Source organism: Salmo salar, chromosome ssa01, assembly GCF_905237065.1.
Source record: "Salmo salar chromosome ssa01, Ssal_v3.1, whole genome shotgun sequence".
Taxonomy (NCBI): Eukaryota; Metazoa; Chordata; class Actinopteri; order Salmoniformes; family Salmonidae; genus Salmo; species Salmo salar.
This window is the reverse complement of record NC_059442.1, coordinates 150,837,705-150,969,360: the sequence shown is the minus strand read 5'-3', so window position 1 is coordinate 150,969,360 and position 131,656 is coordinate 150,837,705. Positions and strand designations below refer to the sequence as shown.

At 44.4% G+C, this 131,656-nt stretch overlaps 2 protein-coding genes and 1 pseudogene across 4 annotated transcripts; 2 read left to right on the top strand and 1 right to left on the bottom strand.

Annotated features, from left to right (window-relative positions):
* Nucleotides 1–18,208: 18,208 nt before the first annotated feature.
* LOC106568271 (hyaluronan and proteoglycan link protein 3-like) lies at nt 18,209–54,122 on the top strand (annotated as a pseudogene).
* Nucleotides 54,123–58,200: 4,078 nt separating this feature from the next.
* LOC106568264 (versican core protein) lies at nt 58,201–88,426 on the bottom strand. 2 transcript variants are annotated; one of them, XM_045692193.1, is made up of 13 exons: nt 88,206–88,421; nt 85,271–85,342; nt 82,654–83,043; nt 80,808–80,982; nt 80,567–80,694; nt 80,172–80,465; nt 67,663–67,776; nt 67,462–67,575; nt 65,348–65,506; nt 64,594–64,676; nt 62,421–62,565; nt 61,622–61,804; nt 58,201–61,509 (listed from the first exon to the last, which is right to left on the bottom strand). In XM_045692193.1, the coding sequence occupies exons 2-13, from the start codon at nt 85,329–85,331 to the stop codon at nt 61,403–61,405; spliced, it is 1,953 nt and encodes a 650-aa protein (XP_045548149.1). In that variant the 5' UTR covers nt 85,332–85,342; nt 88,206–88,421; the 3' UTR covers nt 58,201–61,402. The 2 variants fall into 2 exon arrangements, with proteins under 2 accessions (XP_045548149.1, XP_045548148.1); XM_045692192.1 differs by lacking the exons at nt 58,201–61,509; nt 61,622–61,804; nt 62,421–62,565; ... (2 more) ...; nt 67,462–67,575; nt 67,663–67,776 and adding an exon at nt 74,286–75,336 and having other exon boundaries at nt 88,206–88,426.
* A 29,072-nt stretch (nt 88,427–117,498) lies between these two features.
* Nucleotides 117,499–122,229, top strand: LOC106568313 (protein kish-A). Of its 2 annotated transcripts, XM_014138538.2 has the most exons (5): nt 117,499–117,978; nt 118,534–118,643; nt 120,001–120,135; nt 120,988–121,022; nt 121,207–122,229. In XM_014138538.2, exons 1-5 carry the CDS (start codon nt 117,976–117,978, stop codon nt 121,275–121,277), a joined length of 354 nt encoding a protein of 117 aa, XP_013994013.1. In that variant the 5' UTR covers nt 117,499–117,975; the 3' UTR covers nt 121,278–122,229. The 2 variants fall into 2 exon arrangements, with proteins under 2 accessions (XP_013994013.1, XP_013994023.1); XM_014138548.2 differs by lacking the exon at nt 120,001–120,135.
* The last annotated feature ends 9,427 nt before the right edge of the window (nt 122,230–131,656 follow it).

The following is a 131,656-nucleotide window of genomic DNA, read 5'->3' as shown; positions in this document are numbered from 1 at the left end:
TTCAAATAGCCACCCGTTTGCTTGATGACAGCTTTGCACAGACTCTTGGCATTCTCTCAACCAGCTTCATGAGGTAGCCACCTGGAATGCATTTCAATTAACAGATGTGCCTTGTTAAAAGTAAATTTGTGGAATTTCCTTCTTAATGTGTTTGAGCCAATCAGTTGTGTTGTGACAAGGTAGGGGGGTATACACAAGATAGCCCTATTTGGTAAAAGACCAAGTCCATATTATGGCAAGAACAGCTCAAATAAGCAAAGAGAAATGACAGTCCTTCATTACTTTAAGACATGAAGGTCAGTCAATGCGGAACATTTCAATAACTTTGAAAGTTTCTTCAAGTGCAGTTGCAAAAACCATCAAGCGCTATGATGAAACTGGCTCTCATGAGGGCCGCCACAGGAAAGGAAGACCCAGAGTTACCTCTGCTGCAGAGGGTAAGTTCATTAGAGTTACCAGACTCAGAAATTGCAGCCCAAATAAATGCTTCACAGAGTTCAAGTAACAGACACATCTCAACATCGACCATTCAGAGGAGACTGTGTGAATCAGGCCTTCATGGTTGAATTGCTGCAAAGAAACCACTGCTAAAGGACACCAATAATAAGAAGACGTGCTTGGGCCAAGAAACACAAGCAATGGCCATTAGACCGGTGGAAATCTTTCCTTTGGTCTGGAGTCCAAATTGGAGATTTTTGGTTCCAACCGCCGTGTCTTTGTGAGACGCAGTGTGGGTGAACAGACGATCTCCGCATGTGTATTTCCCACCGTAAAGCATGGAGGAGGAGGTGTTATGGTGTGGGGGTGCTTTGCTGGTGACGCTGTCTGTGATTTATTTAGAATTCAAAGCACACTTAACCAGCATGGCTACCACAGCATTCTGCAGTGATATGCCATCAAATCTGGTTTGCGCTTAGTGGGACTATTATTTGCTTTTCAACAGAACAATGACCCAACACACCTCCAGGCTGTGTAAGGGCTATTTTACAAAGAAGGAGAGTGATGGAGTGCTGTATCAGATGACCTGGCCTCCACAATCCCCCATCCTCAAACCAATTGAGATGGTTTTCCTCAGAGTGAAGGAAAAGCAGGTAACAAGTGCTCAGCATATGTGGGAACTCCTTCAAGACTGTTGAAAAAGCATTCCAGGTGAAGCTGGTTGAGAGAATGCCAAGAGTGTGCAAAGCTGTCATCAAGGCGAAGGGTGGCTATTTGAAGAATCTCAACTATAAAATATATTTTGATTTGTTTTAACACTTTTTTGGTTACTATATGATTCCATATGTGTTATTTCATAGTTTTGATGTCTTCACTATTATTCTACAATGTAGAAAATAGTAAAAATAAAGAAAAACCTTGGAATGAGTAGGTGTTCCAAAGCGTTTGACCGGTACTGTATATTTCTACCTAATTCTATCAAATAATGAACCCAAATGAACCCAATAATTAACCCACGTCTGTGAAATTAAGGATGTCTACAGTTCTCGAAAATGTACTAAAAATAATGTGAACATTGTTAAAATATAGATAAAACCTTGTTTTTGTCTTCGTATTAGGGGTTATTATGTAGCTATGTGCAGGTGCACATATTTTCTATCGATCTCAAACATTCAGGAAAATGTTTAGTTAAAGCTTCTCAACCTGCCACTGATGTTAGCCTCATAGCACATTCTTTAGGAAGGGTTGCTTCAAAACCCAGATGAAGCCACTCCTTGATTAAAAAGCATTCTCAATGTAGAATCTCCATTGGAAGTGTGTATTAGTCCAGGAATAGGCCTAGTCTGGGAGATCTAAGACTGCAGAGTCAGCATGTATAGACAGAGCAGAAGCCTCTCCTCCCTACAGACAGTTTTATATGATGTCAGATATTATTACTGAGAAGACATAGGAAACCCACCTAGAAGCACAACTTCTGACTTTGAAAGTCACCTTTGTTCTATGTTGCCAGTTTGCAATACAATAAAATACTGATTGATGATATCAGTAGACTACAAGAGGGCAGAGCCCCACAATAGGTTATAGACTAACCAACAGCCTGATGCTATCCTACTCACCTAACTCATCAGAGCTACAGTATTGTTTTCATTCTATTTTATTTTTCTTCATCCTCAAAATTGTCTGTAATGTAAAAATCTGCAATTTACCTGTACCTCAGATTTACCACACCCATTATCATAGTTTGAATGGGATTCTGAGAATGTTGTATAATTTGATTACATTAATATAGGTCTGCTCCATGCAATATCCACTTCAATCATATGTTTTGTGTCTGTTTTATCAACAGAATAAGGACTTTTCATCTCAATAATGTAATAGTGTATTTGAGTGAAGGTCCCTGGATGATTTAGTTATGTGGGTGCCATGTTGGATTGTGTTCTTTAAGTGAACTTTATAACACTACTAACCACGTGACAGTGGGTAGTGAACTCAGAGATTTGGCGTCAGTAGGCCTAATCCAGACACAAGGACGGCTTTCTGAGGTGAATGTTTGGACGCTACAAGGCTCCAGGCAGCAGAAGACAATGTTTCTTACCAGAAGGAAGGAAGCTAACGATAATAAACATGTATTTTCCCGCACAGGCAATGAAATGAAAAGGTATTTGTATTTTGCAGAACAATATACAGGCTCTTTACTTTTAAACCAGCCTCTGTGTGGTTTGTTTGACTCCCATGACTCCTGTTTGTGTTCCTCCAGCATCTCACAAACTCCACAGCACCACATTCAGACTGCATCTGGTGTACCTGGGCCGTATCCACAAAGCATCTCAAGAGTATGAGTGCTGATCATACATAATAAGATTATATGGACAGATCCTAGATCAGCACTCCTACTCTAAGACGCTACGTATGTGGATATAGACCCAGGTTTCACTTATGGTTGTCACACAAGCAGACACTCAAGGGAAATGGAAGTTCTGATACACCTCACTCAACTTCTCACGCTTTCTCTCATCCTCTCATCCCCTCACTTACCCTTTCTATCCTCCCTTACCCCCTTTGTCCTCTCACCCTCTCACTCACCCTGTCAGTCCTCTTTCTCAACCTTGAGAATTGTTGGATATTTCTATTCAACTGTTCTGCAGAGGGAGCCATAACCACAGGAATTGTCCACTACATTACTGTAGCAGAATGACATAACCACAGGAATTGTCCACTACATTACTGTAGCAGAATGACATAACCACAGGAATTGTGCACTACATTACTGTAGCAGAATGACATAACCACAGGAATTGTCCACTACATTACTGTAGCAGAATGACATAACCACAGGAATTGTGCACTACATTACTGTAGCAGAATGACATAACCACAGGAATTGTCCACTACATTACTGTAGCAGAAGGACAGGACATAATGACAGGAACCGTACACTACTGTAACAGAATGACATAACCACAGGAACCTTCCTCTACATTACTGCAGCAGGACAGGACATAACCACAGGAACCTTCCTCTACATTACTGCAGCAGGACAGGACATAACCACAGGAAAGAACCGTCAACTACATTACTATAGCAGAAGGACAGGACAAACCACAGGAACAATCTACTACATTACTGTAGCAGAATGGCATAACCACAGGAACCGTCCATTACATTACTGTAGCAGTAGGATATAACCACAGGAACCGTCCACTACATTACTGTAGCAGTATGGCATAACCACAGGAACCGTCCACTACATTACTGTAGCAGTAGGACATAACCACAGGAACCGTCCATTACATTACTGTAGCAGTAGGACATAACCACAGGAACCGTCCATTACATTACTGTAGCAGTAGGACATAACCACAGGAACCGTCCATTACATTACTGTAGCAGTAGGATATAACCACAGCAACCGTCCACTACATTACTGTAGCAGTAGGATATAACCACAGGAACCGTCCATTACATTACTGTAGCAGTAGGACATAACCACAGGAACCGTCCAATACATTACTGTAGCAGTAGGATATAACCACAGCAACCGTCCACTACATTACTGTAGCAGTAGGACATAACCACAGGAACCGTCCACTACATTACTGTAGCAGTAGGCCATAACCACAGGAACCGTCCATTACATTACTGTAGCAGTAGGATATAACCACAGGAACCGTCCACTACATTACTGTAGCAGTAGGACATAACCACAGGAACCGTCCACTACATTACTGTAGCAGTAGGCCATAACCACAGGAACCGTCCATTACATTACTGTAGCAGTAGGACATAACCACAGGAACCGTCCATTACATTACTGTAGCAGTAGGACATAACCACAGGAACCGTCCATTACATTACTGTAGCAGTAGGATATAACCACAGGAACCGTCCACTACATTACTGTAGCAGTAGGACATAACCACAGGAACCGTCCATTACATTACTGTAGCAGTAGGACATAACCACAGGAACCGTCCACTACATTACTGTAGCAGTAGGACATAACCACAGGAACCGTCCAATACATTACTGTAGCAGTAGGACATAACCACAGTAACCGTCCATTACATTACTGTAGCAGTAGGACATAACCACAGGAACCGTCCATTACATTACTGTAGCAGTAGGACATAACCACAGGAACCGTCCACTACATTACTGTAGCAGTAGACCATAACCACAGGAACCGTCCATTACATTACTGTAGCAGTAGGATATAACCACAGGAACCGTCCATTACATTACTGTAGCAGTAGGATATAACCACAGGAACCGTCCTCTACATTGCTGCAGCAGGACAGGACATAACCACAGGAACCTTCCTCTACATTACTGCAGCAGGACAGGACATAACCACAGGAAAGAACCGTCAACTACATTACTATAGCAGAAGGACAGGACAAACCACAGGAACAATCTACTACATTACTGTAGCAGAATGGCATAACCACAGGAACCGTCCATTACATTACTGTAGCAGTAGGATATAACCACAGGAACCGTCCACTACATTACTGTAGCAGTAGGACATAACCACAGGAACCGTCCATTACATTACTGTAGCAGTAGGACATAACCACAGGAACCGTCCAATACATTACTGTAGCAGTAGGATATAACCACAGGAACCGTCCACTACATTACTGTAGCAGTAGGACATAACCACAGGAACCGTCCACTACATTACTGTAGCAGTAGGCCATAACCACAGGAACCGTCCATTACATTACTGTAGCAGTAGGATATAACCACAGGAACCGTCCACTACATTACTGTAGCAGTAGGACATAACCACAGGAACCGTCCACTACATTACTGTAGCAGTAGGCCATAACCACAGGAACCGTCCATTACATTACTGTAGCAGAATGGCATAACCACAGGAACCGTCCATTACATTACTGTAGCAGTAGGATATAACCACAGGAACCGTCCACTACATTACTGTAGCAGTAGGACATAACCACAGGAACCGTCCATTACATTACTGTAGCAGTAGGATATAACCACAGGAACCGTCCATTACATTACTGTAGCAGTAGGACATAACCACAGGAACCGTCCATTACATTACTGTAGCAGTAGGACATAACCACAGGAACCGTCCATTACATTACTGTAGCAGTAGGACATAACCACAGGAACCGTCCACTACATTACTGTAGCAGTAGGATATAACCACAGGAACCGTCCATTACATTACTGTAGCAGTAGGATATAACCACAGGAACCGTCCATTACATTACTGTAGCAGTAGGATATAACCACAGGAACCGTCCATTACATTACTGTAGCAGTAGGATATAACCACAGGAACCGTCCATTACATTACTGTAGCAGTAGGATATAACCACAGGAACCGTCCATTACATTACTGTAGCAGTAGGACATAACCACAGGAACCGTCCACTACATTACTGTAGCAGTAGGACATAACCACAGGAACCGTCCACTACATTACTGTAGCAGTAGGATATAACCACAGGAACCGTCCATTACATTACTGTAGCATTAGGATATAACCACAGGAACCGTCCATTACATTACTGTAGCAGTAGCAGTAGGACATAACCACAGGAACCGTCCAATACATTACTGTAGCAGTAGGATATAACCACAGGAACCGTCCATTACATTACTGTAGCAGTAGGACATAACCACAGGAACCGTCCATTACATTACTGTAGCAGTAGGACATAACCACAGGAACCGTCCATTACATTACTGTAGCAGTAGGACATAACCACAGGAACCGTCCACTACATTACTGTAGCAGTAGGACATAACCACAGGAACCGTCCATTACATTACTGTAGCAGTAGGACATAACCACAGGAACCGTCCACTACATTACTGTAGCAGTAGGACATAACCACAGGAACCGTCCACTACATTACTGTAGCAGTAGGATATAACCACAGGAACCGTCCATTACATTACTGTAGCAGTAGGACATAACCACAGGAACCGTCCACTACATTACTGTAGCAGTAGGATATAACCACAGGAACCGTCCATTACATTACTGTAGCAGTAGGATATAACCACAGGAACCGTCCATTACATTACTGTAGCATTAGGACATAACCACAGGAACCGTCCATTACATTACTGTAGCAGTAGGATATAACCACAGGAACCGTCCATTACATTACTGTAGCAGTAGGATATAACCACAGGAACCGTCCACTACATTACTGTAGCAGTAGGATATAACCACAGGAACCGTCCATTACATTACTGTAGCAGTAGGACATAACCACAGGAACCGTCCATTACATTACTGTAGCATTAGGATATAACCACAGGAACCGTCCATTACATTACTGTAGCAGTAGGACATAACCACAGTAACCGTCCATTACATTACTGTAGCAGTAGGACATAACCACAGGAACCGTCCACTACATTACTGTAGCATTAGGATATAACCACAGGAACCGTCCATTACATTACTGTAGCAGTAGGACATAACCACAGGAACCGTCCATTACATTACTGTAGCAGTAGGATATAACCACAGGAACCGTCCACTACATTACTGTAGCAGTAGGACATAACCACAGGAACCGTCCACTACATTACTGTAGCAGTAGCAGTAGGACATAACCACAGGAACCGTCCAATACATTACTGTAGCAGTAGGATATAACCACAGGAACCGTCCATTACATTACTGTAGCAGTAGGACATAACCACAGGAACCGTCCACTACATTACTGTAGCATTAGGACATAACCACAGTAACCGTCCATTACATTACTGTAGCAGTAGGATATAACCAAAGGAACCGTCCACTACATTACTGTAGCAGTAAGACAGATCCTCTAAGAACCTTTTGTAGAATCTTTTGGGCTTCATTTTTTAGCTACCCCCCATTATTATTATTCATAATATTACGCATGACAATAACACAATATTTTAGTTCTCAGTGTTCAGTATTTATTATTCTTACTTCTCAGTGTTTATTATGATTTTAATGGAATAGCAGAATAAACAAATCTAAATATGATTTAAACTCCCAGCAGAGCCCCAAGTCCACTGGGTATATCCTCTGGCGTGCTGATGTTAATGTGTTGATGTTCTCCGTATCCATAGCCAGAATGATTTTGCAGTGCATGGTGACCGAACATGTTTCCTGTCATATTCATTAGAGGTGTAGGAAGGGTGAAGTCTGTGAATCCCAAAAATAGTCATTTTACAGATGATGCACGCGACAGAAATCCTACCCTGGTTTTGGTGGTCAATGTGAAAAAAACCTGGACAGGAAGACCACGTCAGTGACTCAACCCACTCAAGTGACGCACCCCTCCTAGGGACGGCATGGAAGAGTACCAGTAAGCCAGTGACTCAGCCCCTGTAATAGGGTTAGAGGCAGAGAATCCCAGTGGAGAGAGGGGAACCTTTTGGGGGCCATTTTCAGTCCTAAGAACCCTAAGGTTCTTTGAAGATCTTTGAGGATCTTAGAAGAATCCTTGTTGAACCCCAAATTTGTGTATCAGCTTTTCATACCGCATCCCACCCACACCCTCTGTCTTAATGTCCGACTCCCACCCGCTACAGCAAGAACTGGTCCCAAACCCAGCAACGTTATTTTAGGCGGATGTGATGCAGCTCACTTGCCAGCCATGGTCGCAGCAATTTTGTGCCCTAGAATAGGCTATATCAAATGCCCAAAAATGACTTAAATATTTTTTTAATAACCAGAGATTCTCATATGGTCCATTAAATTAGGTTATCTGTATTACTGGGCTATATCAGGCCATAGACGTGGGAAGTAGGGGTCCTGAGGTTGCTGCAGTAGTTGACTTCGCCTTTACTAGTCCTGTATTAGCAGACCTTTACTAGTCCTGTATTAACAGACCTTTACCAGTCCTGTATTAGCAGACCTTTACTAGTCCTGTATTAGCAGACCTTTACTAGTCCTGTATTAGCAGACCTTTACTAGTCCTGTATTAACAGACCTTGACAAGTCCTGTATTAGCAGACCTTTACTAGTCCTGTATTAGCACACCTTTACCAGTCTTGTATTAGCAGACCTTTACCAGTCCTGTATTAGCAGACCTTTACTAGTCCTGTATAAGCAGACCTTGACAAGTCCTGTATTAGCAGACCTTTACTAGTCCTGTATTAGCAGACCTTTACTAGTCCTGTATTAGCAGACCTTTACTAGTCCTGTATTAGCAGGCCTTTACTAGTCCTGTATTAGCAGCCCTTTACTAGTCCTGTATTAACAGACCTTTACTAGTCCTGTATTAGCAGACCTTTACTAGTCCTGTATTAGCAGACCTTTACTAGTCCTGGATTAGCAGACCTTTACTAGTCCTGTATTAGCACACCTTTACTAGTCCTGTATTAGCAGACCTTTACCAGTCCTGTATTAGCAGACCTTTACTAGTCCTGTATTAGCAGACCTTTACTAGTCCTGTATTAGCAGACCTTTACTAGTCCTGTATTAACAGACCTTTACTAGTCCTGTATTAGCAGACCTTTACTAGTCCTGTATTAGCAGACCTTTACTAGTCCTGTATTAACAGACCTTTACTAGTCCTGTATTAGCAGACCTTTACTAGTCCTGTATTAGCAGACCTTTACTAGTCCTGTATTAGCAGACCTTGACTAGTCCTGTATTAGCAGACCTTTACTAGTCCTGTATTAGCAGACCTTGACTAGTCCTGTATTAGCAGACCTTTACTAGTCCTGTATTAGCAGACCTTTACTAGTCCTGTATTAGCAGACCTTTACTAGTCCTGTATTAGCAGACCTTTACTAGTCCTGTATAAGCAGACCTTTACTAGTCCTGTATTAGCAGACCTTTACTAGTCCTGTATTAGCAGACCTTTACTAGTCCTGTATTAACAGACCTTTACTAGTCCTGTATTAGCAGACCTTGACTAGTCCTGTATTAGCAGACCTTTACTAGTCCTGTATTAGCAGACCTTTACTAGTCCTGTATTAGCAGACCTTTACTAGTCCTGTATTAGCAGACCTTGACTAGTCCTGTATTAGCAGACCTTTACTAGTCCTGTATTAGCAGACCTTTACTATTCCTGTATTAGCAGACCTTTACTAGTCCTGTATTAGCAGACCTTTACTAGTCCTGTATTAGCAGACCTTTACTAGTCCTGTATTAGCAGACCTTTACTAGTCCTGTATTAGCAGACCTTGACTAGTCCTGTATTAACAGACCTTTACTAGTCCTGTATTAACAGACCTTTACTAGTCCTGTATTAGCAGACCTTTACTAGTCCTGTATTAGCAGACCTTTACTAGTCCTGTATTAACAGACCTTTACTAGTCCTGTATTAACAGACCTTTACTAGTCCTGTATTAGCAGACCTTTACTAGTCCTGTATTAGCAGACCTTTACTAGTCCTGTATTAACAGACCTTTACTAGTCCTGTATTAACAGACCTTTACTAGTCCTGTATTAGCAGACCTTTACTAGTCCTGTATTAACAGATCTTTACTAGTCCTGTATTAGCAGACCTTTACTAGTCCTGTATTAACAGACCTTTACTAGTCCTGTATTAACAGACCTTTACTAGTCCTGTATTAGCAGACCTTTACTAGTCCTGTATTAACAGACCTTTACTAGTCCTGTATTAACAGACCTTTACTAGTCCTGTATTAGCAGACCTTTACTAGTCCTGTATTAGCAGACCTTTACTAGTCCTGTATTAACAGACCTTTACTAGTCCTGTATTAACAGACCTTTACTAGTCCTGTATTAGCAGACCTTTACTAGTCCTGTATTAACAGACCTTTACTAGTCCTGTATTAACAGACCTTTACTAGTCCTGTATTAGCAGACCTTTACTAGTCCTGTATTAGCAGACCTTTACTAGTCCTGTATTAGCAGACTGATTTAACCTTCTGTAGAGCAGCCCCAAAAAACTGGACAGCCGCAATATATCTCAGTTTGTTAAATAAATCGTGCATGCTTTGGATTGCAATGCTGGCGTGGTAAAATAATCCAATCCAGTTTAATGAATTACAGTGTCGGCTAATCCAAGTGTAGGCTATGACACAATGTAAATGGAGAAGAAGCCTAAAACGTTGTCAGCGGCAGTTCAAAAAAGCTGCACAAAGTCTCCGGGTGAAGAAGGAGTTGTACATGGTGCTGTCATTCAAGGTCCTTTATTTACCCTGTTTGTAATGAGCACAGGAAGGTTACATTTTGGCTTCTGCTCAGATGGATGAATCCAGCTGGGAAAACATGCAGCATACAGACACCACGGCTACAGATCTACCACAGATCTTACTTGCGGTGGTGTATTGCTACTTTGTTAGGTGAGGGAGCGCAAAAAAATATGTAAATGGTGTCAACATTTCATTAATCAAAGTTTGTACTGACAGATGTTGCCTATTGCATAGCTTATCATTACAGGGCTCTCCAGCCCTGTTCCTGGGGTGCTACAGTGCAGTAGGGTTTCACTCCAACCCCAGTTGTAACTAACCTGATCCATCTTATAAACCAGTTAAGTATTAGAATCAGGTGCACTAGATTAGGGTTGGAATGAAAACCTACATGATGGTAGCTCTCCAGGAACAGGTTGGAGATCCCTTTTATAAAATATGTATAAGATGCATCCTCCAATTGCAACGTCTGCCTATGCCCACACATGTTGTCTCAAGAAAATGTTATATTTTGAATACCCTGTCTGGACAAAAAGAGTATGGCAAGTAATACTATTTATGTCCGGACAGTATCAGATACATGGCCTACATTATAGTAAGACAGAGGGGAGCTGTTTCACTCACTGGGATGCTTTCTCAGGTGAGAGAGTTTCAGCAGAGAGGAAGAGGCGAAGCGTGAGGGCTCACTTTCGACAGAATCTGTCCAGAGTAAGCCAACGTGTTTCTATGAGCATGATATGCAGACCTAAGCTTGTAGCCTGCCTGACACCTCGATCACACCAACAGCGTCATTGCGCAAAATGTTACACAGCATCATCTGGATATGTGTGCAACAAAAGTTCAACATTCTGCTAGCATTTCTGTCAAGTCGTCTACACAGACAGTTTGACGCATACATTTGATAAATCCAACGTATGAACAACACAGAACGCACTGCAACTGCCTCCGCAACGCAATGCTGCAAGGCAAACGCAGCGTTCCATTAGAAATGAATGCAGAATAGTGTGGTCAGTGTGATCGAAGCGCTACCCCTTTGGGAAAGCTATTCCCACTGTTAGGGCAGAGACAGGAGGATCTCCTCATTATACAGATCTCTGCTTTCAGCTTCTTGTTAATTGGAAAGGAAAGTTGGCGTGCACAGTGCACTGTTAGGATGCTGGCTTCCCCTAAAGTACATTGAGGTTTGGCCTAAATGATATAATTACTCCAAATAAATAAAAACATTCAGAATACTTCACCAGAGGGCATGTGACTTAGCCACAGAGGACCATTAGCTTATTTGAAAAAAAATCTTCTTGATTGTTTCCACTCACGAGCATGTATGACTGTGCTTATTTGGGAGCCCGCAATTTGGGCAGCGGCGTGGCAATATGTGTAGTTGATTGAGTTGCAGCTGTCAGTGAAAATAATCTAAAATATGTATGACGATAATGTGAGTAATGTGAGTATAACTGAGTATAACTTAAAATGCTGCAACAACAAGAATTTGTTTCATTGTCTGAATTGTTAGTCCTATGATAGATGTTTTAGTTTTTTATCAATTCCCCATTCCATATGTCATCAGTAGGCATAGTAAATCTACCTTTAATCACATTTGGTCATTTGGTTACATACATTTCTGTAAATACATGTATTAATTACAGTCATTTACCATTCTCATTTTCGGGGTGGAAACGTTCTTTGCAGAGTTCACAATCTGCTACACTTGATTTCTCTGTCCTGATAATGTTGAGGGAGCGTGCCTGACCATGCAAAGAAGTAGCCTACCTGGTCTGCTGCTTGTAAATGTGTTAAAGTGCCCATTTGGCAATGTCTGATTTCTGATTGTCTTAACTAACCACGTCCACGACTAATAAGCTGAGGGTCTCAGTCATTTGTTCTTCATCTCACACAGTAAGAACCAATTTATGCTTGATCTGAAAATGTGGTCAGAGGCACCATATGGTTACTGTTACGCAATAATAACAACAATTGTGGAGGCACGCAGAGGCCAAATTGAGCTCAGTACAGCATCGCCATGCACTTCTCAAATGTTGTAACAATGTGTAGGGCTTCATATAGCTCTGCATCGACATGATTGGTTGACGGTAGGTGAGGGCGGGAGGTCCTGTATAAACACAAATTCACTTCCTTGCCAACTTCCTTCACAACAGCTCTGTACTGCTTAACGAAGTGCTAGTAATAATACCCTGACTTCTGCAGAGACCACATCACCATAAATGCTGCACGGACAATGTGTGAGAGAGCAAAATATCATGATCTGATGATCCCATATATCCATTGAAACAAACATCATAAAAAACAGCTGCTGTCCCATAGCTCACTGGCGCTGGAATAGGTCCCTGGAATATAATAGCAGATTTGATCCAATGTTGCAAGTTCGCTAGCAATGGCTCAAGTCAAGACAGATAGAAAGGGAGTCAGACAGGCGGAGTAGAGAGATGAAAGAACCGTCATTTTCATCAGGATATTTTCTACTGTTTTTTGTTGTTGTCGGCTTTAGGCCTGAACAAAAATGTAAACACAACATGCAACAATTTCAAAGATTTTACTGAGTTACAGTTCATATAAGGAAATAAATGAATTAGGCTCTAATCTATGGATTTCACATGACTGGGCAGGGGTGCAGCCATGTGTAAGCCTGGCAGGGCATAGGCCCACCCACTGGGGATCCAGGCCCTGCCAATCAGAATTCGTTTTTTTCCCCCACAAAAAGGCTTTATTACAGAACCCCCCCCTGCACATTTTAAAGTGGCATTTTATTGTCCCCAGCACAAGGTGTACCTGTATAATGATCATGCTGTTTAATCAGCTTCTTGATATGCCACACCTGTCAGGTGGATGGATTGTCTTGGCAAAGGAGAAATGCTCACTAACAGGGATGGAAACACATTTGTCGACAACATTTGAGAGAAATACGCTTTTTGTGCATATGGAACATTTCTGGGATTTTTTATTTCAGTTTTTTTAAACATGGGACAAACACTTTACATGTTGCATTTATATTTTAGTTCAGTCTATTTTACTTAGTTGATGATGGAAGTTATAGGCTCACTGGAACACCAATTAATCTATTTACATGTCCTAATGGTTCAAAAGATTGCACAGAAAACCAGGTGTTTTAATCAGTGTATGCTTACTTTGATGATGACCTTACACCAATTAAGATAAGATGAGTACAGTGTTAACATGTCTAATAATCAGGTTAATATCTAATTATTAGTGTGAATGTAAATGTGCTCCATGACTATTGCATAATCTGCCTATTGCCAAAATCAGTTTCAAGTCAAATTATTAGTGTGCATGTAAACGTATTAAATGAGCTTCCCCAAACTTGAAACTCACGAGCTGCATATGGTCTACTAACACTCTTTAAAAAATGTGAACGTGCTTGCACACACAGGCGGTCCTGTGAAAAAAACGTGCCCGTCTATGCAAATCAAAGTCCTATCCAACTGATTCGTTCTGGCGCCGGCCCTGGCTCCCTCCCCAACTACTAAGGGTCAAAGTTACGGACAGCCAAACAGCCTTCTCAAAGCACAAAGTTCCCTTAAATAATCCTAGAATTTGAAAGGGGACATCTCATAGACATCATAAAAGAAAAGTTACAACACAACATTATGTGAGTGTTAAGGTATTTTATGTCTGTTTTACAGACAGAAAATGAAATCCAAAGTGTGCTTACTACTGTACAACATTAGCACTGATATGGTATTTATTAATACTGATATTACAATATTGATTGTAGTAACATATACTGTATCTGACACAAAGCAACAAACAAGAGACATAATACTTGTGTTTCGCTCGGTCTGTTTGGGTGTAAAATCAAAAGGTTGGAATCAGGTGTTGGAATGGACTGAAGCATTTTGCCCTCATCTTGTTGAGGTCAGGGAGCTTGATGCAGTTATCTAAATGAGTCTAACCCTAACCATAGCCCTACCACTGACCATAGCTTAACATCCACATCATGTATTTCTTATATATTTTTATTTTCATTAAATTCATCTTATTTGATTTCTGTTTTTATTACAATGTCTTATTTTATTGAGTTCATCTTTTTCCTTTCTTTATTTTCGACAATAAAGAGCAAAACAGAAAATAACAAACACATATGATACAGAACATAATAATTTCCAAACAGTTACACATCCCGGTTTAACACTAACCCTGGACTCAGCCACAACCCTAACCCTGGACCCAACCACAACCCTAACCCTGGACTCAACCACAACCCTAACCCTGGACTCAACCACAACCCTAACCCTGGACTCAACCACAACCCTAACCCTGGACTCAACCACAACCCTAACCCTGGACTCAACCACAACCCTAACCCTGGACTCAACCACAACCCTAACCCTGGACTCAACCACAACCCTAACCCTGGACTCAACCATAACCCTAACCCTGGACTCAACCACAACCCTAACCCTAGACTCAACCACAACCCTAACCCTGGACTCAACCACAACCCTAACCCTGGACTCAACCACAACCCTAATCCTGGACTCAACCACAACCCTAACCCTGGACTCAACCACAACCCTAACCCTAGACTCAACCACAACCCTAACCCTGGACTCAACCACAACCCTAACCCTGGACTCAACCACAACCCTAACCCTGGACTCAACCACAACCCTAACCCTGGACTCAACCATAACCCTAACCCTGGACTCAACCACAACCCTAACCCTGGACTCAACCATAACCCTAACCCTGGACTCAACCACAACCCTAACCCTGGACTCAACCACAACCCTGGACTCAACCACAACCCTAACCCTGGACTCAACCACAACCCTAACCCTGGACTCAACCACAACCCTAACCCTGGACTCAACCACAACCCTAACCCTGGACTCAACCACAACCCTAACCCTGGACTCAACCACAACCCTAACCCTGGACTCAACCATAACCCTAACCCTGGACTCAACCACAACCCTAACCCTAGACTCAACCACAACCCTAACCCTGGACTCAACCACAACCCTAACCCTGGACTCAACCACAACCCTAATCCTGGACTCAACCACAACCCTAACCCTGGACTCAACCATAACCCTAACCCTGGACTCAACCACAACCCTAACCCTGGACTCAACCATAACCCTAACCCTGGACTCAACCACAACCCTAACCCTGGACTCAACCACAACCCTGGACTCAACCACAACCCTAACCCTGGACTCAACCACAACCACAACCCTAACCCTGGACTCAACCACAACCCTAACCCTGGACTCAACCACAACCCTAACCCTGGACTCAACCACAACCCTAACCCTGGACTCAACCACAACCCTAACCCTGGACTCAACCACAACCCTAACCCTGGACTCAACCACAACCCTAACCCTGGACTCAACCACAACCCTAACCCTGGACTCAACCACAACCCTAACCCTGGACTCAACCACAACCCTAACCCTGGACTCAACCACAACCCTAACCCTGGACTCAACCATAACCCTAACCCTGGACTCAACCATAACCCTAACCCTAGACTCAACCATAACCCTAACCCTGGACTCAACCACAACCCTAACCCTGGACTCAACCACAGCCCTAACCCTGGACTCAACCCCAACCCTAACCCTGGACTCAACCACAACCCTAACCCTGGACTCAACCACAACCCTAACCCTGGACTCAACCACAACCCTAACCCTGGACTCAACCACAACCCTAACCCTGGACTCAACCACAACCCTAACCCTGGACTCAACCACAACCCTAACCCTGGACTCAACCACAACCCTAACCCTGGACTCAACCACAACCCTAACCCTGGACTCAACCATAACCCTAACCCTGGACTCAACCACAACCATAACCCTGGACTCAACCACAACCCTGGACTCAACCACAACCCTGGACTCAACCACAACCATAACCCTGGACTCAACCACAACCCTAACCCTGGACTCAACCACAACCATAACCCTGGACTCAACCACAACCATAACCCTGGACTCAACCACAACCCTAACCCTGGACTCAACCACAACCATAACCCTGGACTCAACCACAACCCTAACCCTGGACTCAACCACAACCCTGGACTCAACCACAACCATAACCCTGGACTCAACCAGAACCCTAACCCTGGACTCAACCACAACCATAACCCTGGACTCAACCACAACCATAACCCTGGACTCAACCACAACCCTAACCCTGGACTCAACCACAACCCTAACCCTGGACTCAACCACAACCATAACCCTGGACTCAACCACAACCCTAACCCTGGACTCAACCACAACCATAACCCTGGACTCAACCACAACCCTAACCCTGGACTCAACCACAACCCTAACCCTGGACTCAACCACAACCCTAACCCTGGACTCAACCACAACCCTAACCCTGGACTCAACCACAACCCTAACCCTGGACTCAACCACAACCCTAACCCTGGACTCAACCACAACCCTAACCCTGGACTCAACCACAACCCTAACCCTGGACTCAACCACAACCCTAACCCTGGACTCAACCACAACCCTAACCCTGGACTCAACCACAACCATAACCCTGGACTCAACCACAACCCTAACCCTGGACTCAACCACAACCCTAACCCTGGACTCAACCACAACCCTAACCCTGGACTCAACCACAACCCTAACCCTGGACTCAACCACAACCCTAACCCTGGACTCAACCACAACCCTAACCCTGGACTCAACCACAACCCTAACCCTGGACTCAACCACAACCCTAACCCTAGACTCAACCATAACCCTAACCCTTTTTCACAATGGGGTTTCTTCATTCAACTACAAACACTGAACAATAAAAAAAATGCTTTACTATTCAATCCTGTACTGTGTTGTTTAAAAAGTAAGTATAAAACATGACACAGTATGCCTGTGCAGTTCGATTCATGAAAATATACAAATAGAAAAAACTGAATGACTCTTTTTTCAAAAAGGAAGACTGTCATGTTGCTCTTACATTGGAATGAATAACGTGATTCTCTCTAACTTCTCCAATCCCTCCATGAAAGAGTAATCTCATCTCTAATTCAGTGAAATGGTGAACATCCTGATATCTCTTGGAAAATGCTGTTCAAAAGAGGACATTGTATTATCGTATCTATGGACTCTTTGACGAAGGCCATGCAGCCGAAATGTGTCAGTGTTTTTAAGCTTGGTTTCCATTAAATATGCCATACAAATAAAGGCATTTTAATGAATTATATGAAAAGTGCCTTGGTCCTCCTTTCTTTTTCACCCTGATATTTCTCTTGATTTTATGGATTACATCTTCCTTCTTCAGAGAGTCCTGCACTCCATCTCAAGCCTCTTTCTCAAGTCCCTCTGTTTCCTCTTCTCTCTCTCTCTCTCTAGATCTTTCCCTCCATCTCTTTGACCTGGTCTTCCGCCTCCTGGTAGGTCTGACTGCTGTAGAATCGCTCTCTGTTTCTTGCCACCATCTCCTCTACCTGCTCCAGCAGCTCTGGAACCTGAGTACCATGGGCCCTGTCCTAAATGTTGAGGACCTGGTACCTGCTCCAGCAGCTCTGGAACCTGAGTACCATGGGCCCTGTCCTAAATGTTGAGGACGTGGTACCTGCTCCAGCAGCTCTGGAACCTGAGTACCATGGGCCCTGTCCTAAATGTTGAGGACCTGGTACCTGCTCCAGCAGCTCTGGAACCTGAGTACCATGGGCCCTGTCCTAAATGTTGAGGACCTGGTACCTGCTCCCACATTTCTCTACAAGCTGCTGGAGGTCCTGACTCCCTGCTTGGAGAAACTCATCAATGTTCTGCTTTTTCAGGCCATCAGCATGGGTGAATAGAATCACAGTGTGTCCCCAACAACCATCCCCAAACATCTCCTCTATTCTCTCCAGCACCCCTCTCTCTTCCCCCTTAGAGGGCTCCACTGGTATGACCAGGAGGAAGGCATGGGGTCCCGGGGCAGACAGACAGACACAGAGCCCCGCATCCTGTCTCATCTCCTCCAGAGAGAATCCAGGACAGAACCAGTCTGGAGTGTCCACCAGCACCAGACTTCTCCCACACACGCCCCCCTTCTCCTCTTACTCCTCTGGGTGACTGCAGAGGGGCTGGCCTGAGCCCAAAACTCCTCTCTGCCCAGGATGGTGTTTCCTGCTGCACTCCTCCCAGCCCCAGTCCTCCCCATCAGCACTAGTCTCAGCTCAGACACTGGAGAATCTGGACTGAGTTTGAGTTTATTTATTCTTGCTCACAGATAAAACAAAAGAAATGCAGAATTCACATTACTAAGAATTGCAAAACACTCATGTAAAATACATAACACATAATACGAGACATAAATAGAATATTGAAACACTTCAAACATTACCGGACATTTTTCATAATGATGTTAAAAAATATAATTTTGGGGAGAAGCATTTAAGAGCTAAAGTTATTATACAGTCTGCCAGCAGTGGGTAGAGTGGCGTTTTGCAGGTGGTTCGTACGGTTAGTTATACAGGACAGTTGGTGGCTGTTTCTCAGGAGCCTGGTGGTGCAGTTACCTCTATTTGGAGGGAGCAGGTCATTCAGTGGATGGTCAAGAGTGTGCATGTCCTTCACCAGATGCACTGCAGCCTGCTCTCGCCTGCTCTGCAGTGACGGGAGCTGTGGTTGGACTGCTCCACCTCTGGAGATGATCCTCAAGCCCATCCTCTGCACCCTGTCTAGTTGGGCCTGCTGCTTTTTACTGCATCCAACAAACTGCACTCCTCCGTATTCCAGACAAGTCCTGACCAGTGTAGTATGGACTGTGACCAGATCTTCAGTGGTAGGCCATTTCTGGAACCTCACTTCTCCCTCCTGATGTTGTGTTTGGGAGAACAGCAGACATTTGTGATAACTGGATCAGAGAGGAGCAAGTGCGTTCAATCCAATTTCTGTCACATTACATTATTCAATTAAATACCATACATCACATTGCAATGACTGTTCATCACGTTCATTACTAATGTACATCTAGGGAAAGAGATGTAATCAGTGCTACTATGTGAACAGTCTGAGAATGACTGAATGTTTCATACTAGGACATCAAGCTAAATTCAACATGATTCCAGTTGAATTGTGGTATGTGAATTGTTGAGCTCTATGGCAGATATATTGTGGGAGAGCTGTGTGAAATGTTGAGCAATATGGCATATACAGTTGAAGTCGGAAGTTTACATACACTTAGGGTGGAGTCACTAAAACTCGTTTTTCATCCACTCCAAAAATGTATAGTTTTGGCAAGTCGGTTAGGACATCTACTTTCCGCATGACACAAGTCATTTTTCCAACAATTGTTTACAGACAGATAATTTCAATTAAAATTCAACTGAAATCACCATTCCAGTGGGTCAGAAGTTTACATTCACTAAGTTGACTGTGCCTTTAAACAGCTTGGAAAATTCCAGAAAATGATGTCATGGCTTTGGAAGCTTCTGATAGGCTAATTGACATAATTTCAGTCAATTGGATGTGTACCTGTGGATGTATTTCAAGGCCTACCTTCAAACTCATTGCCACTTTGCTTGACATCATAGGAAAATCAAAAGAAATCAGCCAAGACCTGAGAAAAAAAATTGTAGACCTCCACAAGTCTGGTTCATCCTTGGGAGCAATTTCCAAACGCCTGAAGGTACCACGTTCATCTGTACAAACAATAGTACGCCATTGGACCACGCAGCCGTCATACCCCTCAGGAAGGAGACGCAATCTGTCTCCTAGAGATGAATGACTTTGGTGAGAAAAGTGCAAATCAATCACAGAACAACAACAAAGGACCGTGTGAAGACGCTGGAGGAAACAAGTACAAAAGTATCTATATCCACAGTAAAATGAGTCCTATATCGACATAACCTGAAAGGCCGCTCAGCAAGGAAGAAGCCACTGCTCCAAAACGGCCTTAAAAAAACCAGACTACAGTTTGCAACTGCACATGGGGACAAAGATCGTACTTTTTGGAGAAATGTCCTCTGGTCTGATGAAACAAAAATAGAACTCTTTGGCCATAATGACCATTGTTATGTTTGGAGGAAAAAGGGGGAGGCTTGCAAGCCAAAGAACACCATCCCAACCGTGAAGCACGGGGGTGGCGGCATCATGTTGTGGGGGTGCTTTGCTGCAGGAGGGACTGGTGCACTTCACAAAATAGATGGCATCATGAGGATAGAAAATGATGTGGATATATTGAAGCATCATCTCAAGATATCAGTCAGGAAGTTAAAGCTTGTTCGCAAATGGGTCTTCCAAATGGACAATGACCCCAAGCATACTTCCAAAGTTGTGGCAAAATGGCTTAAGGACAACAAAGTCAAGGTATTGGAGTGGCCATCACAAAGCCCTGACCTCAATCCTATAGAACATTTTTGGGCAGAACTGAAAAAGCATGTGAGAGCAAGGAGGCCAACAAACCTGACTCAGTTACACCAGCTCTGTCAGGAGGAATGGGCCAAAATTCACCCAACTTATTGTGGGAAGCTTGTGGAAGGCTATCCGAAACGTTTGACCCAAGTTAAACAATTTAATGGCAATGCTACCAAATACTAATTGATTGTATGTAAACATCTGACCCACTGGGAATGTGATGAAAGAAATAAAAGTTGAAATAAATAATTCTCTCTACTATTATTCTGACATTTCACATTCTTAAAATAAAGTGGTGATCCTAACTGACCTAAGACAGGGAATGTTTACAAGGATTAAATGTCAGGAATTGTGAAAAACTGATTTTAAATGTATTTAGCTAAGGTGTATGTAAACCTGCGTCTTCAACTGTATATTGTGGGAGGGCTATTGTATTGCTCCTGATCATCCATTATCCAAGATAGAGAGTAATGAATAATGATAATAATGTATAACAAAATGTACGAGTTATTCGAGTTACATTCAATCCAATTTCTGTCACATTACATTATTCAATTAAATACCATACATCATATTGGAATGACTGTTCGTCACATTCATGTCACAAAAAGAGACGTGTTGAATAGACCAAACTGCAGCGGGAATATGGATGCTCATGTTTTAATTCAAAAAAGGAGTAACGCATCCACTGGAAAACAATATACACGACAGGAACAGTTTTGCAGGCACACAACACGCAGTGCAAAAACAACTACCCACGAAAACCAAACAAACACACACCTACTTATGGGACTCCCAATCAGAGGCAACTAGAAACACCTGCCTCCAATTGAGAGTCCAGCACCCAAAACTACACATAGAAAAACAAACCTAGAACCTATACCAAACTAATACACCCCACTACACCACACACAAAACCCCATAATACAAAACAAATATACCTCTGCCACGTCCTGACCAAATATAATAGAAATAATACCTAAATATTGGTCAGGACGTGACATTCCCCCTAAAGGTGCAGACCCCGGAATGCACCTTAAAAGAAAAAACACAAAAATCCCCATTACCCCAACAAAACCAAAAAGCAATACCCCCTAAACAATAAGGGAGGGAAGGGAGGGTGGCTGCCGTCAACGACGGCACTGTGCTACACCCTCCCTCCCCAACCCACCTATCCTGGAGGTGGCTCCGGTGCAGGACGTGGACCCTGCTCCACCCTCGGCGTCGCCCACTTCGGTGGAGCCGATAGCTGCGCCAGGCAGACGGACCCCTCGGGCCGGGCCGGAGGACAGGAGGGCCCCTCGGGCTGGGCCGGGGGACAGGAGGGCCCCTCGGGCTGGCCCGGGGGACAGGAGGGCCCCTCGGGCTGGCCCGGGGGACAGGAGGGCCCCTCGGGCTGGCCCGGGGGACAGGAGGGCCCCTCGGGCTGGCCCGGGGGACAGGAGGGCCCCTCGGGCTGGGCCGGAGAGCAGGAGGGCCCCTCGGGCTGGGCCGGAGAGCAGCAGGGCCCCTCGGGCTGGGCCGGAGAGCAGCAGGGCCCCTCGGGCTGGGCCGGAGAGCAGGAGGGCCACTCGGGCTGGGCCGGAGGGCAGGAGGGCCACTCGGGCTGGGCCGGAGGGCAGGAGGGCCACTCGGGCTGATTCTGACAGGCCGGGCACCCTGGCAGATCAGGGCAGGCGGACCACTCGGGCTGGGCCGGAAGGCATGCGGGCCACTCGGGCTGGGCCGGAAGGCAGGAGGACCACTCGGGCTGGACCGGAGGGCAGGAGGACCACTCGGGCTGGACCGGAGGGCAGGAGGACCACTCGGGCTGATCCTGACAGGCCGGGCACCCTGGCAGATCAGGGCAGGCGGGCACCTCTGGCAGAACCGGGCAGTCTGGCCACTCTGGCAGTTCAGGGCAGTCTGGCCACCCTGGCAGTTCAGGGCAGTCTGGCCACCCTGGCAGTTCAGGGCAGTCTGGCCACTCTGGCAGTTCAGGGCAGTCTGGCCACCCTGGCAGTTCAGGGCAGTCTGGCCACTCTGGCAGTTCAGGGCAGTCTGGCCACTCCGGCAGTTCAGGGCAGTCTGGCCACTCCGGCAGTTCAGGGCAGTCTGGCCACTCCGGCAGTTCAGGGCAGTCTGGCCACTCCGGCAGTTCAGGGCAGTCTGACCTCTCTGGCGACTGTTGACTGGCGGGCAGCTCTGGCGACTGTTGACTGGCGGGCAGCTCTGACGACTGTTGACTGGCGGGCAGCTCTGACGACTGTTGACTGGCGGGCAGCTCTGACGACTGTTGACTGGCGGGCAGCTCTGACGACTGTTGACTGGCGGGCAGCTCTGACGACTGTTGACTGGCGGGCAGCTCTGACGACTGTTGACTGGCGGGCAGCTCTGACGACTGTTGACTGGCGGGCAGCTCTGACGACTGTTGACTGGCGGGCAGCTCTGGTGACTGTTGACTGGCGAGGCTGGGTTGACACACTAGACTCCTGATGCGTGGGGCTGGTATAGGACGTGCCAGCCTGGAGACACGCACCTCCATGCTAGTGCGTCTGGCGGGAAACACCGGACCGAAAGGGCGCACTGGCGGTCTTGAGCGCAGGGTTGGCATCACCCCTTCCGGATCGATGCCTACTTCGCCCTGGCACATGCGGGGCGCTGGTACCTTGCCTACCGGCCTGAAAATCCCAGGCCTCACCACAGCCCCAACCCCAAAGCACGGGACCTGTCCAGTCTGCCCTACAAGGGTACGGGGAGCTGGCCTGGGGCTGTAATCTCGCCCCGCCAAATAGCCCTTGTGCCCCCCCTAAAAAATTCTTGGGGCTGCCTCCAACATTCCTCCCTCACTTGCCTCTGTCCTCTTCTCCGCTGCTTGGTCCTTTGGTGGTGGGTAGTTCTGTCACAAAAAGAGACGTGTTGAATAGACCAAACTGCAGCGGGAATATGGATGCTCATGTTTTAATTCAAAAAAGGAGTAACGCATCCACTGGAAAACAATATACACGACAGGAACAGTTTTGCAGGCACACAACACGCAGTGCAAAAACAACTACCCACGAAAACCAAACAAACACACACCTACTTATGGGACTCCCAATCAGAGGCAACTAGAAACACCTGCCTCCAATTGAGAGTCCAGCACCCAAAACTACACATAGAAAAACAAACCTAGAACCTATACCAAACTAATACACCCCACTACACCACACACAAAACCCCATAATACAAAACAAATATACCTCTGCCACGTCCTGACCAAATATAATAGAAATAATACCTAAATATTGGTCAGGACGTGACAATTCATTACATCTAGGGAAAGAGATGTAATCAGTGCTACTATGTGAACAGTCTGAGAATGACTGTGCTTCATACTAGGACATCAAGCTAAATTCAAGCTGATTCTGTGTTAATTTTGGTGTGTGAATTGCTGACCTCTATGGCAGATATATTGTGGGAGGGCTGTGTGACATGTTGACCTCTATGGCAGATATATTGTAGTAGGGCTGTGTGACATGTTGACCTCTATGGCAGATATATTGTAGTAGGGCTGTGTGACATGTTGACCTCTATGGCAGATATATTGTGGTAGGGCTGTGTGACATGTTGACCTCTATGGCAGATATATTGTAGTAGGGCTGTGTGACATGTTGACCTCTATGGCAGATATATTGTGGGAGGGCTGTGTGACATGTTGACCTCTATGGCAGATATATTGTGGGAGGGCTGTGTGACATGTTGACCTCTATGGCAGATATATTGTAGTAGGGCTGTGTGACATGTTGACCTCTATGGCAGATATATTGTGGGAGGGCTGTGTGACATGTTGACCTCTATGGCAGATATATTATGGGAGGGCTGTGTGACATGTTGACCTCTTTGGCAGATATATTGTGGAATGTCTATGGTATGTAAATTCAGGATAATTTGAAGAACATCTATACATCATAATCCAACCTACCTTGAGAACATTTGGGGAGAGTATTGATAAATGTAAAGAAACTGATTTAATGTGTAGCCTTGAAGAAGACACACTGCTGTTCACAAGGCCTGTAGTTTTTATAGTATCAGATTAACACTGGTCTGTTCTTTGTCTTGTGTTATTGGTTGTCAATAACAAAAAATACAAAATAAGTAAAAACTCACATCGATCTGATCATCCATTATTATGAAGGAGAGTCTTGAATAATGATCATGTGAAACAGAATGTATTAGTTATTATCATTACCTTCAAATCACCATTTGTCACATTATCCTATCAAATACCATAGTGATGTGATATACATCAGAGTGGTATAAGTGTTCATCACATTCATTACTAATGACAATCAAGGGACGTTACCAGTAATGTTGGAATGGTTCAAATGCTTTAGGACATCAAGCTCAAAGCTCTGAGTGATTGTAATATGCATTGTAACTAGTATATATTCATAATTCATCTAGTCTATTCATCTGTAACTCCTACTATGAACTCCTACCTACAAGAGAAAGTAGGAGTGTTCTGTACAGGGAAAGAGACTGGTTGTTATTGTTGTTGTTTAGGTGTTTATAAACATTACTGGAGTTATAGAACACTTACGTCCACTGCCCCATAAACCCACTGCTGCTTCCTCCTTCTGTTCTCCATGGATGACCTGACATATGTAGACTCCTCCTTCTGTTCTCCATGGATGACCTGACATATGTAGACTCCTCCTTCTGTTCTCCATGGATGACCTGACATATGTAGACTCCTCCTTCTGTTCTCCATGGATGACCTGACATATGTAGACTCCTCCTTCTGTTCTCCATGGATGACCTGACATATGTAGACTCCTCCTTCTGTTCTCCATGGATGACCTGACATATGTAGACTCCTCCTTCTGTTCTCCATGGATGACCTGACATATGTAGACTCCTCCTTCTGTTCTCCATGGATGACCTGACATATGTAGACTCCTCCTTCTGTTCTCCATGGATGACCTGACATATGTAGACTCCTCCTTCTGTTCTCCATGGATGACCTGACATATGTAGACTCCTCCTTCTGTTCTCCATGGATGACCTGACATATGTAGACTCCTCCTTCTGTTCTCCGACTACATATTAGACTCCTCTTTCCATGGATGACCTGACATATGTAGACTCCTCCTTCTGTTCTCCATGGATGACCTGACATCCTCCTTCTGTACTCCTGAGACCCCTCCTTCTGTTCTCCATGGATGACCTGACATATGTAGACTCCTCCTTCTGTTCTCCATGGATGACCTGACATATGTAGACTCCTCCTTCTGTTCTCCATGGATGACCTGACATATGTAGACTCCTCCTTCTGTTCTCCATGGATGACCTGACATATGTAGACTCCTCCTTCTGTTCTCCATGGATGACCTGACATATGTAGACTCCTCCTTCTGACTCCCTGTAGTCTCTCAGCCTCAGAGACACGTCAGAGACACGTCTACTCCTCCTGTAGTCTCTCAGCCTCAGAGACACGTCAGAGACACGTCTACTCCTCCTGTAGTCTCTCAGCCTCAGAGACACGTCAGAGACACGTCTACTCCTCCTGTAGTCTCTCAGCCTCAGAGACACATCTACTCCTCCTGTAGTCTCTCAGCCTCAGAGACATGTCAGAAACACGTCTACTCCTCCTGTAGTCTCTCAGCCTCAGGGACACGTTGCCTCTCTCCATCTCCTGGGTGATCAGACTCACTCTGCCCTCGTAGCCACTCCTCTCTGTCACCTGGCCATTCTTAAACAGGTAAATACACTCTGTCTCTTTAAACCACCTGATCGTCGTTGCAACAGCACTGTTCTCAGGTGGGAGGTGACATCTTCACCAACATCAGCCCTTACACAGTCTTCTGACAACAGACATACAAAACCCAGGACCATGTCAATTCTAAAATACAACACACACAATCCGACAGACATATTCATTTGAAGGAAAGTATATATATGTCATAGAAGAATGTGACTGCTACTATCTAGAATGATATTATCCCATTTGTTACCACATCTTTCCCAGACATGCCACTATGCAAATCGTATGCCACTAGTAAGCCTAACATGTATTCCATTTTGCTTATTTTTGTATTTATTTAAAAGTATGTTTTATTCTTGGTCACAATTTTGATAGAGTGCTCTGCCTATAATAACATGAACAGGTATTTACCCCTATTCCTCAACCTCAATATCTATATAACTCAGCCCACTTACCCACACACCTACACTCAATGACCCACACACCCCAGCCCTGTTACCCCCATGCCCTAACCCTAACCCCCACATGCCAATACCCTCAAATGTATACAATCAAGTTTGGATACAGGCATATCCTGGCCCTAAATGACCTGTGTTACTCAAGACCCCAGTTCCTTTGCCAATACACCTCCTCCGTGTTACTTGCTGATCTCAGCACTCTTACCCACTTTCCTTAGGTCTGTATTCCCCAAGTCACCAACAGTAACCTATATCCAGCTGTTTGCTGCACACCCCAACCCTGTTATCGGCATGTTTTAGTCCTGTGACATCTGACCTGTATACACTAATCATTTCATAGATAAACTAATATACCGTAAATTCCGGACTATAAGCCGCAACTTTTTTCCCAGGCTTTGAACCTCGCGGCTTAAACAATGACGCAGCTAATATATGGATTTTTCCCGCTTTCTCCAAAAAAACACATTCTGTGACGTGCTCAGTTTTTTGGCAGCATGAAGCTTTCATTAGACCAATGAAATTGCCGAACGGGTTAAGGTCAAACAACTTTTTTGTTTACTGTTTAGATTAAATCGAGCGCTCTCAAACTTCCCATCATTCTGATTACGGTAGTCATTTTGTCACCCTCATCATGGCAAAGACACGGAGAAATGCATATGATGCAGCTTTCAAGTTGAAGGCGATTGATCTGGCTGTTGGAAAAGGAAATAGAGCTGCTGCACGGGAGCTTGGTCTTAATGAGTCGATGATAAGACGTTGGAAACAGCAGCGTGAGGAATTGACTCAGTGCAAAAAGACAACTAAAGCTTACTGCTAATTTTTTATTTTTTGTTACAAGCCGTGTTTCGTTAAAGCCTATTTATTTTTGTTACAAGCCGTGTTTCGTTAAAGCCTATTTATTTTTGTTACAAGCCGTATTTCGTTAAAGCCTGTGTAAAGTTAATTTGTTTCAATGTACCGGTAGGCACCTGCGGCTTATAGACATTATTTATGTTCAAAATAATATTTTTTTTTTAATTCAGTGGGTGCGGCTTATATTCAGGTGCGCTTAATAGTCCGGAAATTACGGTAGTACACTGGTATAACATGTCCCAGCCCCAATCACTTTTTTCCTACCACAAATGTTGTTGCCAGAAAGGATTTGAAATTGGCAATAGATGTCCATCCAGCCCTATTACCTGAATGAGCCTTGTGTATCCCTACACCCCATTATAAACCAGGTAAATCCATGGGCATGCTCATAAAAACAGGTCTACCCCAGTGCCCAAGCCTCAACATTCATATAAACCAGGTCTACAATTGTGCAAGATTCACTAAACAAACCTAATAACATTAAATATCAGTTACATTATTATACTAATTCAGTTTATGGGTCTATACATGGCCAATTCCCCCTGAAAAAACAAAATATGTTTTACAGTAAAAATCACTGATTTAAACGTCAGTAAAGGCTAATGGAAAATGGTAAAATCTGTAACATCATTTTGATCAAGTATATCCTTAACCGAACTCAACTTATATCTACTGAAGAAAAAAAATATCTGCTATGACTAAATATTTAGAATAAATTGGAGGCACTGTATTTTCCCATTAGTCAGAAATGTTTGGCAGATAGCCTAGCACTTGAGAGCATTGGGCAAGTAACCGAAACGTTGCTGGTTTGAATCCCTGAGGCAACTACGAAAACATTTGTTGATATGCCCTTGAGCAAGGCACTTAATCCTAATTGCTCTGGATAAATATATTTTTTATTTAAATAAATAATAACTAGGCAAGTCAGTTAAGATCAAATTCTCATTTACAATGACAGATTACCTCGGACAAACCCTAACGACGCTGGACCAATTGTGCTCCACCCTATGGGACTCCCAATAATGGCCGGTTGTGATACAGCCTGGAATTGAACCAGAGTCCGTAGAGACGCCTCTAGCACTGAGATGTAGTGCCTTAGACCGCTGCACAACTCAGGAGCCCAACTTATTTGTTGATATGTACAACTTTAACTTCTCTAGAGCCTGTAAAGTACATACGTTTTTTCTTCCGTATTGTGTCCGACTGGATTGAAAGAGTTATATAATAAAAATACATGTTTAGAGGGAGAGGTCACTGCGGAGCAGCAGAGCCGTTTCACAGACAAACTCAGCTACAACTCCTCATGTTCCAAACACATTTCATCCACTGACACATAATGAGAAATAAAACCACAAACACATTTCATTTTCAATAGTTGGTTTAGTACTGTTCTCCCAGATACATGAAAGAAAAGTCAATAATGAACTATAGTCCCGTGTGGCTCAGTTGGTAGAGCATGGTGTTTGCAATGCCAGGGTTGTGGGTTTGATTCCCACGGGGAACCAGTACGGAAAAAATGTGTGAAATGTATGCGCTCACTACTGTAAGTCGCTCTGGAGAAGAGTGTCTGATAAATGTAAAAAATGTAAATGTTACAGCATGTTGACTTACTCTGGACTCTGCTATTTTAACTGCAATAAGAGAAAACATTTATATTTACATCATTACTGTTACGCGGAGTGGAATCCAAGAGCAGACTCAGACGAAGACACTGGGATGAAGTAACCAAGGTACAGTTGAAGTCGGAAGTTTACATACACCTTAGCCAAATACGTTTAAACTCAGTTTTTCACAATTCCTGACATTTAATCCTAGTAAAAAGTCCCTGTCTTAGGTCAGTCAGGATCACCACTTTATTTTAAGAATGTGAAAGGTCAGAATAATAGTAGAGAGAATGATTTATTTCTTTCATCACATTCCCAGTGGGTCAGAAGTTTACATACACTCAATTAGTATTTGGTAGAATTGCCTTTAAATTGTTTAACTTGGGTAAAGTGTGTCGAGTAGCCTTCCACAAGCTTCCCACAATAAGTTGGGTGAACTTTGGCCCATTCCTCCTGAAAGAGCTGGTGTAACTGAGTCAGGTTTGTAGGCCTCCTTGCTTGCAAACGCTTTTTCAGTTCTGCCCACAAATGTTCTATAGGATTGAGGTCAGGGCTTTGTGATGGCCACTCCAATACCTTGACTTTGTTGTCCTTAAGCCATTTTGCCACAACTTTGGAAGTATGCTTGGGGTCATTGTCCATTTGGAAGACCCATTTGCGACCAAGCTTTAACTTCCTGACTGATGTCTTGAGATGTTGCTTCAATATATCCACATCATTTTCCTGCCTCATGATGCCATCTATTTTGTGAAGTGCACACATCCCTCCTGCAGAAAAGCACCCCCACAACATGATGCTGCCACCCCCGTGCTTCACGGTTGGGATGGTGTTCTTTGGCTTGCAAGCCTCCCTCTTTTTCCTCCAATCATGATGGTCATTAGGGCCAAACAGTTCTATTTTGTTTCATCAGACCAGAGGACATTTCTCCAAAAAGCACGATCTTTGTCCCCATGTGCAGTTGCAAACCGTAGTCTGGATTTTTTATGGCAGTTTTGGAGCAGTAGCTTCATCCTTGCTGAGCGGCCTTTCCATGTTATGTTGATATAGGACTCATTTTACTGTGGATATAGGTACGCGACGCGACGCCCTTGTCCAGACTCCAGACTTAGTCAACACACCTAGTCATCATCAAACCCACTGCTAGCTAGCCAACCTTTACTGACTAGCAGCACTGTAGAAACTATTACATTACAACGGAACGACTTGATTAGTGTAGTGCTAGCTAGCTACATAGGTGTCTTTGCTGACTTTGTATCTAAGATAATTGTGTAGTTTAGAGTAATTATCGAGGTTAGCTAGCCAGCCGCGACGCGACGCCGTTGTCCAGACTCCAGACTTAGTCAACACACCTAGTCATCATCAAACCCACTGCTAGCTAGCCAACCTTTACTGACTAGCAGCACTGTAGAAACTAATACATTACAACGGAACGATTTGACTAGTGCAGTGTTAGTTGTCTTTGTCATAGTTTGATAATTGTGTAGTTTAGAGTAATTATCGAGGTTAGCTAGCCAGCTATTTTCGTCCCCCTCGACGCCATTTTTCCAAACCTAGCCAACTATTACCGACGAGCAGCATTGTAGAAACTAAATACATTACAAAGGAACGTCTTGATTAGTGCTATGTTAGCTAGCTACATAGTTGCTTTTGTATCATGATAAGGTGTAGTACTGAAACTATCGAGGTTACCTAGCCAGCTACACGTTCAAACAAAGTCAACAACGCAGCCACTGCTAGCTAGCCTACTTCACCAGCCAGCAGTACTGTATCATCTTCGTCATTTTAGTCAATAACATTTTTGCAACGTAAGCTTAACATTCTGAACATTCGAGAAGTGTAGTCCACTTGTCATTCCAATCTCCTTTGCATTAGCGTAGCCTCTTCTGTAGCCTGTCAACTATGTGTCTGTCTATCCCTGTTCTCTCCCCTCTGCACAGGCCACACAAACGCTTCACACTGCGTGGCCGCTGCCACTCTAACCTGGTGGTCCCAGCGCGCACGACCCACGTGGAGTTCCAGGTCTCCGGCAGCCTCTGGAACTGCCGGTCTGCGGCCAACAAGGCAGAGTTCATCTCAGCCTATGCTACCCTCCAGCACCTCGACTTCTTGGCACTGACGGAAACATGGATTACCACAGATAACACTGCTACTCCTACTGCTCTCTCCTCGTCTGCCCACGTGTTCTCGCATACCCCGAGAGCATCTGGCCAGCGGGGTGGTGGCACTGGAATCCTCATCTCTCCCAAGTGGACATTCTCTCTTTCTCCCCTGACCCATCTGTCTATCTCCTCATTTGAATTCCATGCTGTCACAGTTACCAGCCCTTTCAAGCTTAACATCCTTATCATTTATCGCCCTCCAGGTTCCCTTGGAGAGTTCATCAATGAGCTTGACGTCTTGATAAGTTCCTTTCCTGAGGATGGCTCACCTCTCACAGTTCTGGGTGACTTTAACCTCCCCACGTCTACCTTTGACTCATTCCTCTCTGCCTCCTTCTTTCCACTCCTCTCCTCTTTTGACCTCACCCTCTCACCTTCCCCCCCTACTCACAAGGCAGGCAATACGCTTGACCTCATCTTTACTAGATGCTGTTCGTCCACTAATCTCATTGCAACTCCCCTCCAAGTCTCCGACCACTACCTTCTATCCTTTTCCCTCTCGCTCTCATCCAACACTTCTCACTCTGCCCCTACTCGGATGGTATTGCGCCGTTCCAACCTTCGCTCTCTCTCTCCCGCTACTCTCTCCTCTTCCATCCTATCATCTCTTCCCTCTGCTCAAACCTTCTCCAACCTATCCCCTGATTCTGCCTCCTCAACCCTCCTCTCCTCCCTTTCTGCATCCTTTGATTCTCTATGTCCCCTATCCTCCAGGCCGGCTCTGTCCTCCCCTCCGGCTCCATGGCTCGACGACTCATTGCGAGCTCACAGAACAGGGCTCCGGGCAGCCGAGCGGAAATGGAGGAAAACTCGCCTCCCTGCGGACCTGGCGTCCTTTCACTCCCTCCTCTCTACATTTTCCTCTTCTGTCTCTGCTGCTAAAGCCACTTTCTACCACTCTAAATTCCAAGCATCTGCCTCTAACCCTAGGAAGCTCTTTGCCACCTTCTCCTCCCTCCTGAATCCTCCTCCCCCCCCCTCCCTCTCTGCGGATGACTTCGTCAACCATTTTGAAAAGAAGGTTGACGACATCCGATCCTCGTTTGCTAAGTCAAACGACACCGCTGGTCCTGCTCACACTGCCCTACCCTGTGCTTTGACCTCTTTCTCCCCTCTCCCTCCAGATGAAATCTCGCGTCTTGTGACGGCCGGCCGCCCAACAACCTGCCCGCTTGACCCTATCCCCTCCTCTCTTCTCCAGACTATTTCCGGAGACCTTCTCCCTTACCTCACCTCGCTCATCAACTCATCCTTGACCGCTGGCTACGTCCCTTCCGTCTTCAAGAGAGCGAGAGTTGCACCCCTTCTGAAAAAACCTACACTCGATCCCTCCGAAGTCAACAACTACAGAACAGTATCCCTTCTTTCTTTTCTCTCCAAAACTATTGAATGTGCCGTCCTTGGCCAGCTCTCCTGCTATCTCTCTCAGAATGACCTTCTTGATCCAAATCAGTCAGGTTTCAAGACTGGTCATTCAACTGAGACTGCTCTTCTCTGTGTCACGGAGGCTCTCCGCACTGCTAAAGCTAACTCTCTCTCCTCTGCTCTCATCCTCCTAGACCTATCTGCTGCCTTTGATACGGTGAACCATCAGATCCTCCTCTCCACCCTCTCCGAGTTGGGCATCTCCGGCGCGGCCCACGCTTGGATTGCGTCCTACCTGACAGGTCGCTCCTACCAGGTGGCGTGGCGAGAATCTGTCTCCGCACCACGTGCTCTCACCACTGGTGTCCCACAGGGCTCTGTTCTAGGCCCTCTCCTATTCTCGCTATACACCAAGTCACTTGGCTCTGTCATATCCTCACATGGTCTCTCCTATCATTGCTATGCAGACGACACACAATTAATCTTCTCCTTTCCCCCTTCTGATAACCAGGTGGCGAATCGCATCTCTGCATGTCTGGCAGACATATCAGTGTGGATGACGGATCACCACCTCAAGCTGAACCTCGGCAAGACGGAGCTGCTCTTCCTCCCGGGGAAGGACTGCCCGTTCCATGATCTCGCCATCACGGTTGACAACTCCATTGTGTCCTCCTCCCAGAGTGCTAAGAACCTTGGCGTGACCCTGGACAACACCCTGTCGTTCTCTACTAACATCAAGGCGGTGACCCGATCCTGTAGATTCATGCTCTACAACATTCGCAGAGTACGACCCTGCCTCACACAGGAAGCGGCGCAGGTCCTAATCCAGGCACTTGTCATCTCCCGTCTGGATTACTGCAACTCGCTGTTGGCTGGGCTCCCTGCCTGTGCCATTAAACCCCTACAACTCATCCAGAACGCCGCAGCCCGTCTGGTGTTCAACCTTCCCAAGTTCTCTCACGTCACCCCACTCCTCCGCTCTCTCCACTGGCTTCCTGTTGAAGCTCGCATCAGCTACAAGACCATGGTGCTTGCCTACGGAGCTGTGAGGGGAACGGCACCTCCGTACCTTCAGGCTCTGATCAGGCCCTACACCCAAACAAGGGCACTGCGTTCATCCACCTCTGGCCTGCTCGCCTCCCTACCTCTGAGGAAGCACAGTTCCCGCTCAGCCCAGTCAAAACTGTTTGCTGCTCTGGCACCCCAATGGTGGAACAAGCTCCCTCACGATGCCAGGACAGCGGAGTCAATCACCACCTTCCGGAGACACCTGAAACCCCACCTCTTTAAGGAATACCTAGGATAGGATAAAGTAATCCTTCTAACGCCCCCCCCCCCCTTAAAAGATTTAGATGCACTATTGTAAAGTGGTTGTTCCACTGGATTTCATAATTTGTAAGTCGCTCTGGATAAGAGCGTCTGCTAAATGACTTAAATGTAAATGTAAAATGTAATGTAAATGTAATGTAAATGTACTTTGGTACCTGTTTCCTCCAGCATCTTCACAAGGCCCTTTGCTGTTGTTCTGGCAATGATTTGCACTTTTCGCACCAAAGCACGTTCATCTCTAGGAGACAGAACGCGTCTCCTTCCTGAGCGGTATGACGGCTGCGTGGTCCCATGGTGTTTATACTTGCGTACTACAGTTTGTACAGATGAACGTGGTACCTTCAGGCGTTTGGAAATTGCTCCCAAGGATTAACCAGACTTGCAGAGGCCTACAATTGTTCTCTGAGGTCTTGGCTGATTTCTTTTGATTTTCCCATGATTTCAAGCCAAGAGGCACTGAGTTTGAAGGTAGGCCTTGAAATACATCCACAGGTACACCTCCAATTGACTGAAATTATGTCAATTAGCCTATCAGAAGCTTCTAAAGCCATGACATAATTTTCCAAGCTGTTTAAATGCACAGTCACCTTAGTGTATGTAAACGTCTGACCCACTGGAATTGTGATACAGTGAATTATAAGTGAAATAAGCTGTCTGTAAACAATTGTTGGAAAAATGACTTGTGTCATGCACATAGTAGATGTCCTAACCGATTTGCCATAACTATAGTTTGTTAACAAGACATTTGTGGAGTGGTTGAAAAACAAGTTTTAATGACTCCAATCTAAGTGTATGTAAACTTCCAACTTCAACTGTATTTATTGAAAACACAGGGGGAAGATGGAGATCAGGGGAAGCTCCAGCGGGTTGCTGGAAACCAGGTGCGGAGGCTGAGGCTGGAACGAGAGGGGTTGAGACATGGTATGCAGGTCCGGAGGGGAATCCAAGGGAGTAGTAGAGTGGGGAAACCAGGACAGAGTAGCAGGATGATGAGACGTGGGACTGGAGACAGGGACCAGAGTGGGCAGAACTGTAGCGGAGAGGAAAACAGCGTCAGGCAAGGAAAACAGGCACACAGAATCTGAAGTGTAACAAACAGCTAGCAACGTAGACTGACTGAGCAGAGATTACGATCTGGCAGCGTGGAAGTGGCAGGGCTGAGTATATGTAGAGGTCTTGATTATGGAACAGGTTGCAGCTGGTGGGGATCTGCTCTGACTCCAGCACACCTGTCTCCACCCACACAGAGAGAGAGAGAGAGAGAGAGAGAGAGAGAGAGAGAGAGAGAGAGAGAGAGAGAGAGAGAGAGAGAGAGAGAGAGAGAGAGAGAGAGAGAGAGAGAGAGAGAGAGAGAGAGAGAGAGAGGGTCAAGGAGACACAGGCTGAGCAGTGGAGGGCATTGCAGGAGCAGATGTGACAATTACCATTCATCAAATTCTCTATTTTGCTCAATCACACAGATGCAAACATCACTTCCTCTTTCTCCAGTCCTCATTGTTTTAAAACAGGACTGTTGTGTCTAGTTTGGAAAGTGAAATATACTGAGATCTCCTCTTACCTTTACTGGTCTTCATGTCCTCCACTTCAGATTAAACATAGTTTATTTAAATCCATAACCATACTCTAATATTCACTATATATGTATATCTACTCGTTTTTACAGAACAATCTGCACCTCAGGCCTATACTGAGACAGAACTTTCACTTTCACCTTTGCACAGGTACTTGGAGAAAAATCCTCCCCCTTGCCTCTCCAGTCACAAAGTCAAAATTGTCTAAAGGCCTATCGTAAAATGTCATGAAAACAAAAATGTACATTTTGGAATTTAAACTTAAATTAAGGTTCGGCATAAGGTTAGCAGTATGGGTTAGGGTTAAAATCAGATTTTAAGACTGTAGCTCAGTTGGTAGAGCATAGCGCTTCCAACGCCAGGGTTGTGGTTTCGATTACTAAATTTGTAAAAAAGTATGAAAATGAATGCACTCACTACAGTATGTCGCTCTGGATAAGAGCGTCTGCTAAAATGTAAAAATGGGCAGGGTTTGTGAATTTGTTAACTAGTGACGAACATTAGAGGGTTTATGCTATCATACAGCATGATGCTGTCTTCATATTTTAGTTAATCATCTCTAAGTTTTAAAACTGTTTCAATTCAATGAAGAAGACCGATCCAGCCAGCAGATGGTAGGGATGTTTTTTAATTATAGTCATATTATTGCTCTCAGCTGTAAAGATTTAACAGTGCGTACCAATATTAGCTTCTCTTATCTCTTTGGACCCATTCCCATGAGTAAAATTGCTTCGATGACAAATCGTCTCAATGCCTTTCCATCCCCCCTGACAAAACAAATGCAGCTAACAGGTTGTAATTTACAGTCTGAGAAGAGAGAATCATTGCCACCTGCTGGTCAATGTTGGGCACTGCAGTAAATTTACAAATCAGAAAGTCAGACAAACCATGTAAGGGGCTGGGAGTAAAGGCTGAGTTTGGGTACAGGGGGACAGGGCTGGGAGTAAGGGCTGAGTTTGGGTACAGGGGGACAGGGCTGGGAGTAAGGGCTGAGTTTGGGTACAGGGGGACAGGGCTGGGAGTAAGCGCTGAGTTTGGGTACAGGGAGACAGGGTTGGGAGTAAGGGCTGAGTTTGGGTACAGGGGGACAGGGCTGGGAGTAAGGGCTGAGTTTGGGTACAGGGAGACAGGGTTGGGAGTAAGGGCTGAGTTTGGGTACAGGGGGACATTGCTGGGAGTAAGGGCTGAGTTTGGGTACAGGGGGACATGGCTGGGAGTAAGGGCTGAGTTTGGGTACAGGGGGACAGGGCTAGGAGTAAAGGCTGAGTTTGGGTACAGGGGGACAGGGCTGGGAGTAAGGGCTGAGTTTGGGTACAGGGGGACAGGGCTAGGAGTAAAGGCTGAGTTTGGGTACAGGGGGACAGGGCTGGGAGTAAGGGCTGAGTTTGGGTACAGGGGGACAGGGCTAGGAGTAAAGGCTGAGTTTGGGTACAGGGGGACAGGGCTGGGAGTAAGGGCTGAGTTTGGGTACAGGGGGACAGGGCTAGGAGTAAAGGCTGAGTTTGGGTACAGGGGGACAGAGCTGGGAGTAAAGGCTGTAAGTATGGGAGGCTGGGGGGCAGAGTTAAGGCGTCTGCATGCGTCCCAGCTGAATTTTTTTTGTAGTGGCTTCCTTTCGTCTTGACCATAGCCACTGCCCAAGCCTGAAGCGGGTTTGTTTCGGACGCATACAGTCCACATTTGAAGTTCCCAAGCGGCCAAAACATTCAATGAGATCCAGGGATATGGTTCAACAAAAATATTTATTCTTCTTATATCTAACAAAAAAATGCTTCTCCAATCAACTTAAAGCAGAGATTACTTGATGTGAAAAATACATAATATGGCCTGTTTGTGTTTGTTTGTTTGTGTCTGTCTGGTCAAAAGGCTCTCCCCCGAAGGTCCAACTTCTTGTCTTTATCCTGTCACTAACACACTTACCACAGTACGATGAATGGGCAAGAGGGGGAGCTAAAAACGAAGTACACTAATAACAAAGGAATATATCTCAATCAGGTAAATATAAATCATAAAGGTATGTACCTAATATTTCATCCTATATATTCATATATTTACACACGTACATGGAACTCTGTATGTTCTGTCTTTTATAGAAAGATGTCCAAATCGGCACTAACAACAATATTTTCTGACGTTTAAAAAAATTTGGGGGGGGGGGGGGGAAGTGTGTTAGCTGGGGCTGGGGCAAAACTGTGACACCAATCAGGTCCTCAAGGACTGGAATTGCCCACCCCTGTCTTAGAAGGTTACTCCTGATTTGTCATTAACTATTTCGCATTGAGCCCCATTCAGTGAAACAGTTCATTCAGCCTTTCATTTACTGCCTTTAAAAAAAACATAGCTGAAATGGCTGACTTGCTTAAACAAATATGGTTTCTAATGACAATTGAGATGTACAAACTATGACATAAGTGGACGACAAGCGGATAAAATGCAATCCGTAATTTCGATTAAGACATTAATGAGCGAGCTAGGACAGACGTAGTCAATATACAAAATGGCACTGATAGAGAGGGCAGCCATGCTTCTAGCCCCGAGGCAACTTTGCAGTGTTATTTCTTACATTGTTAGCCAAGACATTTTAGTGTGTTCTTACATACAGCCGGGAAGAAGAAGGGCGGGGGTGTATGTTTCATGATTAACTACACATGGTGTGATTGTGATAACATAAAGGAACTCAAGTCCTTTTGTTCACCTGACCTAGAATACCTCACAATCAAATACCGACCATATTACCTCCCAAGAGAATTATCTTCGGTTATAGCCACAGCCGTGTATATTCCCCCGTTACACCTGTTCAGTGTGCATTTACATATGATATGATCTGGTGCAACCAATTACCTTCAGAAGTCACATAATTAGTTAAATAAAGTCCACCTGTGTGCATTCTAAGTGTCACATGATCTGTCACATGATCTCAGTAAATATACACCTGTTCTGAAAGGCCCAAGAGGATGCAACACCACTAAGCAAGGAGCACCACCAAGCAAGCGGCACCATGGAGACCAAGGAGCACTCCAAACAGGTCAGGGACAAAGTTGTAGAGAAGTACAGATCAGGGTTGGGTTATAAAAAAATATCAGAAACTTTGAACATCCCACAGAGCACCATTAAATCCATTATTAAAAAATTGAAAAATATGGCACCACAACAAACCTGCCAAGAGAGGGGTACACTCCACAGAGCTGGGCTTTATGGAAGAGTGGCCAGAAAAAAGCCATTGCTTAAAGAAAAAAATAAGCAAACACGTTTGGTGTTTGCCAAAAGGTATGTGGGAGATTCCCCAAACATATGGAAGAAGGTACTCTGGTCAGATGAGACTAAAATTGAGCTTTTTGGCCATCAAAGAAAAACAAATGTCTGGCGCAAACCCAACACCTCACATCACCCCGAGAACACTATCCCCACATTGAAGCATGGTGTTGGCAGCATCATTCTCAGGGGATGTTTTTCATCGGCAGGGACTGGGAAACTGGTCAGAATTGAAGGAATGATGGATGGCGCTAAATACAGGAACATTCTTGAGGGAAACCTGTTTCAGTCTTCCAGAGATTTGAGACTGGGACAGAGGTTCACCTTCCAGCAGGACAATGACCCTAAGCATACTGCTAAAGCAACACTCAAGTGGTTTAAGGGAAAACATTTAAATGTCTTGGAATGGCCTAGTCAAAGCCCAGACCTCAATCCAATTGAGAATCTGTGGTATGACTTAAAGATTTCTGAACACCAGCGGAACCCATCTAACTTGAAGGAGCTGGAGCAGTTTTGCTTGAAGAATGGACAGAAATCCCAGTGGCTAGATGTGCCAAGCTTATAGAGACATACCCCAAGAGACTTGCAGCTGTAATTGCTGCAAAAGGTGGGTCTACAAAGTATTGACTTGGGGGGGTGAATAGTTATGCACGCTCAAGTTTTCTGTTTTTTTGTCTTATTTCTTGTTTGTTTCACAATAAAAATATTTTGCATCTTCAAAGTGGTAGGCATGTTGTGTAAATCAAATAATACCAAAAATCTATTTTAATTCCAGGTTGTAAGGCAACAAAATAGGAAAAATGCCATGGGGGGTGAATACTTTCGCAAGCCACTGTAGCTCCCTACAGAGGGCCAGAGAGGGATGGGGCCTACTCAGGGAGAGGGGGGCCAACACCCGGAGAGGAGGGCCGACCCCTGCCGACCCCCTACCCTCGACCCCCTAGGCGGCATCACTACATCCACCCTGCTGTCTTCACCAGGAAGAAAGGGGGGAGACGGCAAGAGAGGGATGGACAAAACCCTCTCTATAAGTGATTATCATACCAAAACATAACCCACAGACATGGACCTTAATGAAAATTGTCATTAGACTTTGCTACGCCAATGTGGGTATATTTGTGAAATTTGGCCCTCTGGGCCATGGACTAATTTGGGATGCATACTGTGTCTTCAATCATTTTGTAATCCATATTTGGCTCTTTTTTATGCTATTTTTATTATGTTAATTCAGAATGTATTATTTTATTTTCTACTGTGAGCAATAAAACCAAATTCTGTTGTTATTGATATCAGAAAAGGGTCAAACTGACTGATTGACTGACTGACTGCGCTACACAGACTCCACGTGATGACAAACAAATCTCATTCTAGAGCTCAATGCCACGAATACAGTTGATCTTATTTAATTTCTATACATCAACAATTTTTCCTCTGAAGTAACAAGCTATAAGACCAAGTGAAAACAAATACCTTCCATCGTTTATTCATTATTTTATTGAAACAATATGTTCCTCCAGTCTTCATCTTTAATAGAGATTTCCTCCTCATTCTAATGACACTATACATCTTCTACATTTACATTTACATTTAAGTCATTTAGCAGACGCTCTTATCCAGAGCAACTTACAAATTGGTGCATTCACCTTATGATATCCAGTGGAACAACCACTTTACAATAGTGCATCTAAATCTTTTAAGGGGGGTATTCCTAGGTATTCCTTAAAGAGGTGGGGTTTCAGGTGTCTCCGGAAGGTGGTGATTGACTCCGCTGTCCTGGAGTCGTGAGGGAGCTTGTTCCACCATTGGGGTGCCAGAGCAGCGAACAGTTTTGACTGGGCTGAGCGGGAACTGTGCTTCCTCAGAGGTAGGGGGGCCAGCAGGCCAGAGGTGGATGAACGCAGTGCCCTTGTTTGGGTGTAGGGCCTGATCAGAGCCTGAAGGTATGGAGGTGCCGTTCCCTTCACAGCTCCGTAGGCAATCACCATGGTCTTGTAGCGGATGCGAGCTTCAACTGGAAGCCAGTGGAGAGAGCGGAGGAGCGGGGTGACGTGAGAGAACTTGGGAAGGTTGAACACCAGACGGGCTGCGGCGTTCTGGATGAGTTGTAGGGGTTTAATGGCACAGGCAGGGAGCCCAGCCAACAGCAAGTTGCAGTAATCCAGACGGGAGATAACAAGTGCCTGGATTAGGACCTGCGCCGCTTCCTGTGTGAGGCAGGGTCGTACTCTGCGAATGTTGTAGAGCATGAACCTACAGGATCGGGTCACCGCCTTGATGTTAGTGGAGAACGACAGGGTGTTGTCCAGGATCACGCCAAGGTTCTTAGCACTCTGGGAGGAGGACACAAGGGATTCGTTATCCCTTTCATGCCCTGACTCCAGTCCACTTATTGATATCTGAACAAAAGAGCCTCATCGAAATTGCAACAAGCGGTTCTGTGAAAATTGAATTTAACCAGAAGCCACTGCCAGATTTCTGGATTATCCCGCCTTGGCAAATCGCGCTGTTAAAACACTGATGCCCTTTGCAACCACTACCTATGTGAGAGTGGATTCTCGGCCCTCAGTAGCATGAAAACTAAATACAGGCACAGATTATGTATGGAAAATGATTAAAGACTGAGACTCTCTCCAAATCAACCCAACATTGCAGAGTTATCTGCATCCTTTCAAGCACACCCTTCTCATTAACCTGTGGTAAATTATTAAACATTTTCGATGAACAAATAAGGTTTTATATGGTTAAATAAAGAGCAAAATTATTGATTATTATTATATTATTATTTGTGTTCTGGTCCTATAAGAGCTCTTTGTCACTTCCCATGAGCCGGGTTGTGACAAAAACTCAAACTCATTCTTATGTTTAAAAAATGTATCGTATAGTGTGTGTGTGTGTGTGTGTGTGTGTGGCAGGCTTACAATGATGGCAAAAAACAACATTGAAGAGTACGCTGACCCTGGTGCTAGAGGGGGGTACGCAGCTGGAAGTTGAATGTTTGAAAGGGTATGGGACTATAAAACGTTTGGGAACCACTGCTCTACAGGATCAGTGGGTCCCTCGCGGGATGGTTGAGCTAATGTAGGCTAATGCGATTAGCATGAGGTTGTAAGTAACAAGAACATTTCCCAGGACATAGACATATCTGATATTGACAGAAAGCTTAAATTCTTGTTAATCTAACTGCACTTTCCAATTTACAGTAGCAATTACAGTGAAATAATACCATGCTATTGTTTGAGGAGAGTGCACAATTTTGAACATGAAAAGTTATTAATAAACAAATTAGGCACATTTGGGCAGTCTTGATACAACATTTTGAACAGAAATGCAATGGTTCATTGGATCAGTCTAAAACTTTGCACATACACTGCTGCCATCTAGTGGCCAAAATCTAAATTGCACCTGGGATGGAATAATACATTGTGGCCTTTCTCTTGCATTTCAAAGATGATGGTACAAAAAAATACAAAAGAACGGTTGGTTTTTTCTTTGTATTATCTTTTACCAGATCTAATGTGTTACATTCTCCTACATTAATTTCACATTTCCAAAACCCCATCTGTTTGATTGTTAGATGAATGTATTAATAGTCACTACCCTTTCCAGGACACAAAGCCTGGATGAAAATATTGTTTCTACAAAGGAATTAATTGAGGAAGCTGCAGTGGAGGAAGGACCGGGGTCATTCCAAAGCCCATTCCAAAGCCCATTTATTCTGGAACAGAATAATAAATCATATCAGGATATATTTATGTAGCACATTTCAGGCATGAATGCAACACAATGCACTTCACAGGAAAACACTATGAAAAAAATCATGAAACATTTACTACACAAGAAACATAAGAGGATAAACAACATCAAAAGAATAACAATTTAAAACAAAAGACTAAAAAAGCACCCCAAGGTAAATGCACACCTGTTTAGTGTGCATTTACAGGTGATTAGAACACTTGTTATTGTCATTTTTCCACGTGTTCATTACACCTGTTCAGCCTATTGGGTAAGGAATATTTGTAGTTGTTTTTTGAAAATTGCTGAAAACAACTTATTTGGAAGCTAACATCACATTTTGGGATTTTTTAAAGCATTTATGTATTGAAAAATCGCACATAAACGCTTCATAATTCATAAAGGTATTTTTTTTCATTTTAATTAGCTATCCATAATTTTTCCTTGTCTGAAGTATCAAGGTAAGTATCAAGTATATATATATATATATATAAAAAGAATATTTCACTTTCCATCCACCAGATGTCACTATAGTTTCCAAACCACAAAGGCTGAATTGAAATGTTTTCTAAAAAGGAATTTATAAACTGTTACTGAGGCAGGACCAGGGTGCACAACATTTGAGATAAATAAGGTTCTTGTGCGTATGGAAAATGTCTAGAATCTTTTATTTCAGCTCATGAAACATGAGACCAACACTTTACATGTTGTGTTTATATTTTTGTTCAGTATTGTATATACATCCATGTGAAAATGTGATGCAAACTGAGACGTCACCACTCTAGTTGGTAATCCAATGTTTTGAAAATAGCTGGCTATCCACCGATCCAGTACATAACATGTGAAAATGGCGCTGGGGAAGAAGGCTGATGTTTTACGTATTCCTAACCAATTGTGTTTTTTTGTTCGTTTCTTTGCATTGTTTGAAACCATTTTTTAAAAACGTATTTTCTACAAATATTGCTGCTACCATCTCTTATGGCGAAAATAAATTCTGGACATCAGAACTGCGATTACTCACCACGAACTGGCAGAATCCTTTTTTTCCTTTTATGAGTCCGACGAGCAATGATGTACTTCTTTCTCGGGAACAGGCCCAGATCCCCATCATTTGCGTGAAGAGAAGACGGAGAAAAAGGGTCCAGAGGGCGGGCTGCCTTCTGAGAATTCGTAGGCGATCAAATAAACCTCCCCTTCCTTCCATTCTGCTAGCAAACGTGCAATCTTTGGAAAATAAAATTGATGACCAACGCGGAACATTAAACTACCAACGGGACATTCAAAACTCTAATATCTTATGCTTCACAGATTCGTGGCTGAACGACGACATTATCAACATAGAATAGCAGCCTCTGGTAAGACAAGGGGCAGCGAACTATGTATTTTTGTAAATAACAGCTGGTGCACGATATCTAAGGAAGTCTCAAGGTTTTACTCGCCTGAGGTAGGGTATCTCATGATAAGCTGTAGACCACACTATCCACCTAGAGAGTTTTCATCTGTATTTTTCGTAGCTGTCTACATACCACCACAGACTGATGCTGGCACTAAGACATCACTAAATGAGCTGTATTCCGCCATAAGCAAACAGGAAAATGCTCACCCAGAGGCGGCGGTCCGACTTTACTCCAGACACAGAGACACATAGAAAGCTCTCCCTCGCCCTCCATTTGGCAAATCGGACTATAATTCTATCCTCCTGATTCCTGCTTACAAAAATTCAAGCAGGAAGCACCAGTGACTCAATCAATAAAAAAGTGGTCAGATGAAGCAGATGCTAAGCTACAGGACTGTTTTGCTAGCACAGACTGGAATATGTTGCTGGGATTCCTCCGATGGCATTGAGGAGTACACCACATCAGTCATTGGCTTCATCAATAAGTGCATCAATGACGTCGTCCCCACAGTGACCGTACGTACTGTACGTTCCCATTGACAGACAGTCATCTCTCCCTCAAAGTGCCAGAGTGTCTCTCCTTATCTCTGACTGTGTGTCCTGTCCCCCATGTGTGTTAAGAGATAAATAAATCACTCAAATCCCTAAAATAGCAACATCTGTCAGTACAAGCTATTTCTCTCTTTTTGTTTGAGAGCCCATGGTGTAAGCTGGTGAAATGTAAGAGTGTGAGTTGAGCACTGAAGTTTACCTTAAACTCTGCCCATGATATTAGGCTATTAGCATGGTAAGAGCATCATAACAAGGTTATGGTTACCTGCACCAAACTCTGCTTGACAGATCAGAACGTTACAGAGCTCTGAAAACAATACTGTCTGTACCATACCTGTGAGCCAGAAGATGGGCTTTTAGCCAGATTGTTGTTGAAGAACTAAATCTATATAGCATTGTTGAAAGTAGAAAGTCAGGTACCCAAGCTAACATTCAACTACAGTACATAGAAACATCATTCTGGCACAATTGGATATTTCAGTCCGATGCCAACAGTAAATCAAGAATACGTTTAATTGATATTCTGAAGATGACTGACTTTAAATAAACATTTATGAACATTTATAGGTTTCATCAGAAGTAACTACACAAACAATAATTTAATATTATTTACGCTTTCAGTAAATTCCAGTGGCTTGACCCAATCCTAGTCAATTAATCCAATAGACAAATATCCCACTCACTCCAAATGCATAACAGAACACCAGAAGTAGTGATACTGTTGACTTTTCTCTTTATCTCAATGACCTCATTTATATTCCTCATGTCTGTCAAATCAAATCAAATCGTATTTGTCACATACACATGGTTAGCAGATGTTATTGTGAGTGTAGCGAAATGCTTATGCTTCTAGATCCGACAGTGCAGCAGTATCTAACAGGTAATATCTAACAATTCCACAACAAAACCTAATACACACAATCTAGTTGTCACGTCCTGACCAGCAGAGGGCGTAATTGTATTAGCTTTGGTCAGGACGTGGCAGAAATTTTGTGTTATGTGTTAGTTAATTGGGGTTGGACTCCCAATTGAAAGCAGGTGTGTTGAGTTGCCTTTGATTGGGAGTCCTATATAGTAGTGTGTGTTTTTCCTTGGGGTTGTGGGTAATTGTTTCTGTTCAGTGTGTTATGCTGTCAATACTGTTGAGCTGTCGGTGTTTTATTGTTTTGGAAGTGTATAGTGTTCCGTTTTGAATTAAAAATTATGAACACTAACTCCGCTGCACCTTGGTCCACTTCTCTCCATGACGACAGCTGTGACACTAGTAAAGGAATGGGATAAGAATATATAAGTATAAAATATATGGATGAGCAGTGACAGAGCGGCTAAGATGCAATAGATAGTAAAGAATAAATAGTGAAGGATACAGTATACAGTGAGGGAAAAAGGTATTTGATCCCCTGCTGATTTTGTACGTTTGCCCACTGACAAAGAAATGATCAGTCTATAATTTTAATGGTAGGTTTATTTGAACAGTGAGAGACAGAATAACTAACAGAATAAATAACAAAAAAAATCCAGAAAAACGCATGTCAAAAATGTTATAAAATGATTTGCATTTTAATGAGGGAAATAAGTATTTGACCCCTCTGCAAAACATGACTTAGTACTTGGTGGCAAAACCCTTGTTGGCAATCACAGAGGTCAGACGTTTCTTGTAGTTGGCCACCAGGTTTGCACACATCTCAGGAGGGATTTTGTCCCACTCTTTGCAGATCTTCTCAAAGTGATTAAGGTTAAGGCTATGCGTTGTGCAGACCCTACCACCATCTGAAGAGCCCTGCGGTTGTGGGCGGTGCAGTTGCCGTACCAGGCGGTGATACAGCCCGACAGGATGTTCTCAATTGTGCATCTGTAAAAGTGTGTGAGGGTTTTAGGTGACTAGCCAAATTTCTTCAGCCTTCTGAGGTTGAAGAGGTGCTGCAGTGCCTTCTTCACCACACTGTCTGTGTGGGTGGACCATTTTGTCCGTGATGTGTATGTCAAGGTACTTAAAACTTTCCACTGCTATCCCATCGATGTGGATGGGGGGGGGCTCCATCTGCTGTTTCCTGATGTCTACGATCATCTCCTTTGTTTTGTTGATGTTGAGTGAGAGGTGGTTTTCCTGACACCACACTCCGAGTGCCTCGTCGTTGTTGGTAATAAAGCCTACTACTGTTGTGTCGTCTGCAAACATGATGATTGAGTTGGATACGTGCATGGCCACGCAGTCATGGGTGAACAGGGAGTACCGGCTGAGCACGCATCATTGTGGGGCCCCAGTGTTGAGGATCAGCGAAGTGGAGATGTTGTTTCCTACCTTCACCACCTGGGGACGGCCCGTCAGGAAGTCCAGGACCCAATTACACAGGGCGGGGTTGAGACGCAGGGCCTCAAGCTTAATGATGAGCTTGGAGGGTACTATGGTGTTGAATGCTGAGCTGTAGTCAATGAACAGAATTCTTACATAGGTATTCTTCTTGTCCAGATGGGATAGGGTAGTTGCAGTGTAATGCTGATTGCATCTTCTGTGGACCTATTGGGGCGGTTGGCAAATTGAAGTGGGTTTAGGGTGACAGGTAAGATGGAGGTGATATGATCCTTGACTAGTCTCTCAAAGCACTTCATGATGACAGAAGTGAGTGCTATGTAGGCAGCAGCAGTTTTCTTTTTGTAGTCCGTGATTGTCTGTAGACCCTGCCACATACATCTCGTGTCTGAGCCGTTGAATTACGACTCCACTTTGTCTCTATACTGACATTTTGCTTGTTTGATTGCCTTACGGAGGGAATAACTACACTGTTTGTATTCGGCCATACTCTCAGTCACCTTTCCATGGTAAATGCGGTGGTTCGCGTTTTCAGTTTTGTGCGAATGCCACCACCTATCCACAGTTTCTGGTTAGGGTAGGTTTTAATAGTCACAGTGGGTACAACATCTCCTATACACTTACTTATAAACTCACTCACCGAATCAGCGTATAGTTTCATATTATTCTCTGAGATATTATTACTTATTATTGTTAAGGTGTTAAGGATGCCACTTCATGTCTGAGAGCCAGTGTTAGACTTCGACATGCCCGGGGGTAAATATGGAAACATCTGAGGGCTCAGAGACTCAATCATCTCATGATGAAGTGGACACTGATTAATTGGGGTCACCCATGACCTTGCCTCGTCGTTCAGCCCGGCAGAGGAGGCCCAGAGACATTCTAACCTATAACACTTTGGGCTGCCAAGCTCTTATCAGGATAACAACTAGAGATGCTCAGCGGTGTATATATTTTCTTGTTTACCTTTACTAATCACAATGTGATCATATTTAGTTGGGGTTTCGTCTTTACCCATATAGGTAGACTGGGCATGTCTATATAGTTATGAGTGTTTGTTCAGTTTTCTCAGGTGTTCTCATGACCAGTACTTACATCCTCTGTGTTTGTTTTGAGGCCAGTGAAATGTTTGGGACAACATTTCTTTTCTGCAGGGGGGTGTTGTAAGTGGCTTAATACAGTTGTTTTCCAGCCACTAGGGGGTGCTCTGGTGAAGCCCATGGGGGAAAAAAATATATTGTTTAAGTGAACTGGGGAGAGGAAGAAAAATGAACAAAAAGTGCTGTAAACTGCTGTTACATGTGCGGACATGACTAAAAGTCAAGGAAACAGTACCTTTCGCATTGTAGTTTATATTATAATCTCTTAGAAAGGGTAACATGCGTCTCTCTGATGTGAGACTGAGTGGCTCCACTATGCCCAGGGTCTGTGGCCCCTCGTCTGACACACACACACACACACACACACACACACACACACACACACACACACACACACACACACACACACACACACACACAGGACTCTTGTTAAAAGCACCAACGTGGAGGAAACACCTGGTTAAACAAATATTGGAGCAGTGTGTGTGTGTGTGTGTGTGTGTGTGTGTGTGTGTGTGTGTGTGTGTGTGTGTGTGTGTGTGTGTGTGTGTGTTTAGCAACAGCTGGTGGAAGAACACAACGTGTCCAACTTTTTCTTGGTGGAGAATCAAGAACAGGAATGAAGGATATTTTGTGGTTCAGCTTCCACAGCTTCAACATATGCTTTTAGTAGTAGACTACTGCTCCTTTTATTGAGCAAATTAACCTGATTAATAAAATATGGATTATTGTAACATTATTCTAACAAGATCATTATTTTTTTAAATGTTTTATTTCACCTTTATTTAACTAGGTAGGCCAGTTGAGAACAAGTTCTCATTTACAACTGCGACCTGGCCAAGATAAAGCAAAGCAGTGTGACAAAAATAACAACACAGAGTTACACATAAACAAACATACAGTCAATAACACAATAGAAAAATCGATGTACAGTGTGTGCAAATGTAAAAGAGTAGGGAGGTAAGGCAATAAATAGGCCATAGAGGCGAGATAATTACAATTTAGCAATTAACACTGGAGTGATAGATGTGCAGATGATGATGTGCAAGTATAGATACTGGGATGCAAAAGAGCAAGAGGGTAAGTAATAATATGGGGATGAGGTAGTTGGGTATGCTATTTATAGATTGGCTGTGTACAGGTACAGTGATCAAATAAGCTGCTCTGACAGCTGATGCTTAAAGTTAGAGAGGGAGAGTTTTGCAATTCGTTCCAGTCATTGGCAGCAGAGAACTGGAAGGAAAGGCAGCCAAAGGAAGTGTTGGCTTTGGGGATGACCAGTGAAATATACCTGCTGGAGCGCGTGCTACGGGTGGGTGATGCTATGGTGATCAGTGAGCTGGGATAAGGAGGGGCATTACCTAGCAAAGACCCACTTTGGGTCGAGACCCATACTTTTAGAAAGGCTGTTCTAGTGAATCTGGTGTCTCTGGTGTCCTCAGCTGTCTTTAGAGATGACTGTTACAACATCCCATCTCTACTATAGTAGATGCTACTGGTACTAGCATCTACGAAACCCACCCAGTCCTTCCGTCACAGACCCAGGTTGGATCCTTTGCGTATACTGAAATGAATACAGAAATGCCCCATTCAAGACTAAATAAACCACCCAGCCCAGCCTTAGTCCTCCAGTAACAGCGTCTATGTTCTGTTTGAGCCACGTACTGTACTGTACATTTTACCAGCGTTTTTTTTATTGATCTATTAACCACAGAAGCAAGTGAGAGGACTGGTGAAACACCTACAGACTGTTACACCATAACGTACCTGTCTATTAACATATCTGGACGCACAGGAACCTGACATACCGTATGTTTATTTTCCTACAGACATGAACATAACCTAAAACTTAATCTCATCCCCGGACTAATTGCTACCCCATGTACCCTGTAGGTCTGGCAGAGATGATTATTCTCAACCACACATAAACCTGACTATGTTCAATCTCTAACATAAACCTGACTATGTTCATTCTCTAACATAAACCTGACTATGTTCATTCTTTTATCACCAACAAACTATCATGGTCCAAACACGCTAAGACAGTCGTGAAGAGGGCACAAGAAAGCCTATTCCCCCTGAGGAGACTGAAAAGATTTGGCATGGGTCCTAAGATCCTCAAAATGTTCTACAGCTGCACCATCGAGAGCATCCTGACTGGTTGCATCACTGCCTGGTATGGCAACTGCTCAGCCTCCGACTGCAAGTCACTACAGAGGGTAGTGCGTATGGCCAAGTACATCACTTGGGCCAAGCTTCCTGCCATCCAGGACCTCTATATCAGGCGGTGTCAGAGAAAGGCCCTAAAAATTGTCAAAGTCTACAGTCACCCTAGTCATAGACTGTTCTCTCTGGGACCGCACGGCAAGAGATATCGGAGCGCCGAGTCTAGGTCCAAGAGGCTTCTTAACAGCTTCTACCCGCAAGCCATAAGACTTGGTCTACACGGACAAGTTCTGGCCTGGTTTAGATCTTATCTGTCGGAAAGATATCAGTTTGTCTCTGTGGATAGTTTGTCCTCTGACAAATCAACTGTAAATGTCAGTGTTCCTCAAGGCTCCGTTTAAGGACCACTATTGTTTTATATTTGACCTCTTGGTGATGTCATTCGAAAACATAATGTTAACTTTCACTGCTATTCGGATGACACACAGCTGTACATTTCGATTAAACATGGTGAAGCCCCAAAATTGCCCTCCCTGGTAGCCTGTGTTTCAGACATAAGGAAGTGGATGGCGGCAAATGTTCTACTTTTAAACTCTGACAAAAAATGAGATGCTTGGTCTAGGTCCCAAGAAACAGAGAGATCTTCTGTTGAATCTGACAATTAATCTTGATGGTTGTACAGTCGTCTCAAATAAAACTGTGAAGGACCTCGGCGTTACTCTGGACCCTGATCTCTCTTTTGACGAACATATCAAGACTGTTTCAAGGACAGCTTTTTTCCCATCTACGTAACATTGCAAAAATCAGGAACTTTCTGTCCAAAAATAATGCAGAAAAATTAATCCATGCTTTTGTCACTTCTAGGTTAGACTACTGCAATGCTCTACTTTCCGGCTACCCGGATAAAGCACTAAATAAACTTCAGTTAGTGCTAAACACGGCTGCTAGAATCTTGACTAGAACCAAAACATTTGATCATATTACTAGCCTCACTACACTGGCTTCCTGTTAAGGCAAGGGCTGATTTCAAGGTTTTACTGCTAACCTACAAAGCATTACGTGGGCTTGCTCCTACCTATCTTTCCGATTTGGTCCTGCCGTACATACCTACACGTACGCTATGGTCACAAGACGCATGCCTCCTTACTGTCCCTAGAATTTCTAAGCAAACAGCTGGAGGCAGGGCTTTCTCCTATAGAGCTCCATTTTTATGGAATGGTCTGCCTATCCATGTGAGAGACGTAGACTCGGTCTCAACCTTTTAAGTCTTTATTGAAGACTCATCTCTTCAGTAGGTCGTATGATTGAGTGTAGTCTGGCCCAGGAGTGTGAAGGCGAACGGAAAGGCACTGGATCAACGAACCGCCCTTGCTGTCTCTGCCTGGCCGGTTCCCCTCTCTCCACTGGGATTCTCTGCCTCTAACCCTATTACAGGGGCTGAGTCACTGGCTTACTGGTGCTCTTCCATGCCGTTCCTAGGAGGGGTGTGTCGCTTGAGTGGGTTGAGTCACTGATGTGATCTTCCTGTCCGGGTTGGCCCCCCCCCTTCAGTTGTGCCGTAGTGGAGATCTTTGTGGGCTATGCTCGGCCTTGTCTCAGGATGGTAAGTTGGTGATTGAAGATATCCCTCTAGTGGTGTGGGGGCTGTGCTTTGGCAAAGTGGGTGGGGTTATATCCTGCCTGTTTGGCCCTCTCCGGGGGTATCGTCGGACGGGGCCACAGTGTCTCCCGACCCCTCCTGTCTCAGCCTCCAGTATTTATGCTGCAGTAGTTTATGTGTTGGGGGGCTAGTTTCAGTCTGTTATATCTGGAATATTTCTCATGTCTTATTCGGTGTCCTGCGTGAAAGAAAGAAAGAAAGAAAGAAAGAAAGAAAGAAAGAAAGAAAGAAAGAAAGAAAGAAAGAAAGAAAGAAAGAATTAGAGAGGGCATACTTACTTTCTTTCACTCTCTCGGAGGACCTGAGCCCTCGGACCATGCTTCAGGACTACCTGGCCTGATGACTCCTTGCTGTCCCCAGTCCACCTGGTCATGCTGCTGCTCCAGTTTCAACTGGACTTATGTGTGACTCCCAATCAACAACAACGAACTTCAGCTGTGCCTGATTGGGAGCCAAAACAAAGAAATACAAAAACATAGAAACAGAACATAGAACGCCCACCCAATGTATCACCCTGGCCTAACCAAAATAAAGAACAAAAAACCCCTCTCTATGGCCAGGGCGTTACAACGTGTCACTGCCCACCAACCCCAAACTGAGGATAAAATGGACCAAGCTGACCTCAGAATACCTCAAAGAGGTGTGTTTCTACAAGAACCAATGTCATAAAATAGACCAGGGTAAAACTTGAATCAAACCTCCTTTTCCATCCATATAATGCAGGACTTTTAGTCAGAGTCAGATACTCTACAGGTCTGGTCAAAAGTATTGCACTATGGGGGATAGTCTGTCATAAAAGAGACCAGGAAGTATCCATTGGTGCCAAATGATGACATCAATTTCAAATCATCCTTCATCTTGTTCTAGGTGGATGTGTTCGTTGCCATGGGCTTCCACAAGCGGAGTTACGGACGTTTCCATGGACGCGTCTACTTACAGGACTCGCCTCCTACCGATGCGTCGCTGGTCATCACAGAGCTCACACTGGAGGATTATGGGAGATATAAGTGTGAGGTCATCGACGGGATGGAAAACGGAACATGTGTGGTGTCTCTGGACCTGCAAGGTAACATACGCATGGATGCTCGTAGACACTCACACACACAGATACTGAAAGTATGCCCTCACACAGCATTTAAAATGCACTCCGTTCACTTTTCAGGTATGGAAATGTTTGACTAACTCTTTGGGAGAACCATCATTTTAAGTGACTGGGCTGTGGTAAAGTGACTGTGTCAACTCCGCAGCAGCCTGTCCTTGTCTAGCTGGCCCAGGGTTCTGGCTATATATAGCACCACGAGCTGACTACCCAGGAGGACTGTCAGGGGCACACACTCGCGCACAAACACACACTTGCACACACACAGGCATGCGCATACAGGTGCACACACAAGCACGCTCATGCAGAAGCACACACACACATGGCTCTCCTCCATGGGACAGGGTATAACTCCATACATCAGCCAGCCAGACCTGCTTTATTATATATGAGAATGATCACCCATTGCCAATCTAAAGCCTGGAGTTACAGGCCTACAGCCACCACACACGAACACAACACTGGAATAGAAATAGTAGGATTTGATAAAAGGCTATAAGGTAATGGGGGTTTAGCTATTACAGTTTGTTTTTTTACAACTACTGTTTTGTTTAAAGAGAGATTAAGTGAACACATAAAACCCGAAGCAAATTGATGTTTTATTTATTGCTGTTATGTTATTGATTTTCTCCTCTCTCTTCCACATCTCCCTCTCTCTCCCTCTCTTCTCCTCTCTCCTCTCCCTGTTATCGTCTACCCCTACTTCCCTGAGCTGGGTCGTTACAACCTGAACTTCTTTGAAGCTGAGCGGCGTGTCGCGATCAGGACTCCATCATGGCGTCGTTTGACCAGCTGTATGAGGCTTGGCATTGGGGTTTGGACTGGTGCAACGCAGGGTGGCTGAGTGATAGGTAGGTTCTCACACACATTGAGAACCTATTACATTTACAAAGAGAAGGAGGGAGAGGAGGATGTGGGAGAGGACATAGGAGAGAGGGAGGTCATGTGGAGGAAGTTAGTGGTATAACTAAAACTGTGATGTTTTCTTTTTAGATACTGTAAAACACGAGGTGTGAGACAAAATCCATGTTTTTTTTCTAATCTGGGACCTGAAATTGTACGGGCATAGTTTACGCATATTTAAGGTAAATGTTATTTAATCTGTTGTTTCTATGCAGGAACAGAAAGGGAAGATGGATTTGGGGACGGGAGGGAGGGAGGGAGGTAAAGATGATGTCACACATTCCCAAAGTGACATAGTTAGTGGATTATTCATGCCATACCCCAAAGGACGTGCTTGGACTGAGAACAACCTGGTACAACTTCTGATAATTGGACTGATACCTTTGGGCACTTACCTGTTCTGTGCAATTAAACCTAGGACAACAAAAGAACAACACTATTTACACAAAAACTAAACGCAAAGATGGCGTAGATCAAGCTATTATTATATTACAGAAAGCAACTACTCTGAGTGTACAAAATCAGGATCATAGCTTTCACCTGGATTCACCTGGTCAGTCTATGTCATGTGTCAGTGTATAGCACAATGAAAAGCCTGTCTACTGTCCATCTTTGCAGGGTGCTACAACAGTGTCATGTACTTCAGCATCATTTTGAGGAGTTTATTTTATAATGTGTGGACCAAACATCAGTCTCATAGAAACAGATAAAAAGGAGAAGGCAACCATTAGCATTGTTTCAGTTTTCAAATATGAATGTGTAGAATGTGATTATCTAGAATTGTATTTCTGTTCATGAATATCTTTTGATATATAAATATTAACATTACAGTTTTATTTTCTATGCTATCCCAGAGTTTCATGATCAGTCAAAGGGCTAAAGTGTTGAAACTAACCCCAGAAACATAAAAACAAGGAAAAACAAATACAAATGTTGCACTGAACACTGTGTTTATGTCAGAAGACTTACGGTGGCCTAGAAGGGACAAGGTAAACAGTATTAAGTCCTCAGCAGCAACACAAAATGCCTGGCAATAGAGTACTGTGCCACTGGGTAGTATCTTGACATGCAGACCTGCAGTATAATCATTATGTAAGACACTAGTTTCTGTGCCTCTATGTATGGCTTAGCCTCTAGTGTCTAGAAACACAAGGCGAGCATCTGAGCTTGTATGCACTGCAGATAGGCAAAATAAATACTTGCAGTGTAATTTCACATTTCTTAAAACAAAACAAAAAAACAGATATTTTTTACACAAATCATTTCTTAGAGGGAATGAGTAGACCCAGTGATATCTATGGAGCTGGTTGTCTGAACAGTGACAGGCTGTTAGCAAGCTAACGATGCTAAGTTAGTCTGCATGTCTGAAGCCGATCTAGCTGCATTACCACAGAGCCTGCAATACCCTCACTCATCACTAGCAGAGCAGCCCTCTCTAGACTAGACCATGAATGGGCCAGAAAATCACCCCATTTAAGGGTAGAGGATATAGTAGGAGGATGGGATACGGGATATAGTAGGAGGATAGGGGTAGAGGATATAGTAGAAGGATAGGGTTAGGGGATATAGTAGGAGGATAGGGTTAGAGGATATAGTAGGAGGATCGGGGTAGAGGATCTAGTAGAAGGATAGGGTTAGGGGATATATTAGGAGGATAGGGTTAGAGGATATAGTAGGAGGATAGGGGTAGAGGATCTAGTAGGAGGATAGGGTTAGGGGATATAGTAGGAGGATAGGGGTAGTGGATATAGTAGGAGGATAGGGGTAGAGGATATAGTAGGAGGATAGGGGTAGAGGATTTAGTAGGAGGATAGGGGTAGTGGATATAGTAGGAGGATAGGGGTAGAGGATATAGTAGGAGGATAGGGGTAGAGGATTTAGTAGGAGGATAGGGGTAGAGGATATAGTAGGAGGATAGGGGTAGTGGATATAGTAGGAGGATAGGGTTAGGGGATATAGTAGGAGGATAGGGTTAGGGGATATAGTAGGATAGGGTTAGGGTATATAGTTGGAGGATAGGGGTAGAGGATATAGTAGGAGGATAGGGGTAGAGGATCTAGTAGGAGGATAGGGTTAGGGGATATAGTAGGAGGATAGGGGTAGAGGATATAGTAGGAGGATAGGGTTAGGGGATATAGTAGGAGGATAGGGGTAGAGGATATAGTAGGAGGATAGGGGTAGTGGATATAGTAGGAGGATAGGGTTAGGGGATATAGTAGGAGGATAGGGGTAGAGGATCTAGTAGGAGGATGATGGTTGAGGATATAGTAGGAGGATGATGGTAGAGGATATAGTAGGAGGATAGGGTTAGGGGATATAGTAGGAGGATAGGGGTAGAGGATCTAGTAGGAGGATAGGGGTAGAGGATCTAGTAGGAGGATAGGGTTAGGGGATATAGTAGGAGGATAGGGGTAGAGGATATAGTAGGAGGATAGGGGTAGAGGATATAGTAGGAGGATAGGGGTAGTGGATATAGTAGGAGGATAGGGTTAGGGGATATAGTAGGAGGATAGGGGTAGTGGATATAGTAGGAGGATAGGGGTAGAGGATCTAGTAGGAGGATAGGGTTAGGGGATATAGTAGGAGGATAGGGGTAGTGGATATAGTAGGAGGATAGGGGTAGAGGATATAGTAGGAGGATAGGGGTAGGGGATATAGTAGGAGGATAGGGGTAGAGGATATAGTAGGAGGATAGGGGTAGGGGATATAGTAGGAGGATAGGGTTAGGGGATATAGTAGGAGGATAGGGGTAGAGGATCTAGTAGGAGGATAGGGTTAGGGGATATAGTAGGAGGATAGGGGTAGTGGATATAGTAGGAGGATAGGGGTAGAGGATATAGTAGGAGGATAGGGTTAGGGGATATAGTAGGAGGATAGGGTTAGGGGATATAGTAGGAGGATAGGGGTAGAGGATCTAGTAGGAGGATAGGGTTAGGGGATATAGTAGGAGGATAGGGGTAGAGGATCTAGTAGGAGGATAGGGTTAGGGGATATAGTAGGAGGATAGGGGTAGAGGATCTAGTAGGAGGATAGGGTTAGGGGATATAGTAGGATAGGGTTAGGGGATATAGTAGGATAGGGTTAGGGGATATAGTAGGAGGATAGGGTTAGGGGATATAGTAGGAGGATAGGGTTAGGGGATATAGTAGGAATAGGGTTAGGGGATATAGTAGGAGGGTAGGGTTAGGGGATATAGTAGGATAGGGTTAGGGGATATAGTATTAGGATAGGGTTAGGGGATATAGTAGGATAGGGTTAGGGGATATAGTAGGAGGATAGGGTTAGGGGATATAGTAGGATAGGGTTAGGGGATATAGTAGGAGGATAGGGTTAGGGGATATAGTAGGATAGGGTTAGGGGATATAGTAGGATAGGGTTAGGGGATATAGTAGGATAGGGTTAGGGGATATAGTAGGAGGATAGGGTTAGGGGATATAGTAGGAGGATAGGGTTAGGGGATATAGTAGGAGGATAGGGGTACCAACAGACACATGCAGGCCCTCAGTAATGTACGTGTTTCCAAACGTGGGGGACGTTTGCATAAGTGTTTTCCTGCCAGTTTGAGGAATTACAGAAGTCTTTTCGTGGTATTACTGTTCTGTTCCTTGATCTTGTTACTGAAAAATGTCTTTCAAAGCAGCAGATTGTTTTAGAAGCTGGATGACGTCATGAGGGTGGTTGGTTTGCTGGCGGCGTTTCATATTTTCATGCTGGTTTCTAGAGCAAAAGGCTATTTTCATGTCCCCCAACCAGCCTTCAGCTGTTGCCAGGACATTCAGCAGGGCTGGACTGACAGACAGACAGGAAAGATAGACTCATTCACTTAGTGAGAGTATGTCATCACTCTAAGCATTAGACATTAGAATACATCCCCACTCCCTGAAATAAAGTACAGTGGCTCCCTCTGTTGGTAATCAATACTTATTGCAGGTAAAGACAATATTTGTCTAATTTTCAACAAGCTCCAGTGTATGTAATGACTAATCTTCTGCATTGAGATATGAAGCGAGAGAACATTGATACACATGGATAAAATTTGTTATAATATTTTTATTGCACACACAGCAGAAGTTGCGATGGAGCAGAGGATGGTGTATGGGTACATTATTAGTGGGTCTTTGGCGACATACACAACATAACATAGAAACAGACTAAGTATTCTCTGATAAGTCACATTCCCTCTGCCTCCTCCGATACAGTATCCCCAACACTCTCTGGGTAGAAACAGACATGGATGATAAAACAAACAGAATGTATGAAAGCAGTAAACAAAGAAGACAAATGCAGCAGAATCCTCTAACTGAGGAACAGCGATATTAGCCGATAAACTTTCAATACAGTCTCCTCTTTGTACTGTTGTCCATGCTTAATCAGGAGCAATTGATTTATACAGATATTTTACGGACGATAGTAACAGGATATACTGAAGAAGTATTTGAGCTATTTTTTGGGGACCAATAATGTTCCTAACGTAAAAAGGAATCATTTGTATTTCTAAAAGGTCATAGTTCAAGTGTCTTTGAGGTTGTGTTACTCTGCTTAGATGTGCCTGGATAGGTATTTTACGTATCAGCCAACAAATTCATATGTTACAGCAATCTGATGCCTGACGGCGCAGTCGATGATCTGGCATGCATCCATTGGTTGATACATGCATTGTCTGAGCAGGGGAACACGACCTGAGTGTTTCTCAAAGTTGGTTCTGTTGAGAGCAGTTTGTGGTGATTCTTGGGTACAGTTGGTTCTGTTGAGAGCAGTTTGTGGTGATTCTTGGGTACAGTTGGTTCTGTTGAGAGCAGTCTGTGGTGATTCTTGGGTACAGTTGGTTCTGTTGAGAGCAGTTTGTGGTGATTCTTGGGTACAGTTGGTTCTGTTGAGAGCAGTTTGTGGTGGTTCTTGGGTACAGTTGGTTCTGTTGAGAGCAGTTTGTGGTGATTCTTGGGTACAGTTGGTTCTGTTGAGAGCAGTTTGTGGTGGTTCTTGGGTACAGTTGGTTCTGTTGAGAGCAGTTTGTGGTGGTTCTTGGGTACAGTTGGTTCTGTTGAGAGCAGTTTGTGGTGATTCTTGGGTACAGTTGGTTCTGTTGAGAGCAGTTTGTGGTGATTCTTGGGTACAGGTCAACCCCCTGCCCAGCACAGTAACAGCTCAGATATCTGGATTGTATAACTTTACTAAACAGGTTGTGTGCAACATAAAGAACTGAAAGGCAACATAATGTAAGATAAGGTACTTTCTCTGCAAGGTACAACAAGACAGATTTCTGTAAACAGCAAAAGAAGTCATTGTTGTAAAAATCACTTCAGTTCTCATGACCTTTAACAGTATCACAGTCCATTCATAGGTGTAACATATACAATAAATTAAATGGATATGTCTTCATATATAACTTTTATCCTCTATCTTATGAGTCAGGTCTCTAGCCACAGCACACGCCCACCCACATACCTGACATGCATTAAACTCTATATTTTCCTCTTTATCATTGTATACATACTGTTTTTTTTTTAAACACACCCTTTTAAAAACATGATCTTTACGATGAAGGAATGACTGATGTTTTTGAATACGCTGGAGAGCCACTGCAGGAGGTGACTGTCACAGATATCAGGTCTATGCTCCATATGTTAACAGTCACTTGTCATGAACAACGATTGCACTTCATAGTGACTTTTTCATTGACCGAAGATAGTGATAAACATGTGGCTAATTTTTATTTACATAAAATGAATTCACATGACATACTGCCTGTATGCACAATATTGAATCAAGACTACACTGAGTATACAAAACACTAAGAACACCTGCTCTTTCCATGACACAGACTGACCAGGTGAATATAGGTGAAAGCTATGGTCCCTTATTGATGTCACCTGTTAAATCCCCTTCAATCAGTGTAGATGAAGGGGAGGAGACAGGTTAAAGAAGGATTTTTAAGCCTTGAGGCATGGATTGTGTATGTGTGCCATTCAGAGGATGAATGGACAAGACAAAAGATTTAAGTACCTTTGAACGGGGTATGGTAGTAGGTGCCAGGCACACTGGTTTGTGTCAAGAACTTCAACGCTGCTGGGCTTTTAACACTCAACAGTTTTCCGTATTTATCAATAATGGTCCACTACCCAAAGGACATCCAGCCAACTTGACACAACTGTGGGAAGCATTGGAGTCAACATGGGCCAGCGTCCATGTGGAACGCTTTCAACACCTTGTAGAGTCCATGCCCAGACGAATTGAAGCTGTTCTGAAGGTGGGGGGGGGGGTTGTATATGAGAACAATCAACTTCTATCTTCCATTCTGTGAGCAGAAAATGTGGAATGATTCATATAAACCTTCATAACTTGCTGATGTGATTATGTGAATGCTCATTATTCCAAATAATAAACTAGGGTCTCTTTCACTGGAATAATTGCAAACTTGTCACCAGGGCACAGGCAGACATTCTAGTAGTGAGACAAATATATATTTTATATGTCTTTTCAGTGGATTATTTCTCAGGAAAAAGAAACAGGATAAAGTGGACATTTTCAGAAAGCATTGGATTGAGATGTGTCCCTCTAGAGCAGGCACAGAAAAGCTCTCCTGTTCTAGAGATGGACACTGTTGCTGTATTAACCATTAAGGCACTGTGTGTTGTTGTAGGAAGAATCAGATGTGATCTGGGGAGATTTCGCTAAGCAAGATCAAGATCAAGTTAGCCAACTAACTTCAAAAATATTCTGAAACTTAATTTGTCCTAGTTGAATTTGAAATTGACTCAATACTCAATACAATACAATGTGTAACAATGTTTATTAAACCTGTGTTTTATCAGTTTATCAGAGTTAGCTTGCTGATTATGATTATGCCTTGTGAAATACTCCATGGCCCTATCCAGAGCCATAGCTATACATATTTATAAATAGTTCTGAATGTATGTCTATGGGTCTGGCCCTAGCTAGCCCCTTTGATCCGATCTGACTTGATCTGGGATTAGTACATTACTCAAAATTATAGAAATCCCAGTTGGAAGAGTCCTGGAATCAGGAGGGAATAAGCAGGAAATTCAGAATCCTCCAACCAGGATTTCTGGAAAATTTTGGAATTTGGGGAATTTTGCAACCTTATCTGCGCTTTTAAGGACTGAGCAGAGATCAGATTAGTGTTGATGTCTCTTCTCTCTCTGGCTCTGTTGCTGCTGGTTACGGCTGCCCTGACGTTGCTGGTTGTAGTTCTTCTGTTGGTCTTGGTTGTTTTAATTGTTGTATTGTTGGTTTCGATTGTTGTGATTGTACTGATTCTGGTTATGATTGTGATTATCGGTACGTTGCCTAGAAACGAAAGACTTCTGGTAGGTAGCGGCTGAAAAAACAAAAGGAGAGATTGTTAATGTCGTTGCATCAAGGCCCTGATTAGTTGGTGGCTATAGTCTGTTCTGGTTGTCATGGAGACAGCGGAAAGGGAAGGTACTCACGGCTCATACAGGTGATCTTGGGGCTGTCCCATTGGCCATTGTCACGGCAGCGGATGGTAGGGACATGTCTCTGTATGAAGCCGTTTTTACAGTGGTAACGAACCAGAGTGTTGATTTCATAACGAGGCTTCATAGAACCAAACACACAGGCATCCTTCACTAATGGGGGCTGGCTGCAAGAGACTGGAGGGAGGAGAGAGGACAAGGGTAAGGTGTGTGTGTGTGTGTGTGTGTGTGTGTGTGTGTGTGTGTGTGTGTGTGTGTGTGTGTGTGTGTGTGTGTGTGTGTGTGTGTGTGTGTGTGTGTGTGTGTGTGTGTGTGTGTGTGAGAGTGCATGTCTGGGTAGCCCTTTGATTAGCTGTTCAGGAGTCTTATGGTTTGGGGGTAGAAGCTGTTAAGAAGCCTCTTGGACCTAGACTTGGCGCTCCGGTACCGCATGCCGTGCGGTAGCAGAGAAAACAGTCTATGACTAGGGTGCCTGGAGTCTTTGACAATTTTTAGGGCCTTCCTCTGACACCGCCTGGTATAGAGGTCCTGGATGGCAGGAAGCTTGGCCCCGGTGATGTACTGGGCCATACGCACTACCCTCTGTAGTGCCTTGCGGTCGGAGGCCGAGCAGTTGCCATACCAGGCAGTGATGCAACCAGTCAGGATGCTCTCGATGGAGCAGCTGTAAAACCTTTTGAGGATCTGAAGACCCATGCCAATTCTCTTCAATGTTTTTCAACGAGGAAAATTGAAATTTGGTTTACTTTCTGAATTGACTGGAATTGAACTGGAATTGACCCATTTGTGTTACCTGTGCCCTTCTTGCAGGTGAAGGTGAGGTGGTAGTTGCAGGGTACATCGTTCCACTGTCCTCCCTCGTGCCAGATCATCACCACACAGTCCTCTCCAGATTGGAAGAAACTGTCTGGCTGGTTGGGACGCCAGTGCTCATATTGCTGCAAACAAACAAATCACACACTCTCATCATCACCAAAGTTTAGACCTTTTTACTACAGTCATATTCACTAGCAGCTTAACAGCTCCACAGTTACCCTGATAGCTCACACAGCCCTTACTGTATAAGATCATCATTCACAGTATACCTGACCAATAAGGTAGTCACTGTATAACACAGGGGAGGAATCTCATTGTAACTTCTTTACCAATCTCATTCATCACTAGCCACTATAGGAACCAGATGACAGTACCTTTTAACAAGCCTATCAGTTTATACACAAGTTTCCTTTGTTAACCCTGCTTTTCTGTAAGCTGTCAGAAGCTTTACTAACGAACAGCCGCTAGACGAAAGAACCCAGTGGAGACTCCTGTGACAGAATAGTGCTGCGGTGGCGTTAGCATGTGGCTGTAATACACAAAGAGGTCATACGGGGGCGCTATTGCGCCATCTCAGTGAGCCAGACCTATAATCTCTACTGTGAAACTGAACCAGATGTTTAGCTAACCCCCGACCACCAGCACCACCCTCTGGCATGGGGACAGGGGGAATTCTCCCCAATTTTCCCCGCCTCCCCCTTCTCTTCTTTAGGATATTTTTGTTGGAGTGTCCCTGGTTCAAACGGCTACAGCTATGCATTAATGCATGTTAACTAAAACACACACTCAAACACACACATGTACACTTAGAACTGAACAAGGTTGTATCTTGCAGTACTGAGCGATAACGCCGTTAAAAAACAACATTGTTTCAACAGTATCATCTGTGTCTCTCTCTTGTGGCTGTGTGTGCGCAGCAACACACACACACACACACAAACACACACACTGTCCTTGCTCCATATCTCAGCTCACACTTCATACAGAGAAAACAGACATTCTCTGCTTAGTATGTGTGTGTATGTGTTAAAATCATCTGTAACACCCATATCACATCATATCATACACTACATGGCCAAAAGTATGTGGACGCCTGCTCATCGATTGTCTCATTCCAAAATCATGGGCATTAATATGGAGTTGGTCCCCCCTTTGCTGCTATAACAGCCTCCACTCTTCTGGGAAGGCTTTCCACTAGATGTTGGAATATTGCTGCGGGTACTTCCTTCCATTCAGCCACAAGAGAATTAATGAGGTCGGGCACTGATATTGGGCGATTAGGCAGTCAGCGTTCCAATTCATCCCAAAGGTGTTCGATAGTGTTGAGGTCAGAGCTCTGTGCAGGCCAGTCAAGGTCTTCCACTAACTGTTGCTACAAAGTTGGAAGCACCTGGCCTGAACAATGAGGGGCCTAGCCCGAACCACGAAAAACAGCCCCAGACCATTATTCCTCCAACCACCAAACTTTACAGTTGGCACTTTGTATTCGGGCAGGTAACTTTCTCCTGGCATCCGCCAAACCCAGATTCGTCCGTTGGACTGCCAGATGGTGAAGCGTGATTCCACTGCTCCAGAGTCCAATGGCGGCGGCGACCTTTACATAACTCCAGCCAACGCTTGGCATTGCGCATGGTGATCTTAGGCTTGTGTGTGGCTGCTCGGCCATGGAAACCCATTTCATGAAGCTCCCAACAAACAGTTATTGTGATGACGTCGCTTCCAAAGGCAGTTTGGAACTCGGTAGAGAGTGTTGCAACCAAGGACAGACGATTTTTACACGCTACGCATTTCAACACTCGGCGGTCCCGCTCTGTGAGCTTGTGTGGCCTACCACTTTGCGACGTTTCCACTTCACATTAACAGCACTTACAGTTGTCCGGAGCAGCTCTAGCAGGGCAGAAATTTGACGAACTGACTTGTTGGAAAGGTGGCATCCTATGACGGTGCCACGCTGAAAGTTACTGAGCTCTGCAGTACAGGCTATTCTACTGCCAATGTTTGTCTATGGAGATTGCATGGCTGTGTGCTGGATGTTATTCACTTGTCAGCAACGGGTGTGGCTGATATAGCCGAATCCACTCATCTGAAGGGGTGTCCACATACTTTTGACCATGTAGTGAATCTTATCAGGGGATTTTCTCCTGTTTTACCATGATGCTGCCGTCTGTCCAGCGGAAGTCTCTCTCAAACATCTTGTCGTTCAGACCGATCCACTGGTAGTCATGGCCCAGACCTGGGGGTGAGAAACAACAGGACTGAATCTGTCTAACTCTACAACAACAAATCACAAATACATTTTACGATGTATGAATCACCAGCTTCCTGTTCCCAAAGGCTGCTTTCTAAGCCCCAAAACACTGCCGATCTCTCCCTCTTTCCCCCTTTCTGGTTGAATCAACATTGTCTACACATCATTTCAACCAAAGATTCTATGTGATGACGTTGAATCAATGTGGAAAGCTGATTGGATATTTTTGTCACCCAACTTTTAAATCCAATGACATGGTGAAATGTGTTGATTTTACGCTGAATTCACGTTAGCTGACAACTCAACCAAATGTAAATCAAAACTAGACGTTGTGCTGACGTTTGTGCCCAGTGGGTAGTTTGCTGTGTGTGTATGAATGATACAGACCAAATCAGAAGGGGTACTTACTGTACAGTAGGTAAGCAGCCCTAGGGTATGACGTGAGTCCCCCCTACTGTGAACTGTCCCCAATAAACTAGTCAGGAAAACTGTTTTTTACAGTTTGTTGTGCAGACTCATCAAAACAGTTTCATTATGGAGTCCTGAGTGCTACATATGACACACAATATCTCTACGCTCCATACTCTCTACCCTCTGACCTCTCACCCTAACCTGTTACCTGTGACTAATGACAACCTAAGGGAGGCGGGACTTACGGTTGACATACAGCTGCTCCTCCTGTGACAGGACACTGGCTAGGTGGGCTCCTTGGACACGACACTCTCTCTCGGCAGCATCCCATGTCCGACGGTGGGTGACGTACTTATAACAATGGCTCTCGAACTTCTGCCAGCCATACTCACACACCTCCGTGTCTGGGGGAGAGAGAGGAACGATTAACAGAGGAATCAATGGCTAACAATATCCACAGAGATGAAACAAATTGCACAAAATTAGGGGAGAAGAGAGAGAAACAGAGAGCGAAAGAGATTGAAACCGAGTGAGAGAGTTAGAGAGAGAAACTAAAACAAATGGTGGACTGTGAAAGAGCTCCAGCTGGTTTAGAAAGGTCCCTGACTGAATGAGCTCACAGACTCACAGTTGGAGCTCATTATCCATTTTGGAAACCCTCACAAGTTCCCCTGTTCTCTAGGCCAAACACATACACACGCACACACACAAGCTTGCTCGCTCTCATACATTCACCCACATTGATCCACCTGTGTAAGTCGAGAATAGAAGAGCATGCTACTGCATTAAGGGACTGTGGCTCCATACTGAACCCTCTTTGTAGTTTTGGGACTGTGCAAGATTTGTGTATGTTAGTGGGTCCACAATGCTATGTCAGATAACCATGATCCAGCATGCTGCTGGCTTGGATGAGCTGTTGTCATAGAATTAGAATTCTGAATAGTTGTTTAGACTAGTTCCATTTTTCTAGAAGTTTATTCTGAGTGTTCTACTGTAGAATGGGTCTGTTTTGCTTGTTTCCCGTGGGTCTTGTTGCTAAGTTCGTTGCTAGGGGATGACCAGTGTTATTCATATCGTACAGGCTGAACAGGCAGGTGTTTGTTACGTCATCATTTATAATGTCTAGAGAAACATGCAAACATTATAAAGGGTTATAGCAAGACTGGTTGACTGAGCATGTCTGTGGTGTGTGTCAAGTGGGGGGTTATGGGCCAGCAGGTGGCCTAGCGGTTAGAGCACTGGGCCAGTAACTGAAAGGTTGACCATTTGAATCCCTGAGCCAACAAGGTGAAAAATCTGTCTTTCTGCCCGTGAGCAAGGCAGGTAACGCCCTCTCAGATTCAGAGGGGATGGGTTAAAGGAGGAAGTTTCAGTTGGACCTTGAGTGCAATTGACAATGAAATTACTTTTAATCAAGGCCTCAGGGTGCGTCTATCATCAGCGAGCTTCAAATCACCTTTATTAGCTTATCATACCCCCGTCACTGGCTACACACACACACACATACAGGCTCTCACACACACACACACACACACACACACACACACACACACACACACACACACACACACACACACACACACACACACACACACACACACACACACACACACACACACAGACGCTTACATACACACGCTCACACACACACATGCTTACATACACACATACTCACACACACAAACACAAACATACACCAACTTGTCAACGAGCAGCTCTGTATTGGATAAAGAGTTGATTTGGTCCATGCCAGTGGTTAGTACAGCCTGTATTGATCCAGTTCCCTACAGCTGCAACATCTTTCTAATAAAATAATGGACTGATTCTGTCCTTGCTCTCTCTCCTCTGGCCCACTAGCATCAGAACACAGCTGTGGCTCTCCAGGTGTGGCTGTCAGTGTGTTTGTTTAGCATGACATGTGTGTATGTACTGTTACAGATACAGTACGAGGTGAATGCACATGTTATTTGGTGTATGCATGTAAGCATGCATGTATGTACAGTATAGTTGCTGAGTAAAAGCAGCAGTACTGGGGATGAAGCTGGAACTAATCTAGTGTGCAGCCAACGCCCAGCGTTACGGGATATCCAGGGAGCACAGACATGACTCACTGTGTGTGCGTGTGTGTGTGTGTGTGATGCAACCTATACACAGCCGTAGTCAACCTTGGACAATGGTGTTCTCAGCCTGATCCAGAGAATGGAGTCTGTTTACTGACTAAATACGACCAAGAGCTGGCAGTTCCACTAGAATCATTTACCACTTTTGGACAGAACTGTGAGTTGTCTTGAAAGGCTGACTCTTTTTTGTAAAAGCTTTGATGAGGGTATTAAAGCAGCTGCACTGGTGTGTGTGTTACCTTGTTCACAGAGCTGTCCTGCGTAGCTGGGCAGACACACACAGCTGAAGGAGTTGACTCCGTCCATACAGGTGGCTCCATTAGCACACGGGTTGGACTGGCACTCATCAACATCTACACAAATGACATAGAATATAATATAACTGTGTGTGTGTGTGTGTGTGTGTGTGTGTGTGTGTGTGTGTGTGTGTGTGTGTGTACCTGTCTCGCAGCGCTGTCCGGTGTATCCAGGTGCACATACACAGATGCTGGCGTTGCCTCTCTGGTAGCAAGATGCTTTGTTCAGACACACATTCACCGTGCACTGCTGCAAAGCTGAGACAGACACACACATATCATCATAATTATCATCCTCATCATCACAGTAGTTATCATTAGCATCATCGCAAAGTTAACATCGGCATCGCTATCATTGTCATCATCATCAGCATCATCAGCATCATTGTCATTAAGAACATTATTATCATCATCATCATCATCATCATCATCATCAATAACATTATTATTATCATCAAGAACATTATTATAATCATCAATAACATTATTATCATCATCAATAACATTATTATCATCATCAATAACATTATTATCATCATCAATAACATTGTCATCATCATCATCAAGAACATTATTATCACCATCAATAACATTGTTATCATCATCAATAACATTATTATTATGATCAATAACATTATCATCATTAATAACATTATTATCATCATCAATAACAGTATTATCATCATCAATAACACTATTATCATCATTAATAACATTATTATCATCATCAATAACATTATTATCATCATTAATAACATTATTATCATCATCAATAACATTATTATCATCATTAATAACATTATTATCATCATTAATAACATTATTATCATCATCAATAACATTATTATTATCATCAATAACATTATTATCATCATTAATAACATTATTATCATCATCAATAACAGTATTATCATCATCAATAACATTATTATCATCATTAATAACATTATTATCATCATCAATAACATAATTATTATCATCAATAACATTATTATCATCATTAATAACATTATTATCATCATTAATAACATTATTATCATCATCAATAACATTATTATCATCATCAATAACATTATTATCATCATTAATAACATTATTATCATCATCAATAACATTGATGATGGTTGGACTGGCACTCATTAATAACATTATTATCATCAACGTTCAACAACAACCAATGGCCATGATGACGTCATACACCCATCATTAAACATTGAATAGGCTCTGAGATTTACACCTACGTCTGACATCGACGGTCTGGGCCTCGATGTAGTAGTCAGTTCCTGTTTCAGGATGATAGGTGGACTGGGGTTCCTCAGGAACAGGGGGACTGGCCTCCAGCAGAGGAGAACCATTCACACGGTCATAATCCACAAACTCCTCCCCGTCAGGCAGGAGGGTCTGGGTGGTCAGGGCCCAGTCAGGGATGGGGCGGGAGGGCCGGGCAGGAGGTGGAGTGGAGGGGTGGGTGGGAAATGAAGTGGAGGGGTGTGCAGGAGGTGGAGTGGAGGAGTGGGTGGGAGGTAGAGTGGAGGGATGTGCAGAAGGTGGAGTGGAGAAGTGGGTGGGAGGTAGAGTGGAGGGATGTGCAGAAGGTGGAGTGGAGGAGTGGGTGGGAGGTAGAGTGGAGGGATGTGCAGAAGGTGCAGTGGAGGAGTGGGTGGGAGGTGGAGTGGAGGGATGTGCAGAAGGTGGAGTGGAGGAGTGGGTGGGAGGTGGAGTGGAGGGATGTGCAGAAGGTGGAGTGGAGGAGTGGGTGGGAGGTGGAGTGGAGGGGTGAGCAGGGTGTGTGTATGTCAGGTTCAGGTGCTGTGTGGTCTTCTGATCTGTGGTAGAGAGGCTGGTTTGCTCCTGGTGGTGGGTGGTGGGGAATCTAGGGTGAGAAGGTTGTTTGGTTTGCTCTTTAGTGTGTGTGGAGTGATCTCCATCGTGTGTTGGATGCTGGGTGGTTTGTGTAGTGGGGTATTTGGTATGATCCTTAGTGTATGTGGAGTGATCCCTATGGTGTGAGGCATGCTGGGTGGTTTGGTCCTTCCCATGTGTAGGTGGGTATCTGGTCTGATCCTCAGTATGAGTCCAGAGGTCTTTATCCTGCATGGTAGGCTGGAGGGGGTAGTCTGTGTGCTGTGTAGAAGAGTCTATGTGATGTGCAGTGTGGTCTCCTACAGTCCCTCCTGCCTGGGCTGGTCTGGCTCCTGGTCTGGCTCCTGGTCTGGCTCCCGGTTCGGGTGTAACTGTCACCTGTCCCTCCACCCCAGGCCCCACCAGGGGAGCCTCAATGGCTCCAGGGCTGCCAGGGCTGGTGATTCTGGGGTCTTCAGGTGGGTACACCTCCTGGGCCGAGCCTTCCTCTTCTGTCGACGTAGACCCCTCAAAGTCTCCTACCTCGGTCTGAGAGGGAGTTTGTGTGTCTTTGGTGTAAGTGTAGTGTGTGTGAGATGGGGTGTGTGTGACGCTCTCCGCCCCTCCAATCTCTGTCTCGTCCGTGACCACACCTGGTTGGCTATCTAAGGCTGGGGTGGGCCGGGTATCATCTGTTGAGCCCTCCTGGGTATGGCCACCCGACCCCTCCATGTCCTCATAGGGGGAGATGCCATCTGGGGAAGTATCGGGGGAACCAGGGGATGAGGCTGAGACTGGGGAAGAGACTGGGGAAGAGCCTGGGACTGGGGAAGAGACTGGGGAAGAGCCTGGGGAAGAGACTGGGGAAGAGACTGGGACTGGGGAAGAGACTGGGGAAGAGCCTGGGGAAGAGACTGGGGAAGAGACTGGGACTGGGGAAGAGACTGGGGAAGAGCCTGGGGAAGAGACTGGGGAAGAGACTGGGACTGGGGAAGAGACTGGGGAAGAGACTGGGGAAGAGCCTGGGGAAGAGCCTGGGGAAGAGACTGGGGAAGAGACTGGGGAAGAGACTGGGGAAGAGACTGGGGAAGAGACTGGGGAAGAGACTGGGGAAGAGACTGGGGAAGAGACTGGGGAAGAGACTGGGGAAGAGACTGGGGAAGAGACTGGGGAAGAGACTGGGGATGTGTGTAGGGAAGAAGGGGTTGTTTCTTTGGAGCTCTCTGTCTTTCCTCCTGTCTGTGTCCTCTCTCTGTTTGTATATCTGTCTGTGACTGAAGTTGTGTGTCTGTCTGTGTCTCCGTATATGTCTGTTTCTCTGTCTGTGTCTCTGTCTCTGTCTGTGTCTCTGTTTGTAGTTGTGTCTCTGTCTGTAGTAGTGTCTCTGTCTGTAGTTGTGTCTCTGGCTATGTCTCTGTCTGTGTCTCTGGCTGTGTCTCTGGCTATGTCTCTGTCTGTGTCTCTGTCTGTGTCTCTGGCTGTGTCTCTGGCTGTGTCTCTGGCTGTGTCTCTGTCTGTGTCTCTGTCTGTGTCTCTGGCTGTGTCTCTGGCTGTGTCTCTGTCTGTGTCTCTGTCTGTAGTTGTGTCTCTGGCTGTGTCTCTGGCTGTGTCTCTGGCTGTGTCTCTGGCTGTGTCTCTGTCTGTAGTTGTGTCTCTGGCTGTGTCTCTGTCTGTGTCTCTGTCTGTGTCTCTGTCTGTGTCTCTGTCTGTGTCTCTGTCTGTGTCTCTGTCTGTGTCTCTGTCTGTAGTTGTGTCTCTGGCTGTGTCTCTGTCTGTGTCTCTGTCTGTAGTTGTGTCTCTGTCTGTGTCTCTGTCTGTAGTTGTGTCTCTGTCTGTAGTTGTGTCTCTGGCTGTGTCTCTGTCTGTGTCTCTGTCTGTAGTTGTGTCTCTGTCTGTGTCTCTGTCTGTAGTTGTGTCTCTGTCTGTAGTTGTGTCTCTGGCTGTGTCTCTGTCTGTGTCTCTGTCTGTGTCTCTGTCTGTGTCTCTGTCTGTGTCTCTGTCTGTAGTTGTGGACTCTCTGGTCTCTCCAGTATGAATGACTCCATAGTCAAAGGGAGTGAGGCTCTTCTCCTCCTCATCATGATCCATCTCTTCTCCCAGTTCACTGTGGACTGGTGTGGCCGTCTCAAACTGGTCTCCTCTCGCCTCCTGCTCCTTCCCTGGCAGCTCTGGCTCCAGAGTCACCTAAATGAATGAATTCATTTTCATGTTCCTGTTGTGTCACTTTATGCAACCCATCCTGATAATGCTTTTCTACTTCCATTGTCCTTGAAAGAGAGGCTGAATATATCTCACAAATCTAGTCAAGCACAGTAAATCTGACCTGGTGTTTCCCGTTGATGAAGCTTAGCGTTGGGGGGAGAGTGATGGGATGGATACTGTCAGAGTCCTCGCTGCCCTGGATGGCCTCAGTCTGGATGAATGGGAAGGCTGGGATGAGCGGGGACTGGAAATCTCCATTACCCCCTAGAGGCTGGCCAAGGATCTGCAGGATGTGGTCCACTGGAAACACAGAAGCAAGACAGGGAGTAGTCAGAGAGTGTGTGTGTGGGTTGGTTCTATCCTAGTGGGGACCCACAAGGATAGTAAAACAAGAAAAATTCTCCCTTGTGACATTTTCCACAATGTTGATGTGCTTTCTTGCATGGGGGGGGGGTCTGATTCCAGAAGTTGCTCATTTGACTGCTACATAAAATACTAGCCCCTCGTAGCACGCTTGGACAGCCTCTGATATACTGTGATACTTATATTTGGCAGTCTCAGCCAGATTCATAGGCTTGCAGTACGTGGCCTCCAGACCAAAGCAAAGCAGTTGGCTAGGTACTGCTCTGTTTCAGCTGTTAGGGGCAGCCTAGCTGTTTGGAGAAGAAGGAGGTTTCTTTAGCTGTCAGTGTCCATGTATACAGGGACCTTTGAGAGGTTTGGATATCTCTTGAAATCTACATTGTGGATCCAAATAAGGGTGTGTGTGTGTGTGTGTGTGTGTGTGTGTGTGTGTGTGTGTGTGTGTGTGTGTGTGTGTGTGTGTGTGTGTGTGTGTGTGTGTGTGTGTGTGTGTGTGTGTGTGTGTGTGTGTGTGTGTGTGTGTGTGTGTGTGTGTGTGTCCGGCCTAGCGGTTAAGAGCGTTGGGCCAGTAAACTAAAGGTCACTGGTTCAAATCCCTGAGCTGACTGGGTGAAAAATCTGTCGACATGCCCTTGAGCTCCTGTAAGACCCTCTGGATAAGAGCGTCTAATAAATTACTTAAATGTGTGTGTGTGTGTGCGTCAGACTTACCCATCTTAATAAAACCCACTCCCAACCTAAAGAGGTGTCCAATTGTGACCCTGAATCAAAAAGATCTACTATATGTGAAATAGGAAGTGTGAACCATAATACTATATATTTCAATTTCTCAATTTCCTCTAAGGTAGAAACAGTAGGACTATAACCCACTTAAGAAGTGAGCTCTTATTGAGTTACTGGGTGAAATGTTACCTAACTTACTGGATCCAATATACAATATGCCCTTTAATAATAAACAATAGCCATTCATAAATGTTCTACCTTGGATGGGGTAGGGGAGCAGGGTCGACTCACGCACATCAAAGGGGAAAGGGGGAGAGGCACGGGGATGGGGGAGTTAGGGGGGATGACGGTTGGAGAAGGAGGGAGTAATTAGTTGACAATGATTACATCACTGATTGATCTAAAAGAGGCTCTGCCATTTGTTTAAGTTTCTTTAAGTTTTATTGGTCGTAATGTCCATGATACACATGGTATACACCATCCAACTAAATACTTACTTGTAGTGTGTGTGTGTGTGTGTGTGTGTGTGTGTGTGTGTGTGTGTGGCATGCATGCGTGTCTTTCTCTCTTTTTCGCTCTCTCTGGAGGACCAAGCTAAGACCAACAGATTCTGTTTGTGCAGAATGTGATGTGTTGCATGTAAACTGGTGTTGCTTGTAAATGGACAGGGGTGATAATGATACAACTTCTCTATTAAAACAAGACCTAAAACACCTAGAAAGCATCCAGAGCTCAAACTCGTCAAGCCACACATTTCCCCAAGGCCTGACTGCAAGCACGCACGCACACACGCAGCTAAATGAGGTCAGCCCTGAATGTAAAAATGCTGCCACAGATCCTGAAGTCCTACAGCAGCCAAGGCTTCCTGACATGACAGATCTCAGAGACCCCTCGTAAATGTTTCTTGGATGGTAATCTGGAGATATGAATATATTATGGAGATGTATCAGGTCAGTTTAGGTCACAGTTGTCCAGCAGTAGCCTGCTTTAAGAGTGGTCACTGTCTCCTTCCTGTCCATTGCGCACACATTCGTTAACAGTGTGTCCTGTATACTCTCTTTCCATGCAATCTCTCTCTCTCTCTATTCTGTCTGCCTACAGAGCATCAATAGAAGCAGGCCACTGTGGGTACAGCGAGTACAGAGTCCTTCAGCACACGGTCACCCACAGAGACTCAGAATATTAGAGTACACAACAGAAGTTATTAAAGTCACTTCACAACAAGAGGGCTGAGACACTGCATAGTTTAGTGATACAATATGAGGAAAATCCCTCTAAACACAGGTGTTACAGTGCATCTACATACATTCTGACTTAGCAGTCCTGAGATAAGAGTTAGGTTGGTTGTGAAGTACATTAAACAATATTGTGTTTATCTCCACATCATGTCACTAGAGTCAACAGTAAACTCTCACCTGTTTGGTTCTTGTCATGCACGTTGACGATGATGAGGTGGAAGGGTGGTTTGGTGGGAGATGCCTCATGAGGGATCGCCACCGATTGGTCCACGCTGTATGATTCCGTGGCTCCTGGTATGCTATGGGCTGTTGTTCTAGAGCTCTGGCCCTCCTCCTCCTTGTAGACCACAGCAGGCTTCTGTCCTGTCACTCCGTCCCAGCCTGGTTGGCCCTGCTCTGGTGTGACCAACCCTGGACGTCCTGGGTAACCTGGTTGTCCTGGGCGTGAAGGGTCTGATCCCATCCCTGTCCCGGCCATGAAGCCCTGTGTAGGAATCACTACTACCTTGTCCTCCCCCTCACTTCCCCCATCACTACTGCTCCCCTCCCCACTCCCACTGCTCTCCCCTCTGCCTGAGCCTATCTGAGTCTCTCTCCTCTCCCACCCGGTCTCCCCCCTGGTTGATGTCGAGGTGGGGGTGGATGGGCTGGGAGCGGGTGGTGGGGAGAGGGGGCAGCTGCATAGGGAACAGGGTATCACCCCTGCTTGGGACTGACTCTACCTTGGTTAGGTCTGGGCCAAAGTCATCCACGTCATTCTCAGGGAACAGAGTGGTACCAACAGAGGAGTCTGGCTTTCTGCCTGTAGTTCTGTCTTCTGTAGTTCTGTCTTCTGTAGTTCTGTCTTCTGTCGTTCTGTCTTCTGTCGTTCTGTCTTTGTCTATTGTCGTGTAGTCAGTGGTGTAATGTTTGTGTTTGGTGGTGTGTGTTCTGTCAGTAGCTGTGTAATGTCTGTCTGTGCCTGTATAAGCTGTCTCATGTGGTCCACCTGCATGCTGACTTCTGTCTTGGTCTGCAGTAGTCTGGTGTGGTCTGTCTGTGGGGTGAGTTCTGTCTGTAACTGTGTGGTCAGTTCTGGCTGTGTGAGTTCTGTCTGTAACTGTGTGGTCAGTTCTGGCTGTGTGAGTTCTGTCTGTAACTGTGTGGTCAATTCTGGCTGTGTGAGTTCTGTCTGTAACTGTGTGGTCAGTTCTGGCTGTGTGAGTTCTGTCTGTAACTGTGTGGTCAGTTCTGGCTGTGTGAGTTCTGTCTGTAACTGTGTGGTCAGTTCTGCCTGTGTGAGTTCTGTCTGTAACTGTGTGGTCAGTTCTGCCTGTGTGAGTTCTGTCTGTAACTGTGTGGTCAGTTCTGCCTGTGTGGTAGATGGCATCAGGATTGTCTGTAGCTGTGTCTGTCCTGCGAGCGTCTGTGGTCGTCACAGGTCCAGGAGTGGTGATCTCTGGTTCCTTCCCTGCAGAGACAGAGAGACGGGAGATGCTTAGCTGTGGTCACAACACCTTTAACAGGAAAATATACCCCCACCTGAGATAACAGTCAAGATACAGTAATGTTCCAGATGAACCATGGGGGTTAGATGAGGGTTAGATGGGGGTCAGATAACCAGATGAACCATGGGGGTCAGATGAGGGTTAGATGGGGGTCAGATAACCAGATGAACCATGGAGGTTAGATGAGGGTTAGATGGGGGTCAGATAACCAGATGAACCATGGGGGTCAGATGAGGGTTAGATGGGGGTCAGATAACCAGATGAACCATGGGGGTCAGATGAGGGTTAGATGGGGGTCAGATAACCAGATGAACCATCTAGGTCAGATGAGGGTTAGATGGGGGTCAGATAACCAGATGAACCATGGAGGTCAGATGAGGTTTAGATGAGGGTCAGATAACCAGATGAACCATGGAGGTCAGATGAGGGTTAGATGGGGTCAGATAACCAGATGAACCATGGAGGTCAGATGAGGGTTAGATGGGGGTCAGATAACCAGATGAACCATGGAGGTCAGATGAGGGTTAGATGGGGTCAGATAACCAGATGAACCATGGAGGTCAGATGAGGGTTAGATGGGGGTCAGATGAGGGTCAGATGGGGTCAGATGTTCGATGCTGTGCCATAGTAAATCAGAAAGGAAGAAGAATCTGAACGTTAACAGAGAATGCTAAACATGGTGTTGTGAGAATCAGAACGGTGTCAGCTCACAGCAACAGGCTGTAAAAGGCAATCCAACTCAGAGAGTTTTATTTTTAAAGAGAGACGTCAGCCGTCAAGAATAAACCAGTGGAAGTGTCAGTGCCAGTGGTGTCAGTCTGTCAGGATAATAATCCTCTCTCTAACTGCCAGGAGGTCTGTATTTTTAGACAGCATGGTGTCTGAACTGTGTTCAAATGTGCTGTTTTACAACTGTACACCTCCAACCTCCTTTTTCCCTTGGGAGATTCTTTGGCATAAGCACACACACACACACACACACACACACACACACACACACACACACACACACACACACACACACACACACACACACACACACACACACACACACACACCCTTTTGGCTTCACATAACCTGCTATGTTTCAACACTGGAACACATCTTAAGCCAACATGTTAGCACTCTCTCTTTTCTAGCCTTACCCAAAGTCTTTACATTGTCTGCCCATATAATTCACCCACAGGCTGTCTGTGTAAACCACAGAGAAATATGAGTTTGGCATCCAACAACATCTGTGGACCTCTAGTAAATCTTTACACACGCACGCACACACACACACACACACACACACACACACACACACACACACACACACACACACACACACACACACACACACACACACACACACACACACACACACACACACACACACACACACACACACACACACACACACACACACACACACACGGGCAGCTGATGCATGTTAACCTTATTGACACACGATAATGACATAATTATGTTTAATGTATATATTCCATTTCAGCACCCCACCTCCTCTCAAAATGTTGAGGCCATGTATAGATGAAGGAGCTGGGACCCCCCCCCCTTACCCCTTCTCGCTCCCTCTCTCTCTTTCCCAACCTTTCGCTTTCTTTTTCTCTTTCTCTCTCTCTGTCGTTCACTCCCTCTCTCCATCACTTTATCTTCCTCTACACCCCCACCCCCCTCTTTCTCTCTCTCTGTGTGAGTGTTGGGGGCGTTTATAGCTGGCATTACTCTGAGCAGAGACCCTCAGGGGAGTTAGTTAGCCTGCTCACTCACACTGTGAGGGGACCAGCTCCTGCTTAGCTCCAGCCCAGGTCTGATGTCATGTGTTTGGCTGGGCCAGGCCATCTGGTTGGCTGGGCTGCAGTCTGTCCCCTGTCCCTATATCCATGTCACGTCCACTGTGCATGAGGCAACTCACATATACTGTAGGTTCTGAGCTGTATAAATCACTACCACTCTGTCAGAGACCTTACTGTTTCAGGTGATTTCCATGGGAATTATGGCATGGATTTCATTTTCTGGTATTTTAGAAACCAGTAGATTGCAACATAATATTTTGTTCGTGGAAAAAGAAGGTTGCAAGTGCGTAAATCTATTCTGATGATGATGATGATCATGATGATGATAATGATACTCCTGGGCAAGTAAGACTTGCCTGCTCGCTCTCCTACTCAGTATCTCTCTCTCCCTCCTCTTTTGCTTTCTCTCTCGTTACACTCTCTCTCTGGGAAGGGGACAGCTGTAGTGCATTAGGGACCTGTCCTGTTTCTGTCTTAGAGAGCATGAGTTGGGTTTTCCCCTCGTAAAAAACACACAGCCCCAAATGTGAGGAACAGGAGAGAGATAGAGTTAAACAGAGCCCTATTTCTCTGCAGAACTCATCCACCTTGCAACACCACACTATATACTTGGGTTCCTAACTGTAACTGGGTCTCTGCTGCGACCCACCTACAGTTTTTAAAGTTTTCTAGTGGCCCAACAAATCAGAGCCATGTTTCGAGCCAGGATCCAGTCTTAAGCCCCGACTCTTAAAGAACTGGCCTTAACCGACCATGTTGGAGACATTGGGCTAAATCAGCCATGGAGTTGGAGACTGTAAGGTAGGGAGAGGGTTGAAGAGGTAGGGGAGGTTGGAGACTGCAGTATGGCAGGGAAGCAGGGACAAGAAGGGGAGGTTGGAGACTTGGAGACTGCAGTAAGGCAGAATAATGGGAGGTTGGAGACTGCAGACAACAGCAAGGAAAGTAGAGGAAGGTGATGTTGCAGACTGCAGTAAGGTAGAGAGAGGATGGAGAGGTTAGAGACTGCAGTAAGGTAGAGAGAGGATGGAGAGGTTAGAGACTGCAGTAAGGTAGAGAGAGGATGGAGAGGTTAGAGACTGCAGTAAGGTAGAGAGAGGATGGAGAGGTTAGAGACTGCAGTAAGGTAGAGAGAGGATGGAGAGGTTAGAGACTGCAGTAAGGTAGAGAGAGGATGGAGAGGTTGGAGACTGCAGTAAGGTAGAGAGAGGATGGAGAGGTTAGAGACTGCAGTAAGTATGGGGTGATACAGTAAGTCTGGGAGTATGGGGTAATACAGTAAGGCAGGGAATATGGGGTGATACAGTACGGCTGGGAGTATGGGGTGATACAGTAAGGCTGGGAGTATGGAGAGGTGATACAGTACTGCAGTAAGTATGGGGTGATACAGTAAGTCTGGGAGTATGGGGTAATACAGTAAGGCAGGGAATATGGGGTGATACAGTACGGCTGGGAGTATGGGGTGATACAGTAAGGCTGGGAGTATGGGGTGATACAGTACGGCTGGGAGTATGGGGTGATACAGTAAGGCTGGGAGTATGGGGTGATACAGTAAGGCAGGGAATATGGGGTGATACAGTAAGGCAGGGAGTATGGGGTGATACAGTAAGGCTGGGAGTATGGGGTGATACAGTAGGTCTGGGAGTATGGGGTGATACAGTAAGGCAGGGAGTATGGGGTGATACAGTAAGGCAGGGAATATGGGGTGATACAGTAAGGCAGGGAGTATGGGGTGATACAGTAAGGCAGGGAATATGGGGTGATACAGTAAGGCAGGGAATATGGGGTGATACAGTAAGGCAGGGAGTATGGGGTGATACAGTAAGGCAGGGAATATGGGGTGATACAGTAAGGCAGGGAGTATGGGGTGATACAGTAAGGCTGGGAATATGGGGTGATACAGTAAGGCAGGGAGTATGGGGTGATACAGTAAGGCTGGGAGTATGGGGTGATACAGTAAGGCTGGGAATATGGGGTGATACAGTAAGGCTGGGAGTATTGGGTGATACAGTAAGGCTGGGAGTATCGGGTGATACAGTAGGTCTGGGAGTATGGGGTGATACAGTAAGGCAGGGAGTATGGGGTGATACAGTAAGGCTGGGAGTATGGGGTGATACAGTAAGGCTGGGAGTATGGGGTGATACAGTAAGGCTGGGAGTATTGGGTGATACAGTAAGGCTGGGAGTATTGGGTGATACAGTAGGTCTGGGAGAGGAAGGGAGTGGGCCATTGTCTTTCCAGATGTGATATAAAGTAAACAGACATGTCCAACATGATAACACAATAAAAGCTTTAAACACTTTGTGGGCCAGATCCTAACGTACAACACATGCCCGTAACTTTAACTATTACATAAATCATGCATTGATATCAACGGGAGATGTAGGAATAAATGTGGGTTACATGCATATTTCTTAAGTCTTTTGCTGTAAAAGGACTTTCATGTGACACTGCCCTCCTCCTCTCCCCCCTTTTTGTCTCTCTCGCTCTTTCTCATTCTACTCCTCCCTCATTTCCTTCATATCTCACTTTCTCTCTCCCCATCCCCTCCTCACTCTCTCTACTGAGATGTGATCTGTCCCCCCAGGCTTGGCCATTTAGACAACCCTCAGCAGGAAGTGAAAACAGGGTGAGAGTTCATCCTCACACAGGATGGGTCATAACTCATTGAGCCTGAGAGAAACTCAAGCTGCATAAATATCCCTGGTGATACTCCCCTGCCAAGTCTGCCTGTCTGTTACTACAATAGAGGAGCAACTCTCTCACTTTTTCTCTCTGTCTTTTCTCAAGAGAGTATGTCTCCTCTCTCGCCCTTTCTCCTCCTCCTCCCTCTCTTTCTCGTTATCCTCCTCCTCTTCACTTTCTCCCTCCTCATCCTCGTCCTCGTCCTCTTCCTTCCTATCCTCATCAGCATTAATGTAATTGCCATTGTCATCATTATCTTAGCAGCAGCGACAGCAGCTTCAGTAACAGTGGTGGTAATAGTATTGCAGTAGTCTTACCCTTGAAACAGAAAGCTCCGTGTCTGTCAACAGGGTTGGGGAAGCCTGACTGGTCAGGGAATCGGTACAGGGTCCGGACCCCCAGCAGCCCTCCTCCACACTGGGGCCTGGGGACGGAGATGGGGTAGCGGACGCTGCCGTCTGACAGCCAGCCGTAGTCACAGCGATCCAGTCCTCCACGCCACGCGGCAAACAGGTTACCAGGGGAGGCGAGCACCGCCCCCTGCCTCTCACACTCATGCTTGGCCTGGCGAAGGGTCAGCTTGTAGCTGACAGGGGCGTAGAACACCTCACCTACAGTACAGGGGAGACATATACTCACTTTACCCAAAGAGGCACACGCTGATATAACTTTAGCTCACTATCAAGAAACACCAACAATAACACTCCCTCACCGTGTAGTTTGTCTACATAGCAGTAGACGTCATAGGTCTCTTTAGGGTCTCTGAGCCCATACGTCCTGATCCCAGGTCTGTGCTTCATATCGCCCATGCAACCAGGACGGGGCTTCGTGATTGGGTATCTACAGGGAAGAGAGAGGGAGCATGGGAAATGTGGTCTTCAATACAAACTCTGACAGGACGGAGGTATCCCTGAGATGGGTATATCAGTTGAGAGCTCAGGTAACACACACACCTGACAGTCTGGTCGGCTATCCATCCGGCGTCACACTGGTCCAGTCCGTCCTCGAAGGCGACGGTCAGCTGTTCGGCTGTAGCGATGGTGGCCCCGGCAGCGAGACACGCGTCAATGGCCCCAGGGAAGGACAAGGTGTAACGACTAGAGCTAGATCTGTAGTGAAACACCACACCTGGAGAGACAGAGACAGGAGTTCAGTCTGTGTGTGTGTGTGTGTGTGTGTGTGTGTGTGTGTGTGTGTGTGTGTGTGTGTGTGTGTGTGTGTGTGTGTGTGTGTGTGTGTGTGTGTGTGTGTGTGTGTGTGTGTGCGTGTGTGTGTGTAGTTTTGGATCCACTGTTATCCAGATCCACTTACTGTACAAAAAGTGCATTCAAATGAGGAAACTGCGACAACCAAGTAACACGACTATCGTTCTGCAGAGGAATCAAACCCCTGTCTTCCAAGTTCATAAGAGTTGATCATTTTTCCCTCCAGGAAGCTGGCTCCAGTTATAGAGTTGACCAGTAGATTGACGTGCAGTAAAGGGACAGTTGTTAGTGTGATAGAGCAGTCTCTGTCTGTTGCCTAGTGAACAGAGACTGAACAGGGGCTGTATCTACACACACAAAGGCTGTACTATATCAACAGGCTGTGGTTCATCTCTAATGTGGAATCTATGATAATCTGGGCTATTTAGGGGGTCTCTCCTTTTGAAAGACACCCAGCTTGAATGCCACACACAATAGTACATTGTAACCCACCACCCCCCAAAATGAGCTACATAACACAATGTATAGGACAAATCTATCAGAGCAGAATGTTTGGAACACAGGTTTGTATGTTTAGTGAACAATACTACATGTGTAGAGCCAGCTCACATCAGCATGCTACCCAGAAAGACTCAGAGAGGGAGACCTGGAGACAGTCTGTGGTTTTGTTTACTCTGGCACAGCTAATGGACACTTGACTGCCGTGCTGTGAAACATAGTGATACTAGCTACTGTAGACTACTGATTAATTTGTCAGATGAGGGATACATTTCTAGGTTAATTTCTCAGGAGTACTCTCAGTCTCAGTCTCTCTCCCTCTCTTAGTGTCCTTGGCCAGAAGAGACCAAAGAGCAGACCACCTCTACCTTATCCTCAGAAGACCTACACCAGCCCTGTAGGTCTGCACAGATCAGATCCAGCATGAGGTAATGTGTTACAACCAGAGTAACATAGCAGTACTCCCTGGGCAGAATACACAATAATGTTTCTCCATCTACGTATGCAGACCTGCTAAATGTTTCAGCCAGCCATCTGCTCTGCCTCACACATCACAGTCCCGGTCTGAATCTCCTGCCATCTGAGCAGGTAATGATGAAGCTGAGTCACTAACACCGGTCTCCAGGTCTCAAGATGTACAAGACCGTCCTCCTCCTGGAGTCCTACAACACCACTGTCTGCCAGTTACTTCCTCAGTCTAGCGATGATGACTTGGCCTGCTGCTCAGCTCTGCTGTCCAAGAATGCTAACTGCACTATTCCACCATAATAAGGCTGATACATGACCACACCGTGGCACCTTTACAGACGAACTAAAGGCTCCCTATGGACCAGCATGTCTGGGTGGGAATAACAGGAAACAGTTAGTATTAGAGACTTTCACAGTATTTATATTACCCAACAACTAATGGAACTAATGACAAAAGCGCATGGACCACCCCTACGTAAAATGTATGCACGCATAACTGTAAGTCGCTTTGGGTAAAAGATTCTGCTAAAATGGCATATATTATGTTATTTACACATTCTAATGGGCGAAATGTGTGTGTGAGTGTGTGCTACTGTGTGTGTCTGCTACCGTGTGTGTGTCCACTCACCACTGACATTGAGATGAACAGTATCCTGGGTGTCCTCCATCCCATGCATGACTTCGCAGCGATAGAGTCCAGCGTCGCTAGCCCTCAGTTGGACAACGATCAGCGAGGCATCCCCTACCTCCTGGGGGTGGCTGGGCACAGACACCCTTCCCCTGTACTCCTGCCCCACCTTGATCACTCCTCCATGGGCCACCAGCACCACACGCTCCGCATCTCCCTCGAGCTTGCTCCACTTGATCCTCAGCTGGTCCTCTGGGCCCTGGGTGCTAGGGGTGAGTGTGGAGGTGTGTGTGGTGGGGGTGATGGAGAAGTGGCATGGTAGCACCACCCTGCCTGCCAGAGAACCACTAACGGGAGCTGCCTTCTCTACCGTCATCCTCCATGATGGATCTAAAAACAGAGAAAGAGGGAGTTACTATCTAGCCATGCAAGTAAAGGACACAAGTGTCTATATTATCAAAACTGATGAGCAAGTATATGAGGTTTGGGGTCATGGCTAGGGGTCGGGGTTAAAGGTCATAGAGTAAGACTCTAGGTCAGGGATTAATAGTTCAAATGACTACAGAATGAGCATGTACAGTTATATCAGGTCAGATAGCACACAGGGTGGATGGGTGTAATTCAGGACAGATCGCCTGCAAGTCACTAAATGACAAAGAGCAGACAGATACACAGAGCATGGTTTTAGTTTGTGAATGGGTTTAGTTTGTGAATGGGTTTAGGTTTGTGAATGGGATTAGTTTGTGAATAGGATTAGTTTGTGAATGGGTTTAGTTTGTGAATGGGTTTAGTTTGTGAATAGGTTTAGTTTGTGAATGGGTTTAGTTTGTGAATGGGATAGGTTTGTGAATGGGATTAGTTTGTGAATGGGTTTAGTTTGTGAATAGGTTTAGTTTGTGAATGGGTTTAGTTTGTGAATGGGTTTAGTTTGTGAATGGGTTTAGTTTGTGAATAGGTTTCGTTTGTGAATGGGTTTAGTTTGTGAATGGGTTTAGTTTGTGAATAGGTTTAGTTTGTGAATGGGTTTAGTTTGTGAATAGGTTTAGTTTGTGAATGGGTTTAGTTTGTGAATGGGTTAAGTTTGTGAATAGGTTTAGTTTGTGAATGGGTTTAATTTGTGAATGGGTTTAGTTTGTGAATGGGTTTAGTTTGTGAATGGGTTTAGTTTGTGAATGGGTTTAGTTTGTGAATGGGTTTCGTTTGTGAATGGGTTTAGTAGAGGGTTGTGTGTGGTGCGGATGGCTTACAGTGTGATTAATCCAACCCCAGATGTAGGTACAGTAATTGGAAGCATGTGTGTGTGCAGGGTTGGAGAGTAATTGATTACATGTAAACTGATTACAAAAATCTAACTGTCATCAGATTACAGTAGTGCTTTTTTATTTTTCTTCAACATTAAATGTATTCTGAAATAGTTACATTAAAATGATTTTAGAGCTTTTTAATGGAAATTTCACAGCCAAGAATAGTGAACTTTCAATTGCAAACATATAAAACATATTCCATTGTCTTTGTCAGGTCTACATTAGGTAGACGTCAATAAAAAAATATTATAAAATAATAAAATATTTCAGTTGTGTATATTACTTCGTTTTTATTTCATGACTTAATCATTTTGAATTCCTTAAAGTCATCTCATCTCTGTTCAGGCAGTAGCAGCCAGCCAGACAACCAGACAACGTTATCTCTGTGCTCCCCACACTGTACTGTCTTTAGTCATACTATTTAGCTAGCCTGCCTAAGTATGCTGCAGAGCTGTATGACAAAATCCTTTTACTAGTAAATAAGGCATACATTCACGAACTGTCTCGGTCCCTCTCGTTGTGGTGTTCAGTACATTCCTCTCTCATCCAGTCGAATTACCATGTTTCTGCGCAGAACGAGGTTGAATATTTTCTTAATGAAAACTACAATTTCAGCCCAGCATCCCACATAGTTCTTGACTTGATTTCTCTCGTGAATTATTTGATTTCTCTCTAGAGAAACGGTGCGTTGGACTCACAAAAAACGAACTAAAGTTGGTCAATTAGTTGTTTAATAACCAAAACAAAAAAACAAAAAAACATCTCAGTATCAGATACTTTTGAAAAACTACATGATTACTTCTTGGATTACTTTTAAATTCAGAAAGAATTTTTGGCGAAAAAAATACATTATGACACCTTTCCGTTTTCTCAATGACAATGAAAAAAGGCACAAGTCTAAGTTTGTTCCACCAGAGCAAGTCTGACCACAAGTCAGAGACCACCAGGATGATACCAAATGTGATTGATGGATCATTTCTGTCTTCTTCTAATGCCTCTTAAGGGGAAAGTAATCAGAAAGTAATCAGATTACGTTACTGAGTTTGGGTAATACAAACGTTACGTTAATGATTACAATTTTGGACAGTTAACTAGTAACTAACAGATTACATTTAGAAAGTTACTTAACCAATCCTGTGTGCATGTGTGTGCGTGTCTTGAGGATTGAGAAAGATGAATGGAGCTGCGTGAATGTCTCTTTCTGCTTTTGTGTAAACCTAATGACCTGTTTCCAGTTTGTCAGTGAAAAAACACACACACGCCACACACGCACACGCACACACACACACACACACACACACAGCAAGACTCACCTTTCTCAGCTAAAGCAGAACAGAGAAACATCAGCCAGAGCAGGTGCCTGAGATGTAACATCTCTATAGAACCTGTGGAACCAATAAACACTGAGTTCATCACATCAAAATGATCATGAATGACATACAGTATATACCTACTTTAACATAAACTGTAGCGATTGAGGGGGGAAATCCAGAGTGGGACCTAGACTAGTGACTCTACCTGTGCACACATGCACACACTCCAGGGGCCTCACCTTGCATGGCCCTATTGGAACAACTATGCACAGTCCGTTTTTACTACAAGTACTGATCAAGTCTGAGCAAGTGACATACTGTCGGCTGATGTAAGTAATCAAATCAAAGTTTATTTGTCACGTGCGCCGAATAAAACAGGTGTAGACCTAACAGTGAAATGCTTACTTACAGGCTCTAAACAATAGTGCGATAAAAAAGGTGTGTGTGTGTGTGTGTGTGTGTGTGTGTGTGTGTGTGTGTGTGTGTGTGTGTGTGTGTGTGTGTGTGTGTGTGTGTGTGTAGGTAAGTAAAGAAATAAAACAACAGTAAAAAGACATTTGATAATAAGAGTAGCAAGGCTATATACAGACACTGGTTAGTCAGGCTGATTGAGGTAGTATGTACATGTAGATATGGTTAAAGTGACTATGCATATATGATGAACAGAGAGTAGCAGTAGCGTAAAAGAGGGGTTGGTGGGTGGTGGGTGGTGGGACACAATGCAGATAGTCCGGTTAGCCAATGTGCGGGAGCACTGGTTGGTCGGGCCAATTGAGGTAGTATGTACATGAATGTGTAGTTAAAGTGACTATGCATATATGATAAACAGAGAGTAGCAGCAGAGTAGAAGAGGAGTTGGGGGGGGGGGGCACACAGTGCAAATAGTCTGGGTAACCATTTGGTTACCTGTTCAGGAGTCTTATGGCTTGGGGGTAAAAACTGTTGAGAAGCCTTTTTGTCCTAGACTTGGCACTCCGGTACCGCTTGCCATGCAGTAGTAGAGAGAACAGTCTATGACTGGGGTGGCTGGGGGCTTTGACAATTTTTAGGGCCTTCCTCTGACACCGCCTGGTGTAGAGGTCCTGGATGGCAGGCAGCTTAGCCCCAGTGATGTACTGGGCCGTACACACTCCCCTCTGTAGTGCCTTGCAGTCGGAGGCCGAGCAGTTGCCGTACCAGGCAGTGATGCAACCAGTCAGGATGCTCTCGATGTTGCAGCTGTAGAACCTTTTGAGGATCTCAGGACCCATGCCAAATCTTTTTAGTTTCCTGAGGGGGAATAGGCTTTGTCGTGCCCTCTTCACGACTGTCTTGGTGTGTTTGGACCATTCTAGTTTGTTGTTGATGTGGACACCAAGGAACTTGACGCTTTGAACCTGCTCCACTAGAGCCCCGTCGATGAGAATGGGGACGTGCTTGGTCCTCCTTTTCCTGTTGTCCACAATCATCTCCTTTGTCTTGATCACGTTGAGGGATAGGTTGTTATTCTGGCACCACACAGCCAGGTCTCTGTCCTCCTCCCTATAGGCTGTCTCATCGTTGTCTGTGATTAGGCCTAGCACTGTTGTGTCGTCTGCAAACTTAATGATGGTGTTCGAGTCGTGCCTGGCCATGCAGTCGTGGGTGAACAGGGAGTACAGAAGGGGAACTGAGCACGCACCCATGAGGAGCTACAGTGTTGTGGATCAGCGTGGCAGATGTGTTGCTACCTACCCTCACCACCTGGGGGCGGCCCGTCAGGAAGTCCAGGATCCAGTGGCAGAGGGAGGTGTTTAGTCCCAGGTTCCTTAGCTTAGTGATGAGCTTTGAGGGTACTATGGTGTTGAACGCTGAGCTGTAGTCAATGAATAGCATTCTCACATAGGTGTTCCTTTTGTCCAGGTGGGAAATGGCAGTGTAGAGTGCAATAGAGATTTCATCATCTGTGGATCTGTTTGGGCGGTATGCAAATTGGAGTGGGTCTAGGGTTTCTGGGATAATGGTGTTGATGTGAGCCATTACCAGCCTTTCAGTAGACTATGTACTTAACATGATTATTTTTGTTTAGCCTTTGTGTTGAAATGTCTACATGCTAAATTTACTACAACCTACTTCACTTCACTATGGTGTTGAAAGGTAAAACGCAAAAACACAGAGCGAGGAGCCCTATTGTCTGACAATGGAGAGTGGTGCTGTTCTGGAACAGGGGAACCAATGGACAAGAGACTCATGACTATAAAAGCTGCAGCCACTAAGTAGGATCATGGAAGTAATAAAAACTTTGTTGGGACACTGCATTGAGTCGTATTGGAACAATCAAAACAGCTTTGACAAGCAGGGACATCTCTCCAGCAGCTCCGTGGAAAATGGCTAAACACACACACTCCTGACTGAAGCTGAGGGCAATGGGGACAATTTTACTCCAGATGTCCCTTCGCGCAATTGGACAACTGTGACGCGCGCCACTCAGAGGCGTCCCTGAAACAGAAATGATAAATTCGCTTGCCTCTCTATCGTCTACAGCAGCAGCTGTGCTGAAAATGTTATATGTTGTCGATCACTGTAAATGGCCTGGCCATTAAAGCGCTAACCCCTGGTGTGAGATCTGCTAATGGAGCTGTTGTAGGCTATAGATCCTCGATCATTGTGAGAACATTCCTCAAGCTGATCACCCAAACACCTCTCTCTCTCTGAATGCCCGTGGATATACAGTATAGACGGTGATAAATCACAGCAAGCAAAGCGTGAAAAGTGTCAATAAGCAGACATCAATGTGAACCATCATCTACAACTGAGGCCTTGTTACGAAAACGTCCACTGCAAATCGGCTCATATGCTACGGAGAAAACGGCAGTTTATTAAAAAGTAATAATAAGACTACCCTTACTTAGCCTATGATAAATGACAACAGGCATACATAGAAAAGCAATTCAATCAAGCAACGATAATATCCTACCTTGGGTCCAGCTATCCACCAAGTAAGTTTTCGATCAACTTTCCAAAGATCCCGGATTCTAGTTCCAGAACCAGACTAATATACGTTCTAGTTCCAGCTGTACAGAGCTCTCTTCTCTCCTCCGAGCGCAGTCTACTCAGACATCAGCTAGGAGTCTCCTCCACTCTGCCCCGGCTTGAAGTTCAAATCCACCTCACACCCACTACTGTTATCCGTCACCAGCTAAAGGAGGGGCGCACATGCCCTACACCCCAAAGTCGATACCGCCCCTTATCATAAAACACAAGGAGTTAGAGAGAGAGAGAGAGAGAGAGAGATGGGGTCGCCTAAAACAATTTATGCTGCATAAATTCAAATGACTCAGTAGCGCACCCAGGCAGAATCCCAACAAAATAAGTTACCGGTAATCATTTCACAATGTTTTCAATGTCCTCCGGGGTGCGATATAAAGGATGCCATATAAGATAACTGTCTTTCCAGCATTGTCTGTGTGTAGCCTCCCCGAAACAGATAATTATCAAACCACAGTTAACATACTAGAGAACACAACAGCCCCTGTTATATTTGATCTTAGCCTTCACTTTATTTCACTGTATTAGAGTTTCATACACATATAGCATTACATAAAGAACTGACACTTCTGTTCATCATGTTAAAATAAGCACACTGAGCTTTAACTCATGTTTGTTCATCTTGAGGATACAAATATCCCTTACATTATTCTAAATGATGCCATTGGTAAACAATGGTACAGTATGAAAAATACTTATTCACTTCTGTGTATTTAACAGTCTATTTGACATCCTCTGTAATTCTGTCAAGTTGTTTCAGTGATAGAGGATGGCACAGGGTGGAGAGATGGAGGACAGAGATTTTCTGTAGAGCTAGTGGGCTTTAGTTCCAGCACTGCCATTACACCTGACCCAGCTTGTCAGGGTCCTTATGATGAGCAGCTGATTAGTACCAGGTGTTGGCCACCCCTGTGTAGAGGGATAGAGAGACAGAGAAAGCAAGGGATGGAGGATAGAGAGGGAAAATAGTGAGTGATCGAATATACCAATTTGCTCCCTTCCCTTTCCCCTTGGCCCTGGCCCTTTGATGTCTGCAGATGTGGAAGGAATGTGGTGGAAGCTCCATCACTACACTGCTTATACCTTTCCACATCTTGTAGATTTACAAACATCGAAGGGTTAGAGCTGGGACCGGGGGGAAGGCAGAGGGGAAGGCAGAGAGCTGGGACCGGCTGATAGAGTGACAGAGAAGTAAGTGATGGAGGATAGAGAGATAAAAGGAGTGAGGGATAGACAGAATTTGATGGAGGAGTGAAAGGTCAGTACTCAGAAGTCCTTAAACAGCTCCTCAGAGTCAGGACTGACATCAGTAGAACGCTGGAGAGCCTGATCCTCATTGGTTGCTGCCTTGGACGATGACGGGGGTCCCTCCTGCCAACACACACACTAAAACGTCAGTATAATCCAAGCAGTAAAACAATGTACTGGTATTTATTGCATGTACTGCATCAGAGCAATGAGAGTGTACTGGGTTCTTTTTTTTCCTCGAACCATGGCTGTATACCTGTATGAAAAGCCACATTGGAATGTATGCTACTGAGATTCAAGTGCAGGGAAGGAGGGGGAACAGGTCATTGGGCTAATGAAGCAGGTTTACAGCCTGGTCTCCATGTGGAACAGGAAGTGTGTATCAGGTGACCTGTTAGGCAGGACTGGAAACACATGGGCATGTTGAATACCTGTGTGTGTGTGTGTGTGTGTGTGTGTGTGTGTGTGTGTGTGTGTGTGTGTGTGTGTTTAGGGGAAATGGGGGCAAATCAAACACCAGCTTCACTCACCCGCTGAACGACCTACATCAAACAGAAGACAGTAGTGTGATTGACTACAGTCGGTCTGACACCACAGGTTGGCTTGTTAAAGGGTTAAACCTTTATACATTTTTACAAATTTATATCAGGTTTTCACTACATTTAAAAAGGTGTGTTGCTTGCTTCGATTCAAAGTACTATAGTTTCCACAAATCAATCATTTATATTGGGGGTGACGTTCTTCAGCATAGTGTTACTCATCCTGAAACACTCAGAGACTCATATCAACCCTGGAGGCAACACACACACACACACACACACACACACACACACACACACACACACACACACACACACACACACACACACACACACACACAATTAACACTCCCCCCAAAAAAGTTCAAACAAAACATGTGAACCCTTTTCACACACTTTGGGCTCTCTCCTGTGTGGAAACAGTGTGTCAGTAGTTGGGAGCAGTTTACGCTGTGTGTGTGTGTGTGTGTGTGTACTCATCTGAAAGCTGAGTCACTCCACTGTAACATACTTCAGTGACTGCTAATGAGTAAACAGGTTTGATACACACCACTTTAACAGAGCTATTAGTTATAATGCTGAACTAACAGCAGAACATAACATCACTGTCACAACAAACTCCTCACATCCTTCACCATCTAACAGTCCCCTTGTTAAACACACCAATGTTAATGAGGGGTAGCAGTTTAGATAGAACGGGCACTGTTGTCATTGTGTGTGTGTGTGTGTGTGTGTGTGTGTGTGTGTGTGTGTGTGTGTGTGTGTGTGTGTGTGTGTGTGTGTGTGTGTGTGTGTGTGTGTGTGTGTAGACTAAATCAGCACTCTTGATTTGTTCCCTACTGAAGGTTCAGAAGGAAGGAGGGAAGTAGAACCATGGCTACAGCGTTGTCACTACGTCACTATGCAGATGGAACATGGAAGTCGCTAATACTCTGGTAAAAGAGGGAGATAGAGAGAACGTAGAGAAAGGGAGGGAGAGAGAGAATAGAGGACATGGGAGGTTAGTTCTCTCACCTCAGGTGTATTGGTTTGAAGGAGCTCTATTTGACCTCTAACACTCCCAGTGGCTCCCACTAAATCATATTTTTAACAAGGCTCACCTCTGACCTTTGGCCTCTGACTGACTGGCCACTGAGTGTGTGTGTGTGTGTGTTTGTTTGTTTGTTTGTTTGCGTGCGTGCGTAGTGTATGAAGAGAGCAAAGACATTCAACTTGTTATAAATCATTATCACCAATATGAACACATTTAAACTCCTGAAAGTAGTTAGGCAAGGTGAGATTACACAGGCATAGGGGAGTGCATGGAGAGGTGAGAACAGTAGAATACGGATGGACACACATACATACAGGTGGTCCTGTGACACATCAGTAACCCCCTCCAGGGTAATGTTTCTGGATGAAACAGAAGGGAGTACTGACTGATGTAAACACAGGTCCGTCTCTGTGCCTCAGATGGAGGAGGTTAGTGTGTGTGTGTGTGCCAGGTATTGTTTACAAATCCACGCAAACCAGTCACATGCAACCACACACATGGAGTACACACACAGCGCTGTATCAATACGAGGTCTTGTAGCGATTATCAGTGCTTATGGTTTGCAGAGCTTGTGTGTGTGTGTGTGTGTGTGTGTGTGTGTGTGTGTGTGTGTGTGTGTGTGTGTGTGTGTGTGTGTGTGTGTGTGTGTGTGTGTGTGTGTGTGTGTGTGTGTGTACTGCAGTCTAACTTAAACCAGAGAGGGTCAGTTTGTCATGGGAAAATCAGCCAATGCACAGCAGAACTGTAAACTGACAAATGTATTCTCTTGAACTAGTATAAAGCCTTTAACACAAGACATGACAATAATACCATGTTTTACATAATGTCTTATTATGAGAGCTACCAGTGGACTGTCAGTCTGCTCAACCTCCTTAGCTTTACCCAGAATCTGCTCATAAAATCCAACGTCCTCACAATACTTTATTTATCATATTTCAACTACTGTACATTGTATTTTAGTTCCACTGTTTCTACACACACAATATTTATTTTAATACATTGGATTCTTGACATAGCTTACTCTAATACACTGAGTGTACAAAACATTAAGAACACCTGCTCTTTCCATGACAGACTGACCAGGAGAATCCAGGTGAAAGCTATGATCCCTTATTGGTGTTACTTGTTAAATCCACTTCAATCAGTGTAGATGAACGGGAGGAGACAGGTTAAAGAAGGATTTTTAAGGCTTGAGACAATTGAGACATGGATTGTGTAGGAGTGCCATTCAGAGGGTGAATGGGAAAGACAACACATTTAAGTGCCTTTGAACGGGGTATGGTTGTAGTTGGCAGGATCAGCCACACCGGTTTGAGTCAAGAACTTCAACGCTGCTGGTTTTTCACGCTCAACAGTTTCCCATGTGCATCAATAATGGTCCACCACCCAAAGGACATCCAGCCAACTTGACACAACTGTGGGAAGCATTGGAGCCAACATGGGCCAGCATCTGCACCTCGCTATTACGTATTCCGGCGCCTGTCTCCAATCATTATACAATGTGACATATAGATTGCATTTGATTACTGCTACTGTGCTATTTGGGTTGCTAATCAAATTTGTCCCACCGTTCTTGGTTTCTTGCCTTTTTCCCCCAATACATTTTAATTGTTTGACATTTTACTGCATTGTTAGGAGCTAGTAACACAAGCCTTTTGCTGCACCCGCTATAACACCTGCTAAACTGTGTATAAGACCAATAAACTCTCATTTGATTTTCTAACCATCAGACATACAAGCAGATGACTAGACCAGCTGTTAAATCAACACCAGACTGCCAGGCTGAGAAATCAATCCGAGCAGAGAGCAGCAGTTAGAACATGGCTGCTTCAGGTCTTATTGTGTTAACAGTTATTTCTCCTGGGGTACCAGCCTCCTCATGACCCGCTGGACCGCCTGAAGCTACCATATGTGTGTGTGTGTTTGTGTGTGTGCGTGTGTGTATTCTGTGTGCATGCATTTGAGTGTGCGAGTATGTGCGTGAGTCTGTGTGTTCCAGTCTAAATCACAATCAGCATTACCATAAAGCCAGAGAGCCTGCAGGAGACCAGATGTTTTCTACAGGTTGTCCTCCACCATACTGCAGGAGACCAGGTGTTTTCTACAGGTTGTCCTCCACCATACTGCAGGAGACCAGGTGTTTTCTACAGGTTGTCCTCCACCATACTGCAGGAGACCAGGTGTTTTCTACAGGTTGTCCTCCACCATACTGCAGGAGACCAGATGTTTTCTACAGGTTGTCCTCCACCATACTGCAGGAGACCAGGTGTTTTCTACAGGTTGTCCTCCACCATACTGCAGGAGAGCAGGTGTTTTCTACAGGTTGTCCTCCACCATACTGCAGGAGACCAGGTGTTTTCTACAGGTTGTCCTCCACCATACTGCAGGAGACCAGGTGTTTTCTACAGGTTGTCCTCCACCATACTGCAGGAGTGGAAAATATGACCGCAGCTGATGGGGTGAGTTCAGGAACGGCTGAGCGAGCAGCTACAAAATGGAGAGACTATGGACCAATAAAAACACTGTTCTGTTCAGTTGAATCTCCTCTCCTTCTCCCCTCCTCAGGACTAGGAGGCAGTGTCATTATGTCTTCTTCATCTGTCACTGCATGACAGCCACAAGCAGATCCATGACACCAGGAACGATGTCACACAGTTAAGTGTGTGGTGACAGAATGCGGAATAAGAGATCATTAAGAGCTAGCCTCTTTAATGACATTTGGTATTAATTAGGAACCCCATTAGCCACCACAAAAGCATCAGCTACTCTTCCTGGGGTCCACATGAAACATGAACAATTAGATGGTACAGAACATTATTAGTCAAAGACTGAAATAGATACATTTAAAAAAATCACAGTGTACATATCAGTACATACACACAATACTGTATATAGGTCTAATACTGTATATAGGTCTGAATACAGTACTGTGCAAATTACAATACAATATATATAAAATGGCTATGTCTCTTCACAGTCCCCTTTGTGCATTGAGGTGTTCTTTTATCTGTTTTTTAAACTGGTTTAATGCTAGCTTGAGTTACCTGGGGTGGCAGAGATTTCCATGAAGTCATGGCTCTATTTAATACTGTGCGTTTCCTAGCCTCTGTTCTGGACCTGGGGACTGTGTCTTGTGTTGTAGCGATGAGTGTCCGAACTGTGTACCAACTGCTTGAACAGACAGTTTGGTACCTTCAGCACATAAATTCCTCACACAAAGACCAATAGTGATGCAGTTAATCTCTCCTCAACTTTGAGCCAGGAGAGACTGACATGCACGTTACTGACACTTTCTCTCTGTGTACATCTACAGCTGAAGTCGGAAGTTTATATCCACTTGGGTTGGAGTCATTAAAACTCGTTTTTCAACCACTCCACAAATTTCTTGTTAACAAACTATAGTTTTGGCAAGTCGGTTAGGACATATACTTTGTGCGTGACAGAAGTAATTTTTCCAACAATTGTTTACAGACAAATTATTTCACTTATAATTGAATGTATCACAATTCCAGTGGGTCAGAAGTTTACATACACTAAGTTGACTGTGCCTTTAAACAGCTTGGAAAATTCCAGAAAATTATGTCATGGCTTTAGAAGCTTCTGATAGGTTAATGGACATAATTTGAGTCAATTGGAGGTGTACCTGTGGATGTATTTCAAGGCCTACCTTCAAACTCAGTGCCTCTTTGCTTGACATCATGGGAAAATCAAAAGAAATCAGCCAGGACCTCAGAAAAATAATTGTAGACCTCCACAAGTCTGGTTCTTCCTTGGGAGCAATTTCCAAACGCCTGAAGGTACCACGTTTATCTGTACAAACAATAGTACGCAAATATAAACATCACGGGACCACGCAGTCGTCATACCGCTCAGGAAGGAGACGCGTTCTGTCTCCTAGAGATGAACGTACTTCGGTGCGAAAAGTGCAAATCAATCCCAGAACAACAGCAAAGGACCTTGTGAGGATGCAGGAGGAAACAGGTACAAAAGTATCTATATGTCACGATCGTGTGGAGAGACGGACCAAGGCGCAGCGTGATTGGAGTTCCACATCTTTATTTTTAGTGAAACTTAAAATAAACCAAGAAACAAACAACGACCGTGCAGTACTGAGGTGCAACATGCACCCACTCAAAAACAATATTCCACAAAGCAGGTGGGAAAAGGGAACCCTTAGCCTTCCCTGTAGCTCAGTTGGTAGAGCATGGTGTTTGCAACACCAGGGTTGTGGGTTCGATTCCCACGGGGGGCCAGCACAGAAAAAAAATGTATGAAATTGTATGAAATGTATGCATTCACTACTGTAAGTCGCTCTGGATAAGAGCGTCTGCTAAATGACTAAAATTAAAATGTAAAGTATGATCCCCAATTAGAGACAACAAACATCAGCTGCCTCTAATTGGGAACCATACCAAGAACACCAACATAGAAATATATAACCTAGAACACCCCCTAGTCACGCCCTGACCTATTACACCATAGAGAACCAAAGGCTCTCTATGCTCAGCGTGTGCGAGCAAGGAGGCCTACAAACCTGACTCAGTTACACCAGCTCTGTCAGGAGGAATGGGCCAAATTTCACCCGACTTATTGTGGGAAGCTTGTGGAAGGCAACCCAAAACCTTTGACCAAAGTTAAACAATTTAAAGGCAATGCTACCAAATGCTAATTTAGTGTATGTAAACTTCTGACCCACTGGGAATGTGATGAAAGAAATAAAAGCTGAAATAAATCATTCTCTCTACTATTATTCAGACATTTCACATTCTTAAAATAAAGTGGTGATCCTAACTGACCTGACAGGGAATTTTTACTATGATTAAATGTCAGGAATTGTGAAAACTGAGTTTAAATGTATTTGGCTAAGGTGAATGTAAACTTCCGACTTCAACTGTAAGTGCAATATGTTCTGCTTTGTTCTGGACCAACTACAATTTACCTATGACCTGTCTGGTCGACTGAGATGTCTTTCCCTGTAGCTCAGTTGGTAGAGCATGGTGTTTGCAATGCCAGGGTTGTGGGTTCGATTCTCACGGGGGGCCAGTACAAAAGAAAAAAATGTATGAAATGAAAATGAAATGTATATATTTGCTACTGTACATCGCTCTGGATAAGAGTGTCTGCTAAATGACGTAAATGTAATGTCAATAAGGCAGAGCAGCACCCTATCATGGACAGACCTCTTCCCCTTTTAGCAACCATTGAGTCTGTTTTGCCCATGAGAGCTTGTTATCTAGGGTTACACCCAGCAGTTTCGTCTCCTCAACTTGCTTAATAGCCACATTATTCAATACTAGATCTAAACGAGGTTTAGTGTTCTGAGAGTGATTTTTCCCAAAAATTCTGCTTTTAGTTTTTGGGATATTTATCAAAAGCATATTGCTAGTTACCCATTCTTAAACTGACTGGAGCTCTATGTTAAGTGTGTCAGTTATTTATTTTTTGTCACAATGTATTCTGCTGGTCAGTTATGCATGAATATGAAGGCTCAGCATTTGTTGTTTGTATGTCATACCTATGTTTGCTAATGTTGTCAACAAAAAATGTATTAAAGTGGTTGGAAATATCAAAGGGTTTTGTTCTGAACATGATCTTGTTTTTGTCTCCTCTCCTCTCTTCTTGTCTCCTCCTCTCCTCTTCTGTCCTGTCTTCTCCTCTCCTCTCCTGTCTTCTCCCCTCCCCTCCTCTTCTCTCGTCCTGTCTCCTCCTCTCCTCTCCTGTCCTCTCCTCCTGTCCTCTCCTCATCTCCTGTCTCCTCCTCTCTTTAAACCAACAGTGATGAGTTAATCTCGACAGACCAGTAGCATTGTTGGATTCATCTAATGTTGCATCATACAACGTTTGTTTACTATGCCAAGCTACTGTCTGCAGGTTATAGGGTGTTGTATTTATAGGGATTATTTAAGGTACTTTTAAAAGTCAGGCTCTTCCAAGACCCTCTGAGTCAGTCCAAGAGTGACTTAACTTCAGTTAGTCAGCCAAAAGTTTGAGCTCTTTAGCTCTCACAGTAAACATAGACTGCTGGCCTGGTGATGAAATGTTTTCACTGCCTGTCATGTGTGACTCCTGGACAAGAGCAGGGCGAGAGGCTCGGTCACATGTTTATACACGCACTCGCACTGACTCACACACACATTCCAGTGTGCACGTATGCACAAGCGCACACACACACTCTGTCTGACAGATGTTGTCACCAATGTGAGGTGGCCAGTGGACCAGTTTATGACAGCTACCATGTAAATCCTATATACCATTTGGCTGAAATATTTTGGTTTTCAAAGGTACAGTATGTCCCTATGTTGTGGCTATTAAAGAGGCAACTGCAGTCTAGTTTGAGAGCTCATCTGAAGCTAGGAGTGTAAAGCTGTACCATCCATAAACACAGACAGAAACAGACTTCCAGTGGAAAAGCCAGTGCCTTTTACATGTCTCTGGCAAAGTTTCAGATAGTGAGAGAGGTGGGGTGGGAGGGAGAGAGAGAGGCAGAGAAGTGTGTGTGTGGGGGGGGGCAACGAAGTAACATATCTATTTCAAAGAAGAGGAATACAGAGAAAGACAAAAGCCCAGTGGATGTGTGTTTGGCAGACGGGAAACAAGCTTTCAGGAGACCATGTTGGGAAACTCATCATCACGTCACCCCTCTGTTTCTCAGCCACCTTTTCCTCTATTTGTGTCTGTGAGTGTGTCTGTGGGTGTGTGTGTGGGTGTGTGTGTGGGGGGGGCTATTTTCAATCACAGGTGTAACACCCTCACTAAGTAGACCCATTTGAGGATTACCTAATGATTTACAGTCTGGCAGTACACATATCTGACAAGGAAACATGGAGAGACTTACCGCAGAGAGAGAGAGAGAGAGGTGTTAACTGTTATTTTTTACTGTTTATTTCACTTTTTTATTTCACCATAAACTATTTCACTTGCTTTGGCATGCCAATAAAGCCCTTTGAATTGAATTGAGAGAGAGAGAGAGAGAGAGAGTGCGAGAGAGAGAGAGAGAGAGAGAGAGAGAGAGAGAGAGAGAGAGAGAGAGAGAGAGAGAGAGAGAGAGAGAGAGAGAGAGAGAGAGAGAGAGAGAGAGAGAGAGAGAGAGAGAGAGAGAGAGAGAGAGTGCGAGAGGGAGAGTGTGAGTGTGAGTGAGTGAGGCTGTGTGTGTGTGCGTTGTATTAGTATGTCTGTTTCTGCGCTGGCTCTGGGGTTGGTCTCTTAGCAACCGTGTCAGTAGGTTGCAGGTGGCGGAAGTGGCGTTTTCGGCAGGGAACCATGTCTGTGATGTCATTCAGACTGTCGTCCAATGGGCTTCGGCTACGCAATGTCCCTGAGGAGAGAACGAGTCAGTACAGAGGTAAAATATATGAACTTAACCTTTGAGCTACTGAGTCAAATAGAGTCAATACGGAGTCCAATTGTAAGCTTGGGTTCAGACCAATCGTCTACAACAGAATGTTTGACTCTACTATATAAGATGTTAAAAACTTCCACTACATAGCTACATGTGTCTCAGCCTCTTAAACAGACTGTGGACACAAGCAGAATTTGTGTCTGCAGCCACCAACATCTGGGTTGTCCAGAAGGAAGGAGTTGTGTGTTTCTCCATTCCTCGCCTCTCTAACCCCCCCTCCTTCTCTCACAGGTGTCTTCCTTCCTTAAACAGGTCAGCATGTTTGACTGATGGGAGGATAGGGAAACGTGCCCAAAGAGACAAGTGGAGGGAGGAATGGAGGGAGGAGGAGAGCGAGAAATAGACACATGAATGGAGGATAGGAGAAGAGGAAGAGATGACACATCACCATCATCAAAGTGGCTGCTTGCTTATGATTCCATTAAACCAATTACAGGTCATATTCCTGTTTTAGTAGTATTACTAATATACTGTAGTACGTCACATAGACTAGTAGAGTCCTATTCAGTGTGTAACAGCAACATGAGTCTCGAGGTCACTCAGGCTGGTAAAAACACTGTGTTAAGGTACAGTGGGGGAAAAAAGTATTTGATCCCCTGCTGATTTTGTACGTTTGCCCACTTACAAAGAAATGATCAGTCTATAATTTTAGTAGTAGGTTTATAAAAAATTTATAAAATGATTTGCATTTTAATGAGGGAATAAGTATTTGACCCCTCTGCAAAACATGACTTAGTACTTGGTGGCAAAACCCTTGTTGGCAATCACAGAGGTCAGACATTTCTTGTAGTTGGCCACCAGGTTTGCACACATCTCAGGAGGGATTTTGTCCCACTCCTCTTTGCAGATCTTCTCCAAGTCATTAAGGTTTCGAGGCTGACGTTTGGCAACTCGAACCTTCAGCTCCCTCAACAGATTTTTCTATGGGATTAAGGTCTAGAGAATGTTTAGGCCACTCCAGGACCTTAATGTTCTTCTTGAGCCACTCCTTTGTTGCCTTGGCCGTGTGTTTTGGGTCATTGTCATGCTGGAATACCCATCCACGACCCATTTTCAATGCCCTGGCTGAGGGAAGGAGTTTCTCACCCAAGATTTGACGGTACATGGCCCCGTCCATCATCCCTTTGATGCGGTGAAGTTGTCCTGTCCCCTTAGCAGAAAAACACCCCCAAAGCATAATGTTTCCACCTCCATGTTTGACGGTGGAGATGGTGTTCTTGGGGTCATAGGCAGCATTCCTCGTCCTCCATACATGTTGAGTTGATGTCAAAGAGCTCCATTTTGGTCTCATCTGACCACAACACTTTCACCAGTTGTCCTCTGAGTCATTCAGATGTTCATTGGCAAACTTCAGATGGGCCTGTATATGTATTCTTGAGCAGGGGGACCTTGCGGGCGCTGCAGGATTTCAGTCCCTCACGGCGTCGTGTGTTACCAATTGTTTTCTTGGTGACTAGGGTCCCAGCTGCCTTGAGATCATTGACAAGATCCTCCTGTGTAGTTCTGGGCTGATTCCTCACCGTTCTCATGATCATTGCAACTCCACAAGGTGAGATCTTGCATGGAGCCCAGACAGTTCTTTTGTGTTTCTTCCATTTGCGAATAATCGCACCAAATGTTGTCACCTTCTCACCAAGCTGCTTGGCGATGGTCTTGTAGCCCATTCCAGCCTTGTGTAGGTCTACAATCTTGTCCCTGACATCCTTGGAGAGCTCTTTGGTCTTGACCATGGTGGAGAGTTTGGAGTATGATTGATTGATTGCTTCTGTGGACAGGTGTCTTTTATACAGGTAACAAGCTGTGGCTAGGAGCAGTCCCTTTAAGAGTGTGCTCCTAATCTCAGCTCATTACCTGTATAAAAGACACCTGGGAGCCAGAAACCTTTCTGATTGAGAGGGGGTCAAATACTTATTTCCCTCATTAAATTGCAAATCAATTTATAACATTTCTGGCATGCGTTTTTCTGGATTGTTTTGTTGTTATTCTGTCTCTCACTGTTGAAATAAACCTACCATTAAAATTATAGACTGATCCTTTCTTTGTCAGTGGGCAAACGTACAAAATCAGCAGGGGATCAAATACTTTTTCCCCCCACTGTAAATGACTTCATTCATCACATCAGGCAGGCAGCTGGTAGCCAGGCAGGCAGGTATATATACCATAACAAGCTAACAACTGCAGTGGGTGAGACATTGGGTATATGTGGTCAGTCTGTGACACCTAGGTCATTATAAACCCTGTCACACACAGTTAACAACACATCGCTATACACACAGCCATGCACACATACACACACTGTATTTCTCAAACTCTTAGTGAAAACAACCACTTTTCCCCATCCCCTCTGCCCTTCCTGGCAACACACCAACAAACTGACTCATTGTCGTAGCAACTAAAGCAACACAAGAACATGTGAATAGTCACTGAATTTGTAGTGCTAAAACCCGGAAATGAGTTACCTCTGGTTCGTTCAGCCACTCCTATGGGAAACATTAATGGGGAAAAAATAGGGTTTGGGAATAATCACCAAAAATAAGGTCTGAGGTTAACACAGGCTTAGGATTTCTTATATGTTTGGTTCCATGAGATAATATCAGTCAGCTAACATGACCTTTATGAATAATGAAGCCTTTATGTGCTTGTTTTATTACATATATTTGTCAAAATTCACAAAAAGTGACGTTAGCTGATGAAGATGATCTCATAGAACAAAACATATATGATCTCCTAACCTGTGTTTACCACAGACATTCTTTTCTGCGTTTATCCAAAACCCTACAAAAACACAATTTATTTTTCCCATAGGCTTTGTCCAACGAACCATGGCAGAGTTAGTGCCTACAAAAAGACTACCACTATCCATTACCTACCTACCAACCAAATACCCATGATATAACTCTAATCCACCACCTCAATCACAGCACACAGCTGGGAGAGACCAAGAGACTTCTAGGGATCATACCTACATTACCTGCCTCACATACAAGAAAAGTAAGTAAACCTTGTCTCAGTCAGAACGGCCAACATAACTGACTATACAACCCTACTACAGCCCTTATCTACCATCTCAACCACAACACACTATACCAGCCAAGTGTACTATACCCACTATACCAGCCTAGTGTACTATACCCACCATACCAGCCTAGTGTACTATACCCACTATACCAGCCTAGTGTACAATACCCACTATACCAGCCTAGTGTACTATACCCACTATACCAGCCAAGTGTACTATACCCACTATACCAGCCTAGTGTACAATACCAACTACAGTGGGGCAAAAAAGTATTTAGTCAGCCACCAATTGTGCAAGTTCTCCCACTTAAAAAGACGAGAGAGGCCTGTAATTTTCATCATAGGTACACTTCAACTATGACAGACAAAATGAGAAGAAAAAAATCCAGAAAATCACATTGTAGGATTTTTTATGAATTTATTTGAAAATTATGGTGGAAAATAAGTATTAGTGCACTATACCCACTTTACCAGCCTAGTGTACTACACCAACTATACCAGCCTAGTGTACAATACCCACTAGACCAGCCTAGTGTACTATACCCACTATACCAGCCTAATTTACTATACCAGCCTAGTACACTATACCAGCCTAGTGTACAATACCGACTATACATGCCTAGCGTACTATACCAGCCTAGTGTGCTATACCAGCCTAGTTTACTAAACCAGCCTAGTGTACTATACCAGCCTAGTTTACTAAACCAGCCTAGTGTACTATACCAGCCTAGTTCACTATACCAGCCTAGTGTACTATAGCCACTATACCAGCCTAGTGTAATATACCCACTATACCAGCCTAGTGTACTATACCCACTATACCAGCCTAGCGTACTATACCAGCCTAGTTTACTAAACCAGCCTAGTGTACTATACCAGCCTAGTTTACTATACCAGCCTAGTGTACTATACCCACTATACCAGCCTAGTGTACAAAACCCACAATACCAGCCTAGTGTACTATATCAGCCAAGTGTACTATATCCACTATACCAGCCTAGTTTACTATAGCAGCCTAGTGTACTATACCCACTTTACCAGCCTAGTGTACTACACCAACTATACCAGCCTAGTTTACTATACCCACAATACCAGCCTAATGTACTATACCAGCCCAGTGTACTATACCCACTAGACCAGCCTAGTGTACTATACCAGCCCAGTGCACTATACTCACTTTACCAGCCTAGTGTACTACACCAACTATACCAGCCTAGTGTACAATACCCACTAGACCAGCCTAGTGTACTATACCCACTATACCAGCCTAATTTACTATACCAGCCTAGCATATTATACCAGCCTAGTGTACAATACCGACTATACATGCCTAGTGTACTATACCAGCCTAGTGTACTATACCAGCCTAGTTTACTAAACCAGCCTAGTTTACTAAACCAGCCTAGTGTACTATACCAGCCTAGTTCACTATACCAGCCTAGTGTACTCTACCCACTTTACCAGTCAAGTGTACTACACCAACTATACAAGCAGAGTGTACAATACCCACTATACCAGCCTAGTGTACTATACCAGCCTAGTTTACTATACCAGCCTAGTGTACTCTACCCACTTTACCAGTCAAGTGTACTACACCAACTATACAAGCAGAGTGTACAATACCCACTATACCAGCCTAGTGTACTATACCAGCCTAGTGTACTATACCAGCGTAGTGTACTATACCAGCCTAGTTTACTAAACCAGCCTAGTGTACTATACCAGCCTAGTTCACTATACCAGCCTAGTGTACTCTACCCACTTTACCAGTCAAGTGTACTACACCAACTATACAAGCAGAGTGTACAATACCCACTATACCAGCCTAGTGTACTATACCAGCCTAGTTTACTATACCAGCCTAGTGTACTCTACCCACTTTACCAGTCAAGTGTACTACACCAACTATACAAGCAGAGTGTACAATACCCACTATACCAGCCTAGTGTACTATACCAGCCTAGTGTACTATACCAGCGTAGTGTACTATACCAGCCTAGTTTACTAAACCAGCCTAGTGTACTATACCAGCCTAGTTCACTATACCAGCCTAGTGTACTATAGCCACTATACCAGCCTCGTGTACTATACCCACTATACCAGCCAAGCGTACTATACCAGCCTTGTGTACTATACCCACTATACCAGCCTAGTGTACAATACCCACTATACCAACCTAGTGTAATATACCCACTAAACCAGCCAAGTCTACAATACCCACGAAACCAGCCCAGTGTACTTCACCCACAATACCAGCCTAGTGTACTATATAAGCATAATGTGCTATATCCACTATACCAGCCTAGTTTACAATACCAGCCTAGTGTACTATACCCACTAGACCAGCCTAGTGTACTATACCCACTATACCAGCCTAGTTTACTACACCAGCATAGTTTACTATACCAGCCTAGTATACTATACCAGCCTAGTGTACAATACCGACTATACCAGCCTAGTGTACTATACCAGTTTAGTTTACTAAACCAGCCTAGTGTACTATACCAGCCTAGTGTACTATACCCACTATACTAGCCTAGTGTACTATACCCACTATTCCAGCCTAGTGTACTATACCCACTATACCAGCCTAGTTTACTATACCAGCCTAGTGTACTATAACCACTATACCAGCCTAGTGTGCTATACGAGTCTAGTTTACTATACCAGCCTAGTTTACTATACCAGCCCAGTGTACTATACCCACTATACCAGCCTAGTGTACGATACCCACTATACCAGCCTAGTTTACTATACCAGCCTAGTGTACTATACCCACTATACCAGCCGAGTGTACTATACCAGCCTAGTTTACTATGCCAGCCTAGTGTACTAAGCCCACTAGACCAGCCTAGTTTACCGTACCAGCCTAGTGTACTATACCCATTATACCAGCCTAGTGTACTATACCCACTATACCAGCCCAGTGTACTATACCCACTATACCAGCCTAGTGTACTATACCCACTATACGAGCCTAGTTTACTATACCCACAATACCAGCCTAATGTACTATACCAGCCCAGTGTACTATACCCACTATACCAGCCTAGTTTACTATACCAGCCTAGTTTACCGTACCAGCCTAGTGTACTATACCCACTATACCAGCCTAGTGTACTATATCCACTATACGAGCCTAGTTTACTATACCCACTATACCAGCCTAGTTTACTATACCAGCCTAGTGTACTATACCCACTATACGAGCCTAGTTTACTATACCCACTATACCAGCCTAGTTTACTATACCAGCCTAGTGTACTATATCCACTATACGAGCCTAGTTTACTATACCCACTATACCAGCCTAGTTTACTATACCAGCCTAGTGTACTATACCCACTATACGAGCCTAGTTTACTATACCCACTATACCAGCCTAGTTTACTATACCAGCCTAGTGTACTATATCCACTATACGAGCCTAGTTTACTATACCCACTATACGAGCCTAGTTTACTATACCAGCCTAGTGTACTATATCCACTATACGAGCCTAGTTTACTATACCCACTATACCAGCCTAGTGTACTATACCCACTATACCAGCCTAGTGTACTATACCCACTATACCAGCCTAGTGTACAATACCCACTATACCAGCCTAGTGTACTATACCCACTATACCAGCCTAGTGTACTATATCCACTATACCAGCCTAGAGTACTATACCAACTATACCAGCCTAGTGTACTATACCCACTATACCAGCCTAGTGTACTATATCCACTATACGAGCCTAGTTTACTATACCCACTATACCAGCCTAGTGTACTATACCCACTATACCAGCCTAGTGTACTATACCCACTAGACCAGCCTAGTTTACTATACCCACTATACCAGCCTAGTTTACTATACCAGCCTAGTGTACTATACCCACTATACCAGCCTAGTGTACTATACCCACTAGACCAGCCTAGTTTACTATACCCACTATACCAGCCTAGTTTACTATACCAGCCTAGTGTACTATACCCACTATACCAGCCTAGTGTACTATACCCATTAGACCAGTTTCCCCTGCTCTCTCTCACTCACACGCATGCACACTTACCTCGCCCCCCAAGCACAAAGCTTTAATATAACCCACAGTAACCTCCCTGACTAACAGTGTAAATCGACTGCAAACACTCTCTCCAGGAGGCAGGTCCCACACGCTCTATGTCATCACTACGAGACCACTACGTAAACACACTGCCAGTGACGAGTTCACTTTTAATAACTTCAAGAACACTTGAAAGTGTGTTTCTTCTTTATATGTGTTTATATTTGTATAACTTGTATAATTCTGTGTGGCTTAGTTGGTAGAGCATGGTGGTGGCAACACCAGGGTTGTGGGTTCAATTCCCACAGGGGACCAGTATGAAAATGTTTGCTCTCACTACTGTAAGTTGGTCTGGATAAGAGCATCAGCTAAATGACAAATGTAAATATTGGGGGAGACTCATTCACACACACTCCATCTCCTAAAGACCTCTAAATGTTTTCCCCTCTATTACTTGAAGATAAGACCAGGCTGTTCTGTATAACAAAGAACTTCCTTTCCTGTTTACAACTACTATGGTGATAATAAATGTGGGTGCTTTTATGACTCTCTCTGTGTGTGTGTGTATACTCTGCCCTGGGTAAGTGCTGTTGACTCTGTGTGTGTGTTTTCCCTACCCTGGGTAGGTGCTGTTGACTCTGTGTTTGTGTTTACCCTACCCTGGGTAGGTGCTGTTGAGGCAGGCTGTGACTGCACAGGGTAGGGGGGTCTTGTAATCAGTTTATATTGAACAGTATGGTTTTGGATAAATCACACCTTCCATACTAGCATGTGCAACCAGATGAACAACATCATGATATCACAACGTGTTACCACATACTATAGATTATGAATATATGACAGGAGACATGTATTCAGAGAGGTGTGGACATTATATGAGCGGTTCCTTATGTTCAGACAAACCCCCGTGGGGTAACATTAGGTTAGGTCATAGATGGGGGATGTGTGTGTACTATGTACCTGGTCTCCTGCAGGTGTGTGATGTTCTCCTATAGACTGTATCTTGGCGTTCTTGTCATTCAACACCAGGAAAAAGCGAGAGTACAGCTCCGACTCTAGTCTCCTTACCACTGATGTACCACTGCAACCCCCGCACCAACTTAACAGAGCCAGAACAGGAGAGCAGGGTTAGAGTTGGTTAGAGTTACAGTGAGTTAGGTGAGGGATGGAAGAAAATGCAGCAACAATGTGACTGGGATATTTATATAATAACCTAAGGGGACATAATGGAATACCCCAGTCCTGACACAGCCACTAGCCACCCCCCCCTTCCCTCTGAATACAGGCAGGGTTTGGGTCTGTTGCGTCTGGTGTTGGTTGCCAAGGAACCTAGACAAGGTTTTTTCCCCCATCCGAAACCCAATCCCTCTATTTTCTATTTGAGAATCAGAGAAACTACAGCAGTGAGATGATCAGAAACACATGGACTCACTCTACGTGATGGGAGCTGCCCTCAACAATCACTTGGGAGGGATTCCCTCATCCTTTGTGTGTGTGTGTGTTTGATCTTTTTCTCTGTGTTGAGCTCTGTAGTCTGTGCGTCATTGAGGCCCCCTTTCAGCGCTCTTTTCCAGTCTCAGCAGCCACGTGCACACACACGGCATGCGCACACAGACGGCACGTGCACACATGCACGTGACATCAGCCCCTAAACAATGTGAGGTGCAGTGGCGGCCCCACCCTGTAGAGTTATGGGGATAGGGTAATGACTCCAAGAAAGAAGGGAAGTGAGCTGTGTGTGTGTTCTTACTCTGCATTGATGTGTTGTAGCTCATGTCTGAGACTGTGGTTCAAATCAAATCAAACTTTATTTTCTCACATGCGCCGAATACAACAATTGTAGACTTTGATGTGAAATGCTTATTTACAAGCCCTTAACCAACAGTGCAGTTAAAGAAGAGGAAAATATTTACCAAGTAGACTAAAATAAAAAGTAATAATAAAAAGTAACACAATAAGAACAACAATAACGAGGCTATATACAGGGGTCAATGTAAATTGTCCGGTGGCGATTTTATTAATTGTTCAGCAGTCTTATGGCTTGGGGGTAGAAGTTGTTGAGGAGCCTTTTGGTCCTAGACTTGGCGCTCCGGTACCGCTTGCCGTGTGGTAGCAGAGAAAACAGTCTATAACTTGGATTCTCCTCCTTTAGTGAGTGGTTAAAGTTCTACAGTGGGGTTCCACGTTCTAGACCGTGAGTCAGTAACGCTCTGACCTCCTCCACTGGCTCTTGAATCTCACAAAACAACACAGAACCCAGGAGGGAGAGGGATGGGAGAGACAGGGGCAAGATTGGGGAAGTGAAAGAGTTAATCTGTGCACCTGTAACACACATATACCAGTGCACACACCCACACACTCCCTCCCCTCCCTCTTCCCTCTCCTTCCCCCTCTCTCTGGTATGTTTACAGCAGGGTAATATGTGCCAGTCATGACTTCATCTCCTCTGAGTAACATTAAGTAAATATCAGCAGACTAAACATCAACCTAATAATACTAGACTGAATATTACCTATATTACTAACATTACAATGAATACTAGAGTTCTTCCTGACCACATGACCTGACAAGGGAAACCTCAGGGCCCTAGTTAGGACTTTAACAGGCCTCAGTGAGGCTAGCTGGACCCTAACGAGTTGGACAGTTACTTAATTGGCCGGTAAAGACATGGGCAGTAAAACGATTGGTCAACAATGATTTGGCCCAGAACCCTATTGGCCGGTATCATGATGGATCGCACCAAGTTGGCTACGGAATGTTGACTTGGGCAGAGCTTCCATAAGTTGTCATAGAAACGCTACTGTTTCAGACTCTCTTGATTTCCCTCTCTCTCACTCTCTGTGACTCAGATTCAATTATTAACTACTGGAGAGAATTAGGAGCAATTTAGATAGCCTGACGCTACTACATCACTGTGGTGTCCTACATTAACCTGGATTCCTCCTATATGAGTCACAACCACTGCTGTAACCACTGCTGTAACCAATGCTGCTTCTGTGAGGAATTCACAGTGGTAGTGTAGAGGTGGTGAGGTGACTGGTAACCAGATAACAGGATGATAGAAAGTGGAGAGAGGGAGAGGTCAAGTCCAATGTTGTTGTTGTGAACACAGGTTTGTGTCCTGGGTTGATCATACAGGTACTCTCTTTAAACTGGTCCATCTACTGGGGATGAAAACCATTAACCTCCACTGCCATAAACATACATACATTTACACACACATAGCCATGCCACACACACACACACTGTACACACATTTACACACACATAGCCATGCCACACACATACACACAGTCCTGGTGTAAATGAATCCACATGCTGGTTCTGGAGGTGGTTTTCAAAGCAGGTCTCAGAGAGAATGATCAGTCGGTTCAAGGGTTGTTTAGACCTGTGACACTACACACACACACACACACACACACACACACACACACACACACACACACAGAGAGACCACACATCCTCACACGCACAAAGCTCTTCTGAACACAAAAGAATGACAGGAGAAAAGACACATGAGAGGAAGACAGGAGGAGAAGACAGGAGAAAAGACACATCAGAGGGACAGGAGGACAAGACAGGAGAAAAGACACATCAGAGGGACAGGAGGAGAAGACAGGAGAAAAGACACATCAGAGGGACAGGAGGAGAAGACAGGAGAAAAGACACATCAGAGGGACAGGAGGACAAGACAGGAGAAAAGACACATCAGAGGGACAGGAGGAGAAGACAGGCAAAAAGACACATCAGAGGGACAGGAGGACAAGACAGGAGAAAAGACACATCAGAGGGACAGGAGGACAAGACAGGAGAAAAGACACATGAGAGGAAACAGGAGGAGAAGACAGGAGAAAAGACACATCAGAGGGACAGGAGGAGAAGACAGGAGAAAAGACACATCAGAGGGACAGGAGGAGAAGACAGGAGAAAAGACACATCAGAGGGACAGGAGGAGAAGACAGGAGAAAAGACACATCAGAGGGACAGGAGGAGAAGACAGGAGAAAAGACACATCAGAGGGACAGGAGGACAAGACAGGAGAAAAGACACATCAGAGGGACAGGAGGAGAAGACAGGAGAAAAGACACATGAGAGGGACAGGAGGAGAAGACAGGAGAAAAGACACATCAGAGGGACAGGAGGAGAAGACAGGAGAAAAGACACATCAGAGGGACAGGAGGACAAGACAGGAGAAAAGACACATCAGAGGGACAGGAGGACAAGACAGGCAAAAAGACACATCAGAGGGACAGGAGGACAAGACAGGAGAAAAGACACATCAGAGGGACAGGAGGACAAGACAGGCAAAAAGACACATCAGAGGGACAGGAGGAGAAGACAGGAGAAAAGACACATCAGAGGGACAGGAGGACAAGACAGGCGAAAAGACACATCAGAGGGACAGGAGGAGAAGACAGGAGAAAAGACAAATCAGAGGGACAGGAGGACAAGACAGGAGAAAAGACACATCAGAGGGACAGGAGGAGAAGACAGGAGAAAAGACACAGAGGGACAGGAGGAGAAGACAGGAGAAAAGACACATGAGAGGAAGACAGGAGGAAAAGACAGGAGAAAAGACACATCAGAGGGACAGGAGGAGAAGACAGGAGAAAAGACAAATCAGAGGGACAGGAGGACAAGACAGGAGAAAAGACACATCAGAGGGACAGGAGGAGAAGACAGGAGAAAAGACACAGAGGGACAGGAGGAGAAGACAGGAGAAAAGACACATGAGAGGAAGACAGGAGGACAAGACAGGAGAAAAGACACATCAGAGGGACAGGAGGACAAGACAGGAGAAAAGACACGAGAGGAACAGGAGGAGAAGACAGGAGAAAAGACACATCAGAGGGACAGGAGGAGAAGACAGGAGAAAAGACACATAGAGGGACAGGAGGAGAAGACAGGAGAAAAGACAAATCAGAGGGACAGGAGGACAAGACAGGAGAAAAGACACATCAGAGGGACAGGAGGAGAAGACAGGAGAAAAGACAAATCAGAGGGACAGGAGGACAAGACAGGAGAAAAGACACATGAGAGGAAGACAGGAGGACAAGACAGGAGAAAAGACACATCAGAGGGACAGGAGGACAAGACAGGAGAAAAGACACATCAGAGGGACAGGAGGAGAAGACAGGAGAAAAGACACAGAGGGACAGGAGGAGAAGACAGGAGAAAAGACACATGAGAGGAAGACAGGAGGACAAGACAGGAGAAAAGACACATCAGAGGGACAGGAGGAGAAGACAGGAGGAGAAGACAGGAGAAAAGACACATCAGAGGGACAGGAGGAGAAGACAGGAGAAAAGACACATCAGAGGGACAGGAGGAGAAGACAGGAGAAAAGACACATCAGAGGGACAGGAGGAGAAGACAGGAGAAAAGACACAAGAGGGACAGGAGGAGAAGACAGGAGAAAAGACACATCAGAGGGACAGGAGGAGAAGAACAATATTCCATTATTCACATACTATAATAATGCTGGATTTGTATTCTTAAATGCCACATCAAATGTAAAGTTGCACAATATCAGTGATCTGAGGGATCCCAATGACTAGGTTGTAAAAGGCTGCCATATATGACTGTTTCAAATCAAATCAAATTGTATTGGTCACATACACATGGTTAGCAGATGTTAATGCGAGTGTAGCAAAATGCTTGTGATTCTAGTTCCGACCGTGCAGTAACATCTAACATGTAATCTAACAATTTCACAACAACTACCTTATACACACAAGTGTAAATGAATGATTAAGAATATGTACATAAAAATATATGGATGAGCGATGGCCGAACGGCATAGGCAAGATGCAGTAGATGGTATAGAGTATAGTATATACATACGAGATTAGTAATAATGTAAACATTGTGTAAAGTGGCATTGTTTAAGTGACTAGTAATATATTTATTACATCCAATTATTAATTATTAAAGTGGCTAGAGATTGAGTCTCTATGTTGGCAGCAGCCACTCAATGTTAGTGATGGCTGTTTACCAGTCTGATGGCCTTGAGATAGAAGCTGTTTTTCAGTCTCTCGGTCCCAGCTTTGATGCACCTGTACTGACCTCGCCTTCTGGATGATAGCGGGGTGAACAGGCTGTGGCTCGGGTGGTTGTTGTCCTTGATGATCTTTTCTGTCTGTGTGGGTGGACCATTTCAGTTTGCCGTGATGTGTATGCCGAGGAACTTAAAACTTTCCACCTTCTCCACTGCTGTCCCGTCAATGTGGATAGGGGGGTGCTCCCTCTGCTGCTTCCTGAAGTCCACGATCATCTCCTTTGTTTTGTTGACGTTGAGTGTGAGGTTATTTTCCTGGTGCCACACTCCGAGGGCCCTCACCTCCTCCCTGTAGGCCGTCTCGTCGTTGTTGGTAATCAGGCCTACCACTGTTGTGTCGTCTGCAAACTTGATGATTGAGTTGGAGGTGTGCATGGCCACGCAGTCATGGGTGAAGGTACAACAGTAGAGGGCTGAGAACGCACCCTTGTGGGGCCCCAGTGTTGAGGATCAGCGGGGTGGAGATGTTGTTTCCTACCCTCACCTCCTGGGAGCGGCCCGTCAGAATGTCCAGGACCCAGTTGCACAGGGCGGGGTCGAGACCCAGCTTAATGACGAGTTTGGAGGGTACTATGGTGTTGAATGCTGAGCTGTGATCGATGAACAGCATTCTTACATAGGTATTCTTCTTGGCCAGATGAGTTAGGGCAGTGTGCAGTGTGATTGGGTCGTCTGTGGACCTATTGGGGCGGTAAGCAAATTGGAGTGGGTCTAGGGTGACAGGTAGGGTGGAGGTGATATGATCCTTGACAAGTCTCTCAAAGCACTTCATGATGACGGAAGTGAGTGCTACAGGGCGTTTATAGTCAAACGCATGTTGCTGTTGTGATGACAAACTGATCACTGCTGGTACGGTAATAGTGATAATCCACTCACAGCTATGTGGGAGCCGTCCTGGGGCTGATGCTCTGGGACAGTCATGTGCAGTTAAAACATGAAGATCACATTCCAATCTTTATATCAAGGCCTACCCAAAAACCACCCAGGGTTCTATTGGGTTCTGCATGGTTCTACAGTATATGGTTCTACATGGGTTTTGCAAGTTTCTTAATTTCCTTACAACTGGTGTCTTTAAAACCTCACTCTCGGCAAAAGTTACACAACAGAGGCACACACACACACACACACACACACACACACACACACACACAGTGCTGTTGCAAGGGGTGAATGACCAGACATTAGACATGGGCCCTGTCATAAGCTTCGTCTTCTGATAAGGAGAAATCAGTATCGGACCAATACGCAACGGATTGAGTGCTCATATTTACCTTTAATTTGTAAAGTGAACACGAAAAAAACTATATATATAAAAAAAAAAAAAAAGAACGACAGTTTCGCAGGCTATACACAGCAGTGCAAAAACAACCTCCCACAAAGGGACAGGTGAAAACAGGCTCCCTAAGTATGACTCTCAATCAGAAACAACGATGTACAGCTGTTCCTGATTGAGAGCCACACCAGGCAAACAAAGAAATACACAAAATAGAAACCCTAGAATACAAAACAAGAACATAAACCAAAACCCCAGAACACATAAATCCAACACCCCTCTACATACACACACATCCCGAACCATATAAAACAAATACCCCTCTACCTAAATACATAGCCCAAACCACATGAAACAAACACCCCCTGCCACGTCTTGACCAAACTATAATAACAAATAACCCCTTTATACTGGTCAGGACATGACAGGCCCTTTAATAATAATGAGTCATATCTCTATGATTAATGAATTAATATTTTTTATTAACTGTTGAGCAACATAAAATGTTAGGCGCTTTTTCCTCAGGGATGATACACCACAGTGTATTCTGTGAATGTCCTGGTCCAAAACTCGTTTCTGAAACAGTCAATTCTATTCATTTCCATTTTCTACTGAACACATGCACTAGGATTTCCATTCTATCATTACATTATTACTATGGCAACACAGCACGAAGCAGATGTGTGTGTGTGTGCGTGTGTGTGCATGTGGTCGACCTCAGAGCACACTGACCGTCACTAAGCTGTTAGTTGGCTGTGTGTGTGTGTTTACCTCCATAGTGATAGTACTGTATTCTACTTTACAACGTGATGAGGATAGACAGGAAGACATGAATATCTTAGGATGACATCACAGAGCCTTATGTTAGCACTCGGAAACAACAACAAACCCTCCTGAATGATCCATCAGCTGTAGTACCAATACAACCCTGGTGTTGATATGACTGCCTGACTGACTTGTGTGTTTTAATATAATGTGAAGCTGCAAGTAGAATTTCCCAAGGTTACGATAATAACATACCGGTATGGCATCACACCACTGGCCTACAGGTATATGACACTCTTAATGCATGGTAACCTCCTAGAGCCTAGTGGTACTTCACCACATTAATGCCTTCCTGGGTTCAATGCCTTCCTGGGTTCAATGCCTTCCTGGGTTCAATGCCTTCCTGGGTTCAATGCCTTCCTGGGCTCAATGCCTTCCTGGTCTCAATGCCTTCCTGGGCTCAATGCCTTCCTGGGCTCAATGCCTTCCTGGGCTCAATGCCTTCCTGGTTTCAATGCCTTCCTGGTTTCAATGCCTTCCTGGGTGCTAGTTAGAGCTCAATAAGTGCTTGTTAGAGGGTCCTGAGAAAAAAATGAGGACATGAGATATGATATAAGATACGACATGAGGTTTTCGGCTACACAGTTTAGTCTCACGTCCATTAACGGCTCTTAAAGATAACATCATATAAAAACATCATAAGTGTTGATTGTCATGATGAGATCACATTAACCTGAAAATGTATTTCACACTGTACACAGATCCGATATCACATGACGAATAGCTATCTTGCTAAAATAAACATTTAAGGAGATGTTTTGCCCAAATTACAAAATTACATTGGTTTCCTTACCTTATAAACAGTCTTGGGACAAGGTTTGACAGCAATCCATGCATTGGTTTTATTTTCCCGGGCACTGTTTCTCTGCTGCCAATGACTGGAACGAACTGCAAAAATCTCTGAAGCTGGAGACTCCTATCTCCCTCACTAGCTTTAAGCACCAGCTGTCAGAGCAGCTCACAGATCACTGCACCTGTACATAGCCCACCTGTAAACAGCCCATCTATCTACCTACTTCATCCACATACTGTATTTATTTATTTATCTTGCTCCTTTGCACCCCAGTATCTCTACTTGCACATTCATCTTCTGCACATCTACCATTCCAGTGTTTAATTGCTATATTGTAATTACTTTACCACCATGGCCTATTTATTGCCTTAACTTACCTCATTTGCACTCACTGTATATAGACTTTTTGTTTTCTTTTGTTCTACTGTATTATTGACTGTATGTTTGTTTATTCCATGTGTAACTCTGTGTTGTTGTATGTGTCGAATTGCTTTGCTTTATCTTGGCCAGGTCGCAGTTGTAAATGAGAACTTGTTCTCAACTAGTCTACCTGGTTAAATAAAGGTGAAATATTTGTATTTTTTTTAAATGTCATAACTTTCCTGGCAGGGAGGTAGCACAGGCTGCGTTAGACAACAGCCAAACAGTAAAACGCTCTGCCTCACCTTGGACAAGCCAGCAAACCACCACCAAACACACTACTTCTCAACACAAATACCTTCTAGCCTACTACTTCCACTGTGCAGTTGTTTTTCATAAACACTTTTTATATAGCATTGCTGTATTTACTCAAAAAACCCTTAGCAGCTGCAGTATCAAAGACTGTACCGAACCCACAGGATGGGTCTGCTAGGGACCTGGATAGGGTTTGGGGGGCTTAAGGGGGTGTGGGGGGGTATCAAGGGGGCTAATTAGAGAGGGGTGTTGAGGGGGGTTGGATCTGTAAACCATCAGGCAGTGACTGGCAGCCCCACTGGGTTTGTCATCACAGCTTTAGAAACTGTAACAGGCCCTTATGTTTCCTTCCTATGGAGCTGAGAGGAGAGAAACTTCTACCCATCTGCTAGTTACCTCAGTTAAACTAATGACTATAGTCACAGTGGCATGCTTTGCCTTCACCACATTCCTTTCACACCTGTTCCTGTCATAGATTAGAGAGGGGTGTTGAGGGGGTTTGGATCTGTAAACCATCAGGCAGTGACTGGCAGCCCCACTGGGTTTGTCATCACAGCTTCAGAAACTGTAACAGGCCCTTATGTTTCCTTCCTAACTACGGAGTAATTAACGGTTCCCCTCAGACTCTCAATAGGCCTATACTCTGTTACACCAAGAAGTTGCACACAGTAGAGCTCAGTGACCGTGATGTAAGTTTAGATGTGCAGCATTGTAAATGAGGACCATGGAGCTTAACCCACCCTGTTGGACAGTCATTCATTAACCCCTTGTAACATCTGTACTATCTCCACCTAGCATCTACACACCAGCCGGCCAGTAATGACAGACAGACTGACAGACAGACACACCCGATCTGTAATAAAACACACAGACACCTTCACAATCACATGCACGCACAACCTCTGAATAATGACAGACAGACTGACAGAAAGAGAGAGCACAGGAACTTCAAAAGAACAGGAGAAATGGAAAATACTAAACACAGGTGCTTCTGTTTCAGCCACAAAACAAACCACAGCTATGTACAACTCTGTAATAGTAGGCTTTAGCTTCTCCTACCCATCTAACAAAGTCACAATTCATGAGTTTGTCCACCACTGAGTGCCACTGCCACAGACTGAAAACTCCACACTCCTCTGTTTTTTTGTCCCTCCTCTTTCCCGCTAACACTGGTCCTGAAACAACCTCTGTTCTCCGAGTTTCCTCAATCACTCTCCTCTTGGTAATTAATAGATTCAGTCACTAAAACAACACCATTAAAGGAGAGAAGGAGAATGTAAATGCACCATCTTGGCTTCAGCTATTATCTTGGCTAACATAGCTATGGATTGTTCTACATCCTACCCTGATTCAGATATACACTCATTGTCTTGGCATGCTTGATTCAATAGCTCTTGAGGTGAGAATATATAAAGCGAACTTTACCTCGGTGCCGAACCAAAACAAATACCTACCGGCTCTCTAAAAAGTCAGGTAAACAATACTTTCCTATGGATATTTTGCCTCAAATTTCAAGCAGCTGAAGGACAAAGCGCACAGACAACCGGTAGAGTAAGTTTAAATATAATTGTATCCAACATTCTGGCTTGTAAGGAACATATACACGATTTTGCAGGCATTCGTTTCAGGCTGTATATACCAATGAATTGTGTATTACAGCCTGATTTATCAGACTAGAGTAGGGTTCGGGTAGACTAGACTAAAGTGAGGACTAGGTTTTGGGACTGGGCCATGGTCAAGGATCAGGGCTGTACAGCAAATCCCCTATGTGGAGGTCGTGAACAGTGTTGAAGGGACAAGAGGCCACAGTTCTGAAGAAGATATGGCGGTGGATGAACCACAAGCAGTTGCAAATGTTATATGTTAATCAAGTGATCTGGATACACTTATTGTGAATAAGGTGGATTTTGTAGACATTTATAGCCACAGTTATTAGCAGTACACGTGTTTAAGACGTCCTAGAAGCTAGACATCATTATATCTGCAGCCGACAAGTTTTCTTAACGGCAGAAGCCCTGCAAGGACTACTGTCACCAAGAAATGTCCTGCCCTCACAGGATCCTTCGGAGCCTGTGTAGGGACCTGATTAAAACAGAAAAGCAGGATGATTTAGTTTAATGAAAATGTCATTATTGATAGTTTGTATGGAATTTTTTCTATGTATTATTATTGTATTTATTATTATTATTATTTAAAAAAATGTACCACCTGTACAGTAGGCGGCAGGAATGCACATATAATTGTTGCGAACGCCATTATACCATACAAGAAGAAGAAGAAGATGATGATGATGATGATGATGAAGAAGAAGAAGAAGAAGAAGGGATTGGGCCATGTTACAGAGTGCGAGTAGACTGCATGACAGAGATGCACTGACATGAGATTCTCATAGTAACCAGCCTCCTTCATTTGCAATCATAACCGAATGCTAGTTCCATGTTGATTTCTATAACTTGCTATATCTTTGTTTCCATGCATTAGGCTTGTTTGTAAACAAAGGTCAGGCAACGTAGCTAGCACAGCACACGTTTGGCTAAATGCAAAACATGTCGCACGTACCTCAATGTCCGACCTACCTCAAACTGCACCAGCCTACGTTGTTAGATAGTTGGATGTGTCTTGTAATATCTGAGGGTGGACATTTAAACCTACAACCGCTGTAAAATATAGTTTAAATGGCAAAGCGCCGCGGTTTCAGTTCGTCCCTTGTTCCGTACACGTCATCTGTCTGCGACACTACGGAAATTGTGAGGTGGCAGCTAGCTAGTTAGCGGACCTACCTCCGACATGGTGAGTTGTTAAATTAAAGTCTTAAACATCAGCATAGATGTAATAACTTCAATCGCCGCATTAAGATATGTTTTGTGTATTATGTGGAATTTCTTTCACTCTTTAAGCCGTTCTTATTACGAGCCAATGTCCCTAGTTAGGTAGACAGGTGGCTAACTAGTTAGCTAGTCGCAAATTCCTCAGCGAAGCCAGCTAACTTGATTCATCCAGAATTGTAGATTATGTTGCCTTTTACATTTGTTAAGACGAGGTTTCCCTCAAACTGTCAGAAACGTGGCCCACTGAAAGGTCGAGGCTAGCGTTTAGCACAATTGCATAAACCTGGAAAACTGTGACAACCTAAAAAGCCTCCAACTACTAATGTAGTAACAGACCTGAAGTTGCCTGTTTGTATTTAGCTGTGATAGAACTAAACCATTTTATGACTTTACAATAGCAATGTCATTACATTAAAGAATGTATAATTTAGCTACCCTGCTTATGTGGAGTCATAAATGCATCCTAGAAAGATGATAGATGTTGAACCAGCGATAACCGCTCTCATTCCCTCTCTAGTCTGCCATATTTAACTTCCAGAGCCTGCTGACAGTGATCCTATTGCTCATCTGTACCTGTGCCTATCTCAGAGCCATGGCACCCAGTCTCCTGGACAAGAACAAGACCGGGTACTTACTGACAGTATTAGCCTGCTGAGCTAAAGCTCTAGGTCTTACCTCAGAACCCTAGCTGGCCCCTAGCCTGCCAGAGAAGAATACGACGGGGTATGTACTAGAGCTGGGCGATATATGGACCAATCTCCGTATTATGATAAGTTGCCTGAATTGATGCGATAACGATAAATAGAAAGATATGTTTATAACATTAATGTGCACCATTTTTATTTTATTTTTTATGATCCTTTAAACTACTACTAGTTTAACAGTCACCCATATTAGCAAACTTATTTCATTTAAAACATCACATTTTTCTAGTATAGGCTACTTATCGTAATGAACAATATCAGTAAAATGCCTGCGATATGTTATGGTCGGTGTCTGAACTATTGGTTTATTGTCCCAGCTCTAGTATGTACTGACAGTGTTATCCCACTGAGCTAAAGCCCTAGTTGTTAACTACCCATCCACAGCCCTGAGTTAGCCTGCTAGAGCCAATGTCCCAGTATTTTTCTTCTCTATCACACTAAAACACCCATACAGACAGTAATGTTCATCCACTGAGTTAAAGCCTAGAGGCCTATATTTGTTAGCTTCTGAAAGACAACATTCAGGGAAAGCGAATGTTACCCCAACGGCCAACTTTAACCCCAGCAGTAATCCATCTCTGATACACTAACATCATTGCTCAACCCATGATGCCTGTCCAAGTACTCTCACCATTCTGGGAACTCATAACCAAATCTCACTCTAGGTAGCCAGCTAACTACCTCGAGACTATTCTGTCTGTCACTGACTCTTCGCATGTGTAGGTCTCTACTCAGATCCTCTGGCTGTGTTGACTGTATTCCACTTCAACCATGTAATGCTCTGGAGAGGAGAGTAGAGCTTTGTGTTTTTATGTGTTCCTTTAGAGGATAGGAAGTGTTTGCAGCTACTAGCGGTGATAAACAAGATTATATCACTATCATAAACTAGACAAGTGACTAAATCTGAGTGAGTTTTGGTATTTGGGACCACATCATACATACACATCACATTAGTTCAATGTTGTTCTTGGTGGGGGGAACCTAAGTGCTGATAAAATCACAACAGTTCAGTCTTTCTCTCTTTTTCACAACTGTGTTTTTTTCCTCTGAGTGAGGGAGGCTAAGGCAACAAGCTGTGTGCCACATGTTGGGTTAGGGGGAAATTAGGGGATTATTGTGAGCCAGTGATCTGAGCTCTGAAAACACACACTCTCCAAGACAAATCAGAATGACACACTGCCTGGGCATTACAGTGCTGGCGTTAACACACATCTTTTCCACTTTCTAAATGTGTTCTACTAATCTAAATATTGGATATTGTTATTTGTGTTATTTCTAAGGGGACTGGTATCATTCAGCAGTGATATGGTGCTGAGTGTGTTTAGACAAGCAACTGAACCAGCTCTTCTCCTCTTTTGGCTAAATAAAGGGAAGACAAGACGGGGGAAAATAGGAAGAGTGCTGGCTGAACCAATGTGAGTCTGTCTCCAGTAGCGGTTCTGGTGGGCTAAAGCTTTTCTACACAGACAGAGATGAGTGATGGAGAGAGAGGATAGTGTGTTCTGTTGTGGGTTTAAAACTCCAGTGCAGACTGATTCCCAGAGGAGTGCTTACACGCAGTCTACACTCTGACCTCTAACCCCTGACCTTTGTCACAGAGCAGAGGTTGGGTTCAGTCCCAATTCTCTCACATGGTTTCTTGTCTGGTCTTCCTCATACATGTATACATAGGACTGGATTTTATTTTCCCGCTGCACTTCTTTCGCATATCTGTTTTTATCTGAGGTCAAGAAGAAGTTCCCAGTTGTCTTGACAGAACCTAAATAAACTAAACACAGGAAAGGAGAAAAGGAAGGAAGCTGTTTGAGGTGGTTGGGACATGACCTTGGAGACAGTGGGTGGTTAGTCTGGAGATGTTGTCCTACCAACCCATCAGGCCTGTCATGGCCACTTCAGACTCGGTCACATTCTCTCTTTTACTAACAATACTTAACACTGCCTCCCCTCTCCCTCCTCCTCTGAGGGGAAGGAAATGAATTCAACTGTCTGATCCACCCCCTAATCATCCCCATCAAGATATGGACACACATAATTTCCATCTGCCAGTTCAGTTGAGGGCTAGTGGGCTAATTAGTAGCCTCTAGCATCACCTTACTGTACCTCAGTCACCCACCCACTCAGTCAGTCCACATGTGTGTTTACTAAACTCAGGACCCCCTGATGTCAGTTCACTGACTGTCCTCTTCCTTACAGTATATATGGACTGTATCTCTCTCTTGATCTACTCTTTACCTAGCTAATTAAAATGACTTCTTTCTTTTTTTCAGCCTCTTGGGTATCTTCTGGAAATGTGCTAGAATAGGTATGTTGAACCCAGATCTAGAAGACGTGCTGATGGCCATCTATAAGTTGTTGCACTTTTCTAACCCAGTGTTGAAATACTATGGTCCAGAGGTTTTTCTGAACACCACGAAAGCATTCAGTATTTCCCTGTTAGCTTCTGAAGTCTCCAATCATCACCTCTGACCTGTACCATCTGCCCCCAGGCGAGAGGAAGAGTCCGTACGTGGCGGTTTGTTGTGTCGTCATGGCCCTCTCCATCCTCTTCTCCGACTAGCAACCTGCCCTGCCACGCCCTGCACGCTGGGATTCCTAGTGGCGGAATAAAGAAGACTGAGTCATTCAGGAGAAGCAGGAGCAGTATCTCCACTCTCACAGAGGAGGCCTGTATGGGACACCGCTGTGTTTCTCTTCGGTGGGGTGCCGCGGGGGGCACGGTTAATGGACTGTAGTTACACATAGGGACCCACTCTAGAGAAAAACACAAGCCTCCCTCTTCCATCCCTCCTTCTCCATCACTCCCTCCATCCTTCTCCTGGTGGCCATTTCACAGTTTAGCCTCAATCAGTTGTTAACCAACAGCCTCCTGGATCTCTCTGTAAACACTGCCAGTTGTTGTTGTTGTCCTCTGATATTAACCGTAGGGATTGCCCCATGTTTTTCACTGCACTCTGATTTATAATGAGGTCCATATGGTAGATGGACAGATTTTACAGAGGAGTGTTTTGATGGTTGACTGTTTTTCTGTACATAAAAGACTCCATTGATTAGACTATTGGACAGTTGTGCCTTTCTGTAACCCAGGATTCAGTTTTTTCATTGATCACTGGGGTATGTCACGAAGTGGATACATTTCAGAAACATTAACCCCGTAATCACCTTAAATTCTCATTCAGAAAATAAGTATTTGATTAGTGTTAACTAGCTAACTGATTGATCCTGTTTGGTGAAACGCGACCCTGAAATCGTGAGATCTGATGGTCTGTGCAGCGCGACAGGCCGTGGGGCCGATACGTAAGCTTAGATCAGTGATACTATCAAGAGCAGTGTACGGTTTCCTTTTTCCCTCATCTTGTGTAATTGTTACCATGCACCTGCAAAAAAGATTGCTCGGATGTGCGAGTGCCTTTTGAATTACTGTGCAGCGCGACTGAAATCAATAGGACCTGGAACGTGCCCAGTATGACACCACTACAGCCAAACTGTCATTAAATCTGATGTAAAGACAACTGTTGTCGTCTCCTGAGGGATTCTCTTCCTGTTTGACTTGTTGCCTGTACATACAACAGACAATCTTCTAATACACATTAAGAAACTGGAAAACAGGCCAAATCTCTACTACCTAACGGCTACTCACACACTGGAGCCCGACCCTTATCCAAAGCCTGGTAGCCTAGAATAATGGTTGTATTTGCAGATCTTGAGTATAGTTTTTCCCCCTCGGAAGGCTGGGGTGATTTGTGTTAGGGGGACTGTTCTCGAAGGGATTGGCTTTAGGGGGACTGTCGTGGAGGGATTGGTGTTGGGGGGGTGGGGGGACTGTCCTGAAGGGACTGGTGTGGAGGGGGGGCTGGTGTGGAGGGATTGGCAGTGGTACTGGAGTTTGTTAGGTTGATGTGGGTCAACAAATGAACTCACTCCAGCCAATGTCTGGATCATTTATTTCATTTGGCAGGTCAGACATAGGCATGGTCCAACAGCAGAGACGAACAGCTTGTAATGTCAGTAGGCTAGTAGATGATGCTTCGGAGGGGGGCCAGGTAGTAGTGGTGCGCGGGGCGGCAGGTAGGCTAGTGGTTAGAGAATTGGGCCAGTAACCAAAACGTTGCTAGATCGAATCCTCGAGCTGACAAGGTAAAAATCTGTCGTTCTGCACCTGAACAAGTCAGTTAACCCACTGTTCCTAGGCTGTCATTGTAAATAAGAATTTGTTCTAACTGACCTGCCTAGTTAAATAAAGGTTCAATAAAAAAAGAACCTGCACGACTACGACTATGCAATAACCTGAAAATCTGAGGCCCGCACTCGACTGTAACTCTCTAATTTAGAAAATGCGTGGTAGGCTACAGTCAGACGGCGGAACAATGTTTTTTGAATCTTTTTGTCTGATTTTTAAATGTTTCCGCTTAGAATTTCAGACTTTTTTTGTAGGCTATTTGTTAGTCAACTTAGATACATATAATTCTATACATGCAGCTTCTCTTCTGCCATTGTTTCCCTAGTCTAAATAAAACCTTGCTCACCAGAATGTCATAAATCAATAGAATGAATGTTTCAATCTAGTTGACATTGGTGAAGTAATTTAATCTCTGCTTCTTTTGCAGAGCAAAGATGTTTATGGCTCGTGGAGAAAATGCAATTACAAAAAAAAAAACCTTGAAAGATTTTCTTAGAAAAATGTCCAAATGACAACAGTTTGACTGGTTGTTTGGAAATAGAAAGCTGTGAAAACAACCCAACATGTTTGTGATTAGATTTCAGTTTGGCTTGGATGCATATTTTATGTGGTTGAAATACTATCAGCTTTTATGATGCTGGTAAAGATAGTCTCTGTAGAGGTGCTAGCTGCGCATTTGCATTTCAAGATGCTGAAAGAAAGAAATCCTTTTTCTCCACTCCTGTTCCCTAGCCTACATTTGGTGTATCATTTTACTTCAAGAAATGCTAATTAGTTAATATTAATGTGAGAGGTGTCGTGTCTTTGGCTATGCCGGATTAAGTGATATGACATGCTATTCTATAAAATCCTTTCTCTGTAATTAATATTACCTGATTAAGCTAATCATGTAAATGTAATTAACTAGAAAGTCGGGGCACCACGAAAGAGTGTTTATAGAGCTGTTATCTTCCGAATAAACTCTGAAAGACCTAGTAATATTTTACATTAATAGCAGTCAATATTAATCGTCACCTTATTCAGTCTCATCTGAAAGTTGTAAATTCTTGGTTATCTTCACGAACCCTGGCTAACAAGTTGAATCAGCAATACAAAATTGGGTTTAATTATTTATTTACTATATACCTAACTAATCACACACAATTACATATACACAGAATGCAAATTATGTCATACAGAAAACGTCCCTGGTGGACGGAGCCTGTATGATGGCTGGTTACACAAAGAGAGGGGGTTGGGCTTGAATGAAAGAGCGGGGAGACTGAGGAACAAAGGGAGAAGCTCTGCTATCGTAAATACAGTATCTTATGCATTCTAAATTACCGCCCATTTGGAAAAGGAAAATGAAATAAATATTTACTCTGAGCTGCGCTTCGGTAGGTTGGTCGTAGATGCTGGCCGTGTTGGCCAATAGAGATCTTCCTGTTCTCTGAAGAATGTCTCTGGTGGTAAATTAGATACGTTGTAGTATCTTCGTTGTGTGTGAGACTGGATACGTCGTCCGTCCTTTCCTAGCCCACGTTTACAGCTGCTGTTGCTAACTCAACGGCTAGGAGGTCTCACTTTAGTCAATAAGAGTTCAAAGTTCATACCATTCACAACCAAAGCTCACGCTGAGGTTGGCTTAGTTCTGTAGTTGACATGTTAGTCCCTTTTAACGTAGAGGCTGCAGACCTCACGTACCTGGAACACAAGGTTACATTTTCGTCAAGGGCTTATAAAGTGGAGGGGGAGAAGGGTGTGTTTCATAGTTTATAACCCATGTCTCTTCACAGGGGCGGGCCACTGATTGAGCAGGCCTCTAACCTTATGAAAACCCAATTCTCTCATTTGGAAGCTAAAATTACATTTAATCTTCTAACAAACCGTTTCAATATCAAACATTTAAATTGCACAACAATTCCATGTGACTCTGATAACTAGAATGTGTAGACTTTCCCAGATACAGTTTGTCGTCCTGTCATCAGTCATAATGTCTCAGATGACAACCGAACTGACATCCATACTCATTAACTACCAACGCATATTTCCAACTGGTTCTATTACTGAAATATGGTTCCTTTCCCCCCCACTTGTTTGATGTTCCCAGACTCTCTATGTTTAACAATGGCTATTCGAGAGTCCTTCAGTAGAGTCAGAGAGAGAGGGGAAGGGAGAAAGGTATTTATGGGGGGTCATAAACCTTACCCACAGGCCAACGTCATGACAGAGGTTAGACCTACAGTCAGTGTCCAGATTTGTTTCTACACATGCACACACTGGCAAAGATTTATAACTGGAAAAACTGAGTGATAGGGGGCTTTGCATAGGCACTTTCTTTTTTTTGTTTGTTGTGGGACTGGGAAAAAAATGCTTGGAATGTAAAATAACATTATTAACCAGTTCCCATGCTTTTAAAATAATGGTTCTGTTCCGGAACAGTATAGATCACTTCGGTTCCCAGTTCTGATTCTGTTCCTCAAATGTTCTTATTTTCAGATTTTTGGTTCTGTTTCCTGAAACGGTTCCAACCCCTACTGCTAACACAACCTACTGCTGATTGGTTTATTGAGTTCATAAGTTCTATAACTTTCCCTGTTACTTGTGCAGGGAATCAGTTAGTTAGTTGACAGGAGTGGACCCTTTGAATCCTGGGTTGACTGACTGTGTACTGTAGGGGTCCTGCTGTATCCTGTCATTTTTGTGTCAGAGAGGCCTACAGTGCTGTGACCTACCTAACCTAAGTCCTGTTGAATATTATGCTGACCAAGCACATCAACTACAGCATGTTTACCACTGGCCTACAGCAACACCTGATGGACCGAATAGGCTTATTAACACACACACACACACACACACTTAACCTCGTTAACCCTGGCAGAACAGGGTCTGCGTGTCTGATCTCGACTCCAAGCTCCTCACTTTCATCTCTCTTCCTCTCCTCTGCCCGGGGGAACCTTCCTTCCATCTCGCTTTAGCGTCACTCCACTCACAGGCCCTAAACTATCCTCCCACCCCTGGTCTAAATGGCTTCCAGGATGAGCTGGAGGTAATGAGGACTTCCTGTCGTCTGCCTCGGGCTTCAGGTGATGAAAGACATGTACAGTCACTATCTAGCCATTCTAGAAAGAATAAATGTGGCTAAATTGGCCGTATCATCAGAGCTGATGAGCAAGTGTAGTAAGAGCTAGCTGATGTTAATTGAATTGTATTTGGTGGTTAGAAGTTGCAGTGGTAATTCTCTGTGTTGTAGAACTTGTTAGTAGAACTGACTCACTGGTCACCCTGCACTCCTTTATTCCTTTGGCTCAGAGGAACGTACACTTCCATGGCTATTTACGCTGATGGGGATGACTGACTTATGTACTTTTCCACATTGTTAATTCCAGGGTTCAGGGCTAATGTTTCTGTTTAGGATTCACCATTTTATTTTAAGTTCAATGAAGAGTTCCCTGTGGTGAAACAGGGCCATTTTAATGAAGAGTTCCCTGTGCTACTGTGGTGAAACAGGACCATTTTAGAGCTAGGGAGTTAGAACACTGCTACTTGTTACTGTGAGAAACAACAGGGCAGAAGTAGTGGGCCAGAACGCGACACACCACCTTGGCTACCGCTAAGCTGTGAGGATAAATTCTGCTGACATTAACTACCTTGTTTGTCCAGTGTCTTTAGCCCTACTGTGCTGTGTGAGGGTAGAGTGATGGGCACAGACACTACTAGAGTCAGCTCAGTGTGTGTGCATGCGTCTGTTACTCCTTACTGTGTAGGGTTAGAGTGCCTATTGTGGTGACAGAACTGGACTCAGACTCAGCCATTGGCTCAGCAGATCGAGTAACTCCAGCCTTCAGACACCACAGAGAGGGATCTGTAAAGAGATGGAGTTTGGAATCGTGCGTAAGCTCTGTAACCCAGATAGAAACTGCAAGATCTGACAGCAGTGTATCTCTTTCCAGGGTCTGTAGTGTGTTTGCCAATGTTTATGTATGTGACCTAAAATAGAGGGTGATGGATACAGAGGGAGCCAGGTCAGACAGGCAGGGTTTTAGACCGCTAGCTACACAGCTGGGAGAAATGAGGCTGACCTAGCACCCCTGACTCTGCTCTATCCTCCCTCCAGGATCTAACAGACTCCACTAATAAAGGTTTCACTGAGACTATGGGACTCTATTAAACCTTCAGTGTTTAACAGTGTTACACAGTAACAGGAGAAGGCGTTCACTGTGGTTAATCTGGCCAGTTAGTTTCTCAAAGCAGCACTGTGTCCACATGTCCTTATTAAACATACTTTAACACAGAGACAGAGGCCTGGGATGGAACACCTGAGGTCTACTGTGTGTTCCAATCCCATTAGTCCTTGCTGACTAACACATGCACACACACTTACACAACGCTAGCTAATGTTCCCATAACGCTTCCCTAATGTTTGCTAATGTTATAGGAGAGGATTCTGGGTCAAGGTGATTAAGCTGTGAAGTTTGGCCTACTCAACAGATTCTCATCTCCATCAGAAACTCACCAGTCTTACATTTACATTTTAGTCATTTAGCAGACGCTCTTATCCAGAGCGACTTACAGTAGTGAATGCATACATTTCATTTCATGCATTTTTTTTTTTGTACTGGCCCACCGTGGGAATCGAACCCACAACCCTGGCGTTGCACACACCATGCTCTACCAACTGAGCCTCGATCTCTCTCTCTCTCTCTCTCTCTCTCTCTCTCTCTCTCTCTCTCTCTCTCTCTCTCTCTCTCTCTCTCTCTCTCTCTCTCTCTCTCTCTCTCTCTCTCTCTCTCTCTCTCTCTCTCTCTCTCTCTCTCTCTCTCTCTCTCTCTCTCTCTCGGGGAAACTACTATAGTTTAGAGTCTAGGAACTGAAGCTGTGGACTTAAGACTGGCCTCGATTCTAGGAATGAAAAGGGATGTAGTAGGTTGTCACCATGATGGAGAAATCCGAGTGACGGAGGGAAAGAAAGAGAGATGGGAGAAGGAGCAGAAGGAGAGAAATTATGGCTATGGGGAGACATCTGGGGTACTGCAACTTGTCTTAAATTAAACCAGGAAACCTGACAAGGCCTCTTCCTTAGTGAATGGACCCTCTGTGCTTTTGTTATGAGCCCCCCACCTCAAAACTCCTCCCCCCATCTGGACCCTCCCGCACCACCCCTGGATGAAACGTTTGGGCGAGTTGCTTAATCAACATCACAGATATGTGAGCTGGCAGGGACCTCTGGCTTGACTCCAGCCTTGATTTTCCCCCCCAGCCCACAGTTTCACTTCTCCACACTGAGGGTGTGCATTAGGCCTTGTGAAACTCAAGTGTGGTGCCCATTCGGGAGTGCACTCCAGGACTCCATCTTGGCTCTGAACCAATATAGTTTGTTTGATGATGGGGACACTGACTGCCAGAGAAATAGATGGGACTGGAAAAGAGCTTCAAGCTGTCTCGTGGTTACGCGAGTGCACACAAACACACGCTCACAGACACGCATGGATGGATGTACGCACGCACTCACACACACGCGCACTGTTGAGGGCATGAATAATTCTCAGGTCATCTGGCCTTTGATTTCACCAATCTCTGCAAACACTTTTCCCCACAAAGGGTGATTGTGCTGAATAAGGGAGGTAAAATGTGTCATTGGCCAACACTAAACAGCTCAACTACTCAATTGAAGTCATCTGAAGCCATTACTGTATACCAGAGTTGGGGGTCAATTCCATTTTCAATTGTAATACCTAGTGCGTTTCAATCCAAGGCGCATTATAGAGCAGCACATTGCCCTAGACTTTTAAAAGTAATTTACGCCGACACATGCAGTGTTTTACCTTGCAAACATCTGAGAAATTGTCTTTAACCTCTACGGGATCGGTGTCACTAAACTGGGACGGTTGTTGCTAATGTGACTAGAATGACATATACAACAGCCAACTTTCCAGGACATAGACATGTCTTATATGGGCAGAAAGCTTAAATTGTTGTTAATCTAACAGTAGCTACTACAGTGAAAAAATACCATGCTATTGTTTGAGGAGAGTGCACAACAACAACTTTTATCACGGCAACTGGTTTGATGTATTCACCTCTGAAGGTAAATAATGCACTTACATTCAGTAATCTTGCTCTGATTTGTCGTCATGAGGGTCCCAGAGATAAAATGTAGCATAGTTTTGTTTGATAAAATACATTTTTATGTTCAAATGTAGGAACTGGGGTCTGCAGTTTGACCCCATTGCTGTCTCTGACTCCACACCCACCCCGCCTGGCCATCTAGATGTGTGTAAGTTAGTGTATAAGCTAATGATCCATCATGTATGACATTCCTGGGAGCGTGTAAACTTTAATTTTTTATTACCATAGCATTTTTGTATGTTCTCTATAGTTATGTACTTAAATTGGTCAATTTAAGTACATATTTGGGCAAACTCCTGGCAGACTTGATAAAAAATATTGTGCACTAATGTAATTCTTCACTGGTCAGCTTAAAACGTTGCACACACACTGCTGCCATCTGGTGGCCAATCTAAATTACACCTAGACTCCTATCTGAAAGTATGGCCTTTCTCTTGCATTTCAAAAAAATGAACACACGTTTTTTTCTTTGTATTATCTTTTACCAGAACTAATGTGTTATATTCTACTACACTAACTTCCCTAATGTTTGCAAAAGTTATAGGAGAGGATTCTGGGTCAAGGTGATTAAGCTGTGAAGTTTGGCCTACTCAACAGATTCTCATCTCCATCAGAAATGTGCCAGTCTCCTCGACCTCTCTCTTTCTCTCAGGGGGAAACTACTACAGTTCAGAGTCTAGAAACTGAAGCTGTGGACTTAGTTAAGACTGTCCCCAAGGTTGAGGAAATCATTGAGGGCCTGGAATTTGGGACCAAATACTGAACTTTGACTACTTTAATACACATCCTGTATAAGAAAATTTGACCCAAGACTTTGTCCCCTAAAATGGGGGGGGTAAATTATGTACAGTGCATTCGGAAAGTATTCAGACCCCTTTACTTTTTCCACATGTTATGTTACAGCCTTATTCTAAAATTGATTTAAAAGAATTTGCTCATTTGTTAACTGAAATCACATTCACATAAGTATTCAGTACTTTGTTTAAGCACTTTTGGCAGTGATTACAACCTCAAGTCTTCTTGGGTATGAAGCTACAAGTTTTGGCACACCTGTGTTTGGGAGGATCTCTGCAGATGGGGAGATGGGGAGATCCTGTCAGGTTGGATGGGGAGTGTTGCTGCACAGCTATTTTCAGGTCTCTCCAGAGATGTTTGATCAGGTTTAAGTTCGGGCTTTGGCTGGGCGACTCAAGGACATTCAGAGACTTGTCCCGAAGCCATTCCTGCATTGTCTTGGCTGTGTGCTTAGGGTTGTTGTCCTGTTGGAAGGTGAACCTGAGGTCCTGAGTCTGAGGTCCTGAGCACTTTGGAGCAGGTTTTCATCAAGGATCTCTCTGTACTTTGCTCTGTTCATCTTCCCCTCAATCCTGACTAGTCTCCCAGTTTCTGCCGCTTAAAAACATCCCCACAGCATGATGCTACCACAAACATGCTTCACCGTGGGGGATTTTTTGTACCCTTCCCCAGATCTGTGCCTCGACACAGTCCTGTCTCGGAGCTCTATGGACAATTCCTTCAACCACGGCCTGGTTTTTGCTCTGACGTGCACTGTCAACTGTGGGACTTTATTTAGACAGGTGTGTGCCTTTCCAAATCATGTCCAATCAATTGAATTTACCACAGGTGGACTCCAAGTTGTAGAAACATCTCATGGATGATCAATGGAAACAGGATGCACCTGAGCTAAATTTCAAGTCTCATAGTAAAGGGTCTGAATACTTATGTAAATAAGGTATTTCTGTTTTCTAATTTTAATAAATTAGCAACATTTCTGAAGTTCTGTCGTTGCTTTCTCATTCTGCGGTATTGTGTGTAGATTCCTGCGATTTTGAATATATTTAATACATTTTAGAGTAAGGCTGTGACATAACAAAATGTGGAAAAAGTGAAGGGGTCTTAATACTTTACAAAGCCAAAAATATAAATGCAACATGCAACAATTTCAAGGAATTTACTGAGTTACAGTTTATAGAAGGAAATCAGTCAATTGAAATTAAATCATTATGCCTTAATCTATGGATTTCAAATGACTGGGCAGTGGCACATCCATGGGAGGTTATAGGCCCACCCACTTAGGAGCCAGATCCAGCCAATCAGGAGTTTTACCCCACAAAAAGGGTTTATTACAGACAGAAATACTTCTCAGCACTCCCCCTCAGATGATCCCGCAGGTGAAGAAGCTGGATGTAGAGGTCCTGGGCTGGAAGTTGTGAGGCTGAGTGGATGATCTGCCAAATTCTCTAAAATGACATTGGAGGCGGCTTATGTTAGAGAAATGAACATTTCATTCTCTGGAAACAGCTCTGTTGGACATTCCTGCAGTCAGCATGTCAATTACACGCTCCATCAAAACTTGAGACATCTTTGGTGTTGTGTGACAAAACTGCACATTTTAGAATGGCCTTTTATTGTCCCCAGCACAAGGTGCACCTTTGTAATGATCACTTTGTTTAATCAGCTTCTTGATATGCCACACCTGTCAGGTGGATGGATTATCTTGGCAAAGGAGAAATGCTCACCAACAGGGATGTAAACTAATTTGTTCACAAAATGTATGAGAAAAAAGCTTTTTGTGCATATGGAACATTTTGTGGATTCTTTTATTTCAGCTCATGAAACATGGGACCAACACTTTACATGTTGCGTTTATA

Excerpts from the sequence above, each read along its gene's own strand:
- LOC106568313 (XM_014138538.2), top strand. Across the intron at positions 118,644-120,000 it reads CTGGACAAGAACAAGACCGG|GGGACTGGTATCATTCAGCA; the intron begins GTACTTACTGAC and ends GTTATTTCTAAG. Across the intron at positions 121,023-121,206 it reads CTGGAAATGTGCTAGAATAG|GCGAGAGGAAGAGTCCGTAC; the intron begins GTATGTTGAACC and ends ATCTGCCCCCAG.
- LOC106568264 (XM_045692192.1), bottom strand. The coding sequence starts at position 85,331 with ATGTTACATCTCAGGCACCTGCTCTGGCTGATGTTTCTCTGTTCTGCT. Across the intron at positions 80,983-82,653 it reads TGTTCATCTCAATGTCAGTG|GTGTGGTGTTTCACTACAGA; the intron begins GTGAGTGGACAC and ends CTGTCTCTCCAG. Across the intron at positions 75,337-80,171 it reads CGGAGCTTTCTGTTTCAAGG|GGAAGGAACCAGAGATCACC; the intron begins GTAAGACTACTG and ends CTGTCTCTGCAG.